The sequence below is a fragment of the Equus asinus genome, chromosome 21 (assembly GCF_041296235.1).
Source record: "Equus asinus isolate D_3611 breed Donkey chromosome 21, EquAss-T2T_v2, whole genome shotgun sequence".
Classification (NCBI taxonomy): domain Eukaryota; kingdom Metazoa; phylum Chordata; class Mammalia; order Perissodactyla; family Equidae; genus Equus; species Equus asinus.
Genome location: NC_091810.1, coordinates 73,323,337 through 73,467,515, shown reverse-complemented (window position 1 = coordinate 73,467,515; position 144,179 = coordinate 73,323,337).

The following is a 144,179-nucleotide window of genomic DNA, read 5'->3' as shown; positions in this document are numbered from 1 at the left end:
TCCCTACAATGCCACCAATATTGAATATTATAATTTTTTAAATGGCATATTACTTTTGTTTTCTATATTTCTTTGCCAACTGGTCAAGTTGAAAATCTTTCATAAACTTACGAGCCTTGCATTTGCTCTTTTAGCATATCGGTTATTCTTTGGGTTTCTTCTTTCTTTTTTAGTGGCTGCCCTCGAGGTTGCAGTATACATTTACAATGAATCTAAGTTCACTTTCAAATAACACTATATCACTTCAAAGGTAGCGTGAGTACCTTATGATAACAAATTAATCCTAATTCCTTCCTCCTGCCCCTTGTGTCACTGCTGTCATAATGAATGACACTCATACATAAACTGACATAAGCATATACAAATATACATAAGATATATACATCCACATTCATCATCGAATACAATGTTGCTATTATTATTTTGAACAAACTACTATCTGTTAGATCAATTATTAAAAAAATGAAAGCTTTTATTTTACTTTCGCTTATTCCTTTTTGATGCTCTTCCTTTCTTTACATGGATTTGAGTTTATAACCTATGTTATTTTCCTTCTCTCCAAAGAATTTCTTTTAACATATCTTGCATGGCAGGTCTAATGACAACAAATCTCAATTTTTGTTTGAGAAGTCTTTATTTCTTCTTCATTTAGGAGGAAAATTTCACAGAATCCTAGGTTGGTGTTTTTTTCTCTCAACACAACTATTTCACTCCACTCTCTTCTTGCTTGCATGGTTTCTAAGAAGAAGTCAGAAGTAATTCTTATCTTTGTTTCTCTATAGGTAAGATGTTTTTTTCCTCTGGCTTCTTGCAGGATTTTTTCTCTATCTTTGATTTTCTGTAGTTTGAAGACAATGTGCCTAGGTGTAGCTTTTTTTTTTTTTATTTTTGGCATTTATAATGCTTGGTGTTCTCTGAGCTTTCTGGATATATGGTTTGGTGTCTGACATGAATTGGGGGGAATTCTCAGTCAGCGTTGTTTCAAATATTTCTTCTGTTGCTTTTCCTTTCTTCTCCTTATGGTATTCCCATTATGCATATGGTACAGCTTTTGTAGTTGTCCCACAGTCCTTGGATATTCTGGTCTGCTTTTTCAGTCTTTGTTCTCTGCTTTCTGTTTTTTGAGAATTCTATTGATATATCCTCTAGCTAAGAGATTCTTTGCTCAGCTGTGTTCAGTCTGCTAATAAGCCCTTCAAAGGTATTATTCATTTCTGTTACAGTGTTTTTTGGTCTCTAGTACTTATTTTTGATTCTTTCTTAGGATTTCCATCTCTCTGCTGACATTGTCCATTTGTTCTTACATGCTGTCTACTTTGTCCATTAGAGCCTTTAGAAAATTAATCATAGTTGTTTTAAATTCCCAGTCTGATAATTCCCACATCCCTGCCATATCTGGTTCTGATGCTTGCTCTGTCTCTTCAAATTGTGCTTTTTGCCTTTTGGTATGCCTTTTAACTTTTTCTTGATAGTCAGACATGATGTAGTCGGTCAAAGGAACCACTGTAAATAGGCTTTTATTAAATGGGTGGTGAGGTGGGGTAGGGGAGAGTGTTCTATAGTCCTGTGATGAGCTCTCAGTCTTTTAGGGAACCTATGCATCTGGACTATGAACCTCACAGGTGTTTCTCAGTTTTTTTCTCCCCCTTAGACAGGACAAGATGACTGCAGTGGCCTGGAGTTGGGTATTTCCCTTCCCCCAGTTCAGTTAGGATCTGATAATATCCCAGCAGATGAGGCTCTGGTTACCTAGTTTTTCTTGATGCCAGGCCTTGTGAAGAAGAACCTAGTGCTCTGGAGTATTTAAAAATGGCTTATTTTCCCCTCTCCCTGCTGGTAACTGAGGAAGCTCTGATATTTACTGGCGAAACTAGTTGGGCTCCTGGAGATAAATCTCACAATATTGTGGGGGTTCCTCTATGACTGGGTCCCCCTAGAGTTTTTAACTCTCAAAGTTGTCCACACTGAGCTTCCAGCAATTCACCAGTTACAGCTCAGGTTTTCCTGTCTAGGCACTAGTTCCCGAAGTTTCTGCTCTTTAGTCTCTGTGCCAGTAAGTTGTGACTTTGTATTTGCCTGTCTCTCTAATTTTGGGGGCAGCAGTTTGCTCAGTGTCCTCCTTTCTCTAATGGACCCAAGAAGAGTTGTTGATTTTTCAGTGTGATCAGTTGTTAGGACAAGATGGCGACTTCCAAGCTTCTTACATGTGGAACTAGAAGCCGTATTTTCTGTTTTAAATCTTTTTTCTTTTTATTTGAAGTAATTTCAGAGTTAAACAGAAGTTACTCAAACAGAACAAGGAACGCCTGCATACCTTCACTCAGATTCCAAAAATATTGACATTTAATATATTTTGTGTATATGATTATACCTTCTATGGATGTTTTAAACAAGGAATAATCAAGCAGAATTTTGGTGAAGTATAATTGGCTTCCAGAAGGTAAGTCAAATTTATCTCCCTCATTTGGCCTGCATTCCTATTCCCTTTTGCTCTTCTGAATAATGACATTTGCAATTGGCTAGTGCCTTTTTGATAGCTCATAAGCAACCCACTGACCTCTGACATTCTCTTTCTTATTATACTATCTTACATTCTCCATTATGATTGTGATATTAATTGGGCCATAGGTATGATATTTTTCCTACCCCAAGTCTAGCAGGAGTTTTCTGTGACAATGATTGTGTAAATCTGGGCTGTGGAATTGGGAAGAAGAGATGGTGAAACTAAATCTTTGCATGGGAAGACATGGGCAAGTAGATTTGAAATCTGAAAAATTTTGTAGGCATCTCTAATATTTTCTCCCCACTATTACATTTAAGAATGACTGAGTGAGTTAGACACATTTCTCATACATGCTATATAAAATTTAAGTAACTTTGGTCTGATGAGAACTTGTATGGTTTTGAGTAAATATCACTACAGCAAGAAATCTGTAGGCTCAGACCCAGGTGGGTAGTCTTTCTAATCTTGATTAGCTGGAGCTTTCCAAATCTACAGGGACACCTGCAAGGGGGAAACATCCAAGGAAATAACTCCGACTTAGGAGAAAAATCACATTTTCAGGCTTGTTCACTCCATCTTCTTACAATGGCAGTTACTGTTTATTAAAGGACAAGAGTTGCTATGGTGATGAGAGAGCGGCATAACAGGAGGGGATTGGGGAAAATGTTGCAACTTGGAGAAGGATTATTTTTTTATAAAGTTAAATGAAAGTTGACTCTTTTGAGCTATGCTTGAGATATCTCATTGCCCTTCCCCTTGCCTATATACATCAAACAGTAATTAAAAATACTTCAGCATCCATTTCTGTTTCCATGACTTTATTGTGAAACTCCCAGGAGGCCTCAGCTGGTGGAAGAAGTGTGTGTGGGAAGGTGGGAGGTGGAGGGAAGGAGGCGTGCAGAGCCTCTTTCACTTTCCTATTTTGTGGATTTCAGTTTTCCTGAATTAGACTCTTAAGAATTTTGTGTTTCACATTAAATTTTATAAGGAATCAGCTTTTGAATTTATCTATTCTACCGTTATCTGCTTTCAGATCAATTTCTATTTTCCTTATGCTTTTATTAATTTATTTAATTATACCAGTGATCACCCTTCTCCAGACTTCTTGTTATGTGAGAAAAAATAAACCCTGTTTGTTTAAGCCCCTGTTTTGTCAAATGTTTTGTTACTCGGAGCCAAATGCTATCGCTAAGTGATACACCTGGAGTTTAATGAAATTCTCACTTTTTATTTCATTAGTGTTCTATCCAGTTATCACTCATTTTAGCCTCCAGTGCAAATCTGTCAGCTTTTTACTGGTGGAAATACCTCCCAGATTTTGGATACCACTTGGCAGTAAATCTTAGTTTTACTTTTTGCAAGATTTTCTTGTTTACTGTGCTTTCATTGTTAGTTTACTATGAATTTATAAAATCTATATTAAAAAGTGTTATCTAGATATCGCTTAAAATTCCAGGATGTGTTAATCAATGCATCGTTTTTGTCTTTTATTCTACATTTACTTCTAAATTTAACTTTTTAATATAAATAGATTGATAATTGGATGCCAATGCATTAGTCTTCCAAACTGCCTTATCTTTAAGATCATTTGAAATATTTTTTTTTTTAAAGATCGGCACCTGGGCTAAGAACTGTTGCCAATCTTCCTTTTTTTTTTTTTAAGGATTGGCACCTGGGCTAACAACTGTTGCCAATCTTTTTCTTTTTTTCTGCTTTATCTCCCCAAACCCCCCCGTACACAGTTGTATATCTTAGTTGCATGTCCTTCTAGTTGTGGGATGTGGGACACCACCTCAACGTGGACTGATGAGCAGTGCCATGTCCGTGCCGAGGATCCAAACCCTGGGTCGCCGCAGCAGAGTGCGTGAATTTAACCACTCGGCCACGGAGCCGGCCCCTGAAGTATTTTTTATTTATTTATTTTTTAATTGTAAACTCTATCCAGTCAGGGTGTATATATTTTTGGTGAGGAAGATTGGCCCTGAGCTAACATCTGTTGCCAGTCTTCCTCTTTTATTTTTTTCTCCTCATAGCCTCAGAATGTAGTTGTATATCCTAGTTGTAATTCTCCTAGTTCTTCTATGCGGGTTGCTGCCACAGCATGGCTTGATGAGTGCTGTGTAGGTCCATGCCCAGGATCCGAACTAGCAAACCTGGGCTGCTAAAGCAGAGTGCACGAACTTAACCACCAGGCTGGCATCTTTTTTATTTTTAATAACTGAAGAGCAGAGGTAGATTTAAACTAAGCAAAAAAAGGTTATTGGCCAAACGTGATACTCTTTGGACGTCTGTAGAATTAGCATTAAACTCATTACATGTTTAGAGCATGTAATTCAATAAGTGATTTAGCAAACAGCAAGGTAGGGGATGCATTCTTGTTTATTGAGGAATTGTTGGCACCCTTGGCTCACCGAGACACAGCCCTTTCTGATTTTCCCTCTGTCTGTTGATGATCCCTTGTATTTGGAACTTAGCAAGGATGATAGTTGGTGCACATCTTCATGTAGACTTTCCATTTGTAGTGAACGATGATTTCAACTTTCCAACCAGAATAAAAATGTTTTAACTGGCTCTACTCCCCTTTTATAGACCCTTCTCCTCCTAATACCTAACAACTTAGGGAACAAATTTGGTGCAGAAATTCCTTAGGTGATTGGCTAATCCAGTGATTGTCAAAGTATAGTCCCTTGACCAGCATCAGGAGCATCTCCTGAGAGCTTGTTAGGAAAGCAAATTCTCAGGCCCTACCTCAGACGTACTGAATAAGAAACTGGGAGTGGGGCCTAGCTATCTGTTTATCAAGGCTTCTATGTGATCTTGCACAGTCAAGATTGAGAACGACATTTTAATCATTAGGATCAGAAGAGTAACAAGCTCTGATTAGCCCAGAAGAGTTAAACAGGTTCAGCTGGCAATCTGAGGGAAAAAGATCAAACAACAGGGCCTGTTTTCTTCGGTCAGCAAGGACAGTGCTGCCAGCAAAGGGAACTCATTGATAAAATAGCACTGGCTGCACAACATGAGTGAAGGTATATGATGCCATCATTCTCTCCTTCCTTCCTTCTTTCTTTAGTTTTTATTTATCAATTTATTAGTGGTGAATCTCTGCCAGGCATTGAGCTATATTTTGAGGAAGATGCAAGTGTGTTTAAGACCCTAAGAATTGATATTGTGTGCCAGAGAAAGCAGAATTGGAGTGGGAAGGAAAAACAAAGCAAAAGGAAGCAAGCGCTTTAAGAGGCACAAATAACAGGCTTCAGAAACACACAGGAGAGGCTAATTAAAAATAAAAAGGCAAAACCTCCCTTAGTTGAAGCAAAGGTACAGAATTTGCCACTGTAATACCTTGATGACACTTCTCATTTGTATGCTGCTTTGTGAGAGAAATGTGAAAAGAACACAGAGGTCTGGACGCACGCTAATGGTGATAGTGTGGATTGTTCCAGTAATAACTTATCCTTCAGGGAAGCTGCTGCCAAAAAACAAACCAAAAGACTCAGCAACAGCCTTTTCATCTTCTGAGGTGAGTACACTTCAGTAGGGAAAACAATCAACTTCTGCAAGAAATAGAGCCACGTGATGCAGAAACCGCTGTGACCCTACCAGCACAATTGAAGGGCACAGGAGAACAACATCTTGGGAAATTCGATGAAATCTAGTCAGTATGGATTTTGACCCGCCATTTCAACCTGATCAAATGCAGCTCATTGCATCCTAATTGTTAAAGCGGAGAATTGACTGAGGAGAAAAATCAACTCTCACTATTGTTCCAGAGACATTTCTCCAGCTAGGAAAGAATTCAATCTCTGAAGATCTGGCAGGGGCTGCTTACAAAGCTCTCTCTCTCTGCGATTTAAAAGCATGAAATAACCTCATTTCAAAGTAGAAAGTTTTAAAAAAAATCCTACACCCACTCTTATCAGTCCTTGCAGCCTGGATTTTGAATCAGGCTTGGGATAAAGTAGAAGAGGCTGTGTGTGTGTGCCCAAATATCTGTTATCAAAAATTCGATCGTTCTTTTCAGAATTCATGGCAAATTATATACATATTTTTTGCAGTACTATTTTACCACCCAAAGTAGATCTTGAAGGGCATTCAAGTTGTAGAACAACTTCTGTAGGGAAACAAAACAAATTCACAGGAAATCCATTTGCACCTTACGCATGGAGTCCTGCTATGATCGCATCGGCCATTCACAGAGGCATTGTTCTTAAAGAATGGCTATCGATATTGCAAGGTCGTAGGGTGGGATCCTGAAAGGCCGTTCCATCTTCATTCCATTTTACTCTTGTTCCTCCTCTACTATGGGGCAAACTAATTTATGTCAATTTTATTTATGAGGCAACAGTGAGAGCATTTTTGGGTCTTTGGTGGGTTTTAATAACTTTTGCCTATCTGGATAACTGCCTGCCTGCTTTCCAGAAGGAGGTCCATAAAACTCAGAATAAAACCTCTTTACACATCACGTAACTGTGCTCTGCCTGAGAGTTACCTCCTGTAAAGTAAATAAAGTCATATTGATTTCTCCTGGGCCACACAATCTATTTGGTGGAATTTTCTCTCATCCAGCTCAAATCCCTGCATGCATTTTCAGGGTCGCTGTTTTTCAGCAAGGCTGAGACTAGGACTAGCTTGTTAGAAATACAGGTAGTTACCATGCAGATGTACCTCAATATGGAGCTCATTATTTACATTGTTCGGGCATAGAGTCAAAGCGAAAATCTAGCATCCATAGCACTCATCACTATTGCTTTTAAGGCAAAAGCTTCCAGGCTCTATGGTTAAGGAGAATGGAGAAGCAGGTAGGGAGAGAAGTGTTTGAATTATCCACACAGATTTTCAGTGATGAATTTCCTAAAGAGGGCCTCAGGCTAGCAACAGCAGTTACGGGGTTTTCCTAACCCTTTGCTTCTACCCAGGGTCACACGGTGTAGAACTTTGATCCCAAGAAACATGCTACCAAAGGAATAGTTATTGTATTCTTATATTAAAAATATAAAGAGTGAAACTTTTGTTCTACTTAATGTCAACATGTTTGTGCACTTATTAATTCCTCTATTACTTGAGTATTTATTGACAGCTTACAATGTGTCAGGCATTTTGTGGAATAAAGACATGAGTAAGACACAGCCCCTACCATCAAGACCCTCTGAATCTAATGGGAAAGCTGTGGCACAGACACCAATATTTATTACACAGGTCACACTGTGATAGGTAGATGGATAAGTAGATAAAGACAGATATACAAACTATACACAATTGGTAGATATATAATGATATATGGGTGATAGACAATAGATATATGGGATAGGTACATGGATAGACAGGTAACGGACGGCTAGATAAAGAGATGGATAATTAGGTAAGTAGATAGCAAAGAATTAGATGTTTTTAATCTTAGGTGAAAGCAGGGCCTCAAGACCTACATGGTCTAGCTTCCTGCTACCCTCTGACACCATATCCTCCCATCCTCTCCCTTTCTTATTGGGTACATTTATTTTTGCACACAAAAAACTATATATAATATATACAACTTGATGATTTTGAAGATGAGTATATACCTATGAATTATCACTTCAGTCTAATGCCATAAATGTATCCTTCACCTTTGAAAGTTTCTTCCTACCCTTTTATATATTATTTTCTTGTAATAAGAACCCTTAAGATCTACCCTCTTAGCAAACTGTTAAGTACATAAGACAGTCTTGTTAACTATAGGCACCTCGCTATGTAGAGCAATAGCAATTGCTCATCTTTTATATGGAAACTGTGTACTCTTTGACTGGTGCTTCCCTGTTTCCACCTCTCCCAGCCCCTGGCAACTGTCATATCACTCTCTGCTTCCATGAGTTTCACTATTTTATATTCATCATATAAGTAGTGTCATGTACTATTTGTCCTTCTGTGTTTGACTTATTTCAGTTAGTATAATGTCCTCCAAGTTCATCCATGTTGTCCCAAATAGCAGGATTTTCTTTTTTAAGATTGAATAATATTCCGTTGTGTGTATATATACCACATTTTCCTTATTCATATGTCAGTAGACATTTAGGTTGCTTACATACCTTGGCTATTGTGAAAAATGCTGCAATGAACATGGGAGAGCAGATATCTGTTTGAGATTTTCATTTAAATTCCTTTGGATATACACCCAGAAGTGGGATTGCAGGTTAATATGGTAGTTCTATCTTTAGTGTTTTGAGGAACTTCCATACTGTTTTCCATGATGGCTGCAACAATTTACATTCCCACCAACAGTGTATAAGAGTTCTCTTTTCTCCATGTCCTTGCCAACATCTATTATCTTTTTTCTTTTTATAATAGCCATCCAAAGAGGTGTGAGGTAATATCTCATTATGGTTTTGATTTGTGTGTCCCTAATGATTATTGATGTTGATCAACTTTTCAATATCTATTAGCCATTTGCATATCTTCTTTGGAGCAGTGTCTATTTAGTTCCTTTGCCCATTTTTAAAATTGGATTATTTGTGGATTTTTTCTGCTATTAGTTGTATGAGTTCTTCATATGTTTTGGATATTAACCCTTTATTAGATATATGGTTTGCAAATATTTTCTCCCATTCTGTAGATTGCCTTTTCATTTTGTTGAGTGTTTCCTTTGTTGTGGAGAAGCTTTTTGGTTTAATGTAATCCCACTTCCCTATCTTTGGTTTTGTGGCCTGTCCTTTTGGTGTCATAGCCAAAGCCAATGTCCAGAAGTTTTCCTCCTATGCTTTTCCCTAAGCTATTTACAATGTTAGGTCTCATGTTTGTCTCTAGTCAATTTTGAGTTCATTTCTTTTTCTTTTTTTTTTTTTTGGTATAGAGAGAAAGGTTCAATGTCACTCTTTTGCATGCAAATATCCAGTTTTCCCAATATCATTTCTTGCAGAAACTATCTTTTCCCCACTCCGTATTCTTGGTATGCTTGTCAAAGATTAGTTGATCGTACAGAGTGGGTTTATTTCTGGGCTTTTTATTCTGTTCCATTGATCTATGTCTGTTTTTAATGCCAGTGCCATACTGTTTTGATAACTATCGCCTTGTATTATATTTTGAAATCAAGAAGTGTGATTCCTTCAGCTTTGTTGTTCTTGCCCAAGACTGTTTTGGCTCTTCAGGGTCTTTTGTGGTTCCATACGAATTTTAGGATTGTCTTTACTGTTTCTATAAAACATGCTGTTGGGATTTTTGTAGAGATTACACTGAATCTGTAGATAGATTTGGATAGTAGGGAAATTTTAACAATATTAATTCTTCCAATCTATAAATGTGGAATGTTTTTCCATTTATTTGTGTCTGTTTTAATTTCTTTCATCAGTGTTTTATAGTTTTTTAGTGTACAAGCCTTACATGTTCATGGTTAAGGTTATTCCTAAGGAATTTATTCTTTTTAATGCTATTGTAAATGGGATTGCTTTCTTAAGTTCCTTTTTGGATAATTCATTGTTGGTGTATAGAAATGCAGCTGAGTTTTGTCCATTAATTTTAGTATCCCACCACTTTGCTGAATTTGTTTATTAGTTCTAATAGCTTTTTTTGTGTGTGTGGTGTCTTTAGGAATTTCTAAATATAAGATTACATCACCTGCAAACAGATAATTTTACATCTTTCTTTCTGATTTGTATTCCATTTATTTTTCTTGCTCTGGCTATGACTTCTACTACTATGTTGGCTAGAAGTAGTGAGAGTGGACATCACTGTTTTGTTCCACATCTTAGAGGAAAAGCTTTCAGTTTTTCACTATTGAGTATGATGTTAACTATAGGCTTTCATATGTAATCTTTATTGTGTTAAGATCCTTTTATACCCAATTTGTTAAGAGTTTTATCATAAAAGGATATTAAATTTTGTCAAATGCTTCTTCTGCATCTATCGAGATGATAATGTGACTTTTAGTCTTCATTCCGTTAATCTGATGTATATCTCATCCATTGTTTTGTGTATGCTGAACCATCCTTGAATCCCAGGAATAAAACCCACTTTCGTGGTGTATGATCCTTTTAAACATACTGCTGAATTTGGTTTACTGATTTTTTTTGAGGGTTTCTGGGTTTATATTCATCAGGGATATTGGCGTGTAGTTTTCTTTTCCCGTGGTGTCTTTGTCTGGCTTTGGGATCAGGATGATGCTGGCTTCATAGAGAGTTTGGAAGTGTTCGCCTTTTTAAAAATACTTTTTAGAAGAGTTTGAGAAGGACTGATATTCTTTAAAGTTTTGGTTGAATTCACTTGTAAACCCATATGGTTCTGGGCTATTTTGCTGTTGTTAGAAGGACTTTGATTACTGATTCAATCTCATTATTTGTTCTTGGTCTGTTCAGGTTTACTGTTTCTTTTTGATTCAATCTCTTATGTTTCTAGGAGTTTATCCATTTCTCCTCCATTTCTCCTAGGTTGTCCAATGTGTTGGGGTATAATTATTCATAGTAGTCCCTGATGGTCTTTATTTCTGTGGCATCATTTGTAATGTCTCCTTTTCTGTTTCTGATTTTGAGTCCTTTTGTCTTAGTCTAGCTAAGATGTTGTCAATTTTCTTTTCAAAGAAACAACTTCTTGTTTTGTGAAATTTTTAAATTTATTAATTCATTTATTTCTGCTTTACTCTTTCCTTCTTTCTGCTACCTTTGAGCTTAGTTTGTTCTTCTTTTTCTAGTTCCTTGAGGTGTAATAAGTTGTTTACTTGTGATTAGTTGTTTATTAATGTAGGCATTTATACTATTAACTTTTCTGGTAATAGTGATAAATGCTTTTGCTTTATCCCATATCTTTTGGTATGCCATGTTTTTTTTCTCATTTGTCTTTAGAAATATTCTAACTTCTTCTTTTACCCAAAGTGTGTTCAAGAGTGTGTTAATTTCCATGTGTTTGTGAATTTTTTCATTTACTATTTGTTATTGATTTCTAGTTTCCTTGCATTGTAGTTGAAAAAGACGCTTGGAATGATTTCAATCTTCTCAAATTTAAGACGTGTTTTGTGACCTAGTATGTGATCTATCCTGTAAAATATTCCTTGTGCACTTGACAATGTGTATCTGCTGCTGTTGTGCGGGATATTCCTTATATGTCTATTAGGCCAATTTCTATATAGTATAGTTCAAGTCTGCTCTTTCCTTATTGATCTTCTGTCCAGATGATTTGTCCATTAGTGTAATTGGAGTATTGAAGTCTGCTACTATTATTTTATTGCTGTCTATTTCTCCCTTCAGATCTGTCAGAGAACCTAAAGGTGCTCTGATTTTGGGTGCATATATATTTGTAATGGTCATATCTTCCTGTTGAATTGACTCTTTCGTCGTTATCTAATGACCTCTTTGTCTCTTATGACAATTTTGACTTAGTCTATTTTGTCTGATATAAGTATAATGATCCTTGCTCTTTTTATTACTATTTGCATGAAATATCTTTTTCTATCCCTTCACTTTCAGCTAACGTATGTCATTAAATCAAAAGGGGGTCTCTTGTAGATAGCATATAATTGGAAGTTAGTTTTTTATCCATTCAGCCACTGTCTCTTGATTGGTGAATTTAATTCATTTAAATTTAAAGTAATTATTGAGAGTTATTGATTATTGATAGTAATTATTGACTTACTATTGCCATCTTGTTAATTGTTTTCTGTTCTGTATTTTTTCGTTTCTCTCTTCTGTTAGTCTTCCTTTGTGATTTCTCTATTTTTTTTGCAGCAGATATTCTTTGTGTTTTTAATCTCCATCTTGTTGTATTTCAGCATACCAGCCTCCATGGTCTTGCTGAAACACATTCAGTATGTTATCTCCATGTTTTTTTGTGCTTTCTGTTCTTTTTAACTGTTAGAATTCTTTTCCCTGAGATACACATCTCTTGCTACCTTCTTTTAATTCAGTTGTCTATTCAAATGTCACCTTATTAGAGGGGTATTCCCTGACCACCCTATTACCAGCACCATTCTTTCTACTTTTATTTAGCTTTGTTCTTCATTGAAGATGTCACTCCTTGTCTTGTATGTTTATTTATTGCCTTCTCTACCATCTAGAATTTAAGCCCCATAATAGTGTTAACTTTTGTTAACCACTATATCCATACTGCCAGATTAGTAATTGAGATATAGTAAATACTCAAATACTTGTTTGAAGGAATGAATGACTATATTATTTAAAGGAAACCTATAGGAGACCATGTGGAGTACTTTTGATCCTGTGTTAATGAATTTAGGCTTTATTTGGTAGGTATTACAGCTATGGCCACAAAAATACAATGTCATAATAGAACTATCAGTCTGTTTCTCATCTGCAGATCAGTGGCTGATGGTTGGCTGATTTAGGCTGTGCTCAGTGGGATGATTAGGTTGGTCTAACTTGAGCTCACTTCATGGATCTGTAGTCAACATGGATCTGTAGTTAATCCTGGACTGTACTCAGGTTGGGTTGGTGCTGCTCCACATTTTTCATTGTCCTTCTGGGACCAGCAGACCAGCCTGAGAATTTTCTTCTCAGAGTGATGACAGACCCCAAAGAGAGAAAGCCCACCTATGCCAGCAGTTTTCAATACGTGGCTTGCATCCTGTCTGCTGACATCCCCTTGACCAAAGCAAACTACATTGCTAAACCCAAAATCAAAGGGCAGGAAAGTCACTCTGCCCATGGATGAAGGGCTAAGCTTTAAATCAAATCTGCCATAGTGGGCAATGTTACTTTATGGTTTTCAGCAGTTTCATGCTCCTTTACAGATTATTGTCTAATATTTAAAATTTTCCAGTATTGAGATATATTATTTGGAGCTGACATGGAATTAGAATTAATGACAGTTAACCATTGTGCAGTCTGCCAATAAAAAATAGTTTCTAATATGCTTACGATGTTACACGTATGTCCTAATCACAATATGCCCAGTAAGTAGGTCAATAACTTGGACTGTTCAGAGATAGGTTATCTCATACACAATTTATTTCCCAGCTTTTATCCTAGAAAAAACTAAGTGCTCCCTCTGCTCCCATTCAATTTCCCCTTTGAAGGAATTTAATTTATAAGACTGCTGACTTTAATTACAGATGGAAGCATGAAACTGTTCTATCAAAATGTAATTGACTGTCATAATAGTATAGCTTTGAGATTTTCTTGTTTTCCTCTCCCATCTAAAAAGAGTAGACTCTGGAGATTAGAGTTAATGATGCTGATGGTGTACTGATTGCCAGATTATTTGTTTTCTTTCTTCTTGCATTTGGGACTAACCTGATTATTTTAAAGACGTCTGCAATTCTTTAGCAAGTATTTAATTCCAATCAGGGAAATTTGCCATCACGTGTGTGGATATTATAGTATTACAATGTGTTCCCAAAGATAACAATAATATTGTGTGTGTGTTTAATAGGAGCAGAGAACAATTTTAATATTGGGCAAATTTCTAGGAGTTGGGACATTTGTCACTAACAGGGTAGTAGGGTTGAACAGAATTGCTAGATTGTGTTTCCTAGAAAAACTAAAGTCACATCTCCCACGTCCAAGAGGTAAAGGGAGTGGAGAATGTTAAGGGGCTGAGGGTTATATTCTTAGAGGTCATTTGCTTATAAATCTGGCCAACCAATAAATCTTTAGTGAGTGCATACTACATTCCAGAAGTCAACCATTGGCTAAAATCCTTAGTAACTTTTATAAATTGGAGGCTGAGTGGAGTCAATTAATGGCAGGTGAATCTTTTCATATTATGCATCGTGATGTCTATTGCCCATGTTCCTGTTAGACTTCATCATCTTAACGGTGTCCAAGAAGGGCTCTGTTCTTCCTATGCTAAAATGGAACCGACCTACTTGCTTGTTGTCTTTTTGTATCTTTTTACTGTTTTAAAACAGTCATTCTTACTCCAACATCCAGCCCTAATTCTTTACTTCGCCAACTTTCTGCAAATGATCTGGTAATTTTCTAATTGGTTTTATTTGATACATAAGATGAAAGTAATTAAATGATGAACAAGTCAATACAAGCATGTACAACCCAACAAGGGCACCCAAAGATGGGTAAAATGAAGAAGGCATTTTTTTTTCAGTATTTCATTAAAACAATATTTAGAATAGTCTTTATTAAAGAAGTTTAATAAAGTGACTAGCATATAATTCTGATTCACTTGCTGGCATAAACATGGGTTTTTACTTAACCCCTGGATAATCCCAAACTGCGATGGAACAATGACCAATTTCCAGAGGATTCTTCACTAGACAGTATTGTGTGAAGTTCTTTTGAGATGGAACCAGGTACATTTTAGAGATTCCATCACCCCATACCTGTGACATTTCACATAATGACTCTGTAAAGACATATTCTGACACATTCTCATTAGCGAGTTATATAGGTTGCTTATTAAAGTAGTGAAAATTACTTTTGAATGAACTCGGCAAGGCTGGGTAAATGACTATGTGAGAATGAGTTAATCAGCTGTCTTTGTTAAATGTTTTCCTAAATGTGGGAGGCCTTGGCAGGTAATTTGGCTTTCTCTGATTTGCAGCAGCTGTCATCATTGCTATATGTGATTGATATGTCTGCCTGGACAGATTTGCAACCTGACACTAATGCTGATGAACGGCTTAAAGATACTGAATTATTGATAATTTCAGAAGTGCCTCTGGAATTGGATCTAAGAGGCTGCTTTCCAACTTCCAGCTTCATGTCATGGTGACACTGTTGAGGCCAAATTTCTTTGCTGGGAGTTTTGGTTTAAGCTTCATATCACGTGTGGTAAAAAGGCAAGTAATTGTGTTATGAATTTTCTCTAGTAGAACAAATTCCAGTCTCTGCTTTGTTGTCATGTAGAAATATTCTTGCATACAATGGATTTCCTTACAGTTATCATGTCTCACTTTTACTGCAACTGCTTTTTGAAGGGAGGTACCATTTTTTCTTAATAGCTGCATCATGTTTTGCCAGAGATGTAGAATGTTAGACTGAAATGGACCATTTGATATCACCTACTCCTGTGTTTCTCAAAACCTCTCCAATGTCAGAGGAGGGTGTGTACATGCATTCTGGAGTCTGGGGGTAGAGCATAAAACAAACAAATTATTTGAGATCATAGGGTTTTGAATCTTCATCCGTAATATACCCATGTCCGTTGAACCAAGATTTCTGCTCAGATGAACTATGTTGCCTGTATGAATTAAATAAATTATCCTAGGATCCTGATCCCATATCCTGTGGGAATTCTAATGACTTTCTCAAGATATCTGGAAATTCCTAAGGGCTTCTGTCCTCTTGAACACCCATCTCTCTGACTTCCTGTTTCCACTACATTTCAGTCTTGCTGGTATCATCATCTTTAGCTATTCTTTTCTCATTGACCCTTGAAGGTAGAATGGGAAACCTTCATTTGCCTGTAATGCTATTCATACAAGGTATATATAGGAAAACCAGACCACAGTAAAAATATTCGAGTGGCAAAGGCTTTACATCATAGCAATCTGCATGTCAAAAGTAAATGTTAGTCATCCTTCTTCTTAAAGCTGCCGTTGTTGCCCTGCTGCCAGCATCTTCTCCCTAGCTAACAATTACAAATTGTCCCCTCCCCTGTCATCATGTGGCTTCTCCATCACTCACTTTTTTTCAACCCCCATGCTCCATTCTTTTCTGAGTTTGCCCATAAATTTTTTATCGAGAATGGTTTAGCTATCTTTGTCTAGCCCCAGAAAATTCAGGTTATTCTACTAGGCACCTCTTTATAATAAAAATTTCCATCAAGGTGGTTCATTGAACAAGATTCTTTTACTCAATAGAGGAATTCCATAGAATCTCCTCCTTTTTTTTCTCTCCATGCTATATTGATATTAATTGAAGTTCATTCCCCTTAAATCTTTAGTACATTTTTTATTTCAACAACATGTGACTATTTTTAACTTAAAATTTTGTATTTATTCCTACGTATCCAAACAATCCAGTTTGAGAAGAATCGGTCGTGAGTATGGGTCGTCTCAGCCTTTCTCCTATCACAAATGAGAAATGAGATCCACGGACACTAAGTGATCTGCCCAACGCCCCCAAACTGAGAACATTGAACAGGGAATACAAAATTCTGTCATTACTCAAGATGGAGCAAGTTCCCCATTATTAGTGAAATTATGTCACTCCTATTGCTTTCCAATAGGAGTTCCTTAACTGTGTACTTAATTTTTGAAGGAAAATGTTGTATTCAAATAAAAATCCATATTAAATCTTCAAGGACATGAGTTTTTCTTTCATTTATACCTGAATTGAGTTGTTTGTGGGTTTTTTTGAGGAATACTACCTCCAGAAAATTTCAGTTATTCTAAATATGTACCATTAAGTGACAAGGTTTATCTATCTGCCAGAATCTGTCCAGTATTTTCATGTTTTCCTTTGGCCCAATGGTGAGTCACTTGATTATCAAAGAGCAGCAAGACCTTGAAGAACTGCTGTTTCATGGACCAAACTCTTGAAAATAAGACCTGAAACCATAAAACTTCTGGAAGAGAATATAGGCAGTACACTCTCTGACATCGGACTTTAAAGGATCTTTTCGAATACCATGTCTGCTCAGACAAGGGAAACAAAAGAAAAAATAAACAAATGGGACTTCATTAGACTAAAGAGCTTCTGGAAGGTAAAGGAAACCAAGATCAAAATGAAAAAACAACCCATCAACTGGGAGAAAATATTTGCAAATCATATACCTGATAAGGGGTTAATCTCCATAATATGTAAAGAACTCACACAAATGAACTACAAAAAAACAAACAACTCAATCAAAAAGTGGGCAGAAGATATGAACAGACATTTTTCCAAAGAAGATATACAGATGTTCAATAGGCACATGAAAAGATGGTCAACATCACTAATCATTAGGGAAGTGCAAATCAAAACTACACTTAGATACCATCTTACACCCGTTAGAATGGCTATAATCACAAAGACAAAACACAACAAATGTTAGAGAGGTTGTGGAGAAAGGGGAACCCTCATCCACTGCTGGTGGGAATGCAAACTGATGCAGCCACTGTGGAAAACAGTACAGAGATTTCTCAAAAAATTAAAAATAGAAATACCATATGACCCAGCTAGCTATCTCACTACTGGGTATTTACCCAAAGAACTTGAAATCAACAATTCAAAGAGATTTATGCACTCCTATGTTCACTGCAACATTATTCACAATAGCCAAGACATGGATGCAACCCAAGTGCCCACCAATGAATGATTGGATAAAGAAGATGTGGTATATGTACACAAGGGAATACTACTCAGCCATAAAAAGATGAAATCATCCCATTCACAACCACATAGATGAACATTGAGGGCATCATGCTAAGTGAAATAAGCCAGACAGAGAAAGACAAACACCACATGATTTCACTCATATATGGAGTATAACCAAACTTACAGGCAAAGAGAATAAATTAGTGGTTACCAGGGGAAGGAGGGTGGAGGGTGGGCACAAGGGGTGAAGGAGCATACTTATATGGTGTATGACAAACAATAATGTACAACCAAAATCTCACTATATTATAAGCTATTATAACCACAATAAAATTTTTTTTAAAAGTGGAGGTAAAAAATAAAAAAGAACTGCTGTTTCAGAACTGAGGACAAGTTTTCTATTTTGGTTCTTTCCTCCAAGGCCATTTCAAGCTTTGGGTCTTGTGAATTTGCAGGATTGTCCACACATATTGATGTGGGTATAGATACTCATCAAATCAACATGTATTTTCTGAATTTCTACGTGTATATAGACAAACAATTTAACATGTTTGTGCTCCTTTCACTCCATCTGCTGAAAGCTATGGACTCTCTCTAAAGAAATGCACATATGCATATACTAAAATTTCCTTACTATTTCCCAGGGTTCAGGAACTTAGGGAAGCCCATCCATGAGGGATATGGACCTCAGGTGAAGAAACTCAAGGACCAATGAAGTACCAGTTTAAACACATGGATGATCAATTCCAGATAGACTGATCAGAGGAGACTTCAAGGAGCAACTGGAGGTGCATCTTGAAAGATGAGCAGAGGGGAGAAGGGCAGGGCTGGGATAGGGAGCATTCTAGACTTGGAGAACCTTGAGTAAAATACAAAAGGCAGGGCATTAAAAGCATAATTTGGCAATTGTTAAATTAGATTGGAGTGAAAGAGAAGTAGCAGGACACAAGGGGGAAAGGGTCGAAAGGTTGGCTTGTGTTGGGTTGCAGATGACTATGAATAAAGGTACAAAGAAAAATTTTCCCTTATTTATTACCAAAGTAATATGTGCTCATTGTAAGAAACTGAAATCATACCAATCTTTTTCTGATTGTATAGACTTGTGAGTTTGCACTAAACACGTTGGCTTATGACCCGCTTTTCCATTTAACAACATATGCATCATGGCAACTTTTACATGTGAACACATAAACATTAATTGTGCGATTTTAATTCTCTCAGTGTGGTCTTTACATGGATGTACCATAATTTGTTTAACCGATTTTCCTTTTGATTAGCTTTTCTTCCTGATTCCACTAATATACACATTATTGCAATGTACATCCTTATTCATATAGTTTTGAATATGAAAATATTCTCAGATTATATCTTTAGGGATAAATTTCTAAAACTGCCAAATCAAAGGGTATACTGTTATATGCTATAGTCTAAATGTTTGTGAGCCCCCACTCCCAGCAAATTTGTGTGTTGAAATCCTAACCCCCAATGTGATGGTCTTAGGATGTGAGGCCTTTGGGAAGTGATTAGGTTGATAGTGGAGCCCTCATTAATGGGACTGGAGCCCTCATGAATGGGAAAGAGACCCAAGAGAGCTCCTTCTACCATGTGAGGACACAGTGAGAAGACGACCATCTATGAACCAGGAAGTAGGCTCTCACCAGATACTGAATCTTGGACTTCCGAGCCTTCAAAACTGTGAGAAATGTCTGTTTTTTAAGGCACTCACTCTATGGTATTTGTTATAGGAGCCCAAACAGACTAAAACATGTACGTATTTTAAATTCTGATCCTCATTGCTAGAGTACCCACCAGAAATTCCATCTCCATCAAAGGGTATAAGAATTCTCATCTCCTCACCTCTTCAACTTCAACATTTCTGATCTTTTAGGAACATCCTTTTTTGGTTTGGAGCACAGTTACAGTTGCATTGTTTTAAAAAATAACTGTTCAGTCCTTTCTTTGGACCCAGAGAGAGAGTAGAGTAAGGCATTTGTACTCATCTCCCTCATAGATGTCTATTATCTGGTGAGGGATCACAGCAAGTTCTGTAACAATGGTAAAAAAATGATAATGAGGAAGATTATTCTGTAGGAAAGAAACGTGTGAGACAGAGGGAAGAGCCTGCCGTGAGGACATTGCACTGGTTTAGTGATAAGTGGACAAGAACTGTGAGAGTGGTTGCAGAAGAAATGGGCTGAATTAGGGTAGTGGAAAAAGGACTGGGATAAAGAATAAGGGATTGAATGTGTAGGTCTGCAAGAGGAACCATTTTTTTCTTCACAGTTCACAAATCTCGACTGGGCCATTTTGCATGTTAACAGCATGCAAACATGATTGGAAGCAATGATCCCACAAGAATTGGCCAGTTACTCTGTAGCCAGACCGCTCTAGCCTGTCAAGTGTTTGCCTAACTGGCAAGCCCAAGTATGGCCTCCCAAACAGCCGCTCTCAAAGACGTGGCTTTCCTAGTCTGGGACAGAGGTGATTCACAGTACTTGGCTTTAAAGGACTTACCCGTTTGCCCCTCTTCCAAATCTAAATTCTGTTTTGGATAGGGCTTCTGTCTGGCAGAAAAGCTTTTACTCTATGCTTCAATTTGTTCTCTTTGTCTATATTTTTAAATTTAATATAGTTTAGTATTTCTTAGAATAATTTGGCTTTTATTCTCACCGTGATTTCCTTTGTGTGTCCACAAATGAGCACATGGTGTGGTTAGCTCTTTGAGAGGTGTGACTTAAGGCGTTACGTACTTGCATAGTGGGTCAACTTGCCTTCGTGAGTTTCCTTTTGTGCCGCTTCCTTTTCCGACTCTTTGCCAGTAGGCCAGTTGTAATGTTTTCCTGGCTAACTCCATTTCCATTCTTGATATCCCTTCTCTGAGTTCTTTTGTACAAATTTACTCTTTCAAGGAAGTCTGTGCCTTCCTGCTGCTTCCTTCTTCGAGCCATTATAATGTGGGAAAAGCTGTTGTGTTAGTACCTCGCTGTAAAGTGCAGTCCATTTTGTATTTCTCAGGGTGATCTGCAACGTAACCTTTACCTCACATTGTGGTCTGAGACTGGGCTCAGCCAATTTCTTCTGTAAAACGCCAGACGGTAAATATTTTAGGCTTTGTGAGTCATATGAGGTCTCTGTGCCATATTTTTTTCCGTTTTACTTGATTTTTTTCTTTTTACAATTCTATATAAATGTAAAAATTATTCTTAGCACACAGATTGTATTAAAAATAGCTCTAGATTTGACCCACAGCCTTATATTTCCGACTCCTGGTCTGAGAAGATATGATAATGAAATTTTTTCCAACTAAAGCAACACTTACCCAGGAGATATCAAAGCTGAATATTATTTCACTACAATTTTTACAAGCAGCTAAAGACGTTGAAGAATCAGGAAGTTTAAATGACCTCAGTCCACCAGACACCTACTGGACCTGACTGAAAACTCACTTTTGATCAATGAACAATGGGCTTTGTTTTAACCAATTATGTCAACCTGAGGACTCATTCTATGCTCTCTCCAGAATGCTAGTTTTCAAACCTACCTTCTCTGAAACTTCTGAATCTCTCCCCCAGCTCCAAAGTGAACTACTCAGTGAATTGACACAGTGTATGTGCTCTTGCCTGGCCAGTTAAGTTCAGTTTTCTCTTCTTTGGTAATCTTTGTTTTAGTGTTTGACAATTTCCTATGTAAAAAAAATTCAGACATAAGTCAGCAGGTGGGAAATTTCTTTTGGATGTTAGTTGAGGTTTTTTTTTTTATGGTTTCTGAAATTATGTTTATAACAAGAATAAAATTTAGTCAACTTGGGAACAATGGGAGTGAATCAGATAAGGACATCTTGTTTATGTGCGAAAGGTGGGGGATACTGTTTAGGTTTCTTTATTTGACAGAATGGAACAAAGACCCTGTCAGCCAAAATTGTGAAGGTTGTTGAAATTGGTGAAAATGATCACTGAGTGTCCTATAAATAAGTGTAGAAAATTGATGATGATGCAAATGTTGCTTGTTCATAAAAATGCAAATGGATTGTGTCCAGACAAATGAGACTGATTATTACCCATAGATATTGACCAATTTTGCATCTATCTGTCAATTGGTATAAGCATTCCTGATTGTCCATATAGGTTCATCTTTGACTTCTCCTTTAGATCTGTTGTAACATCTTTCTGGTTCTCTCATTAATTAATGATTTAAACAAGATATTTGCCATGTGGTCCTTCATATTTGTATGACATTCATGGTTACTATAAAAATTATCTTAACATTCTTAACATCGACAGTTTTTTTGTTATAACATATACATGTATATTTGTGACATTCACACAGATATTAAGTTAGATTTATAGAGGTTATATATATATCAGTGTTTTTTTCTTTTTCAGCATGTATATAAATAAATGAATTATTTGACTTAATTATCCATATAATTCAAGCCAAAAGAAATTGGGCTCTACTTCTCCGGGTATTTTGTATGCAACAGTCCCTCTGCCTGAAAAGATCTGATGGCAAGAGGTAATTCTCCACTTCCTTTTATCTATATCTCTGTGTCTATCTGTAGTGCAATAGACGTTAATAGTCCGTGGCCAAGCTTGTTAGAGGTTACAGTTCTGCCCATGATTGAATGTGTGGTAATCAATTTGATCAAACTTGTAATTGTGAAGATAGCCTAAAATTCTGAATCGACCCATCATTGTCCTTTTTAAAAAAATCTTTCTAATTTTGACAAGACGCTAGTGAAGTTAATAGTATGATATTGATTATTAATGATTCCTTCTTGCTCTATATTGCAGATTGCCAAAGTACGAGAAAAGCTTCCTTTAAATCTGAAAACATGTATATTCTGCCTATCTAAAAACTGAACAGATTTTTGAAGACTCCTAAATTGATAAAAATATTTTAGATAAAATGTTTTCTTAGTCTCCAAGCAATTCCATTTGCTGGGCAGCAGTCAATTCAAATCATAAAGCACTGGAGAAGTCGGCAAGTCCAGAGCTTTCTTTTTCCTTTGTGAGGTTGTGGGGTTTCAGCATTTGTCTTGTATATTACTTTCAAACTCTACTCAGCATCTCTGGCCCTAAAGCTATATTAGGTTTTAATTCACACCTTTTTATACAAACTTTTCCACTGATAGAATGGCATACATCCTCTGAGAAGTGAAAATGATTTTTAGGGAAATCCAGAATTTGTCTGCCACTGGAATCTTTGTTCTTACAGTGTGATATCGCCCCTGAAATTTCAGTTGTTTAAAATGGAAGAATGCTGACAAAGTTAAAACATTTATACCTTGTTTTATATTTGGCAAGCTGATTTGTAAAAGCCTTTGGATATTTAACTCAATTCCATTCAGTGGCTATTTCCTGATTTCCTCTCATGTGGCAAGCATCGTGCAAGGTAGTGGAAAAGCAAGATAAATCGATATAGATTCTCTACCTCAAGAGCACAATGTCTGATAGAAGACATATAAAAAGTGAAACGATGAGAGTACAGGGTATTATGTGTAATAATGAAATATGTAAAAGGTATGCAGTCAGCGTATAGAAGGGAATGATGAGCCCTGTGAATGGAGCAGAGCAAGGAAGGGTTTAAAGTACAGTAAATAGTATAGGCTAGAAATCAGGAAGATTAATTCAAAGTACGTATATTGAGTTCCTATAATTTAGTGAATACTGGCTGAAGCTATCTCTATATACACACAAACAAATAGTATCCAGTTCATGAGTCAAGCTCCTAGTCTGTTGACAGAAGGAGTCAAGACAGAAAGGAAGAAGAAGGAGGAGAAGACAGAAAAGTGAATGTGTAATTATAATACATTATGTAAAGTGGTGCATTAATGACATGAATCAAAACCTGTAGGAACATGAGAGACAACAGTTAAGGCTGGGAAGATGAGGACCAGAGAAGGCTTCTGACTGGGGAGCTACAGTCAAGTCTGGAAGGAAATGAGAGAGGAGACAAAGTTAAGAGGGGCATGGCATGAATATTGTGGGTAGAGACTAGTATATGCAAAGGCCCAGAGGCCTGAGAGACAGAGTCCAGCACATTAGGGAAGGGTGCCCTGAGTGCAATCAATGGGTGATGAAGTAAGATTAAGTACCAGACAAGTAAGTAGAAGATCATATAGGAAGGGCTTTGTGTGACATACATAGATGGTAGGAAGAATCTTTGAAGTATTTAAAATGGGAATAGCATCATCAAATTAGCCTTCATAAAATATCACTCTAAAAACAATATGGAGAAGGATTAGGGCAAAATAAGACCAGATATTCTCCTATAGGAATCTGGATGGGAAGTGAACATGGCCTCAACTCAAGCAGTGGCAGTGGGTGTGGAGAAGAGGATAGAGTCAAGCCATATTAAGGAAGTAGAACAAAGCTTAGTGACATGTGAATGACTCAGGAGATGTTCAGCGCAGCCGTATATTTCTGGCTTGTAGTCAGTAGCATCATTCCCAAATGAAAATGATGGCGAATGATGCAGAGGAGTAGGGATGGGAGGGCAGTTCAGCAGGAAAGATGTAACAAGCCCCAAACGAAACACAGTTAAGATGCTTGTATGATCTGAATACATATGCCAAATAGGGCAGTTAGAAAATTTGAGTTCAGAATTGAAAAGAAGCACAAGCCCAAGATACATATTTGGGACCTTTGAGTATATAGTTACAGTTGAAGAACTGGATGGAGTCACTCCGAAAAGAGTGACTAAAATTGGACCAGAAATGGATCCCAACTTATCTGAATATGTAAGGGATGAAATGAGGGGGTCGGTGAGGAAGAAGACCAGAAAGAATATCAAGAATGAGTAGCCAGTGAAGCTAGAGGAAAACCAGCAAAAGATGGATGGTATCACGGAATTTGAGTAAAGCTTCCAAAATGATGGATTGGCCAATATTATTAAGTGCTGCATAGAGGCCATGGGAAGGTAAAAGGGAAAACAATACATAAAAAGTAAAACAGCTACTCAAATAAAACAAACAGTATATGGGGATTAAAGCCAGAATGCAGTGGGCTATGGAGTGAAAGAGAAATGATGGTGGTACTACGTTTTTTCGTTCAAGACATGTACCTCTGAAGAGCAGTTTCGAGAAGTGGAGGAGTGATATATGGCTATTTCTAAAGATGCAAAGTCCATGAGAGGAGAGACACCTTTGGCCTTGGTGGCTGCTGTAAACTTCTTGAAGAGTGCCTGGCAAGTAGCAGGCACTCACTGAATTCGTTTGTTGAATGCATAAAGAAGATAAGAGAGACTTGAGGATGTCTATATACCAGTGCAGGAAGAAAAAGACTCAGTGTAGATGGTGGCTTCCACCGAGGGAGAGCAAACTGCAAGAGAGCTGGCTGGGAGGAGGGGAGACTTTGAGACTGAGCACGGAGCATGCACCTTGGAATGATGACTCTCCTTTCACAGCCTTGTGTCTATAGGATGGTCAATAATGTTAGAGAATTTCAGGACAATTCCACTGAGAAGTTGGGAGAAGTAGAGACCCCTTCAGGTTCCTAGGATTTTGTGGTTATAAAACCATTAAGTCCTAATCCAGAATGTTCTTTTAAAACATGATACAAATAATTCAGCTAGTTATGTCTGTAATTGAGGTCAAGGACTGAATTATTTGGAATAGTAGTCTCGATTCTGCACTTGACTGCCTGAGGAGAACTGGTTTTCATTTGTTTCATTTCAAGAGCTTTGCCAGTTTCAGTGCTAATCTTGCTGATGGCTCCTTTCAGTACCCCTCTGAGGTAAGTTAGTTCCTCCACTAACCCTAATAGAGAGAGTCTGTCTCAGCGGGAAGGACACTAAATGAGAAACAGAGAATCCAATTCAGACCTTGTAGTCACCCAACCCAAGTTCTTCTCTGAAGGTCTGATCATTCTTTTCTGCAGATGAAGAAATACCAAGATAGACTCAGTACAGAACTTGTGGCTAAGTGTTGGGCAGCCAGAGTATAGCTGTCACGTGATTTATAGCATCATATTTTCTAGAATAGACATTTGTGCTATTTGAGCTGCCTTGAGAAGTTTTTAAAAATGAGTTGTTTTCAAACAGCTAATAGGTCAGGAAAGTTTCCTCTTCCTAGCGCCTCGGCCATGTCTAAGCATGTATGTGAAATGTGAGAGACAGGTGATCGCCACATGATGAAATGGAATTTTGTATATGAATATGGCTGTAAATCCAATGCTTTCCAGCCTTAACTTTGAACATGTGCAAGGCAGCCCCTCAAGGAAGCTGCCGTTCCTGACTACACGTGAACTATATTGGGGAGTCTTGCCAGAGGCTGGAATTCTACACTATCTAGTTTGGGGAAGAGGCTGGTGGAATTTGAAGTCTGCCATTCTTGTGACCACATTTGTTCTCCCAGTGGGGCTGAGGAGTCAGGTTACACTCCCACTTTGTGTAAAATCCTGGATCTTTCCTGTGATAGTTCAAGCTGAGCTCATGGTACCTGGCTCCATAAGGTAGGATACAACGGCAAGGTAATCAGATGATTTATTTTTCCCCCATAAAGCCTTTTTGCTCAGTTTTATTGAGATGCAATTGATATGTAACATTGTATAAATTTAAGGTGTACAACATAATGATTTGATATATGTATTTAAGGCAAAATAATCACTAAAATGAGTTTAGTTAACATCCATCACTTCACATACGTACAATGTTTTGTCTGTGATAACTTTTAAGATCTACTCTCTTGGAAACTTTCAAATACACAGTACAGTATTGTTAACCATAATCATATGCTGTGCTTTACATCCCCAGGACTTATTTATCTTATAGCTAGAAGTTTGTACCTTTTCACCCCCTTCACCCACATTGCCCATCTCCCATTGCTTGCCTCTGGCAACCAAAAATCTGTTCTCTGTTTCTCTGAGTTCACATTTGTTAGATCCCACGTATAAGTGAGATCATACAGTATTTTTTCTCTGTCTGACTTATTTCACTTAGCATAATGCCCTCAAGCTTCATCCATGTTGTTGCAAAAGGCAGGATTTCCTTCTTTTTTGTGACCAAATAATAATCCATATATATACACCACATATATACACCACCTTTTCTTTATCCCTTCATTCATTGATGGACACTTAGTTTGTTTCCACGTCTTGGCTACTGTAGATAATGCTGCAATGAACATGGGGATGCAGATATCTTTTGGGGACAGTGATTTTGTTTCCTTTGGCTATATACCCAGAAGCAGAATTGGTAGTTCTGTTTTTGATTTTTTGAGGAACTTTCATACAGTTTCTGTAGTGGCAGTACCAATTGACACTGCCACCAACAGTGCACACTGGTTTCCTTTACTCCATGTCCTCCCCAGCACTTGTTATCTCTTTATTTTTGACAATAGCCGTTCTAACAGGTGTAAGGTGTTATTGTGGTTTTGATTTGCATTTTCCAGATGATTAGTTGACCACCTTTTCATGTACCTGTTGGTCACTTACATACCTTTTGTGGAAGAATGTCTATTTAGGTTCTTTGCTCATATTTTAATTGGATTATTTGGCTTTCTTTTTGCTATTGGACCATCTGGTGTCAAGATGGCAGTGTAGGAAGACTCTGAGCTCACCTCCTCCCACAGACACAACAAATTTACAACTACTCTTGGAACATTTACCCCTGAGAGAGAACTGAAAACTGGATAAAAAGAACCACACCCCCCCCCCCCCCCCACCCACCCAACAAGGGACAGTGCTGACTGAGGTGGAAGAGGCAGAAATTCCTTTCTGGGGAGGAAAAAAACACATTTTAGGCTCAGCACTTCATGGCTGCCTGGGAGCAATCTTAAGATATGAAGTGTTCTCTGAAGGAGTAGGGGATTTGAGTGCGAGAGCTTTGCCACAATAAGCAGCTTTTGGACTCAGCACAACTGAAATGAGTGTCGTAATATCTGGCTTTGCTGGCTATTACCAACAACAGGGAATAGCCCCAGAAAAGCTATTGAACGTAAGGGAAAGAAAAACCTGTTCTTAAAGGGCCCATGCACAAATTCACTCATTTTGGGAAGCAATCTAAAATCACCAGAAAAGAAGTTGCTCAGTCCTTTGGTGAAAAGAGAGTCACTTGATAGACTTTGGGCACATGTCTGTGAGGGTGAGACATCCCGAGACTGGGGCTACTTCCCTAGGGACTGAGCCATTGGCAGCAGCCATTATTGTGACCTAGTACAGGCGTGCTGACACAGACACTGGCAGACACCACTGGAGTTCTTCCCCTGGCCTGTTAGTGTAGATGTCTGCTCCATCCACTAGAACACTGATTTAATCCAGCTCAGACAGGGCAGGCAGCCCACCCTGTGGACTGGTCCTACCCAACAGCAAGCCTTTGGGAAACTTGTGGGCCCATGTAGGCAGCAGGGTGAGAGGATAGGGGGTGGGCATAGTGTGGAACCTGTGTAGTGGGGTGAGTGGATGGGTCTGCCTCTCTGGGGCAGGGTGGTTCAAGGTTCAGGGTGCATGCAAGAGGTGGGCCTGCATTGGCAGAGTGTGTGGGCCTCTGCAACCAGGCTAGTGGATCTGCTTCAGTGGGTCAGAGCATGTTCATGGGGTAGGACTATATTGATGGAGTGTGTGGGCCCATGGGCAGTGGGGTTTGTCAGCTGCAGCAGACTTGTGCTTCTCAAATAGCCACATAGGGGATTGGCCCCACCTTCCAGTGCCTGAAACAATTGTGTACTGCCACCCTTGGGGCCGGCCCAACCCAGCTGCACTCCTGAGATTGCTGACAAAAGGCTTGCAGGTCAGAGGCCTACAGCAATTGTAAGCCCCTGAGCCTAGCAACCAGTCATGCTGGGGGCCTAGTCACTTAACAGAAAAACTGCAGCAAGGATGTGCTATTAGACCTTGCAACCAACTGTGTTGGGACTCCCCATGCCCAATAAAGTAACTGAAGGGACTATAGCAGCCACAGGCAGCTGAGCATTACAACCAGCCAGCCAGGGGGACAGGCTAGCCTCCCCATGCACCTGCAGCAAGAGCAACCCTGACACAACAGAAGGACGCATAGAGCTCACATAGGGAACACTCCTGGAACACTTGGAACTGATGACAAGAGAGAAGCACGTTGCTGGGCCTTATAAGGCATCTCTTACATAAGGCCACTTCTCCAAGATCAGGAGACATAGCTGATCTACCTAAAATGTAGATATAGGCACAGAGAAATAGGCAAAATGAGGAGACAAAGGAATATGTTCCAAATGAGGGAACAGGACCAATCCTCAGAAAAAGAACTAAACAAAACAGAGATGAACAATCTACCTGACAGAGACTACAAATTAATAGTCATAAGGGTGCTAACTGATCTTGGGAGAAGAATGGATGAATTCAGTGAGAGCTTCAACAAAGAATTGGAAAATATAAAAAAGAACCAATCAGAAATGAAGACTACAATAATGGAAATGAAAAATTCACTAGAGGAACTCAGTAGCAGAGTAGATGATATAGTAGAAGAAAGGGTAGAGAATGCATAATCTAAGGGACCTCTGGGACGACATCAAGCACACTAACATCCATATTATAGATGTCTCAGAAGGAGAAGAGAGAGATAAATGGGCAGAGAATCTATCTGAAGAAATAATAGCTGAAAATTTTCATAACCTAAGGAAGGAATCAGACATCCAGGTACAGCAAGCGCAGAGAGCACCAAACAAGGTAAACCCAAAGACGTCCACACCAAAACACATTATAATTAAAACATCAAGAATTAAAGATAAAGAGAGAATCCTAAAAGCTGCAAGAGAAAGGCAACGAGTTACATACAAAGGAAACCCCAAAAGGGGTCCGATTTCTCAGCAGAAACCTTACAGGCTAGAAAGGAGTGGCATGATATTTTGAAAGTGCTGAAAAGAAAAAACCTGCAGTCAAGAATACTCTAACCAGCAAGATTATCATTCATAATGGAAGGAGAGAGAGAGTTTTCCAGATAAACAAAAACTAAAGAAGTTTATTACCAATAAACTGGCCTTATAAGAAATGCTAAAGGGACTTTTTGCTATTGGATTATATGAGTTCCTTATAATTTAGCTCTTAACCACTTATCAGATAAGTGATTTGCAAATATTTTCTCCCACTCTGAAGGATACCTTTTCATTTTGTTGATCATTTCTTTTGCTGTTCCCCTGTAAATATTTTTTTTTTTCTTTTCTATTCTTTTCTTCTTTACTGGTAAGTAATTAGACAAGTGAGGTGAGTCATACGAGTGCAGGTTTGGATTCTGTGTTGTGTTTACTTAAAACAATATTTTGTTAATCATGGATTGGTTGCATCAATTTTGATTTTTTAAATATTGAATTATCATATTTATCTTGATGTGAGTTTTTTGGGTGCTCTTTTTCTTAAATTTTGTGCCCTAGTGAAGTGCCTTACACTCTTCACCCTATTCGCTGCCCCAGAAACAAGAATGTATTTATTAAACTTTTTTTTCCCGTTTCACGATAGTTTTCTTTGCTGGTAATAAGAACTTAGAACCATTACATAGCCAGTCCACTTTGGGATAAGAGCCAGATGGCAAATTATTTTGCTCCAAGATGGCTTTTACTTTGGGAAATTCTCAGACACTATTTGAGACAACGTCTGGTGAAGTAGTATGAATTATTAAGCTGGATAACTTCGGTAAACATTAAGGGTAAAACATTATATAGACTGCAAGATTACTTTTTCATGTGGATTTTGAAGAAGCTCTGAGGGTAATTCTGAAGAAATAACTAAAACTTTTCCAGCACAGGAATATCACTAAATAATAAATCATCTCTAAAGTTGGTTCTCCGAAGATCCATTTGGGTTGTTAATGTTGAGATATGTTTGTTCAAAAGATCTCATTATTTAGTTTTGTGCTATATATTTTGATCAAGTAAATCTGAATTTGCATAATTCATGCTATGATGAAAAAGATATATTTATCCCTTAAATAAATGAATCTGCTTATTGTGTTTATACTAGTTTATACTTAAACTAGAAGTATGTGTTTCTTAGGGGATAATGTCTGGCACATGAATTTTTTCATTGACTATCCCTGTTATTAAGAAAAATATCTTGGGTTTGCCCCTTGGCATAGTGGTTAAGTTCAATACATTCTAATTTGGTGACCTGGGTTTGAGAGTTTGGATCCTGGGCATAGACCTACACCACTCATCAGCCATGCTTTGGCAGCAACCCACGTAAAAAGTAGAAGAAGATTGGCACATATGTTATCTCAGGGCTAATCTCCCTGAGGCAAACAAAAAAAATTCCTATAAAGGTTCTGTCTTAGATGACTGTATCATGGCCACATACCTTCATGTTCTTGACATGTCTGTATTTGCATACACCCATTAATTTTCGTGTTGTAACAGCTTTTGACTGAATGCAGTTGAGAAATGCTGTGCCATTGATCTCAAGAAAACTAATCATTGCAGACCTTCTTGGTTCTATTGGTGCCTGCTACAAACTACAGTTGTTACCCAATCACAACATACATGGTAGTACCAATCTGAAGTGTGTTCTCATTTCTCTTGGGAAAGTACCTAGGTGTGGGATTATTGGGCGATGTGGCGAATGACTGTTGACAGGAAACTACCTAACTGTTTTTCAAAATGTCTATACCATTTTTCATTCTCACCAAAAATGAATGAGAGTTTTAGTGGCTCTGGATGATTGCCAGCACTTTGCATTGCTGGCTTTGGTTTTCATTTGTCATTCTAGTAGGGGTTAGGGTTATTTGTTATCTCATTGTGATTTTACTTCCCTAGCCATAGAGATAAGAATTTTTGTTATCTAAGAAAACTATTAGAGTTGAATATTGATCTAGGTAATATTTTAAACTTTTCGACATGATTCTAAGATTATCTAACACATTATACATAAAGTAATATATATCAGTTATTACCAGGAAAATAACTTTAGTTTGCACTTCACAGGTAGATGTACTACTTAAGGAGATAAATCTTATTTTACTTAATTGAAGTCAGTTCTGTAATTTAAGTTTTCAAACTGTAATGGGTATTTACTTGGATGATGGGTTGTTTTCTAAAAAATAAGTCAGCCTAATAAAATCCACTGGCTACATTTCATTATGAGTAATTTATATGCAATATTGTGGACTCCAAATATTACTTTTGTACTCACGTACATAAAAAGTAATTGTGGAATTAATTATTGACTATTTTTTTCTTTGTCAAAACTATTCCTTAGTGACTTTCAGTGTGCTTTGCTTGAAGTATATACTGACTGCCTAGGAATTGGGCTCCTCTAATACTTCAAAACACTTTGAATAAATGGTAAGTGATTTTGAAAATACTCTGCTGTGCATGTTCTGATGGCTTGGGACTGGTAATAAGTTACATGCCTGTGTCAACTGCAGGTCTGGTGTAGCATTATTATCAACTATTTTGATAAATGATGCAATTTACTGTACTCTCCTGATTTTTTTTTTATAACATTACATTGCCATGTAGAGTAGTTGAGCTATTTTCTTTTTTTCTGATGGAGGAATTGATACTTTATAGTAGAGTGGGTATACATAAATTTGAAGAGGCTTTGATACATAATTCCTGATATATTATTGATATATAATGTTTGATAATTCTGACTTCCTAATGTTCTTTTGCCTTAACTATGGAGACAGATAATATGAATTAAATTTTTTTTTTGCTTGAATATGTATATATTACCAGGATTTATTCATTTCATTTGTTTATGTGGACTACAGCCCCACCCACTCCAAGTAGATAATTTCAAAGAATTCCAATAAAGAAAATGGAATGGTAGCAATGAATCTGTTACAAACTTATCTTTTGAGAGAATGATGGAGTTCTATTAAGGTGCTACTCGAAGTATTGTTCATGGATGGATGTTGGTCCACAAACTTACTGATCTATCATAAAATATGTACAGAAATTGAGAGCATGCATTTTGAAACTTGCAAGGCAATTTGACGTTGTCATGACTTCCAAGCATAGCAATACAGAATATTTGTCCATGATGACTTGGGTGGGTAGATGGGGGCGTCTGATGCTTCATTACAGATACTTTGAAAAGCACTCATCTAGAACATACTACTGCTTCTCTTTGTTCTTTGACTTTGAAATACAGCTTTTGTTGAGTGTTTATCATGTATCAAATACTAAGCTAAGTATTTTATAGTATATCTAATTTACTCCTCCTAACATTCTTACTACATGACTTTGTTAGATTCATTTTATGGAGAAGAAAACCAAAGCACCAAATAAGTACTCTGCTTAAGGTCACACAGCTAGAAGCTATACATCAAGATAACTGTAAGGAATAAAGTAGCTGTAGGTAAACTGGTAATTCTTTGACAGTAGTTCATGCTGATTTTAGTTCTTGCATATGCAGTTGCAGGAAAATAAGTGATGTCTATGCATCATAGGACTTTTTGAGATACCTGGTGCCTTTGGCTTGTGGATGGATGAGTGGACAACCAACCTGGATAAATCACAGCCTTCCTATTTCAGGAGAGAAAGAAGTCTTCTCTTGCCCCAGAGAAAACACTTCAGTTATGTTACCATGGGAGAACACAGATCTCAAGTAGTCAGAGAGGCAAATCCTCGCTTGTAAGCCCTACTATTTTCTCCCTTGGGCTCTGCATAGAGAATCTGGTAATAATCATTGTTGCGATTTCTCTGTCCTTTCTCATCTTACATCCCTTCATTGGTTCTTTATGAAGCAAGAATGCCCAGTGGTGTTTGCAATGACTAAAAGCTAATAGTAAATATCATAGTGAGGTGGTAATAGCGAGTGTAGGAGGATGTGGGGACTTGAGGAAAGATAAAGCGGCCACAGATTAGAAGACAGCAGGGTAGCCAGTGGGACTCCCATTTCTTTTGGGGTGTGACCTAAATGTCACCTATATTTATGCTCAGTATCCATTTTTACCCATTGCCAAAAATGAAGGCATTCTCAGCCCTACTTCAGGTTCACCCAAACAATCCATTTGCAGCAAAGTATTCCTAAGTCAAGACTTCCCTAGTGGAGTTGGAGGAAGGGGTTCGCACTGCACACTCTCAGTAGGTATTTACTTGAAAAGTCCCCGTTACACCAGTACCTTCTCTGAAGTCTGTTTTCTTTTTGTTTTGTTTTAGGTCTGGGCATCATGCCTCCTCATTGCTTACCTTCTTTTCACTGCTTTGCCTCCACCATCTCTTCCCTCTGGCCCTCTTAGTGCTTCCCCTTTGTAGGTAGGCATTTATTTTATTTGATTTGATTTTTTAAAAATTCACACCTGAGCTAATATCTGTTGCCGATCTTCTTCTTTTATTCTTTTTTCTCTCCAAAGCCCCCCACTATATAGATGTATATTCTAGTTGTAAGTCCCTCTGGTTGTGCTATGTGTGACATTGCCTCAGCATGGCCTGATGAGCAGTGCCATGTCTGTGCCCAGGATCCAAACCAGCAAAACCCTGGGCTGCCGAAGTGGAACGTGCGAACTTAACCACTTGACCACAGGGCTGGCCCCTAGGCATTTATCTTAAAACATTCACACCCCTAAAGTGCATTATACTTTGTTGATTTTACTTGCATTCAGGAAACCAAAATATCCTCTAGTTATTAAGACCCTCTTTAGAGGCTTAAGAATAGCAACCACAGCAATAACAAATTCTGATGTTCTGGAAGCATCAGTTCTCAAGTGAAAGGAACCTTAAACTTGATATAATTATCCCCACTTCTTCTGGTTGTCCATTTTAAATACATTTTCTCCTCACTGGGAGGAAGGAGAGTTAGTTTAGGACCATTGAGTAATATTAGAGTGAAACAGACCAGTCTGAGTCTTGGTTTCGTTGTCACCTTAAAAAATTTACCTTACATTTCTGGGACTCTCCTTCTTGATCAGAGACCACATCGTCTGTGGCTACTGAAAGCACTGAATGATTAACTATGGCTAATGTACTTGGTATGGTGCTTGGTATAATGGAATTTTGCAATAAATGGCAGTCTCTTTGGCTTTTTCCTGCCGTATATAGTTTTAGATTATGTGCTAGGTGAAGGGAGAATTTCCCTATGTGATTCTTTGAGCTGGCACATACCACAACACTTAACTACTTGACAGAATGAATATGATACATTAGAATTGAATGAGCTTTTAGTGTCAAATTGCCCTGGGTTCACATCTTTGTCCTGATTCTCTATGGTTATCATCTTGGGTAAATTCCTTAACTTATAAAATTTTCTGTGTCCTCATCTATGAAAGTGGGAATAATAATGACCTATTCACAAGGTTGTAGTGAGACAATATATGAAAACCACGGGATCAGAGTCTAGAATATAAAGAAGAACTCAGTAAATGTTGACTTCCTGATTTCTTCTCCAGGTCTCAATTTTTCCTCAATAGATAAACTGGGGAGGCAGGGGGCCTTGGGGGCAGTTTATGCATTGTTTCCTTGACTCTATGAAATTCATTGATTCTTAGAAGTACTCTATAATTTTGACAGTGATGTTGGTGTTGATCCACCCTCAATAGTTCATTGTACACAGTGATTTTTCAGGCTGTAGCTACATGAACATGAATTACTTTGATGGCTTTTACTTCTGCAAGTTCAAATGCAGAAGGAGCCAAAACTATTTCTTCACTAAGACTTTTCTCTTTGTTGGATGACAACTGTTGGTAAAACTTAATTCTTGCTGAAATACTGAGTTCAGCACAAATATTTCCAAATATGAAAACATTGATCAACAATGGCATATATGCAATTTTATTTCAATGAGTGTGTTTCTGCCTCTTAACAATTAAAACAGAAGTGATGTGTAAAGCTTATTTTGAAATTAATAAATCTGTATACAATCTGCAAACTTAAGACTGTTTATCCTTTCTAAAAAGTTAACTGTAACTTTCTATGTCTCACTGAAATGCTGTTGTTGTTTTCCTGCAATCTATCTCCCAGATGTGAAAAATTTCTCTTCTGAAAGACATTTTCTCCCTCCCTTCCTCCTTGCTTTCCTCCTTCCCGTCTCCTCTTTCTCTCCTTTTTCCTCCTCCCTCTTCTCTCTGTTCCTCTCCTGCTCTCATCTTTCCTTTCATTCTCTTCCTGTCCTCTTCATCATTATCATGCTTGTCTCCTGCTCTTCCTCCTCCTCCTTCTTTCTCTCTCTCTTACATACTTTCTTAGAATGTTAATGTATGCTCCATGAAAAAAGGAGTTCAGTGGCTAGATAAGGTTGAAACTTTCCAGTCTCTTTCTTTGGTTCCCACTGAACACATGAACCTGTGCCTCGTATCTTTGTGGCCTAAAGAACATCTCCACAACTTTATTTACTGTCCACAGGGCCAAGTTGATATCTTAAAGCCAAAAATGTAATACCTTACCATTCTTTATACATGTTAAAAACATAAAGTTAAGTACAGGAAGGTCCATTCACATTTTTAAACTATTTCCACGATGATTATGACAATGCTTTATTTTTAAAAGATTATTGAATTGCTTAAACACACGATTTTACTATATGCCTAAATGTAATCATATCATAGTCCTTTTATTTTTTAGGTTAGGAGAACTCCTTTTGCTCCCTTCTCTTTTTACTTCCCTCACTTGATCCTCTCCCTGGCAAACACATCATTTCTACCAATCTTTCCTCCCATCCAACTTGATAATCCATGTAAACAACTTTGTATCATTTCACTTTCCCTTTATGTGCATGTAATCACAAGCATATCCTTAGAAAACTGCAGTCTTTGTTTTACAAAAGCAAGTTTATAGTATCACACATTTTTATATCTTGCTTTTCTCATAAAATCGTACACTGTGGAAAACTGTCTAAGTCAATTGCTAGACATCTAATTCATTCTTTTAATTGTTGCATAATGTTCCATGATGTAGACATAAAATAATTGGACTCTTTCCATATTGTAGGCTCTGTTTTTTTCCTCTGCTTCATACAGTGCTATAATAAACATCGTTTTACATTTCTGTTTATGTACTCATGCCTTTATTTCTATAAAATTTCAGAGGAGGGATCTCTGGTAGAAAAGGAATATGCATTCTTAACTGATGTTATCAAACAGTCTTACAAAAGGCTGTAGTAATACACATTTCATCTGGCAATGGATGAAAGCATACCTATTTGACCCTATCTCCAACAGGAGTAGTTGCTGTGGATAGCTTGGAGAAAACACATCTGGTACCCTATCTCAAATCTTCTGGGCTTTCTCTTGCATTTTATCCATGCCTGGATAATCTTACTTGTATAATATCTTAGATATTATGCTTGGATATTATGTCTGGATACTATGCCTGGATAATATCTTACTTGTAGGCTTCAAATAACTGCACGTTGATATCTTCTAACTATGGGTGCTTGCTGTGTGTCTTCACTTTCTGCCCTGGGCTCTTCAATGCCTTGGATGATGGTGAGAGATTTATGGATTTGCACTTGTATAAGTGGAACTCAGAAATGCCGGGCCACCCTCCGATCATTAATGCTCCTGCCTTCTTTCTTTGGAGAGGACAATTTTGAGAGACATTCTCTTCGCTTTTCAGGAGGTCCTGACCAAATTGAGCCTCCACTGCCCAAAGGGGTGATCTTTGTAACAAAAATGACCCCTCTTATCTGCTTCCCCTCCTTCTTTGTCTCATTTTCCCCACTCCCTCAATGCCTTCTGTCTAGGACTATATTCTAAATAAACCACCTACAAACAGATCCTCCTCCAGAGTCTATTGTAGAGAAAAGCCAAGAAAAGACAGGTCTTTTTTGTATTTTGATGGTTGTAAATTGATGTTTGTTGTTGCTTTAGTTTTGATTTTCCTGACTATAAGAGAGAGTGATCACCTTTTCCTGTGTTCACTGTCCATGCTGGTTTCCACTGTGTGGACTGCCTTTTCAACACTTAGCGTATCTGTTTACTGAGTTTTTGTGTGATTCTGATAATTTTAAGATCTTTCTTCTGAATCTGTTCTCAATATTTCTAATATTAATTAATGTTTTTATTTGTCTTTTGACTTTGCTCTGGTAACTTTCCCATTACAAAACTCTTGAAATTTTTATGTTGTTCAATATGTCTGTCTTTTCCTTTGCAGAATCTACTTTTCCAGTTTGGTTTAAGAGAGTTCCTCCTCATCCTCTCCCCTCATAATTTATACAAATCTTAATTCTAGATTTTTGTGTGTGATTTTGGTTTTTATTTTTAACATTTTAAGTCTTTAAATCTGGAATTTATTTTTGTTTGGTATAAGATAGGTACTTAATTTTATTTTCTTCCAGAGAGATAGTACCAACATCATTTATTAAATAATCCATCATTTTTACCACTAAACTGAATATTATCTTTTACATGTATTAATTTTTTATTGTGATTTCTTTTCTCTTGGCTTCTTTTTTTGCTCCTCTGAATTATTTGTCTTTGTGTTAATACAATATCGATTTGATTATGATGGCTTTATACATTATTTTCATTCTTTTAGTACCTATTCTTCATTATTCATTATTTAAAAATTTAGGATAATTTAGTTCAATTTATAAAGAGAATTTTATAGAAATTCTAATTGGAAGTGCATTAAATTTATATATTAATTTGCAAAAAAGTGACTTTGTGCTATTAAGACTTTCCATGCTACAAAGTGGCATATCTTTCTATTTGTTTAGGTGTTTATGATACCCTTTAATAAGATTTTATATAGGTCTTTTGTTAAATATATGCTCAATTTCTTAAATAATATCCTATCCTTACCAAAGAATTTTTTTTTGTTGTCACTCATTGGCTACAGCCTTAAGCATGTGCTCAGCTTGTGTTTTGGGTAACACAAAATTGTCTCTCGTATGGATTAGGACTTCCAAGAAACAAGCTTCTGCTTTGAGGTTCCCCTTAAAAACCTGTCTTCCTTCTGAGGTTTATCACAAAAGTGTAGTTTTTACTGCACAAAGTAAAAACAATGCTTAAAACAATGCAGAGGGCAAACAGCTTCCAGGGATAATCAATCCACAGGTCTGCACTACTACACTGGTGGCCAAACTGGGATGTGTTCCCTTCCCTTTGTTTTGGCTCCATGGTTGCTGACCTGTCCTTACACTTGGTCTCCAATCCTGTTGTACTTTACTAAGAGGCTCCCCTGTGGACACTGACAAATGTCTGCTTCCTTGATGACTACATCTTGTTTGCTGACCTTGTCTACTTGGACCTCACATCTTCCCATTCACTTGTGGTTTTGTCTTCACTCATGGTTTCACAGTATCTGAGGAATTGTTAAGTATTTTTTGTAAGATTTTATGCAAAGCTGATCGCCGCAATTCCTCCCCTCCTTGTCCATGTATATGCCATCAGGAAGCGGAGTCCTTTCCCCTCCTTTTGAATCTGGACTGGCCCTATGACTTGCTTTGACCAATGGCAAAAATGACTTTGTGTGACTTCTGGGCCTGGCCTTAAGAGGACTTGCAATTCTTCCTTTCACTTTCTTGGAATCCAGTCACCATGTAATGAAACTCAGGTTAGACTACTGAATGATGCAAAACCACCTGGAGAAAGAGAGGCCCAGCCAGCCCCCAGTGGTGCCACCCATCCCAGCTGCAGCACCAGGCACGGTCCAGCTCCGGCTGTGCTCCCCGGTGAATGCAATCATATGAGTAACTTCAGCTGATCACACATGACATAACTTTCCAGATGAGCCTACCCAGCCCATAGTATTGGGCAACATAATAAAATGTTTTTACGCCTCTTCATTTTGAGCTGGTTTGTCATATAACATTAGGTAACTGAGATCATGAGCATCAAAGAGAAGTATGTAAATATCGATAAGATGAAGACAGATAATTCCATGATCAGGTTACTCTAACAAAAACTTCTTGCTAGGTGAGGGATTATCTTCAGGGAGGGTGAGAGAGGGGAGGAAATAAATAATCAAGCAGTGGTATATAAATAAACAGTATTTGGAATGTAAATAAAACATCTCGCTTTTTAAAGATCTGCATTTTTATCAATATTTTTCTATATTCAACATGTATATATATTAGAATAGGATTACAATAATTTTAGACTTTTTTATATAATAAAAATATCATCGAGGGGCTGGCCTCGTGGTGTAGTGGTTAAGTTCAGCGCACTCTGCTTTGGGAGCAAAAGTTCACAGGTCAGATCTCTGGCACAGACCTATACCACTCATTAGCCATGCTGTGGTGGCAACCTACGTGTCAAATAGAGGAAGACTGGCACAGATGTTAGCTCAGAACTAATATTCCTCAAGCAAAAAAAGAGAAAGATTGGCAACAGATGTTAGCTCAGGGCTAATCTTCCTCAGGAAAAAGAAAAAACCATTGAGGTGCTATTAAATATAGTAGTTCTTTGTTATTACATGATTTCTCAGTGCTTTCATGTTCCCGCCTATAACAGCTTTTTTGTTTGTTAATTCTAATTGACTTTGAGATTGAAAATCTACTGACTGAATATGTTATGTGTTGAATAAAAGACTCAGGTGCTTCTATTTGCTAAGTGTATCAATAGACTCATAGAAGTTATGACCTAAGTTTTGTTTCTTCAACAGCCTTTCTGTGTTTGTTTGATTCCTGGATCTTGGTAGATTCTGGATAGGTAATGTTGCCAGAGGAGGGTTCTGATAGCTGAGCTATTACTGTACTTGGCAAACTCATTAGTAAACACGGTAACATTGTCATATGTTTGTAAATTCTGTCTCCTGTATATTCAGATTCAATCTGGAGGGTGGTATTTTCAATATTATTCGAATAAGATAAATGCCAAATGTGCTATGTGCATATCTTTCCAGTAAATTGTAAACAGTAAGATGTTCATTTCAAGGTGAAAGATAATATTACTAAGCCTTGCTGTCTAGGTTGGCTTCTCCTTGCTCCACATAGCTGCGTCACTAACACAAAGCTGAACAGGTGCAGCTGTTGCTTTCTGTATATAATGATCGCTATTCATTCCTCCTGGCAAATCTAGCCCTTGGGTATCAGTGGGTTAGAAAAGGAAGACCTGATCTGAAATACTGGAGGTGGCAGAAGGAGTGCATCTCAGAAAAAAAGGGTGGTTTTTCTGATTTTTCATTATAGTTTTAAAACTGGACCTTGAGGTTTGTCAACAATCTTGAAGTTATAGGTGCTTTGGGACGCTATTTACTTGGAGAGGGGTGGACAGAGAAAGATTTTATTTCGTATTTAATTTTACTGAGTGTCTTTTGATATTCTGGGAAGCATCAATTGGCAAAGGTGATTATGTAATCAATAGGTCAGAAGAAGAGCTCAAGGTTGCAATTAACATGTTGTACAAATCAAAGGAGCAGCAGGAGGCAATTTGTTGAACTTGTCACGGGGCCTGGACAATCAGTGTGCAGACAGTCAGTGAGATGGAAAATTGGGGTGGAGAAGCAAGGGAGTCAAAACACTTGGGCTTTTGTTTTCCTCCTTTTCAATTCAGTACTGATCAAGGTACCCATCTGATAGCTTTAAAGTGAGTGACAGGGATCAGTAATGCATTATTTCTTGTTTTTGTGAGTGACTTTTCAGAAAAATTTAAATAACCTACTAAACTGTTTGGATGTTAGTTTTGTGTTTGTCTTATATTACATCTCTAGTATGTTAAGATTTGACAGTTAATAGTTCTATCTAAATAAAATTTCATTTTCTGCCTTCTAACAAATCTCCAGGCACAAAATCAAGGTTCATCTATTGGCATTTATAAAACTCACAGGAGGTTAAAAAAGTTCATAAAGACAAAGTTGTGGAACATTCCAGAACAAAATCAATAGGGACCATACTATAAATATTGGCATAATTTAGTTCCATTTGATTTTTTAAAAGCCTTTAAAATTCTTATTTACCTAATTGACTAGGTGTATAGAAATGATTTGGAATCTCATTCTGTTTTTAAACTATTTAAATGGTATATTGCTATTGATACTTATAAGTCTTATAAAGTACCTTGCATGACTGTTATCACCCATCACCATATAATATTGAGCAGATGACTAAATAACACTGTGAATTCCATATCTTGGCCCTTGAAACAGAAGCAGCACTTCCCAAATGACTTAATCTCCAATTATGAGTAAATATATATATTTATAATATGTATATATGTGCATATTATATACACATACATGTAATAAATGTGTAAATAGTGTGAGTATATGAGCTGATGTTATTCATTCATTCATTTTATGAAATGTTTATTAATGTTATTCATCATTTATTCAATAAATGTTTACTGAATATCTACATTGTGCCAGGCATTTGGTTACTTACCATGTTTTTCTTCTGACAGATTAAAAACGTTTTCATGATGTTCTATACTCTAACATGGTGGTAAGAAGGGGATCTCAAGCCGCACTGCCTGGTTTCAAAATCTGCTGCTGTCATTTACTAGCTGAAGAACTCTGGGTAAGTTACCTAACTTCATTAGTATAACAGAGATGATCATATTTCTCTCATGAGGTTTGTAAAGATTAGATGAGGTAGTATATAAAAGAAATTAGAGTGGTGCCTGAGACAAAGTTCACACACGTGTGTGTGATCATACTGTATTTTATTTCATTAGATGTGGTTCTAATCTTAAGAGCTTCTCATTCAGTAGATCAGACACACGCCATTTGTCTTAGTCATGATTCTCCAGTAAAATAGAACCAATAAGATCTGTATGTGTATGTATATGCATATATAAAAATATAGATATATACACATCTATATGTATTGTACACATCATATATATGTATATGTCCTAATATATGTACATATATACATCCATATATGTATATATTTATGTAAATATAAGAGTGTATATATGTGTAGGTATATATATATTTTGTGTATATGTGTTTATGTATATATATTTAGTTTTGGACCAGGTGAACTCCATTGTCTGATGTCAAGTAGAGAGTAGTAAACAAAATACATGCTGATTAATTCACAGAATCTATGTCCATTCAGGCTACAAAAAATAATTTTTTTTAAGCTGTTGGTGTTCAAAAACCTCAAATACATATATATACACACATACGTATGCATGCACATGCACACATATATACACACTGCATATATACACATTCACACATACATACACATGCATAATATATACATCTCTATACAAACATGCAGGGATGTATACATATGTATATATGTGTACATATATATTAGGATGTATATATGTATATAGGGTATGTATATATACAATATATAGGATGTGTGTATATATATCTATATATATGTGTATGTGTGTATATATATATCTGGAGAGAGAGAGATGGATTTATTTTAAGGAACTGGATCACTGATTTGTGGGGACTGGCAAGTCCAAAATCTGCAGAGCAGGCCGACAGGCTGGAGACTCAGCGAAGAGTTGATGTTAAAGTCTGGAGGCACAAGTCCCTCTGTGCGTGTCTGTGTCCAAATTTTCTCTCATAAGGACATCCGCTATATTGAATTAGGACGCAACCTAATGATCTCATTTTAATTACCTCTATAAAGACCCTATATTAAAATATGGCCACACTCTGAGACACCAGAGTTTAGGACTTTAACACGTGAGTTTCTGTGGGGATACAACATAGCTCATAGCACCATCCTAACTCTGTAATATGACAGATGTGGTGCCAGTGGTCTGCACAATTCTGAGGAAACATAAATGTGAGAGCTCTTTTTCCTGGGCAGTGATGATGGTCATGTTGGTGACAGCTGGAGGTTAAGGAGTTTCAGTGAAGATGCCATTTAAAACAGAATTTAAGGAAGAGAATTTGCCTAAAGCACAAGGAAAGAAAGCCTTGTAAGTAGAGGATACAGCAGGAGCACAATCACTGCTGTGTGCAAAATCGCTGAGGGACTTTGGTTCTGCAAGTACCTCAGACGAGGTGGTGGGGAGGGTGGCAGGGAGATGGCCTTGAGTCGGAGCCGGATTGTAAAGAATGTTTAAAGCTACACCTAGAGTTTAGAATTTGTCCTGTAAGCAATGGGGAATTACTCAATATTATTAAGTTAGAATCACAAACAATCTGCCTTTAAGGAATTTTACTTAGAAAAATTACTCTGGTGGCACTGCAGGGGTTAAATTTTGGCAGGGGAGACCTGAGGCTGATGCTGTTGTGAGGAAATAAGTTGATGAGAGCTTGAAATAACTTAGTAGCAGTAAAGATGGGAGAAGGAAATGGATTTTGCAGACAGGTAGAATTGGCAGGGTCTGGTTTAGGGAGCTGAGAGGGATGGAGCGATAAAAAACCCTTCTCAATTCTCTGCCTTTGTTGCCTGGGTAGATAGCTAAAAACTGGCGTTTGTGTTTGTGAGGCTGTTAAACATTTGTTCTGCATGGCATTGTAGAGGGCTTTGGGTGTACATTTTGGAATTGAATTGCTGTAAAGTTAGCTCATCACATAAACACAAGTATTTCACAAGAATTCACACATATTCAAGGAGACAAATAAAACGCACTAGAATAGTTGCTTGAGGAAGGGAGGATTTAAACAAAGGGTGGTAAAAGGGAATACGTAAATAAATAAAACAAGAGGGACCTTGATGGACCAATGAGGATGGTGTGTATGAGCTAATTAGCGTAATTACTCAACTCTCGACACCTGTGCTATGAACTAATTAGTATGATTACTCAACCCTCTCCACCTGAGGTCCAAACAGGAGCATAATAAAATACATTTAGCATATTTAGTTTTGGACCAGGTGAACTCCACTGCGTGATGCCAAGTAGGGGGTCATAAACAAAATACATATCGATTAATTCCCAGAATGTGTGTCCAGTTCAGGCTACACAGTCATTAATTTCTTTTTAGAGGCTGTTGGTGTTCAAAATTTTAAGTCAAGAACACTGTAGAATTAGTTGGCATTTTACTGTGTAGAATATAATAGCTAACTTTTTTTTGAGGGCTTAAGTGTTGTAGACACGTTCTAAGAGCTTTATATACATTGATTAATCTAATCACAGCAACCCAATAAGGTAGTTACTATAATCATCCCCATTTTATAGGTGAGGAACTTGATCACAGAGACAATAAGCAATTTGCCCAAGGTCAAATAACTAACAAGAGTAACAACATTTTAGAGCCTGTGTTCTTAAACACTACTCTACTGCTTCTCTGATTTTTTCTATGGTGTCATCTCTCTTTTGATATCATGTATTCCAAAAGGAGGACAGAGGGATTTGAGTTACACAATGAGCCCTTGATTATGAACTTGCCAGGGGCCTAATCAAACTTTTCCATGCCCAGCACAACACTTGGTGGATCCCTGGTGGTGGTCAATGAACGTTTGTTTCACAAATCCATTAATAAACGCCCCTCAGAAGTTTGCTAGCCTGGGATTCTGTTCTGACAATGGCTGGCTAGATAATTTGGACTAACTCTCAATCTGAAAACCAAAAATGGTCAAACTACAAAAGTAAATTCTTTGAAGACATGGAAGAACTAATAAGATCTTAGAAATTGCCAGGCTGAAATGAAAGTGAATATGGGAACTCAGAAAGGTAAAGAAACTGGGTATGGAAACTGCTTTTTCAGTGAGAGAATATGCTGATTTGGGGATATTAAAACTTTATTTTTGATGACCTTGCTGGATGAGAAAGAGAAATTAAAGCCCAAATCTCGCACAGTGAGAAGAATCTAATAGGAGACTGTCACTACAGCAAATTGTAGACTGAGGTAATCCATCTTCAGAGTCAGGACAAACCATCCCTTGTGACGTTCTGCAGCCTAGGTTCAAACAGTCTTTGTGGTCCTGGAAACCAGTGAATTAACTCTGATTTAAGATAGTTGCTGACTGTCGTCATAAAATTTGTCATAGCTGACCTACAAAAAAAATTCTTCTAATATACTTCAGGTAGAAGGAAAATTATTCATGTTGAAGATCTGATATACAAGAAATGAAAGCCAAAGAAAAGTGATATTGGGTACGTCTAAGTTACTACTGCCTGTATAAAAACCCTCTGATTTTATATGTATATGTAACTGTGTTTATATACATACATACAACACAGCATATAACTGTGAGAGAATTTTTGTTCTACAGACCATATGTTATCTTGCAAGAGGATAAAATTACTTACCTTAGATCATAATAAACTATAGATGCATGCTTCACTTTCCAAGATAACTCCTAATAAAAAGAAATGGTTTATAATTTTCAAACTAGTAGACAAGAAAAAATGAATAAATAATAATAATAAATAAAAACAATACCAAAACAGTTCAAAAAGAAAGCTAGAACAGAGAAAAGGTGGTTCAAGTAGAAAGGACAAAAACAATGATAGATTTAAAGCAAACTTTATCAGTAATTACACTAAATGTAAATAAACTAAATCTGTCAGTTAAAAGAAAAATTAGTGTACTGCATTAAAAAATATCCAATTACATGCTATTGAACATTCATGTCTAAAATAGAATGATACAGAAAGTTTAAAATAAAAAGATATAATAAAATATGCAAACGCTAGACAAAAATAAAGATGGTATAGCTATGTTAATATCAAACAAAATGTCTTTAAGGTAAAATGTTTTTTCTAACAATAAAGAGTAACATGCTAAACCCTCAATAATTGGGAATGTTTGATCCTTATAACATCTTAGAACAATTTTTGTTTTCTTCTTTTATGTATCTAGAACAAACTCAATTCAATAGTGTTTTTGTTTATAAATTTACTATACCCAGAAGGGTGATCTCTTTTGAGGTAAAGTCCCCAAATGTATTAAGACATAAGTATGTCTTATACATAGAACGACTTGTCTGCAAAATTTTGTCTTTCCTAAATTGTGTCCCAAATAACCCTATTCTATGTGATATTAGACATTCTGTGAAAAGAGAATGCTATGATCAATTAAATTTGGGAAACCATTGAATATTGTATCACTCTCTTGGAGATTTATAACCCATTAGCGTTTTAAAATGTCTGAACTGTTCTACAGTAGAAAATTTTTTTATCTTTGTTTATACCTTTTTCAAAATGTATTTGATTCCAAACTCCCTTTTCATGGGCTACTTTTAGTATTTCACAAAATTAGTGTTCAGTAGAAGACTCTTTGAAAATGGTGTTTGCAAGTTTAGAGTTGGCTTCTTAGCACATTTTTATAATAATGTCTATATCACTATGATATAAACCTTTTAGGTTATTAGTGTCTCAATTATAATGCCATTCATCTTAGTGAGTCTCATCATCTTTCCTGTTTTATATCCTGAAAAAATTTGAGATCTATTCCTAGAGCTAATCTCAAGAACTAAAAACTTCCTAAAGTATTTTTTTCTAAAGTTTTTTGAGAGCAACATATCGAAGGATTGTACAATATTAGGCAATCACTGAGCGGGTAAATTATATTTCAAGTGCTGGAAATGCATGGACTCTTGTAGAGTGACCTAGCCTGGAACATGTTATTCTGTTCAGATCAGAGGCACAGTTGAAGAGCTCAAGCTCAATGTTAGCATTGACTGCTTGAACAATGTATATTATTTCACCAAGCATTCTTGTACAGCAGTAACATTGCCTCATTCCAAAAATCACCAAATATCTTAGGCAGAAAAATGAAAAATTCTAGAGAGTTACCTTTCAGCCAAGTAACAAGAAGATGAGAATTGGGAGGTTAGGGCAAGAAATTAGGCTTTAGTTTTCATCTTGCACCCTATATAGAGCTCTACATGAAGAGAGATGGCACGTGTATGTTCTCTGCTTTGGTCAGATTATGACCAGGCTGTTGTTTTAGACACAGGGATAGAATTTTACTTTCTGCCCAGCTGATATCAGGTATGACCATGGGGCTTTCTCTGGCCAAAATTTTAAGATCTGGTGTGCCGTTTTCCATAAATGTCTAAATGCATATGTTGAGATGAAGCCTCCGTTACCCAGGGAGCTTGACCGTTAACAAGGCCTCTCTTGCTACAAGGAGCAGAACGAGATACACACTTAATTGTTTTAAGGCTCTGGGGTTTTCAAGTTGTTTGTCATTGAAGCATAGCTTAGTCTATTCTGATACGATATTTTAGTTTTATTCCATTTCTATCAATGCTTGTTTGGACAATCTTCACATTCCCCAGCATATATTTTTTTATTTTAAAATGATAAAGTTGTATTAGATTGTCTCTTGTCTCTTCTAGTTTATGAACATTATGGTACCCATCTCAATTAGGATTGTGGCTGTTTTCCCCTCTGCAAAGCCACAAGAGAGCAAACAAAACGCAGGGCTGCCATGTTCAGGTAACCTCTGATCTGTTTCCTATAACATAGTGAATAATGAATTTGTCTGTTTTATCATGAGACTAGGTGTTCACCAAGAGCAGGGAGTGTACCACATTCAACTTTAACTTCTCAAAGCATTATCATGATTTCACTTAAACATTTTAAATGACTTGGAGCTGGAAAGCAGTATGCAGAAGTCTAACACAATTCTCTCTCTTAATTTTGGTGTTAGACATGGAACACTAATTGGGACCAATCTTCCAGGGTTAAGCATTGATTTGTTGGCTTGGGACTTCCTGTACACTAACCACTTAGACTAAAACATTCACCATTACTAAGTGGATGTGCTTGAGAGCACCTGCAAAGGCTCGTCAATTATTTTTGTGTTTAGAGAAAATGAGGAAATATAGGCTCAGTACAAGACCTTTGTTTGACGAGTACCAGTAATCAGTGTCTACTTTTACACTCTGATTTATATTTTCAAATGCAATTCCACCCTTGAGACATCTTGTTACAGGATGGATCCTAAAGGGTTTCCACATTTAGTCTTTTGCCTCTGCTCAGGCCTGTAACGGGCTTCAAAAGTACCCTTTTAATTTTACTTTTATTTTTTAAAGATCTTCAGAGAGCAATTCTGTAATCTTTGGTAGTATCTTGGTTTTCCACTTAATCACCTGTACATAGTTGAGAAGTTGACAAGTTCCTCCCTATGTTGAACTGCACTCATGCTATAATTTTATTTGGTTGTTTGTCATTTTGGTCACAGCTGGTCAGCATCCTCTTTCAAATACCTTTTTACACATTTGGAAGAAACTAATAAGTCAAGCATAGAGTGTCTAAGCCACCTCCTAGTTATAAGTAGTACAATTTAACTTGCTCAGTGTCAGCTCTTCTAATTATGAGTTTCCTGCAAGCTGGTCAAGGATGCTGCTAGAGATCTAAATGGGGTCCAGTGCTGGGATGAATTTTGTTTTCTTAGTAATTATATATATATATATATATATATATATATATATATATATATAATAAAATAAAGTGACATATTATATATATTCCTTTGAGGCATGGGAGAAGCCCACTTTTTTCCCCTAAAATTTAAAATGATATCTGATTGCTGACCTCAAGAAAAAAGATAACTGAGGTGGCAAAAACCCTAGAAACTAATGAGATACACTCTTTTGTTTGCTATGACTCTCTTTTGTGGGCTTATGTCTCTTAGTAGAGGCATAAGAGGCAAAGACCCTTGTTTAGTAATTGATGACTATCTTATGGTAAGAATGGTAATTTTACCCACTATGATTGCTAACTAACTTCTTAGGGGAATGGGCTTGGTCCCTCACAAAGAGTGATCACTTAAGCATTGTTAATAGAAACTTGAAAGTAAGAAGAGACCAATCTAGAGGTAAGGCAGACTTTTCTCTTGTGCTAGGATGTTTTCATGGCCTAAGAATTCACCCTTAGGATGGATAAGGCTGGCAATAGATATAGTTTTAGAAATTTACCTTAGACTGTGCTTCAAAGGTGCTAGGTCCTGACCAGGCAAAGTTAAACATGTCAGGGAATCATGGGTCTCATTATTTTTTACGCTTTATTGGGATTTAAGCTTTCTTTGGTTCACCTGCCTATTTTCTTCTCCATTTTAAGGTAGATCAGTTCCTCAACAGTCCAGTTATCCCGAGATTGTTATATCTAGGGTGGCAATTTACTTTGCATTGTCTTAAATACTCCAAGAATATTCTCAGAGAATTGGAGGACCCAGTTGTCATTGCTTTATAAGAAAATTTAGAAATGGGAGGCATCAGACTCTTTTGGGAAAGAATGACTGATGAACTCAAAACTATGTCTGATTCATGTATTCAAAGTAGTCTATTTTTAACACAAGGAATGTTTAGACTGATTCTATGTTATGTTTTCCCATTGTTGAGATAACACGTTATTCTTTAGGATATGTCCCATACCCCTCTCTACCAACTCTCCACTAAAATGAGTTAAAAAAAAAAAAAAAAGGTAGAATATTAACTTTGTCCTGGCACTAGCCTGGCACACAGCAGCCAGATATGAGGTGGCTGCTTTGAGATAAATATCAATATTATTCCTGATGCCACACCCAGTGATGAGTCACACACATTGGTGCTGTTGGGGAGGTTAGGTGAATTTGGCAGTGAGAGTTGCTTCAGATAACCTATGCTCCCTATGCATCCTAAAGGAAAAAGAGAGAATTCATGTCACATACTCTTCTGAATTTCCATAGAAATTGATCTCTTATGGCTGTTATTCCTCTTTTAATATTCTATTTGCTACCTGTTAACACCACTTAAATTTAACTTCACAGCTCCCACTACTATTATTTGCTTTGAATCCACCAGGATTTATCTTGTTTCGCCCTTCATTTCTGTTTGTCAGTCACCATTAAAAACCCCAGACTCCCAACTCACCCTTCATTATCAACATTAAATCATTATGTGGCTTTGCATATTGTCTTCTTCTGTCCCCATCTTTCTTCCCTCCCTAACCTCTGAAACTCTTCCCTTCTCCTTTCTGAGATTCGTGGCTCAAAGTCAACACATTTTCCTATATATTTGAGTTCTTATGTGTACATTCTTCTACCTTCCTGCTCTAACTGAACCTGGCTCCTCCCTGAGGACATTTCTTTCCCTGTAGATTTCTCAAGTGGTTGCTGTCCCTTTGCCCCCAGTTTTTGTCTCACTGGGCCTGGAGTTACTAGGTGTCCTCTTGCCCTTCATTGCTACTTTTTGTATCACTATCTCTCCATTATCCCTAAAAGTACCCAGCTTTGAACCTCAGGTCATTGGATTATAAATCATCTGCTGCTCCTCATCATTCAGTTCAACTGCCTGGGTCACTTCTTATTTCTCCATTTTCTGGTGCCTGGCTTGCCATTACTGTCTACATTACTCCTGTTGTTTATTTTAATTCAGTTGATTTTAATATATACATAGATGACTCTTTTCAAACCTTGAATTCTCAGCTCCTTAAACTCCTCCTCTTCCCCATCTCAGTCACTCCCACGATCATGCCTTGGACTTTCATTACTAATAACTACAAGTTCTCTGTAATCTTGGTTTCATGCATCACACTCCCTGATAATCACCTTATTTTTCCAGCTCACTCTCAGAGTATCCTGACTAAAAATTCTTCAATCTTACTGGGACCTCCAATTTACTCATTGTACTGATTTTCATCATTCTTTGCTCATTTGAAGTCTCCATTCTTCTCTTTAAATGGCTTAAATTTCATGGTTAATAATTACATTTTATCCTTTGCAACATGCCTAACTTCGTTGCAATTTTCTTAGTTTGTGGTACTCAGTAAATTCACAAACCTGATTATTTCCAATTTTCTACATGTTCTATACCTGGACCCAAAGTAGCAGAACATAGATGGAGCAAACTACATCTTCTTCATGGTCTGACTTTAATTTCATAAACACAAGCCTCATGTGGACTTCTAATACTTCCTGGTAATCATTTTTCCTTGGTTCGTTTATTTCCCCATTCTCTTAACTAAATTTTTACATCTCTTGTCTTTCTTCAAACATTCAACTCTTCTTCCCCAGCTGAACTATTTGTTTTGCTATCTAAGGTTGGTTCCTCCACAGCTTGCATTTCCTCTTCCCTACTTAAAGACATCTCTCCTTCAATTCTCTTCCTACCTATGCCACACTTCCCCAACTTCTAGACTGAATTATTCCAATCAGTAAAAACTTATTGTTCTAATGTTATTCTTAAAAACATTGTTTTGTCTCCACTTCCTCTCTAGTAACTGCTCAATTACTTTGCTCCCCTTTGAAGCAAAACTCCTTGAAAGAGTTGCCGTTACTAATTATCTCCAATTCTTCTATTTCCACGCTCCCTTAAATCCCCTTTTGCCTCCACTACTCCATAAAAATTTCTTTTTGAGACCACCATTGACTTCTATGTTGCTAAACTCGATGAATTTTCATTTTCAATCTATGTGGTCTTTCGGTAGCATTTGACTTTTCAGTAGCAGTTAAGTGCTCTCTCCTCTTTGATACACTTTATTCATGTGGCTTTTCAGTGTGAAAGTGTCACATACTTTTGGTTTTTTTCCTCCCTTATTGGTTGCTCCTTCTTAGTCTTCACTGCTGATTCCTCCTGATCCTCCCAACCATTAATTGTTGGAGCACCCCAGGGCTTTGTCCGCAGACTTTCCCCCTCATCCCCCATCTTCCCCGCTCCCCATTATTTACTCTTACATCCTTGCAAAGCTGATCAAGTCTTATGAATTAAATTCCATCTATATTATGATGCCTCCCAAATTTGTATTTCCTTTCCATATCCCTGCCTTAAATTTCAACTTGTCTTCCAATTACCTTCTTTACATTTCTACTTCCATACTTCCATTCAGTGTCTCAAACTTAGCATATCTAAAACTAAATTCTCATCTAAATCCAGATTCCTAAAAACAAACAAACAAACAAAAAACCTCTTGCTCTACTCACAGTTTTCTCCATTTTAGTTAGTGGTAAATCCCATCTTTTTACTTATTCAGGCCAAAAGGCCATCCCGGCTCTTCTATTTTTTTCATCCTGTCAAATTTTCTTCAGAACGTTCCATAGGCTCTACCTTCAAGTGTATTTATACATCCAGAATCTGACTACTTCACATCATCTTTATTGCTACCAGCCCAATCCAAGCCACTATTACTTATCTTTTATCTGCTCTTCTTGCTTCTTCACTTGAGTCCTTATGGTGTGTTTTCGAGCCAGGGTGATCCTGATAAAATCCTTCAAAGTTCCCAATTCTCTCAAGAATTAAAGCTAAGTCTTTAAAATGGCTAAGAAGTGCTACACACCCTGTTCCTCCCTAACCTTCCATCTGCCATATCACACTTACTTACTTAGCTCCAGTGAGGTTAGCCCTCCTTCTTGCTCCTCAAAGATCTTAGATGTGCTCCCCTCTTATACCATTAGACCTAGCTATTTCCTCTGCCTGTAACTGTCTTCCAACATATGTCTACAGCTCTACTTCCCTTGCCTCCCTAAGTTTTATCTCAAGTGTTACTTCTTAGATTAAACTCATCTTTAAATGGATAACACCATTTAAAATTGCAAACTTCCTCCCTCACTTTTGTCCCTACTTCCCAATCTGCTCTACATATTTTTTATAGCTCTAATACTCTTAGTACTGATTGTGTTTTCAAAGTTTCTCCAGCTCCCAGAACAATGCCTGGCACCTACTAGATACTCAGTAAATATTTGTTTAACATTGAATGAATGATGTGTTATGTGCCTCATCTTCCTTACACTATAAGCTCTTTCCTTTCCTTCCACAAAAGATATATCTTCAAGGGTTTCCCATGCATATGTACAGGAATATAAAGATGAATACAATGGCCCTGTCCACAAGGAGTATACAATCTCGTAAGGAAAAGAGGCTATGAATTTTATTGTAATTAAATACCATGGCAAATGTGTGATAATAGCTCAGGGAGTATGAACTAGTCCAGGAGATTCAGGGACATTTTTCTATAGAAGGTAACATATTAAAGAAGATTTGAAGTATGAGTTAGAGCTCACAAAGCAGATAAAAGGGTCAGGGCATTTTATGAGTGTGGAAGACGTGTCCATCTAAACCTGTTCACTTCAGTAGAACCCAAGAATGTGTTTTTAAAATCAGAAAGGAAGATATTCTTCAGGCCAGCCTGGTGGCATAGCAGTTAAGTTCTCATGCTCCGCTTTGGTGGCCCAGGGTTCTCCAGTTCAGATCCTGGGCATGGACCTATGCATTTATCAAGCCATGCTGTGGTAGAGGAAGATGGGCATGGATGTTAGCTCAGGGCTAATCTTCCTCAAAAAGAAAGAAAGAAAGAAAGAAAGATATTCTTTCACATGGAGATAAATTCACTATGAATTTTGTGAAACTTAAGGTTCAGTACTCCTCACTTGCATGGGCCCCTTCCAAGAAATGACACTATCAATGTGTTCACACAATCATACTTTTTTGATTAAAATTGCTCAAGCAAGGCATGTTTAGTTTCATTAGTTAAAACTGATGTAACTTTCCATTGTCCCTTTCTGTCACATTTCATCACATCTAGTGGTGTTGAAGTGGCCAGGGGCACTTCTGGGATTTGTCTAAGGGCTAGTTGAGTAGTGGACACGTGTAGTTTGGGCTTAGTGGGATATTTTGTGGTTCTCAGTTACTTTTGTGTATAGTTAAGTCATTTCATGGATATTCCTAACGCCCCCTGTGCTCACTTACCTGGCATTGCAAAAGAAAGGGTAGGACCAGGAGTCAAATAGTTGTGTGAATTTATCCTAGGGTGTCCAGCTTAACTTGTGGGTGGTGGAGGAAAACTCAAATGATGAAACATACTAAGTTAGAAGCTAGTGTGAGGAAAAAAATCTTCAATTACCAGATATGCAAAGTTGTAACTGGAAGACTAATTCTCTTGGTCAAAATGGAACTTCTCTCTTTCAGAAAAAATAACATGAAATTCATTATTTGTCACTACAGTAGGGGCATTAACGTAAACTGGTTAACAAGTATAGTCAACTTAAAAATTACTTAAGATTAATATTGAAGAAGAAAACTTGAAATGACTGAACTCTTACATTTTATATGTAGGAAAAACTTGACTAGAGGCACGTGACTGTGTTAGTTTCTTAGGGCTGCAGTAACAAACTGCCACAAACTTGGTGACTCAAAACAACAAATTTATTCTGACACATTTCTGGAGGCTGGAAGTCTGAAGTCAAGGTGTTGGTGGGGTTGGTTATCTCTGGAGAGCCTGCGGGAGAATCTATTTCATGCCTCTCTCCCAGCCTCTGGTGGCTCTGGCAATCCTTAGTGTTCTTTGGCTTGTTAAATGCATCACTCCAATCTCTACCTCCATCTTCACATGACTTCTCCTTGTGTCTCTCTTATAAGGACACCAGTCATTGGATTTAGAGTTCACACTAAATCCAAAAAGATCTCATCTCAAAGTCCTTCATCTAATTACATCTGCGAAAACTCTATTTCCAAATAAGACCACTTTCACAGGTACCAGGGGTTAAGACATGGACATATCTCTTTTGGGAAACACAATTCAACCCACTATAATGACATTACAAATAATGACAGCATCAAAATTGAAAGAAACATTTCTATACTAGGAATAATAGGCTGATATTGGTTAACCATGCCAGACAAAAAAAAATCAAATTATCCCTATATTCTTTCTATTAAAAATTATATTTCTAAATTGTTATATGAAGAGGTATTTAAAGAATATGCAGTCAAAAATCATAGGAAGAAAGTGTAAATTGTATTAAAAAGTTAAACAATAAAATTCTTAGGCTAGTTCTCTTGGTGATTTAGTGGTAATTATCAGCTTCTCATATTTGTAAATTATAGCTTTTATTATTCTAAATATTTACTTCCATATCTAATTATATATTCATGATTTTGTGCTATTTTTCCCAAAAGGATATCCCAAATTATATATGCTTCAGGCTCCACCATAGAAAACTCATTCACAATATGGACATCCCAGAAGATAATGTCTGTCCCATAATGTTCTTCTTTGCATTCTTAAAATTCTAAATTCTATTTCATTCTCCATTGGTTGGTGCACATGAGCATACAAATATCCCAAACCGAGTCAATCATTTGTTTAAATTATAGGGTTGTTAAGTTTTAGCAAGATTCCTTTTAGATCTGAAAGGACAAGGATTCTTTGTTATCTTTACTATCAGTCTAATAACAAGATGTTGCTTCAACCTTTTCACATGGATATCTAACGCACAGTGAACTTATTTTATTGTGGATTTTGCTGAGATCCTGGACACTGATTATATATAGATGCTTCTTCACAGTATCTGGAACATTAGATCCAATCCTGTTTTCTTGGTATCAGGTACATATATTGGAGTGACATTGGTATCAGGATTTGAGAAGGAGTTGATTGTATAGATTCTGATGAGACACTTTTTCTTTTGCAAAGAAGCACATGAGTTCCCCTTGTCCTGGCATGTGGCTCTTGTGTTTTAGCCATTGCCAAAGAGTCTGTTCCCAAAGTGGGAGCTAGTTTCAGGCATTTGAAGTTGGTCAGTGATTTTTTTAAAATGCTGTATGCATATGTTTATAAGAAATTCCTTCAAGAGAAATACTGAGAGAAACACCTATCTTGTATCTTCAGAAAATCCACCTCTGTCTCTATAGTAGGCAATACAGACATAATTCATTCTGTCAATATAATGCCAACATTTGTTAACAGAACAAATGTTCATTAAATAATCTTATTGATTAAAAGTGAAAGAAGCAACCATTTTTTAGGGCATACTAGACTATATTATCCAACTCAATTTTGGGGAATGAGGTTTAATATTTTCACTGGAGACTTTAAAAGTGCATGGAAATATGTAATGACTACCCATTTTACAGTATATTTTTACTACTGTTGAATTTAAGGATTAGTAGAAGTCTTTTTTTTAAAACCTTTTGCTAGCTTAATTTGAATGAAAACTTTTATAGATTTACTGAATTATGGGAGACTTTTTTCTTTTCCAGAACTTAAGCCTAAAATCTATGCTTCTATATCCAAAACAGAATGATTAAAGAATAAAGTATCTTCTTTCTTTAGTCATTCTAAATGTATACATACATATGTATCAAATTAAAAAAAATGGAATGAGATCAAAAGTTAGAGATGTTAAGAGGAAGTTTCTATTCATAACCAGGGTCTAAGACTCCTAGACAATCTTGAGTAATAAAATTTCATTGCCCATGAGATGATGTATTGAAGACAGTTTGAAAGCAAGAACTAAACTCATTCATAAATTTGTTTGCCAATTGGACAAATTCCCTGAAGGTTCAGAAACATTTTGAAGCATAGTTTTCTCTTCAGGCTACAATCGTGCTGATTGTGTAGCAAATTTTAAAATCCTCTTACTGCTAACTCTACACCAGCATTTCGGATTGTTCTCACCTGGTGGTGCCTCCTTGAAAGTTCTTATTTAATTCATCCTTGATTTCACACTTTGTTTGGTTAAGACTAAATTCTCTCCTGCTGGTGCTCTTAAAACAGTGTCATTGAAGGTGCTTCATGGCTTTGTCAATAGCTTCCATTTCAGATTCACAATTTAGACTCAAAATATAAACCTTTGATGAGGATATTACTCAGCAGATTAGACAAGTAGGATTTATTTTCTTTAAGGAAATAGTAAAACCTTCAAAATTTTCCCCTCATGAATTTTGAAACTAAAGAGCATTTCATAAGATACTGTAAGATAAATTATTAGTGATTTTTGTAGTTTATATGAAACTATCCTTGCCATTATAATCAAGGTGTTATAGTAGAAATTAAAAAGAAATTTTCAAAAATATTAAACTTTTTGTTTATACATATAACTTTATTAAATATAAAGGAACACAATTTTTTAATCTATAGCATTTGAGAATTTTCATGTGGATATGTTCGTATCATACTAGGTTTCCCTAAGAAAAATATCTAATGTCTAACATAATCTGATTCTTAATTTGGCACCTAAAATGACCAACAAATTACTTTTAGTGGCTTTAATTTGTATTCATTTATTACCATCATTTTTCTGTTAACTCAATGTAGAAAATACCCCCCTCACTAGTTCTCTAAGAAGCAGGTTAACACATCAGAATTATCACTCGAACTTAAACTGCCTGCCTTATTCTTCAACAAGGTGTTGGTTTCCTCGTTTTGAATTGGACTGGGAAAATATTTAATCCACATATTTAGAGAGAGGAATGCTAGCCAGACATATCTAGCTAGCTCAAAAGGTCTGGTCGTTTCTCCTTTAAGTAACACTATATTATCTTGATAATTGATTGATTGACATATATCACAAAATGTGGTTATTAATCAAGTTTTGCTACATTAATCAAGTAATTGCTTTAAATTCAGTGTAAGGAGCTATCTATATATTATGCTTACCACTTTAACAATGTGTTGGTGGCCAGATGTGTTTAAATATGACTACAATAATGCTGGGTAACAAACCATCCCAAATGCAGAGGTTTCACACAAAGCATTTATTCTTATTACACATGCCTACACTGGCTTTAGGTCAGCTAATCTGGAGTGGGCTCAGCTGGACTTGACTCCAAATCACAGACTGAGTGCAAATTAGCTTGATGTGTCTCTTATCCTCCTTGGAATAGTGGACTACCCAAGAATGTTCTTTGCATGGTGTCTTGGTCCATTTGTGATGCTGTAACAAAATACCACAGACTGAGTGGCTTATAACCAGCAAACATTTATTGCTCACACTTCTGGAGACGGAAAGTCTGAGATCAGGATGCCAGCACAGCCAGATGAGGGGCTTCTTCCAGGCTGCAGACTTCTCATTGTATCTTCACATGGCAGGAGGGGCTAGGAATCTCTCTGGAACCTCTTTTATAAGGCTTTAAGACCATTCATGAGAGTTCTACCCTAATGACTTAACTACCTTCCAAAAGCCTCACCTCCTAATACCATCCCCAAAGGTGATTTCAAAATATAAATTTTGATGGTTCACAAACATTTAGGCCAGCACATGGCAATGTCAAAAGCATGATTAGGAAGTCTTGCTACTAAGTGTATTTCAAACTCTTGTTTTTATGATGTCTTCTAATATCCCATTAACTAAAGCAAGCCACATGGCCAAGCCCAACATCACTGGGATACAGTATACTCTGCCCACAGAGTGACGGAGAAGGGAGGAAATACTTGGTAAACAATCATTTAACTCATCACAATTTGGATTTCATTTTTTAAATTTATGGCCTAAAATTCCTAGTAGGCAGAGTATGTCTTAAAATATGTCCTTTGAGGATATTTTTGAAGAATCTCAAGTGTCTTGATATAAGGCAAACCAAGCCATATGCCTATCTGGAATATTCCAGTGGGCCTCCACAGCACTCAAAGTGCAGATTTATTTCAATGTAAAACAATGAACTTAGCTTAGATGGAACTTGCAACATCTACAGAGAAAAATGCCAGCAGTCAAATGCTTAAATGAACAGCACACGCACAAATCGGTGACATTCGACATTACCCTGATACATATTTGTGAGTTCTTTGGAACCAAGGTAATACATACTCTTAACAGAAAATTCATTTTCTGTCAAACTGCTCAATTTTACCTCAAATACACCCCCTTCTTTACCTTTCTTCATATGTGTCCATGCCTCATAGATCTGTGATGCATTTGGGAAAATTGTCTTAGAAAATAATATGCTATTGATTTCTTAGTTGGATGCATAGCGGAAAGAAAAAAAATGAAGGGAGCTTATTTTTGGACAATGGGGATTTGCATTTTTCACAAAGGTAAGTAGTAGTGGGGATTGTCCTTGAGCCCATTACAATAACCCACAGGTGGAAGATATACCCTAGATGAGGGAAAAACACATGTTTATTTTGGATGTTCCACTGGAATATTTTGAATATTGAGGAAATGGAAAACTGGAATCGCTCACAGAACTCTGTCTTTTCTCAGCAAATTTGATGTGTCAGTACTAAAACCTTCCCTTCAGTTGACGACTTCACTGCAAAATCTATTGCTTGGGAAATGTGAGAATAAAAATGATGTCCTCTTTCTGGTAGTGTAATAGCCAAGTGAATTACTTAATATATTTTCTACTCCCCTTCCCTTCTCATACACATACTATATTAAAATTTCATTACCTAAGTGAAAGAATGAGCCTGCCTTTTGCACAAATGAGAATTTTAGATTATAAATGTCAATGTTTATTGCGAGGCATAATGCATGTAAAGCTTTTGCAAGGTTGTTAAATGTATCATGAGATAAATTTTCTACATCATATTTTGCTTACTTCCTCATTGTAATCCAAAGTGAATGTTATATATGAAGAAAATAATGAATCATGTCTCATGCTGGGGTATGTTCCTTGAAAGCATATTGATTTTGTTTTAACTATGTCAGGACATATGTATGTGTGAAATGCATCACTTATGAGATGAATTTTTTAAAAGGAAGGTTAACTCTCTAAGTCAAAATGATGAGTTTACTAAAGGAGAGAAAACTTTCCCATGGATTTCCTAGGATCCAGACTGATGATAATTTTTAACTTCAGAAATTGCATTTGATGCTCTGTTTCAGGGCCAGATACTCCTGGTGAATCATTTTAAGAAATTGAATCTATATGTGAATGATTTGACACCAGCACTTAAGCTTTTATAGGAACCCCAGCTAACCCTAGCTCTTGTCTCTCAAGAATTTAAAATACTCTTAAAATTTGTTTTAAATTTCCACAGTTTTTAATTACTTCCATACACAATTTCCAAAATACAGGACCTGGCACTGGGGAGAAACTTTAATTATTTGAAGTGAAATCTAGTTGGAAAGTCATTTGGATTTAGAGTTTAGAGTTCCTGATTTTACTCCCACTGGTACACGGTATAGGTAATAATATCATTAAGTACCCATGTGTTTAACGATCCAAAATTTTCTGTGCCTCAAAATCTTTATCTGCAAATGGGGATAATTTCTTATCTCAGAGGGTTACAGTGAGAATGAAATAATTCAGCAAATATGAAATTATCTTTGAAAGAATAAGACACTAATCCCATATGTGGTGAAACTATATATTTTCTTATTGTGCTTTGAAGTTTTGGGTTAAAACTTTACCATGAAATTGTCTTTTGATTACAGCTCCTTGGGATGATATAAATACAACAGAATTCCAGCAGACAAAGTCAACGTATGGTCCTGAGGTTTTGTTTTTCATTTTACTTGTTTCTCCTTTGAGGGATAAGTACATGAAATCTATCCCAGCCGCAATAAGAATTTGTTTTTCTATAATTATGTTTGATGTTTTAATTCTTATTGCAAATTTAATATATGCTATATAAAATGAAGGAAATATAGGTATGCATAAAAAATACAGATAAACCAAATGTATAACATTAAAATCACTCATAGTCTCATACCACATTTGAGGTGTAGCCTCCCCGTGTTGAGTACGTGTTCGTATGTGTGTATATACAAAATATAGTCTTTTAAAAAAAATGTTTTGTGACTTCTAAGAAATTTACTGTCCACCTTGAACATTTTTCCAAGCCATGAAATGTTTTTATTTTATGTATTTTTATGGCTGTTCATACTGTTATATGACTCTGCCATACTTTATTTTACCTATTTCCCATTGTCAAATATTTAGTTGGTTTCCATTTTTATTATTATGATAAATAGTGCTGCAGTGAACATTTTTACAGCAAGTTATTTACGGAGAACTTGGTGTATTTCTGCATTTATTCACCTTTTTCATTTCTTGGTGAAGTTTTATAACTTGCATAGGACTTCAATAGTACTTACTGTTTTCTTCAGTTTATTAAACTCTTATTAGTTATTAGTTCTAAAAGTATTGTTCCAGGTCCTCCAGGATTTTCCAGGTAGTTAAGCATGTCAAAATGGAATAATGAGAACTGTGTCTCTTTTTGACTTTTACCCTTCATCGCATTAGCTTAAGTTACAGAGCAATGTTGAATAGTTGTGATGGCAGATTTTTTTCTGTTGGTTTTGCCTTTAATGATCATGCTTCTATTAAAATATCAAATGCTAGTTTGAGATTAATATAATTTATCATGCTAAAGAGGTTTGGCAGTACATTTTTAAAAGTATAGAATAAATGTTGATTTATCAAATGCCATTTTTGGGATAATTGTATAGCTTCTGTCTTTTGGCCTAATAGCAGGATTAATTTTAATAAAGGTTCATGTAGTAGAGTTAGCTGTGAAATTGTGGAATGAAGACTATACTTAGAGACAGAAAAAAAAAATACTGGGAATGAAACAGGGTTCTGAAACTTATTAAATTAACCACCCTGGAAAAGTCATTTATCTGCTTTGAAATTTACTTTCTTCTTTAAAATGGAAGCACTAAATCTCTCACAGAACTAATACTGTGAGTATGGAAGTGCTTTTTACATTTTTTTTTTTTTTTTGAGGAAAATTAGCCTTGAGCTAACATCTGCTGCCAGTCCTCCTCTTTTTGCTGAGGAAGACTGGCCCCGAGCTAACATCCATGTCCATCTTTCCCTACTTTATATGTGGGATGCTTGCCACAGCATGGCTTGCCAAGCAGTGTGTAGGTCTGCATCTGAACTGGCAAACACCAGGCCACCAAAGCGGAATGTGTGAACTTAACCACTGGGCCACCGGGCCAGCAACTGTAGTTTTTAACTATCAGGATGGTCTCCATAAACTTATTTAGCTCTACCCTAATCAGTTTTCAAAGTCCAGAGCATAGCACAAGGTTAGTGCTTCTTTTCAAGGAAACTTTTGATGTTCCTAGTTGCACAGGTTTTTTTTTTTCTTTAATTTAAATAAATTAAAACACGCATACAGGTGTACATATCATCAATTAAAACCTTGATGTATTATCACAAAGAGGGTACCGTCATGTAGCTGCCTTCAAGTTCAAGAAATAGAATATTCCGGTATCCTAGAAGTATGAAAGATAATTTTACTTTTAAAAAGGTAACAATTTCAGCTGAATTTTTTTGGACATCACACTGTGGGCTACTGCATAGTTCAGAATGCAACATTTTGTAAGAAGAAATTTCAGTAGCAACAGTCCTTAGGCACTTCAGATTAGGATTTGAAGACTAATCAAACACTAAGATGCCATGGTCCTTTCCACAATAAAGAGCAGTCTTCTCAAAAGTCAACTTTTTTGTTGCCTTCTTCAGTAGGCTTATTGCCTTTGTCTTAATTTCCCGACACTGGAAATTCAGGACCAAAAGAGGTTGCGATATTGTAAAAAACTAAAGTTCAAGCTGGTAAATATAAGACCACACATCATCATTTTGAGATTTAAAAAACTTCCTGAATTTCTGATTTGGCTAATTCAATGTGCTTGAAAGTTTTAGGAGAGTTATCATATTACTTCATTTCACTCTCCTGACAATCCTATGACTGAGTGAAATAAATATTAGACAAAGAAAATAAGACCTAGAGAAACATTTTCCATGAAATCATTTATTATTAGGTTCAATGGTCTAAATAAAATTCCAAGTCCTTTATATTTTGGTGAGCATCATTTGCAGTGTAGGATCTTGGCAACTCTTTAGAAAGTTCCATATTTCTAATATATGGTGCAATTTCCCCTTTAAACTTGATGAAAGGATGCTGATGTCTTAGCGTGGAAGGATGAATAACAGAACCTCAGTAGACCTGATTCTCTAGGCTGTCGCCTCACACTGTGACCTTCAAACACAGAAAATCTTGGAAGTGTGTCAGGATTCAGGGAAAGTGGTCAGTGCGTCTGAGGGAACTAAAGAATAAGTCCACTATGGTATGCCTGAGTCCTGCCAAGGCATATGCAGCTCCAACATTTAAAATGATGTGTATTATTGTTGTTGGGGAAAACGAACCAATGATTCCATTATTACTGGTAAATAGGTACGAATTTCACATTCCCCCCAGTTTACACATACAGGAAAATGTAACATGTTTTTTAGAACGTGTCTAATTTCCTGAAGGCCTAAATACCATCTTAGCATAGCAGAGACCATCTGGCTTCTGTTGCTTTGCTTATCTGCTGAAACAGTCATCTCTGGGGAGGATGAATTCCTCTGCAAGGTGCAGCTGGGTGGGTTACAGGAAGAGAACAGGGAGCGTAGGCAGGGGAGCGAGGAATTGTGGGTTAGAAGAAACTTTGCTTATTACCTAAAATTATTATCCCATCCCATGTGCAAGGCCTAATTGTTACTCATCGGACTGTAGCACGGATATTCTACACCAAACTGTTGAAAGGGAAATGTTATTCTTTTCATTTTCTCTTTTCCTCCATCCCCGCCCACTAACAGGTGAATAATTAGGCTCATTTCCGTTTAATAATGCACTGTATAGGAATAGATATGCATTTGGAGAGTGATTAACAGAGAAACTTGACACTTTGCTTCTAGGAACATAATGGCTGAGGATTTAGCAGACACACAGCAAGCCACAGATATACCAAATTCAATCTGGGAGCTTAAAATCTTCCTCTAGAACACAGTACTTTGGCTTCTCTGACAAACCTCCTTCAGCAATATTAAGTTCTTTGCCCTAAACGACCTCAGACAGAAGAGATGGAATTTTCAATTATTTAGAAAACATGGAAAATGATAGACATTCCTGGACCTTTGTCCATCCTGGACTATTTAAAGGCATTTTCTCTGGATGGCACATGGTCAGAACTAACAGAGTTTCAGAGTTCAACATATCCATTATTTTGGATCCTGTGCAACTGCATGTAAAAGTTTCTGCAAACTGAAGACTGGTTAAACTGAAGATTGAATTTAGTGATTGTTTGATTGTAGTTGTATGTGATTTGAAAATCTTAAGGCCTTTGCATGTATAAAATTGCCCCGGCGTTCTCAGTTACTGCTGTATGAAATTGCATTTTCCCCTTACAAGTTAGTACTGTTATTATATGTCCTTGTAACTGTTGACTTTGAAATTTTCTTTCTAAAACTCCCTAATAACTCACTTTGTAGAAAGGCAGACAAAAAAGAAGAGGGCAAAAATTTAAGTAAGGTTGTATTGACTTTCCTTGGGATGGCATTTTTATTGGGATTTATGAATGATTGTGAAGAAATAATTTTAGAGCTGGAAAGGAATTTACAGAGATCATCAAATACAAGTCCCTCATTTTATAAAAGCATGTTCACATTACACTGTATATCAATTAAACTAAAAATTCAAAGGACAGTGAATCTCATATGAAGATGACCTGCAGAGGAGAGTAATAGGCATACTGTTTTCTATTTTTAGAAATAGTTAATCTGTAATATAAAAGATGTCTCAGAGAAAAAAGTCAATAGCCCTTGATCAATGATGTTGAAGGTAAATGCCTTCAAAACCATTGCTCTTGAAGATGGCTGAGATTGTCTTTTACAGGGCTGATGGCATTTGCATGGCCCCCTTGGATGCTTGTCCCAAATGGTTCTCAGGTATTGATATTTGGCAGCAGATACTGAAGACTAAGTTTTAAGCTCTGAGGGTAACTTGGTTTGCTCATGCATTGCCTATGATTTCCTTTGGAGTCCTGTTAGGACTTCAATGCCAATTATAATTGCAGAGTGCGTTTTGGTAAATCAGCACTTAGAACATTAAAAAATTCTAGCACAATGAGTGGACTTCAATGTAACTGCTTACCTGCAATTATGAGTCTGAAAGAAGCATAACTTTGGCCTTTGACACGTTATGTTAACTTGGATAGGTCAAGGAACTCTTTTTCTGTAATGGAGGTACTTTCAATAAACAAACAAACACATTTTTATGGTGAAGGACTTGACTTATTGCCTTGGAAAGGCTTCAGTGGATTTATGAGTATTTTATGATTAAGTGGCTGTTATGTGTTATGTTCACTGGTTCCTATTTTCTAGTTATAAACCAGTTTATTCCACAAACACCCACTCAGGAAGAAAACTGTATTCGACTCCCTTCTCTCCTTCCCTGGCATGACCCTCCAAATGGTCATTTACTCATTCATTCAATCAGTCAGTCACTTACTCACAAGTATATATTAAGCTCCTTTTATGTCTCAAGCATTGTATAAGTTACTATTGGGACACAAAAGTGAATAAGGCACAAATAAGATGTAGACTGACTTAGAGAATTACCAGACCAATCAATATCCTTTATCCAAAATTCCATTGATTAGCCTTACAGGTAGAATCGGTGACTTTCTACTTTGTTCTCTTTGTAGATGATGAGCACAAATATGTAGACAGTGCTCCAAGATGGTATTTTTTGTTGTCCTGTAAGCTGTAAATTTTTTATCTCTGGGACCTCAAATCTAATACATGATCAGAAAATGTTCGTTGAATGAATTGATCTGGGCAGCCCAGATGGGTAACATCCCTCAGTCAGAAGTCACTTGGAACAGTCTAATAAATACCCCAAATAACACTGATGTAAGCAAGATAAAAGTTTATTTTTCTTTCATGCAATAATCTCGTATAAATAGTTTAGGTCTATTTTTGTCATTTCATGGTGTTAGAGACCCAAAGTTATTTTATTTTACTCTGTAACCATCCATAAGGTATTGCCTTTATCTATTCGGAGCAATTTAATTTACTATATTACTTGAAATGCTGCCAGCAGGAAGAAGGAAAGAGGGAACGAGGGCTTGCTTGTTCATCTTAAGATTATATCTTGGAAGTTGCACAAATCATTTCCACTTATATTCCATTGGTCACAATTTGTCAAGTGGCTGCAGCTCATTGAAAGTGCGGCTAGGACATGTAGGCATTAGTTGGGCAGCCATGTACCTTAGATAATTGGATCCAGTTAGCGGTTTTGGCCATAACCTCTTTCTTACACATGGTGTAAGTGTAAGGTTTACTTCAATGTGATTCTACTACATGTTATATTTTCGCTATAGAATCTGGCACCTACAATTTTGGACTGTGTGAGATGAAGACCTCATCTCATTCTCCGGTAGTTTTTCTAGCTGTAGGAAGTGCTTTCTGATGTTCACTGGATTATCAGAATTGTTTGTGGTTATTACAGGAACTAACATCATTTTAGAATTTCCATGTGTCTTCGCCAAGAAAACAGTTCCTTTCCGTGATGGATTGACCCTCACCCCTCCCATTCAGGGCTAGTATCCAAATAGAATAGGTCACTTATTTTCTTTAGTAAGTGTTCCAGACTGTGTGTTGATTCATTTTCAAGTAGGAACTGTGCCAGGTTGCTGAGGCTTGTTGAAGGCAAGGTTACATATTTTTGGTTGAAAACAGGCATCAGGAATCTCTTTTGTATCTAGTCTCCTTCATTTTAGTAATTCTCATAACACTTGACAAATTTAAAAAAATAAAATTATCAGCTTCATTTCACTAGGAGAAACATCAACAGATGATAGAGTCTGCCAAACATCATAGGGTAGATTTCTAACAGAGCTAGATGCTTGGGCACCTGAACTGAATTGCATTCCTTTCACTATTTGTCATATTTATTTAAATATCGAAGAGTTGAGGGAGATTTCAGACACATCTGGATTTTGTCAGGTTCATGACATGGCTGGACTGATTTCGGGTGATTTTGTGGCATTTCGTGTAACAGAAAACAGAACTGAGTTTCCTTTCTTTGGTTGCTGTGAGCTCTAGCCCTTCATTGCAACAAGTTTTCTTAGCAGGTGGTGATAATACAGGAGATGAGCTTTGACTGGACCCCATATACATTTTCTGTAGAAGATTAATTTATTCTTGGAGATAAAAATGGATTTGGAGCTCTAATGAAATGACAGGGTTAGTTATTTCCCCCAGCCCACATAATTTAGTAAGTGTCACATTTTTAATGATGACGTGCTATACACCCTGATTCTCTGAAGGATAAACATGCGCTTGTAGATTCAACTTCTACTACAACTCCGATGTAAAGGAAAATGCAGTGTCTTTATTTAGTTTATAATAAATCTCATCTTTCACTTTCATTATTAAGTCTCCATTTGGTAATTAGTTGGGGAAAATTTAAATTTCCGTCTTTTTCAGTTTGTATTTTAGTCCAATCATGTAATGGTCTTTCTTTGACAAAATTGCTCTGGTGCCCAGCTAGCCTTTCCCTGTGCCTGTTTTTCTTCTTGAAGTGGCCTCTAGCAGTATGAGGGTTTATGTATCTTTGGTGGACAGGTTACTCCTTGATCTTCTGCTGGACCTTCAGTGGGAAGTGGTTGGCATCTGCTATCTATTGGCCTCTCCGATTCACCTTGGTTTCTATTAGATTCAGATCCCTAAGTCCCCCTCTGTGGCTTTCTTCCAGTCCGTTCATCTAGTGATGTCACCTCAGTGTGCCATGGAGGGCCCCACTGCAGCTCCATGTGGTCTAACTATGGCCCCTAGAAGTGAAAGGGCTCAAAAAAGTAAGCCTCAAGCCTTTCATTGCCTGACCACTTGCATGTCTGTGGCAGCAGGAGAACAAGGGACGTTGACTTCTCTTTGCTGTGGCATTAAAGTCTGCAATAGTGGGCGGGGATGTCCCATTTACACTATGGGAGAATGTCATGATCTGTACTGTTGACCTAGTGAAGGGAGAGGCAAATATTTAGGAAATTCCTTCTCAAGATGCTTAATTTTACTTGAGCCATTCACTAACAATCTTTCTGTAACAAATTATAATGGCTTTGTCAAGGACTCTGACAAATATAGCAGCATCAGAAAAACAGAAAAGAAATGCAGATAAAATTGCATATAAATATATATATATTTATATATACTATATATATACTAGACCCTCCTAATTCATTATTTGCAATGGAACTCGTGTGAAATCCTGGTGTCTGATCCAGCCAGCCAACACGCAAATCCTAGTTTCCTGGTCTGCTTTCTCCATATGACAAATTACTCTGCCAACATTACAGCTATTGTAAGTTAAAAATGTATTTGGTTCGCCCTTTCTCGAACTGTCTCCCTGTCCTCTCTTTCATTCACACTCCTTGAGAAAAAAGCAAGGTGACTTTTTCTGTTGTTTTTCCCATGTGTCCAGTAATGGATATATAGAAAAAGCTAAGAGATTCTTTTTTCTGTATAGATTTTAAGGATAGTCACTAAGATAGGCACATTGCAATCCAATGACAAAAGCCAGATTTGCCTCTTTGGGAAAAATGGTGCACCTGTATTTAATCAACTTTTACAAAGTGACCATAGTATATCAGGCCTGAGCTGCAGCCCACAGAAAACAGCATGTAGTCAAATAACTTTGGAAAATTCTGAATGTTATTTTCCCCTCTTGGGAACAGATAGTACAGATTAGCATGTCGCCGGGTCCTGCGGTTAAGAAACTTAATTTTGTTCAACACACTGTTGCCCAAGGTTATTAGACCAGGCAAACATTGTACTTTAATTAATTGTTTGTGGGACACATTATAGCATCATGCAAAAAATGCTGAACACTGGAACACACTTCAGGAAATGGTGATTTTGCAAAAATGGAAAATATCTTAATGCTTGGCAAATAACCATTTTATATCAGGAATGTTCTTTGAGTGCATAGTATCAGGTAGATGTGTGTATATACCTCACAAATAATGCCACTCTTCCTAGAAAAGAAATGTTTTTCAGATATTTTGTTGTTTATTCTGTTATATCATTCCAAGGAATCCCAGAGCCAATGTCATTCACATCTCTCTTTCAATAGTAATGGCTCCAACCTCCCAGCCTTCCTAGTCAGACCTGCCTAGCTAGTCACACATGAAGAAAATAACAGTATCTTCCAGTTGTCTGCTAGCCTACTGTTTTAAGTCTTATTTATTTATTTATTTATTTTCGTGAGGAAGATTGGTCCTGAGCTAACATCTGGGCTCATCTTCCTCTATTTTTTGTATGTGGATTGCCACCACACCATGGGTTGATGAATAGTGTAGGTCTGCGCCCGGGATCCAAACCCATGAACCCAAGCCGCTGAACCAGAGCACGCAAATTTAACCACTATGTCACCAGGCTGGCCTCCCATTTAATTATTTTTTAACAGATTATTTTAAAGGTTAGCTAAAAAGGATACCTTACATTTTTCCACAGCACAAACAATTTCTGCAGTTTTGTTGTATGTTACTAAAGCCAAATTGGAGAAGCTTCTTAAGAAACTTGAAAGGATTCATCTTCTTTTAAAAATCTAATTCATATTGAAATTTGGCCAAATTTTTAATGTTAATAGCTTTGCAATATTTTTTCTCTATCAAGTGTTGCTCATAGTTCTGGTGGTTTTTCCTCAAAGGTTGATGCTTATGTTTTTTACCAACCCTTGCCTTGATTTCCTGGCAGGGTGCTGAAATTGAGTGAATTTTGAGACCAGGGCCCTTTCTGAGGCTTTACCAGATGTGTTGAGTTTAGCCTTTAGCAAAACTGTCTTAGACCTTCAGCAGCATATGTCCTCTTGTCGTATGTAGCAGATGAGAGGTTGGAGAGCAGCTTGAATCCCAGTCATTTTCACTGAAAGCAGCAAATAATGGGTATTAAACACTTAATTAGACAGGGAACATTCCAGATTGGAAGAGATTCAACCACAACTTTGGAGCAAGTGTTCAGTTTACATCTCCAAGGGAAAAACACTATTGAATGATCCTTCTGCGAATTATACAGAAAAGCTATTTTAATCCACAAAATATCCTCTAAGCACTGAATGTATAAGTGGCTATGCTGGAGAAATTAATACTCTTAACTTCTGAAAAACTCGTGCATGAATCTGGCAGAATTTTCTCTTTGTCAAATGTGGATGAATCAAGTTTGGGTGCAATGGAAGTCACTGGTATAGCAGAAGTGAATTTGCTTAGAAAGATGGAAAACCTTGGTTCTGTACCGGCTCTGACTCTAGCAAGTTGTGCCACCTGAGACAAACCACAATAGTCTGGACCTTAATTTTCTCATCTTTAAGTTGAAGGGGATGGAAAAAATAATCTTAGGCACATGACTTTTCTTAATATTTTTGAATCTCCAGGTTTTAAAAGCCACACATTTCTATAGACTTCATGTTCTTTTCTCATTGTCCACTGTGGGTTGGCTCAGAGCAATCTGTGTGGCCACTTGGATTTACAGCTTCATGATTTATTATACACACCAGTTTAAAGCAAACTTCATAGAAGAAACAACAAATAAGCACTGAACTCAGAAGATTTTTTGAGCACAGCTTCAAGTTAATCCTTTTCTATGTAATTCAAAATGTTTCTCTCTTCATTTGTGGTACAACTTTATGTTAACTTCTCCACAGACCTTTTCCCAAAGGGAAAGTGTGGTTCTATTTCTAATTACTTCTGAGTTAGTAATCACGTGATATTTTCATCATTATAAAGTCAATACTTAAGGTCAGTCCCCATAGGCAGAGCAACTGGCAAGAGCCCTGCACAGTTTCCTCCCTTCCCCGGATGGATCTTAACTCATCTGGGTTAAACGCCAACTGTTCTTGGCTCGCTTTTCTCCTTCAGTCTAAGCATACAAAGCATCTTCCTTTCTGGTTCTTTTTATCTCTTTCTAAAAGGCTGCGCCTCTTTGTATAGTTGCTCTCAGTTTACTGACATAACTCATTTAATTTCTAATAGCTGACTGTGACATTTCTCCTTCCTCTGAACAATGAATTCTTCTGAATTCCCTCCTTTTCAAAACTCCCACCTTAACGTTTTCCTGGGCTTTGAATGTAGTTGATCCTCAAAAGTATTTAATGGATGAATGTAAGACTAACCTTATTGGTGATTTGGAAAAGGCATTAGAATAATGAAAGTGAAAGTAGTTTTTAAGGAGAGTAAATATAATGGCATAATGATGCCAGGATAGCTTGGGAAAGATACATAAAATACAGGATGTCTATAAACTCTGGAAACACAAGTGAATATATGTCATCAAGGACGCCTTCAATTTATTAAAAAGAATAGTATTATCAATGTTCCCAGGTTTAATGGATACCCTGTATAGGAAATTGTGTGCTTTAAAGTATTGGCTAACTTGTTGATAGAATATTTTCCTGAGTTGATCTTCTAGGTTTGGCTGCCTATAGGAGAAAAAATAATAATGTCTTAAACTAGACAGAGACATGTTTTTTCTTACACAAGGTAAACCTGTACGTGGGCATTCCACGGGTGGGATGTTTTCTCCACGGCATTTTCAGGGGCAGATTCCAGTCTTTCTGCACCATTCTCATGCATGGCTGCAATCCTCCAAATCACTTCATGATATAAAAAATGGCTGCCGAAAGAAAGAAGAAAGGCAGAAAAGCAAAAAGAAAATCACTCCCCAGCTAAATCTGCCCGCCTCGGAGTCCCATGCAGCACTTTGGCTGGCATCTGATTCAGACCGTCTGGGGTCAGGCAAGAGAGACTGGGAAAGACTCTCTGTTAGTGCCATTGGCGGTGTCCTTGGCCAAAAATGGGTTTCTTTTACTAAGGAGGAAGGGGAGAATGAATCTTTGGGAAAGGCAGCAAGGACTCTGCCTACAGATGAAATCCTACATATGGAAGGAAACTGGGTCCAGTGATACTAAGTGATTTACCAAAGATCATAAGACGATTACTGATATAGAAATTGAAATAAGATATACACATACGACAGAGGTGTCAACCTCTGGGGAAGGTTGACTGACCACTAAGGTCCCTCCTAAAAGGTGGCATTTACCTTGATCAGTGGTTCTTAACTTGAGATTCTTGGACCAGTATCACCTGAGAGCTTTTTGGAAATGCACACTCTGAAGCCCCACCCCAGGCCCACTGAATCACAAACCCTGGGGATGGGGTCTCGTAATCTGTGGTTCCACAAGCCTTTCAGGTGATTCTCATACACATTAAAGTTTGAGAATCCCAGTCCTTGATTTTACTGTGGCCCATGGTCTTGGCCTTAGTCCCACAAGCTCACAAAGTCTAGCTCATGTTGGCAGAGTTAATTCAGAGATGCTGACTCATGCTAACAAACCTCACAAAGTACCGACCAAAGAAACTCACTTAAATGATTTACAATCAAAACCAGAAATGGTCAGGAAGACCAAAAATTCATGTCATTCTAACCAGCACATACTTTCCCTGTGGGCAATTTTATGGGAAACCAAATTATTGGAACGAAATGGAGAGCATTTCCTAGTTCCATGTTTCTGGATTGTAAATTTAAATATTTTATACTTTGGGACTAACTGAAGTCTTAGTAAATTTACCGTCATAAAATACCAAGAAACTGGGGAGACAATATTCATATGATCCAGACCAGCATTGTCCGATAGAAATACAATGCAAGCCACATATGTAATGTAAAATTTTCTAGTAGCCACAGTAAAAAAGTAAAAAAATAGGTGAAATAAAATTTTATAACATTTTACTTAACTCAATATATCTAAAACATGTCAGCATACAATCAAAATAAAATTATTGAGACATTTTACATTCTCTTTTTTTTAAACAAAGTCTTTCAAATTTCATGAACATTTTACACTTACAGCACAGCTCAATCGTATTAGCTACATTTCAGTGCTCAACAGCCATACGTGGCCAGTGGCTACCTTAGTGCATATTTTGGTATGAATGATCTTTAAACTCTTTCCTAGTTTTATTAAGAAATCAGTTTGGGAGTCATACCAACATTATTTTTACTAACGAGAATAAAGTAAATTAGAATAGAATAATATAGGATGGAAAATATAAAGATGCATTTGTTCAGGAGTGTGTGTGTGTCGTGGGCCATGATGTGAAATGTGTTTCTTACTGTAAGTGATACTTAAAAATTTTAAAAGCCTTCTCTCTATATTGATCTGGTTTATTCCCTTGACAGGTTATTCCATAATATAGACATGCTATGTTCTACTTATCTATTTCCCTACTGATGGATATTTAAATTGTTTTTCCTTTTTTCTTTTACAGAAAATACTGCAAAGAACATTTCTCCTTATAAACTTGTACTAAAGACTTTTTCGGGTAGATATTTAAAAGTATAATTGCTATGTTAAATGTTAGAGTAGGGGTGTTTTCAGTTTTGTTTTACTATCACCAAAATATTCTCCAATATGTCTGTATTTATACCTCAATAGCAGTTTATGAGAATGCATGTTTTCATGCATCTTCACCAGCACTTGATAATTTCGAAGTTTTTAAATTTGAAAATCTAATTAGTGGAATAGTATCTTCTTTTAATTGGCATTTCTCTTATTCCTAATGAGGTTAGACCAACTTTACTTTTATTTTAAGCGTTTTTATTAAATTATACATGATCTTAAAGAGCTGTATAAGGAGTGTTACATACATCCTTGTGTGTAATCTTCAGGAAATCTACCACTTTCTTTCCCCCATTTTTCCCTCCCTGACAGCAACCACTTCCAACTCTTTTGTCTGTTAATTTTGGTATTTACCTTCATATACCTGAATAAGATATTTAAATTAACCTCTTACAATAATGAGAACCTACCTCTCCTTCTCCCCACCTTCACTCCCACGTCACACTTAAATCCTTCATATTTCCGTTCTCCTAATATCATAGGTTTGAACAGATCAATATTCAGTGCTTGCATTTTTTTATTATTGTGTAAACACTATTTGAGACTGAGTCAGGTAATACTACAATCACCTCTTTTTTCCCCTGTACACTTTTCTTTGCTGCACAAGGTTAACTATTGGCCTTTTTTCACTGATGTTAAATTTCCATACTTATCATTAATTCAGCCTAAACTCTCCAAAGGTTGTCTAGATCGTGAGACTTTTGGATACATCAGAGATTTTGTCAAAGTCATTGTGAGAAAACTTTCCTAGAGTCTTTGACCTACTCTGATATCAAATGGCTCCCCCATGTCTGGTGACCAGCTTTCATCCTGGAGGATTTCCTTGGCTTTGCTGCTTTGTTGAAACTTCCCTTTCCTGGTTTCTTCTCCTTTCTTGCCTTATGCTTTCATTTTCACTGAATGGCTTCTTAAGAAATGGTGAATGGGAGGAAACACTTTAGAGAACTTGAGGATTGACAATATCTTATTTATATCAACATGTGATTGATAATTTTGTTGAGTATAGAATCCCCAGTGGGAAAGTGTTTTCCTTCAGTAATTAGCAGGCATTACCTCATTGTCTTCGAGCTTTCATTGTTGTGGTTGAAAATCTCAAGGCCATTTTGATTCCTCATTGTTTGTTTGTGATTTGTTTTCTTTTTAACTACTTCCCATTTGGTTTTCGATGTTCTCAATTTCTAAAACTCTTACTGATTGGATATTTGCAGTTTTCTTATTGTTTCCCTTATATATTACATCTCCCTACTTTTTGCTTTACTTTCTTGGCAGTTTCTCACTTTTATTTTCCCACCTTTCTTTTGAGTTTTCATTCATTTTTTACATTTTAATATTGAACAAGTTATTGTCCTCTAGATCTTTTTTTTTTTAACACATGGCATCTTGTCTCTGTTTTGTGGTTAAAATACTTCTCTCAACACACAAAATACCACACACATACATACACACACACAACCATGTATTGTTAAATTTCCCTTAGGCTGAATAGTCTCTTCATCCTTGTTTGGATCTCTTATATTACAGAATCTTCTCAGAAATCTTGTGTTCTTGGTTTCTTAGATATATCTGAGAATGTGCCAATGAAAAAGGCTATTGTAAACCCTGAGTTCAGTGAGGGCCAGGGGCTTGCTGACTGTGAGCCTTTTCTGACTCTTTTGTGGTGCAGCCCCCAGGAGCAGCATCTTCCTCTTTTTCCTCTTAGGTTGCTCAGACTGTAGAAGACAGAGTACTGTCTCTTGCCCAGCGTATTGTCAGGCCTGGTTTCCAGCTTTCTGGGAGCTCAGTGAGGGAAGACTCTAGGGATCTTAGTATTGCTCATAAACATGTTTACCTAATGCCCCTGCTTTTGGTATAACAATCATTTTAACCTATACAGTGTCTTCTAGCCCAGATGCCCTCTGATTTTATCTTCTACAAAGGCCAAACTGCCTATTTTTGTCAGAGCGTGGAGCCAGCTGTGGTTTGGCTGCTGGAGCAGAGGAGGAGACATGGGGAGCAAATGATCTCTTAAAGAGCTTGGCAACAAGTCTTTATTTTAGCAACCAACCCTGTAGCTCCTTTTCCAGAGGGACGTGTTACCACCGATTCCTGAGCTTTTGGGTGATTCTGCAATGTAGACGGGTCTATTTTCATTTTTCCAAGTCAAGCCGATAGAACTGGGTTACATATGTCATTCTGTTTCTCATCTTTTTCACTCAGGAATGTATTTCTAAGATCCATTCATGTTATTATGTATTCATTTACATAATGTCACATCGTGCTTCATGGTGGCCACCTACCATAGTTTTCCCAGTAGGTTGTAAACGTGTTATACAGATCATCATTTGCCTTGTAATTTTATTGTATACTTTATCATTTAGGAATTTCAAATTTCATGTAGTGAAATTTGTCTTTCCCTTATTTTTACGTTTTGTTATTAAGTTTTTAAAAAATCCTTGTTTAAGAAAATATTTGCAACATAAATTAACAATGTATTCACCCCCAGTTTCTTCTAATGCATCTCCAGATGGTCTCTAATCCATCTGGAACTAATAGGATGAGGCAGAGCTTTAAATAGTCCTCACATGGATAATATTGCCCCGATAGTATTTATGGAGTAGGCTCTCTTTTCTTCACTGATTGGTTAAGTTTCCATAGATACATTAGTTTTCTTTTTATGTGAACTTTTTATCTTGCTCTATTGATTATTTACCAAAACTATTCTACTATTTAATTTTATTTAGAGCTTTCACAGTATCAGGATGATTATGTGCTTTATCTACTTTAATACATTAAAAATGAGTACATTAATAGCTATTCTAATTCAAACTCAAAATTTTTATTATTGCATTACATATATTTTTCTTATGTATTGTGTTATTGTTTATCTCTGTTTAGTTCATTTACTTATAATTTACTTTGGGTTTTTGCATCTATGTCTAGAAATGACATTGGCTCGTAAATTTTCTTTATAGGGTTAAGTCTTGTCCAGCTAGTGTTTCTGTCCTGCTTCGACATCCATATTTTCGAATTTTATGGAGCAGTTTATGTATTTTGGAATGTTTTTACTGAAATCTGTTCTATATCACCCATAAAGTCATCTGAGCATGATATCTTTATTTAGTTGTGGGTATCTGAGTATCTTTACAATATATATTTTCATGTCGTTTGTCTAATCAACTTTTCTACTTCTGTTTGAGCCAATTTTGGTATGTTTTTACAGTCAATTTCTACATTGTCTGGGTCATCAAACTTATTTATGTAGAGTTGTGCATAGTATTTATCTTAATTAAACAATAATCTCAATAGCTGTTACTTTCTGTTTCTCTTCTTAATGTTATTTATGACTTCTTTATGCTTTCTTGATCAAATCTGACAAAGACTATTGTAGTTTAGTTAATTATAATTTAATTAAATAAGCTTTAGATTTTATTCTTCAACCTACTTGTTTTTTATATTTCCAACTTTATTAATTTATTTCTAAAATTCTGTATAAACTCCTCTTTGGTTTCCTTCTAAATTCTTGATTTGAAAGCTTAGTTTATTTTGATTAGAAATAGAAATATTTAAGACTATACATTTTCCTCCGAGAACTGTTTTGCTGTATCTTGCACATTTTGTATTTGGCTCTTTTAGTGTTCATTATGTCTAAATAGTGTAAGATAGTGTTTTGTTTTCTTCTTTGACCTAAGAGTTATTTAAAAATGAGGTGTATCATTTAAAGATAATAAAATTTTGTTGTGGTAGGGAGAGGGCCCTTTTTATTATTCTTATTTTTTTGAGGAAGATTAGCCCTGAGCTAACATCTGCTGCCAATCCTCCTCTTTTTGCTGAGGAAGACTGGCCCTGAGCTAATATCCATGCCTATCTTCCTCTACTTTATATGTGGGAGACCTGCCGCAGCGTAGCTTGACAAGTGGTGCGTAGGTCTGCACCCGAGATCCGAACTGGCGAACACTGAAGCGGAACATGCAAACTCAATCTCTGTGCAACCAGGCTGGCCCCAAACCTACCATATATTTTAAATGTGTATTTGTCTATAACGTGATAGTATTTAAAGATTCACTTTTTTCCATAGAAATGACAAATGATATAAATAATTTGGTTTCTAGTTTACGTTTTGCAAAACTCGTAAGCTGTGAGTAGATTTTACGTAAACCATTATGACTCTGTTTTTATTAGAAAAAATGCACTCCATAGAATATGACAATATTTGGAATGATTTTTTTTTTTAAAGATTGGCACCTGAGCTAACAACTATTGCCAATCTTCTTCTTTTTTTTTTTCTGCTTTTTCTCCCCAAATCCCCCCAGTACATAGTTGTATATTTAAGTTGTGGGTCTTTCTAGTTGTGGCATGTGGGATGCTGCCCCAGCACGGCCTAACGAGTGGTGCCATGTCTGTGCCCAGGATCTGAACTGACGAAAACCTAGTCCACCAAATTGGAGGGCGTGAACTTAACCACTTGGCCACTGGGCCAACTCCTGGAATGATTTTTATTTCACTTTTTCACTTCTGGTATTTTTACCATGTGGTTGCACACTACAGTTTGCCTTATTTTCCAAATATGAAACTTTCAAAGGGGTCAAATTTCCAAGATTTTAGATGTTACAAACCAGTAAAATTTCCAAAATAAATATGAGGAATCATGAGCAATTACAACAAACTGTCTGGTATCACAGTTCTATCATAAAATTAGGACAATTTAAACCAAATATAGAAATTTGGTTTAAATTTGGTTTAAATTAGGACAATTTAAACCAAATATAGAAAGGACACATAAAAGAACATAGTTTCTCCCAAAGTTCATGACAGCTTCCTCGCAGACTGGCATCCTTTTGGGCAGGCAGTTAGGAACCCTGCTCTACTAGGTGGGGGAGACCTCTTCTAGAGGTCAGAGGCAGCTGTCGGTGGTTCACATTTGGGAGCCTCCCACTCCCCTTCTCATCTTCTTTCCCCCTGGCCCCAACCTGGCTTTCCTAGGAGGCAAAAATTCTCCCTTACTCCATTTTTTCTGAAATTGGCCTTTCGTCAAAGTGTGATTCGATCTCATTCTGATTTGTACTTGGGAGGGAAGAGGTCTTTCTGAACTTAGGTGGAAGTTCTGGTATCTCTGGACTTCTATTAGCATTGGGGACAACATGGTCATTGTCCTCCTTAAAGAACATTCAGTTCTCACATCTCTTCACTTCTGTCCTATCTAAAGGAGGAAGTTCACTTTCATGTAGGATAACCAACCTTCCCAGAGTGCCCAGGACTGAGGGGCTTCCCAGGATGCAGGACTTTCAGTCCTAAAACCAAGAAAGTGCTGGGTGCTACCCTACCCAGGTGGCCCACCAGGTTCTGTAGGGGGGCATAGCCTGCCTAGCCACCTCTGCCCCTACTCTCTTATTTGACTCTTCATTTTTTCACTACCTCTCAGTATTAATCTCTGGCATAGAGAGGAGAATGGCAAATAGAAATAGTGTCAAAAGTATTTATGACTTAATAGTAAAAACTACTTTCATAATTGTCATTAGCTTTTCATTTTTGGTATGCTGAGGGATCACTGAAAATCCCAGGTGTTTCTGAAAGACCCAAGTTGGGTGAAGAGACTAGAATTATGTGTCCTGAGCTGAATACACATCAACAGTCAATAGCTATGCAGAAGTGAACTCTGGGAGGTCAGAGTTGCTGTATTTCTTGGGGTTTCTTATATGCTGATGAGCCTCCGTCCCCTTCTGTCTGTCTCTCTTCTTCCAGAGCTTTCCCTCCTCCTTCCTTCACTTCTGTCCCTCTTCCTTTCTTCTTCCCTCACTATTTTCTTCCATGTCTTCCTGTCTTGTTCTACTCTCTCTCCTTTATTCTAAGGGTCCATGGAGAAGAGAAATTCCTGAGAAGGTGTCCTTCTTGTGGACTGTTACTCACATCCCTGAAGAATATTGAAGGATCTTCTACATGAAAAGTGTCTCCATAGACCATATCTTTTGAACTAAGGAATTTTAAAAAATCTTCTGTTCTGCTTTTTACACATTTCTGATTCCACTGAGGAATGCTTTGGGGATCCTTCTCTGAGGGCCTGTTCCACAGTTGGGTGCCAACCTGGCTCAACAGAGATGCAGGGTTTGTGTGGCCTGTTACAACGTCATTAACTCTCTTCTCTCCTTCACCTTCCTTTTTTTTTTCCCATGGGGCCGGCATTTGTTCCATTCCATACTAGAAGAATAACCATCTAGAGACCTAGAAATCTCCTCTGCAGAGATGCCAGGAGACAACCTAATGTTCCTTTAAATGTTGCAGAGAAACACCTGTCTCTCTTTCACCTCTGAAACCTGCCCCCTGCCCTACCTTTGGTTGTCTGAATTCTCAAGATGAGTATACCACAAGAATAAAGCAATCTCCATAATAACAGAAACACCCACGTTTTTCAAAAAGATTCAGAAGTAAGTGGATGTTATGGAGAGCCTTGTGGTTTATTAGTGAGGAGAATTACTTTAGTAAATTTTTTTGCCTCTAAATATTTCCTTTCCCCTCTCCCCCACTTCTCCCACCCACCACCTTTCTTTCCCTTGAGTGTAGTCAGTCACTGCCTGAGACTTTGACCTGGAATGTATGGACACTTTGCCTCCATTCCCTCAAAGCTGGACTGATATCCATCTGCTTTACTTCCCTATAAGCATCAGTACTGGGGAGGAATTGTGAAACTTGTAGCTTCTCTCTGAAATTATCCCAGATTTTGGTGACCACCCTCCACCCCATACTGCCTATTCCAATTCTTCGATGTGGCTGCTTTTTCATTTCTTTTCAGATCACTTTTAGTGTGTGCATATGGAAGAGGCACAACTATTTTCAGAATTGTCTGAGTATAATATTTACGGAAACAAATAACTGAGCGTGCTGTAGAATTCCTGAAATCTGTTCTGAGGAGTAGGCTTCTGGGCCTTTGATCATGGATGAAAAAATAAGTATAGGGAGCCGGCCCAGTGGTGCAGCAGTTAAGTTTGCACGTTCGGCTTCGGCGGCCCTGGGTTCACCGGTTCGGATCCCGGGTACAGACATGGCACCGCTTGGCACGCCATGCAGTGGTAGACGTCCCACATATAAAGTAGAGGAAGATGGGCAGCAAAAAGAGGAGGACTGGCAGCAGTTAGCTCAGGGCTAATGTTCCTCAAAAGAAAAAAAAAAAGAAGTATAAAGTAGGACTGAAAGATAGCGTCACCAAAAATAAAAAGGTCATCTTCGAAGAAGGTGAAAGAGAGACATCAGGTTTACGTCATCAGATTTTTTAGCTTAGATGTGAGTGAGAATCCTAACCTAACTAAAGAACCCTTCTTATACTGTCTATTGTTCCATTCTAGGCTAAGCTATCTTGAGGATGCTTTATTTTCTGAGTTTGACTCTTTTTAAACATGTTGTTTTTGTCTTCATACCTTTTGGCATTTCAGATTTTCTTCATGATTTTCTAATGATTCTCTTAGAGAAGATGCCATACACCTGCATGCCCAGCCAAAAGCAGATGGCACATTCAAAAAGGAGATTAATTTAATGAAGAGACTACTTGATAAGTGGACTATTTGCAACTTGTGCACAGGGTAAAGGAAAACCAGCAAGATATAATGAAATAATCCAGGGTGGGCAATAGCTGGAGGCTGTTACCCCCCACCCCAGGGATGGAGGGCCAAGGAGAGTAATTGTTACTAGCACTAATGAAAGCTGTAGCTGTAGGGGATTTGTCTGGCAGGAGCTGTAGCCTTTGGTAGAAGAACACAGTCACTGCCAAATTGTGGAGCTGGCAAGAAGGATACAGGGGAATGAAAATCACCTTTTCTTCCTTCTCCCTGACTTCCTGTAAGAGCCTCCAATTGGCCAAACTCACCAGACATTAGAAGACAAGGGAGCATCCTTGATACTGTTCACATAGGTCAACTTCCCAGGGTGCAGAACAGAGTAGAGAGGGTGGAAAGTGGTTCAGAGATCATTCAATGCACAACCAAGAAATAATGTTGGCAAAAACATCTTGTTCCTCATCATAAACTTTTTATTAGACCTATATCTTGATGTTCACTTACAAAGAAGACATTTTGCTTAGGGTTAGAATTATGTGTCATAAGTTGAACAATTCTCTGCCTACTCCTGGGACTTAGGAAGTGGTTCTTATTTTTTTCCCATTAATTTAATGTGAAAAAGTTTACAACATAAACCAATACAGGAGGGAGTGAATGCTGGGTTAGAGAAATAAAGCAGCAACTTCAGGGCCCTGTCCAGATGATAAATAGAGCTGGCTGCTTTCTCTCTCCTCCACAATTAGCCTAGGGGAGGCTATTGAAGAAACAGAGAACTATGGATACATGGAACCAGGAATGACCATAAGAAGACTGAAGGCTGCCTTGAAATGGTGACTATGTGTATACGTTTTGGAGGGCTCTAGGTAGGTTAAGTCTGGGACACAGGATGGCCAGAGACAGCAGAGAGGAAGCACAATGGAGGAGAGCTTTATATTTTCTGCTCTTGCTATCTTCCTTGCATTGCCTTGAACAACTTTGCTTGTCCCTTTACTGATTAAACTGACTCAAACAGACAAGGTCAGGAGTAACATTGATCTGCAACATCCTGCGGTGGTGAGGACATGAAGAAAACAGGTATGAATTGACAAGCCACCCTCAAGCAATTTATGTCTCTGTTTTTTTCCTTTTTATCTCCAAAAAATGATTCTACCTTCTCCTTTCTATTCTACTTCTTCCTAAGTACTTAAAAGGTGAAACTTTTAAGGTTGCCTGGTAAGGGGGCAGTAAATGCAAGGAATCAGCAAGGTTTCCACAATGTCTGTGACTCTCTTCCCATCTCATCCTCTCTCTCTCCCTAAACTCACAGGGACAGATGTAGACTGGGCCTTTCTCACTCCATGTTTTTTTTTTTTAAATTTTTTATTGAGGGGTGTGGGGGTGGGCACAAAGGGTGAAGGGGTGCACCTACAACATGACTGACAAACAATAATGTGCAACTGAAATTTCACAAGGTTGTAAACTATCATATCTTAATAAAAAGTAAACCAAAAAACATAGATGATATTTATCTTCCTTGTTCTTCTGTCTGTTCCATGTCCCCTTTGCCCTCAGCCAGTCAGGGTTCTATACCTGTTAAAGTGACACACAACTTCATTTGTGAAGACTATGAATTACCAGAAGTACTGTTTTTATTTCATTGCTGTAGTTTTCTCTTAAATTTTACCACAAAAAAAAAAAAGAGAATGGGAAGACTAAGAAGTGCCCCCTGCAAGATCTCCTGGAATCCAAATATAGTGCTTGCTACTCCCATTTTGCTGCAAGAAGCCAGTTTCTCCTTAATAATCAGAGTCGATAACCCCAGCCAGCAGCTACGGTCCCTTCTTTGCCTCTGATTTCAATGGCATGAGGATCCCAATATGTTCCGGTGGAAATCTCAGCTCCCAACTCAATGGAATTGAATTGTGGAGTCTCCTGGTAGAACCTTTTCTCTCCTGAAGACTAAGATCTCTAAATCATTAATAATTTGTCTTTGGGTGGTGAACATGGTGTAATCTACACAGAATTCGAAATATATTATGATGTACATCTGAAAGTTACATAATGTTATAATCCAATGTTACTGCTATAAAAACAAAAATTAAAATTTGTATATATAAAAATAAACAAACAAAGAAAAACATCTCTAAATCATTAGAGCCTAAATTGCAGTTTTAGGAAGCCAAAGTTATTAAAATGGTTAATTTTGTGTAATAGTGAGAATGCTTCTTCAACTTCCGTCGTTTGGTTTTCAAACCCAAATGTTTTTTACTAGTTGCTTATTAAAAGCACATCCTCTGGGATAATGCCCCAAGTGTGCAAGTGCATCTTCCAGTTGGCACATTAACTGAATCTTCTGTTAGTCAGACTATTGCTGGGTGATTGGGTATGTGCTGACAGCAATAAATTTCTTGAGAATCAAAAGAAAAATTTTTTATTGACTATATTTGACGTATAATATTGTGCAAATTTAGGGTATACAATGTGTTAATTTGATACATTTGTATATTGCAATATGATTGCCACTGTATCCTCTCTATCACATTATATAATTATCCTCTCTCTTTTAGTGATTGGGACAATTAAGTTTTAGTCTTTAAGCAAGTTTGATAATTGTAGTACAATATTATTGTCTATATTCATTATACCGTGCATTGCATGTCAATGGGTTATTTACTGCTTGTTGCATTTTTTACCCTTAAACAACATCTGTGAACACAAGCTCACAGACCAACCTAGTTAGACCTCTAAGGAGAACGATAACTCTATGAAGACAACATATTGAACACTATATTTAATCAAAAGCACAATTGTTTGAACAGACTAGTGGGAGATTTCAAATAATGAATATATGAATAAAGAGGTAAGGAAATATTATAAGAATATAAGGAATATAAGGAAAAGAATATAAGGAAATATTATAAGAATGTGCAAGAAAAGAAAAGAAAGCGTATACTTTAGGTATGAAAAATATAAGAGATGAAATAACACTATATGTTGCCAACGTCAGACAAATTTAGTAAAAAAATGAATTTCAAGAAACTTGAAAATAAAAGTAGGAAAGGTTACCAGAAAATAAGGAAAGAAAAGAGAGCGAATGATAAATTGTCAGTGGACGTTGGGGAAATGAATCCTTTTGGTGTGAAATGTTTGTAATTGCAGATGCTCTAGGAGAGAGCCACCCATGGTCCAGGGCAGAAGCTTCCATGTTTCTTATCACCCCCATTCATGAGACTCTGTTTTTCAAAGGCATAGATGCCTAATTGAAATGCACTTTGGTCAGCCTTAAACTAATGTATTCTACACTTGACTTGTAAACTAACATTTCTCCTTACAATGTAAACAAATTAAACTTGACAATTTATGTTTTCTGGAAAATACTTTTTAAAAATAAACATTCAATAAAGTGTATCAATTTAAGAACTTTGGATTTTTATATTACCATTATATTTATTTTTGATTTCTCTAATTGACATTGTCTCTCATATTCAGGCAGTAACAATGATGCTATTCTAAAATCTTTCTAATAAACCACTACTCTGCAAGTAGCCAGTTTTATTGATTCATTAATTTATTTGTTCATGGATTAATTCATTCAAACAATGTCTGCTGACTATCTAAAATGTTTCAGGAAATATGTTAAGCATAGGAATCACAGTTGTGAACAAAATAGTCACTATTTCTTCCCTCATAGAACTTACAATTTAAAGGAGGAGAAAAATATTAAACAAATTATTTAAAAAATCAATATCAATATAGAATTGCATATTGTGACAGAGCTTGAGGTAAAATGATGTGTAGGATGTATGTTGCAGCACAGGGAATTGAATAATGTGGTGTGCATTGGTGGTGGGGGGAGAGGATGATCATAAAAGGCTTCCTTGAGGAAATAGTACTTGAGTTCAGAAGGATGGGTAGGGTCACTCCAGGCAAAGAAATGTGGAAGAGCATTTCTCACAGATGGGCTAGGATAGGCAAAGCTCTGAGGTGGGAAAATGTTTGATTATTTCAAGAAACAGAAAGAAGGTAAGAGATACTGGAACACAGAAAGTAAGAATGATACTAAGATGTAGTCAGAAAGTAGATCAAAGATAATTCAGAGGCATGTAAGCCATAGTAAATATCTTGGATTTTATCCTAAATAAAATGGGAAGCCATGGCATGATTTTAATATTGGATGGAGACAGAAACAGATTTGTATTTTAAGGAGAACATTCTGACTGCAGATTATGGGAGTGCAAGAGTGAAAGCAAAAAATTCAGTTAGGAAGGTATGAAAGTTGCCTCGGCAGGAAATGTTAGCAGTTTTGATTAAGAGGAATAAGTGGAGATAAGTTGATGGATTGGGATATATTTTGGAGGTAGAGTTTACAAAATGTGGTGATAAACTGGATGTAGGTGATGAGGATTGGGACGTGTGGGGAATGATTTTGGGATTCTAATATGAGCACCAAAGGGGCAGAGATGGGAATCACTGCACTAAGTGAAGTTGAAGGAGGAGACTGAAGATTCGGTTTGGTGCATGTTAAGTTTAAACACTTTTAAGATCGCCAAGTGTAAATTTCAATTAGATAGCTGGAATGTATTAGACTGGAGCTCTGGAAATTAGACGTGGCTGAAGACATCACTTTGAAAGTCACTGGAATATACATGATTCATAGAAACATAAACATGGATGAGATACTTAAGAGCTTAGAGTAACAAGAGAAGTGATTTATCTGCAGGGAACTCAAAAATATAGAAACTGGTAAAGAAGGAAGAAGCAGCCAAAAGACCTGAAGGAGGGGCTAGAGAAAGGAGAAGAAAGCTTAGAGGATTTAGTTTTTCTAAAGTCAAGAGAAGGAAATGTTCCAAGAGGAGGAAAAGCAGTTAGCCTTATGGGATGTTGCTGAGAGGTCAAGTAAAGATGGGGACAGAAAAAATGTACTGGGAATTTGGAGCTATGGAGGTCATTGGTGACTGTTCCAGTTACTAACGCACAAACCCACCATTTTATTATGCTTCTGGATTCTGTGGGCTGGGAATTCAGACAGGGCACAGGGGGAATGTTTGTTGCTGCTCCACCATGTCTGGGACTTCGCTGGAAAGACTGAAAGGCTAGAAGCGACTCAATGGCTGGAGTCTGGAACCATTTGCAGGTTCATACACTGCATATCTGTTGCTTGGGCAGAGGGACTGGGAGACTAGGAAGGCTAACCCCACTGACTACAAATGGCCTGTTGTTGCTTGGGTTGGCCTCCTCACAGCATGGCAGCTGCAAGGTAAATAGACACTTCACATTGTGGCTCAGGGCTCCAACCAATATGTTTTCAAAGAAGAAGACAAAAGCTACACTTTTTCAGACCGAGTCTTAGAAGTCACCACATTCTTGGTTACAAGTGAGTTGCAAACTTACTCACATTCAAAGGGAAAGGGCATAGACCTCACCTCACTACTGGAGGAGTGCCACAATATTTGTAGACATTCTTTAAGAGCATCACTGGGACTTTGATAGTAGTCAAGGCATAGGAGGACCCAGATTAACAGGGATTGCAGGGTAAATAGAAAGTGAGAAGTACCACTTGAGCACAGGTTAATTTTCTATCACTTCTAGAAAGTGGTAGAAATTAGGAGCTGAGCAGAGGCAATGGGACAAGAAAGAAAAAGCCAAAAAATGACAGATGTTCTGAAGGCAAAATCTACAGATCATCCAGAAAATGAGAGTACAAGCCACAGACTAGGAGAAAATATTTGCAAAAGACATATCTGATAAAGGACTGTTATCCAAAACATACAAAGAACACTTAAAACTCAACAATGAGAAAACAAACAAGCCAATTAAAAAATAGCCCAAAGCGCTTACAAGATACCTCACCAGGGAAGATATACAAATGGCAAATAAGCATATGAAAAGATGCTCCACATCATATGTCATCAGGGAAATGCAAATTAAAACAATAATGAGACACCACTACACACCTATTAAATTGGCCAAAATCCAGAACACTGACAACACCAAATGGATGTGGAGTAAAAGGAACTCTCATTCATTGCTGGTGGGAATGCAAAATGGTACAGCCACTTTGGAAAACAGTGTGGTTGTTTCTTATAAAACTAAACATAATCTTACCATATGATCCAGCAATTGTGCACCTTGGTATTTATCCATAGGAGCTGAAAACTTATGCCCACACAAAAACGTGCACAGAAATGTTTATAGCAATGTTATTTTTAACTGCCAAAGCCTGGAAGCAACCAAGACATCCTCAGTAGGTGAATGGATAAACAAATTGTGGTACATCCAGGGAATGGAATATTATTTAGCACTAAAAATAAATGAGCTATCAAGCCATGAAAAGACACAGAGGAAACTTAAATGCATGTTAATAAATGAAAGAAGAAAATCTGAAAAGACTGCGTACTATATGATTCCAACCATATGACATTCTGGAAAAGGTAAAACTATGGAGACAGTAAAAAAGTTGGTGGTTGTCAGAAGTTAGTGGGGAGGAAGGGATGAATAGGTGGAACACAGAGGAATTTTAGGGCTCTGAAAATGTTTGGTATGATACCATAATGGTGGAAACATGCCATTATACATTAAAAAAAAGTCCACAAGCCCCGACAATTGACAGCTGACTGATTGCTCATGGGAACTGGAAGGTAAATATCAAACACAAGACTGAATTACTGGCCTTGCAGCTGGGAGGGTGCTAGCCCACTGAAAGTAAAATCCTCTAAATTTCGTGAATTTTAAAATGCCGTGCAATCAGAAGGTATCATTTAGATGTAAAATATGTAAGCACAAAATCCACTGCTATTGTTGTTAGCTGAAATTTCCCCTAAGAGCAATTTCTTATCCCACAATTTGTTTTAAAGAGATTTCTGAGCTTCTTAGGGTGAAAACAATATTTGATAGCAGTGAAATAGATGAGGCGAATTGAATTATCATTTAATATATGTGATTTTAAATTCACATTTTGAAGCATGACCCACATCACTTTATTAACCAAGTGACAAAACTAGACCTAAGATTTTCTTATGCATCTAAATATACATTTGGTTTGCAGATAATGGTTGATTTAGAACTTAAGGAGAAAGAGAGAAAGAGATAATGTGTTTGTATGAGGGGTTGAGGTGTTCATAGAGAAGGAATGACTTCTAGATTTCTATTCATTTAGGTCTTAGCAGATAAGAGTTTTAAGGTTCTCCCTAAAGGAGGTGAATTAAGGAAACTGAGAGCTAACTGTCTTCAAAAGGTTTAAGAAGGACAGAAGGGAATAAATTTTCACAGCTAAAGTAGCAGAGTAAAGCCTGGTTTCCATTGTTAACATTCACTCTGTATCTTATTCTTTTCCCCCTAGATTTCTTGATTAAGAGCAAAGCTATTTAGAATGTTGAAGAACCTTATAAACTCAATTCTACCAGTAATACAAGATCGTGGTTAAGGTGACATGCAGCACTGATAAGAATGGCTAATTATGTCAAATTATAGCTTTTAAAATGCCAAACGAGACCTCATTTCAGTGTAAGCCCTGTTTGGGCCTCAGCTGGATTGCTAGCAGAAAACTCGCTCTTTAGATTTGGGCTTTTAACTAGGGAAGGAAGAAAACAGACTGTGTGCTGCAAAGGGACATGGATTAATGTTAGCTATGTGGAACGACCTTTTATAGACATCTAAGTCCGGTCTCCAATAGTAAACACTTGCAGATGCTGAGAAGTAACTGCGAATCATTATGTAAGAGGGGTTGTTTTTATTCCTGTACCCTAGGGTCTAGGTTCTCTGAGAAATTTACCTAAGGCTGGGTTTAGTACTTTATAGAAAGATACTGTTTCAGTTAGTATTGCTGTGAAACAAAACACTCCCAAACTTAGTGCCTTAAAACACCAACCGTTCATTATTTCTCCATGTCTATGGTACAACTGAGCAGTTCACCTGATCCAGGCAGGGCTTGATTGATATGGACAGACCTTGGTCCTGGGCTGCAGTCACTTAGCCAGGAGCTGGCTGGTTTAGAAGGGCCTTGGCTGGGATGTCCTGGCTCTGTTTGGTGTCATCCAGCAGGCAGCCCGAGCTTTTCCCAATGCCAGTGGAAGGATTCCAAGAGAGATTGTGAAAATGCATAAGGTCTTTTGAGGCCTGGGCTTGGAATTGGCATATGGTCTCTTCTAGCTTCTATTGGCCGGAGCAAGTCACAGAGTCAGCCGAATTCAAGAGGCGGGGAAAAAGACTCCTCATGTTGATGGGAAGAGATACAAAGTCACATTTCAAGGGATGTGCAGACAGGGAGTGGGTAGAGAATTGGTAACTTAAAAAAAAATTTCCAAAAATACACTCCTCCAAAAATCAAATTGCCCACTATCATGTAAGGTCTTTGCATGCATTCTTTACTTTTTTCATAAGCTGTTGTTTTCCCAGCAAGAAGCACACCTATTCTTTTCACAATTACTCCCACAAATTATATTTTTTCACAAACAGCTCCAAGTACTTTTGTTTCTCAAAAAATTTTTTTTGCTCTGATTATCAACAGAAGCCCTCTGCTTTCCACTGCCATCATTTTCAAGTTGCACAAATGCTCTCTAGAATATGATGAACATTCGTTTGACATTCCTAAGCAGGCTTACATTAATTTTAGTTCCCCATTGAATTTCAAACAGGAGCCTCCACGTTGACATTAAAAAATATTAACATTTGCAGTGGCAGCGCAATCTGCTGAGGCGTGGATGGTTGCTTTGACTTGCCACATCTCTCCCCTTGTTCTTTTTTTAGAAAGAGCAAAGCAGAGGGATTTGGCAGGGCAATTCAAGCTGCCACTCAGAGCAGCTCCAGAGACGGAAGGCTAGCCCGGACCATATTGCGTCCTAACCGGCAGCAAATCCTTCATTCAAGGTCTTTCTGCAGAAAGGCAACCCTAGCTGGGCCCCTCACCCTCTCTGACATCTGTCCTGTGTGCTGGAGATAACTTCCTGGGCATAAAACGGCAGCTACTTTCAATTTTTCTGAATGCTTCTAAAAAAGCTTCTCTTTAATCTGTTCTTTTGCCCCAAATAAGATTTTTCCCCTTTGTTGTTTACAATAATGCTGTCAGTGAAAAGAAGCCAAGCTTCTGATTGAGGTGTGGTAGGATAAGTTTGGTCAAAACCTGTTTCTTTTTTTTTAATTGAAGCTTTTGTGCCCTTTATGGACCAGGCAATGTGCAATAGAGAGAATTTCTTTCTGCAGCTATTTTCCAGCCCTTCAGCCTTGCTTATTTTTATCATGTCCCATCACCATTATTACCCATTATATTTATATCTGTGTTTAGCAGGCAGACTTGCTTGGTGTCTATAAAGGTGTAATGAGCAATTTGGGTTAATGATTTTCTGCAGCTGCTCAAAACAGTTGGTACTAACGTCATCGTTTACGCCTTCCAAAGAAATCCGAATGAGGCATCAGATGTGGACCAAACTGGCTTTGCCTGTTGAATGGAGAAACTAGAAGTGGAGATGGGGGTGGGATGTGTGTGGAATACGTGTTCACGAATCTTTCATTCCACCATTGGATGGATGCTAGCAGTGGAGCCTTTCTCATAAAAAAAATCTTTGGTGTTGGGAGAAAAAAATGATTCACAACAAACAAATGTACTTGTGTTGCATCTTAATTAAAGGGTATCCACTCAGGAGCGTTTTAGTTGTGTCACCTTAAGCAATTAGTTTATCTTTTCTGAGACTCAGTTCCTTTCTCAGTGAAACTGGGAATATGAATACGTCATCAGATGGCTTCAGGAAAAGGAGAGAGAAGTATATGAGTGCATAGCTTGTAGTGGTATGCAGGTATTAGTTGTTACTAGTATACATTTTTAGAGGTCTTTTCATTAGATTATGTGCCCAAATACAGATCAGGAAGTTTCTCCACATATACAAAGGGCATTTGACCTCTTTTGGTTTTCTCAGCACATTATCTATCCAAAGGTCTCTCTTGTGGATGTTAATCCATACTTCCAGTTTCTGTTTCTCAACTCCTGGCTCTTCTCAGTGTTTTGGAAGCAGTGTAATGTAATGACTATTTTACATTGTTTTAGTTATTTTCATACTTTAGGAATCCAGAACTTGACAGGAAAGTAATTTAAATTTGGCAGCCTACAGACTCACACAGGGACAGTTCAAGACAAAATTTTGAAAGAGAAATTTCTTTTCCATTTCCTCCCAGCCCTGTCTACCTCTCTCCCATGTCTCCATGATGGGTGTGGATTCATCGATATCCTCTCCTCCTATACCTGCTCTCTCCTCTATATGAAATTCTGAACTCCGCTTGATGTCCTTATACCATAACTCCATCTATGTGCTCCCCAGTGGTAGAAACCATGCCCACCATCTCTAATTGATGTGTGTAGCCCAGAGCCAGGCATATAGTGGGCCCATAATCCTAGCTTGTTAAATGGAGAGACATGACTATGAGGAGATAGCCACTCTGCTCAGTTAATTGGAGCTAAAGGGTTAATTAGTGTAAATTATTTCATGGACTGTGTCTCCCAGACTTCAGATTTGCCTTCTGGCTGGCACCTTACGAAGTCATAATCTGTGGAAGTGGCAGATGGTGGGAAGGCTTTATAACCCTGGGGCAGGACTTGAGGGTGGGGGAAGTGGGTGGATATTTCTGGACATGTAACGGTGATTTACTGTTCTCACAGTTCTCTTAGGGCTGAAGGCACATACTAGTAGTTCTTTGGTTGAAGACATGGAAATTAGTCTCCCCTCCCACCTGCTAAGTTGCTTGGAACATTTTCATTTCATGGTTTTATAAGTGCTCTGAAAACTAACGACTAACATTAATTGAGCCCCTATTTGGGCAGATACTGGTGAAAGGGCTTGGCAAGTATAATTTCATTTAATCCTAATAAAATCTCCTATATATAGGTGCTATTTTTAATTTCTCCTTTATGGCTGGGGAAACCAAGACACGAAGAGATTAATAAATAGCATAAAGTTATAGTCAGTAAAGAGAAGAGCCAGGAATCAAACTCAGATACTTTGGCTCCAGATTCCATGTTGTTAATGCCACACTGTGATGAATAAGAGCACAGAAAAATCTGCACATTTCCACATGATGCTGAGGTAGACATTTCCTGGAGACTGGGAAGGGACAGCAGAGTGATAAAAAATTACTGCAGGCCTTTGTGGCAACTATGGGAAATATGCTTAGACCATAAGCATTGGGAGTGCTCAGGTACACTTCAGTGGAGGAAGGAGCTGGAAATTACTAATGACAGTTCCCTAGAGACAGTGCTTCTGAGTTCTGTAGCACAATAATATCAGGATATACATAAAAACATTCTTGGACTGCAGTACAGGTATTTTAGATAGACAGTTGAGAGGGGAGTTTTCACCATCAGGCAAGTTCGTGACAACCTCAGGACAACAGAGAACTAGACAGTAAAACACCCACTCTAGACTCCATGGAGGTGGGCTGAGGGAGTGCTCTCAATTAGGATCAAGAATTTCCCACAGAAAGTAATTCTTGGTCTAACCTGGCTCATACTTGAATGATCAATAGGGCCCTCAAGTTCCTTGCCATTGGGTATAGCTATAATTACTTTGACCTGAAAGACTGTTTCAGTTACTGTGGCTGCTATCAATCACCCCAAAACTCATTGGCTTAGAACAACTGCAATTATTTATTATCTCTCACATTTCCTGTCGGTCAGGAATTCAGGAGTGGTTCAGACAGGCAGTTCTAGTGTGGAGTCTCTAATGAGGTTACAATCTGACCATGGCCAGGACTGACGTCATTTCACTTCTTCACTCTCATGTCTGGCCTTTGGGTTGGGAAGACAAACAGCTGGAGGCTAGGCAGTGGCATGCTAGAGCCAGTTGTGACACATTCAGGGGTTTTGTGAGGTGAGTTTTAAACCTTTGGTAGCTTGAAAGAGACTGTGGGCGACGTATTTACACCATGGAAATAAGCAAATGCTGTAAATCAGGGCTTTTGTCTTACAGAGAGCTGTTTTACTTGCTCACCACTGGCACTGGAACGCTGGGAGCTCCTTGGGCATCTGTTTCTATCTTTTTGTGGTTTCTCCATGTAATATCTCTCATGTGGTGGCTTCAGGGTAGCTGGACTTCTTACACATCAACTCTGGACTCCCAAGGCACACGTCCTAAGAAAGAGAAACAGGACAAAATGTATAGCTTTTGGTGAGCTAGCCTTGGAAATCATCCAGCATTATTTCCAACTGTAGTCCCAGGGCCTCCCAGATTCAGGAAGGGAACGTAGACCCCACCTTCTGGTGGAGGAGTACCAACACCACAATGTGGAACAGTGTGTCGATGGGAGAGCTTGTTGCTGTTATCTTTGTAAAAGATACAGTCACAAAGAATTTCTTCTTTTTTTCATTTTAAACTTTCTTTTGGATTATAAAACTAATGCTTATTGTAGTAAATTATGTAAGGAAGAAATCAAAAATCACCTGACAGCCTTCCACCTTCAGCTTAGCAGCATTACTGTCTGGGTAATAATCCTTTATAAATCTCTTCATGCATACCTGCATATGTGATTTTGAAGTAATGGGGTTATATCATATACAGTTTTTAGTTGTCTGTTTTACAGTTTTCTCTTTGTTTTACCATTCTCTTTCTTCTTCGCTCACTTTTTTGTACCTTGCTTATCCCACTTATAAAGTATCTCTAATATATCACCAATAAATATCTCCAAGTCAAATAATGAAGCTTCTATTAGCTTCCCGAGGCTGCTCAGAAATTACCATAAACAAAAATTCCTTCACTTACGGTTCTGGAGGTCAGAAGTCTGAAATCAGTATCACTGGGCTGAGATCAACGTGTTGGCAGGGCTGCGCTCTCTTCAGAGGCTCCAGGGAGAATCTCTTCCTTGTTTCTTCCATCGTCTGGTGTCTGCTCGCATTCCTTAACTTGTGGCTGCATCACTTTCATCTCTGCCTCTCTCTGACAAGGATATGTATATGATTGGTTTAGGGACCATCTAGATAACCCATGATAGTCTCCCATCTTAAAATCTTTAACTTAATCACATCTGCAAAGACCTTTCAACATATAAGGTAACGTTTATAGGTCCTAGGTATTAAGACCTGATATCTGCAGGTGGCTATTATTCGTCCTACTACAAAGCTCCAAGTTATTCTTTTTAATAATTTCATAATATTCCACATAAATCACAATTAATTCAACCCTCTCCAACTGAAGGCCATTTACTTTGTTGTCTAAAATATTTTTAAAACTTTTTAAATTATAAAAACAGTAAATGCTCATAAAAATTTATCCTTAACTTTAGTTCCATTCCCCTTTCAAAGATACAACTATTTGTGTATCCATTCATAGTTTACCTGTATATATAAGTGTATATGTATTTGGGTATGCATGTATAATTTTTATACAAACAAGAAAAATTGTGTGTATACATATTTATGTATGATAGTTTTATAATTTATTAAATAATTTATCTTGCACATATAAATCATACCTTAGCTTATTAACTAGTTCCCTACAAATGAATATTTACATTGTTTTAATTTTTTTCTGATCCTAAACTTTGCTGCAATGAATACTCAAATTTATAGGTTTTTACATAATTAAGCTCTGTATCCTTATAGTAAATTTCTAGTAGTAGAAATGTTAGATTAAGAGATATATATATTTTTAAATTCCAGTAGATATTACCAATTTTCCTTTTAAAAAGTTGCACTAATAAGGAAGCTGTTAATGCCATTTCTAATAGAGTTAACTCTAATAAAATGTGATTCTGCCTGGAGCTGATACAGATACATCAGAGCCGACATTAAAGGTAGTCATTTGAGGATGAGTAAGAGCATTCTAAGCAGAGAGGTTGGCAAGGAAGACATTCCTGGGAGAGCGGATGTTAGGTGCAAATGAAAAAAGATGGGAAAATATGTAAGGCTTTCAGGGAATAGCATTGTGATTTTTGAAGAGCAAAAATTAGTATTAATAAAGGATAATGCAACTTTAATTATGGGGTAAACATATGGCCAGAAGCATAAGCTTCCATTAGATTTAAGTTTCGTAGGGCAGGCTAAACTACCTGCTGCAACAAGCATTCCCTAATCTTAGTGACTTAACCAAATAACAGTTTAGTTGTCTCTCTAATCATTAAGGAGGGAAAGTTTTGCTCCACCTAGCCTTTCAGGGATCTAGCCTTCTTTTGTGCTAAGGCTCCATCATCTTTAACCCCTGGTCTCAAGGTTGCTTTGGTGTTATGGTGTCATCCAGTTGGCAGACGGGTGAAGGAAGAAGGAACATAACAAGGTACATCGACTCTTAACTGCCTTATTAGTTATCTATTGCTGCATAACAAATTATGCCAAAATTTAGCAGGATAAAACAGCACACATTTATTACCTCACAGTTTCTGTGGGTCATGAATCTGGGCATGTCTTAGCTGGATCCTTTGTTTCCGAACCTGTCTTAATGCTGCAATCAAGGTGTCAGCCAGGGCTGGAGTCTCATCTGAAGGCTCAATGGGAAAGAATTCTTGTTCAAACTCACTTATATGATTCTTGGCAGGATTCAGTTCCATGAGTGCTGTTGGATTAAGGGTATTAGTTCCTTGCCATATGGGCCACTTCCAACACGGCAGCTTGCTTCATCAAAGTTAGTGAGTAAGTCTTTTAGCAAGATGGAAGTTGCAAGTTTATGTAGTATAACGATGGAAGTAATATCCCATTACCATTGCCACGTTCAACTGGAGAGAAGAAAGTCACTAGGCCAGCCCATATTTAAGGCGAAGGAATTACACAAGGGCATGAAAACCAGGAGGCAGGGATCACTGGGGACTGTTTTAGAGTTAGCCTGCCATTACTTCATTGGTCTAAAAGGGATATATTAATTCCAATACATTTAATTAGCACAAAATTGTCACACTGTTCTCTCCCATATACTAGAGGCCTGAGAAATATAGCTTAGCTCTATGCTCAGGAAGAAGAAACACATTTGATGAGCATCTACCCAACCCCTACCACAAGGAATAACCATCCCTTGTGTCCAGTTTCTCTGTCACTGTGTTTATAATGGACCATGAAAGACAATGGGAGGTTTGAGATCTAGACTACTCTTTGAGGCTATTAAAAACTACTACAACTACCTCTATTATCGGTAGTATTTCTTTAAAAGCCAAACAGTAGACAATTAATTTAGCTATATTATAAGCTGAATTTATTTAGCTTTTGTCCTAAATGACTCTGTTTTGGAAAATTTATTACACGGGTATTTTGATCTATATTGTCATGGAAGGTATATGTTGCTAGAAGATTCTGAATTTCAAAAGAAATTTTTTCTTCTTTTGTATGGGTGGTTTTTTAAGAATGCCCTTATCTTACCCATAAATGATTTCATCTTGCTTAAGGGAAGTCTTAATCTCAGTGACAATAGAAGCGGATATTCTTTATTTATAATGCCAGCTACTTAGGTATAATTCTCTTTTAAAAGTATGGAAAATAAGCTTAATCTTCATTTTACAAACAAATTCAAATTGTGTGTCAAAAGTTTTGTCTTCTGCTCATAGATCTATTACACAGTGTGTGAGATTTGGTAAATCACTTAACCTTCCTAGATCCTACTTTCTTAATTGTTTACTTGAGAATCTTAGTTCTTGATAATCAATAAGTTCCTTCCAGTTTTTGAATTCCGTGATACCATGAGTAAAATCAGAAAATCTAATAAAGTCAATCAATGAATATATTTACAGTGTTTCAGCATAGTATTTAGTTGAACAAGTAACTTGAGACAAAATTTGCTTGTGTTTTCCCCATATACTGCTGTGTATAAAACTTTTACTGGCCTAAAACAACAAGCATCTTATTATGCTCACACGTTCTTCTGTGGGTCAGGAATTTAGACAGGGCCCCAGTGGGATAGCTTTTCTCTATTACACAGTGTTTCAAGATTCTCCATGTGGCTTGAACTTTTCAAGTTTTCTGTTTTCTTTGCTATCCTTAGCATATTTGTTTTGTCACTAACTCCACTCAAGGTCGTAATACAGTCTCACCATCAAACATGACAACTCCAGCATGGGTGTCTTCTCAATGGTTCTCTCTTTTTAATATCAATAAAACCTTTCCTAAGAGCAGCACCATTATCCCCAGATCTTGTGCTAGAGGGTCCTTATTAAGTTAATCACTTCCAACAATATCACTTGAAAACAAAATTGGGACTTTTCCAGCATGAAACACGTTAGGGTACATTGTTGGATGGGCTTTTTTGCTGAACATCATATTGTATCCCATAGAGAATTCACTATATAGTAAGTGTGTTAGTAAGAGTAATGCTAGCTGCTTTAACAAATACCCCTCCCTTAAATATAATGGCTTAACATAATAAAGTATTAATTTTCACTAGAATAACAGGCTAACAAAGGGGTTCCTGGTTTGTGATTGGCTTTCTCCACAGGTTCAAAGACCCAGACTCTTTCTTTCTTGTTACTTCACTATCCTGTTAGGGCTTCAGAGTTCTTTTCTTCATGTTGGATGGAGAATGAGAAAGTAGAGAAAATCCACTTGTTTTTAACCGCCTTGTTCTGAAATTAACAAGTTCTGACTCTCCACATGCTGTTGGTGAGAACTCATCATAAGGGCACCTAAATATAAGAACTGGAGATGTAATCCCTAACTGGGCAGCCCTTTTAAAATGGCAAGTCTATACTATAGAAGGAGGAACAAGAAGTTTGATGGACATTTAGCTTTCTCTGTTACTATAGGCATTATTTTTTTATTTTTTTAAAGATTTTATTTTTTCCTTTTTCTCCCCAAAGCCCCCCGGTACATAGTTGTGTATTCTTCGTTGTGGGTCCTTCTAGTTGTGGCATGTGGGACGCTGCCTCAGCGTGGCTCGATGAGCAGTGCCATGTCCGCGCCCAGGATTCGAACTAACGAAACACTGGGCCGCCTGCGGTGGAGCGCGCGAACTTAACCACTCGGCCACGGGGCCAGCCCCTACTATAGGCATTATGAAAAGCAAAGAGTAAATGTTGCCTTTGTTCTTTGTAAACTTGATGATGAATTTATTCTATTTATTCATTAACTCTTTTTGTAAGCAAAAATTTAGCATCTTGTATATACCCAGACTATGACCTAGACAATGGGGACATATGGGTGAACAAGGCATATTTTGATGAATCGATTTGGGGAGGTGGAAACAGAAAATGACAATACAATGTGCCATAGCAGAGGCATGAGCCAAGGGCCATTGGGAACAGAGGTTGAAGTGCCTCATTCTGTAGAAGAATACAGAAGGTCTCCATGAAAAATTCCCAATGGAATTCCCAAAGAATGAGTTCAGCATATAGGTAAGGGTGGGTAGGCTAGGGTTCCCTCATGGAGGGAATAACATGTGCAAAGGCCAAGAGAGAATGAGGAAGAGCACAGATTGCAAGCAGAGCTTTTGGACTTGTGATAGACAGCACAGGCTCCTGTTACGGCAGATGTTTGTACAAGGGTGTGAAAATAACAGGAATACATGAGAAGGAAGAAGTCAGGATAGTTAGAGGAAGTGGGTTTGCCTTGAATAAAAGGAAGTAAATGTTGTTTATTTAATTTTTGAGGAGAAAGATGGGAAGCTGAAAAAATGGATGCCCTGAGTCTTGTTTCCTTACAGGTGGGCCTCTGGAGACTCAAGAAGTGTTCTCTTCCGTTTCTCCTGGGCTCATTAACTGGAAAACAGTTGTTTGTTCCCACTGTGGTATTTTATGACTTACAAAATGAACTAAATATTGAAAGTCCCCACTCTTTATGAGCTTCTAGGTATAAAATACTGGCATAAACAGAAACTTTATGGAAAACTAAAGGAACGCATAGGTAAGCATCTATGTTTTATTTTTTCCTCTCTCTCTCATCTCCAGGAATAAGTCCTGTGCTGGGCATGTTGAGACACTGTGCTCATGGTGTGGACATCCTCAAGTCATGTTAATGTGGCTTTGGGAAATTATAGTGATGGTGGAATCACGGCATTCCACAGGCTGGGAAAGGAAATGTCTTCAAAAAGGCCAGTGTAAGTATACAGATTAGTATACTTTCCTCTTGCAGGATATGTACATCTTTCTCCTTATTCCCATTGGAATACTAAAACAATATTTTAATGATCAATATTTGTCATAAACTTCAGGCAAAATAGAAAAAGAAGTGATGTCATGAATTAAGTGAATGACAGGCCATTATGAGTGTCATAGTCTGAAAAGCAAAAATGTATGTGGGAAATCATTCCATGGCTTCAATACAAGGATTGGTAAAAGGAAAAGGATAATGATTTTTTTTTGTGGTGGTGGTGGTATAGGTCAACTACTTTTGACTCATTCTTGTCATATATCTTTTACTGCTTATAACTTCTTTCTAAATAAATCAGAGAGAGAAAACACACGAGAAGTAATAGATTCTAAGCCCTAAATCTTTGAATCAGAGAATAGTTTGATTACTTGAAGTGTTTTATCTTTAATTTACATGAATATCAATGTTCCAAAGACATGCTATTCTACACCTTTAAAAGTTAAAACAAAAATGCTTAATAGACAAGTGGCTGTTGAAGTAGGCAAAAAGTATGTGAATATTCAAATACAAGAGAAGATAACAAGTCTAAATAATTATTTTTAGGATTCTTTTTAACTCTTCTGCATTGGCCTTTTCTCAGTGTTTTGGAATCCTGACCTGATGTTGATTCTTTAGTCTTGGTTTTTGTGTTTGTTAGTCTTGATCTCAAAATTTCATCTCATCTCTCAACATAGAGCTTGGTTGGATGTTTGTTTCCCTCTCGCTGCTGCATCAGGCTTGAGCTGTTAGAGAACATGGCAAGGTTATTTCCTGATTGAGCTTAGGCCTTGGGACCTGTGGTTGGCCTGGAACCAGGTCCAAATGATGCTATTTCCTGCTGCTTACTTAACTTAGTGAGAGTGGTTTTTATGTTAGTGCTTTGGCTGCTTGCCTCCGGCTTTGTCCAAGGAGCTTAGGTTTCTATTTTTGTTCAGTTTGTGACCTACATTCCCTAGACAGTTAAGATCCTCTTTGTTTTTGATGAATAGTTACAATATCCTTTTTGAAAGCACTCTTTCCCCGTCCCACCACCTTCAATGTTTGAAATGTTTCCCGTGTTCAAGTGTGTGACTCCGGCTAAAGTTAGTAGCAACACAACTCTGCATGTATGGTATCTCCACACAACTTCCTCTCTCTTCTTTTAGTGGGTGGCCACTTCAAACTGTGCTTAGTCTTTTGGCTTCATTTTATTCAGAATCTGTTTTTGCTAGGGGTCTACAAAAGCTGCAAAATGCATGTTGGGCATTATTTAGAGATTAACATGGTGAGTACACTTATTGACTATTAGCTACAACTCAAGTTCTGGCACTGTAGGAGGTTTTGAAAGTGGAAGGAGGAGTAAGAGAAAGTCTCAGTTTTCAAGGGTTTTGCGGTTTGATGTAAGCTGACAAATACCAAAAGAGACCATAACAGAACAATGTGTTGTATGCAACAAGAGAAAGTATAAGACGCCTTGAAAAAAACATTCTTCATGCCTTTAAAGAGTGTAGCTTTGTGGAGAGAGAAACAATGGTACCTGGAACATAATAAACAATCACTACTTTTTTTTTGAATTAATAAATGGGGTATAATGTAGTGGTGTATACAAGGTGTTATGGTGTAGTAGACATGGTTTCTTCGCGTCCTCATCCATTTTCCCTTTTTTAAAAATTCCTCTGGGAAATTGAATGTTTTCATTTCTCAGTCCATTGAGTTTGTGTGGGATTGTCTTCACTCCCAACTTCAGTACTACACTAATCAGTGTATGCCATACCCTTGGCCATACCATGAGGGCATGACTCCAGCCAGGCAAATGAGAGTAAATCCCAGGATTTTTTTTGAGATTGTAGAGAAATATTTACTTCTCCTTTGGATCCACTGGAGCATCTGGGAGGAGGAATCAGACTTGAAGTTTCCTAAGCCCATCTTTGCACGTGAAAAAACTTCCTGTCTAAGAATGGACCAATACGATGGACAGGAGACAGGAGAGAAGGAAATATCAAGATTGCGTCTTGACAACCTCATTTGGCCCCTTGACTTAAGCCAGTCCTCTTCTTGGACTTTGCAATCATGTGAGCCTCCAATTCACGATTTTGCTTGAGCCAGTTTGAGTATGTGTTCTATTTCTTGTTACCAAAAGAAAAGATCTGATTGACATATGTAGGAACCCAAAGTTGAAATCATCTAACTCCACTTGGGAGAGGATTTCACAGAAGCAGATCTCTGGCTGACAGAGCATGAGTAGAAGTAGACTGGCTAGGTAAAGAAAGAAGGGGCTTTCCCGGCAGAGGAATCAGTACTGTCACAGTACACAAGGCAGAAAAACAGCGCCATATTATTTCCTATCCACAAAGTAGAAGACATTGTTACTTTTCCATTGCCTTATGTCCCAAGTCTTCTTTCTTCCATTAACAAAATTTGATATTTTATAAAAGAAATGGAGATATGTTAAATGTATACCAAAACAGGTAAGTAGACCTCTAGAGGGCACAAGTGGAATTGGTATGTGGGTGTACTCATTAGGATACTTTAGCTCTGAGTAACTGAAAACCTGACAAACATTGGCTTAAAACAAGAGAACATTTAGCATACACTTAACAACCCATTTGGATGCAGTGCTTCCAGGACTGGTTAGGAAGCTCAACAATGTCATCAAGGACTCCTCTTTTCATTCTCCCCTTTTGCCATTCTCACCATGTTAACTTTGGACTTCCAGCTTTTTGCCTCATGATTGACAGGTGGTTACTACAGTTCCAGACATTCCATCACACCCATATTACCAAAGTAGGAAACATGGAAAGAAACAAAAGAGATGCCTACATTTGTATATATATTTATTTTTGTAGCCATGGAGGATAACATGTCACAGAAACCTCCTCCATCCAGTGGATTTTTCGTTAGCTCATTGGTTAGGACTAGGTTACATGCTACACTTTAAGGGAAATGGGATAGCTGTGATAGTTTAGACCAATCAGTTCACATTGTGGAGCTAAGCATCTTACCATTCAAAATGAAATTAAGAGTCTATTAGCTACAGAATAGTTGCAAACGGACAGAGAATAGCTGCTATGAAGGGAATCAACAAAGTCTGTTAGAATGGTTGTTCTGGATGAGATTTCAGTATAAATACATCCCCTTTATTGGTTATAAGCTGTTTCTCTCAGGGAGCTGCTTCTCAAAGTCAGTATATTACAGGATTTACAGTATTTTACAGTTTTAAAACCAACGTCATTCTTGACAAATTCCATTTGAATCTGGCAAAACTTTTAAAGTTTGAAAAGTGCTTCTTCTTTTACCAGTAACTTAAATGCATATTTTAGGGGACACACTACCCAAAGCCTAGTAGAAAACAGCATCAATTATAAAGGCATAAGAGTTAACAGTCAATAATGACATTGTATATCTGCTTATTGGCTTTTCTTATCAAGATACATTCATATAAATTTGTCTCATTTCATCTGTACAACCACACCTAAGTGGTAGCTATTTTTCCAGTTTACCAATAAAAAAGATGAAATACAGAAAGTTGAAATTGCTTTTCAAAGCCACGCAATAAGTCAGGGAAAGAGCCAGGTGTAGAAAGAAACTTACTGCAGTGCCCTTTCTATGATTTTCTAAAGCCTTTGGATACCAAATCTATTTTTTGCTCTATTTATCCAACAGTCTTCCTCCAGTAGGCTCAAGGTGGTATCCATAAATATGGAGCTATAGAAATGTTTCGTCAACCTGGGTCAGTGATGATTTTAATATCTTGATGGTCAATAGATGTTATGTCATTTTGATGATGTTCTGGGTCTTATGGTGGGTCTCTTTTAACCTCTAGAACATCTACTATCAGAGACGCCTTGCATACTCATTTGCAGTAGAATTTTAAGGGGTTGTAGAAATTCTTGGGTATTCTTACAGAATCTGAAAGAGGTGAGTGTAAACACTATGCAAGTACCATTTCTAAAGTCCCTTCTTCTACTGCCACTGCTTCATATCACACCAGTGTGCAGTGCCATGTATATTCTAGGTTTTGTTTTGTGAGGGGTGTAATAGAAATATAGATGATACAGTGAGAAAAACACTGAATTTGGCATCAGAAAGCTTAGGTTTCATCTTTACTGTGATTCCTCTGAGTGACTTGGACAAGTCTTTTGGCTTCTATAAGGCTTGGTTTCCTCAACCATTTCATAGGAAAGATGATGATGACAAAGAGGAGTCGGGGGAGGATGATTTTTACATTTCAGGTTGGTTGTGAAGTTGAAAAGTTTGTGAATGTGATTGTCAAAAAATTTTATTTTTCCTCGCAATTTTCAATGTCTTATTTCATCCTTGGTATCTTATTCCTGAATTTATGAACTTGAAATCAGGTTCTGGTTTTATGCATCCAAGGCCATATGTGGTACTCCTCCAAGGTGGTCTGTTTATGAGAGAAACTTCTCATCCCCCTCTTCCTTAGTTCAGTTCTCTTGATTTGTGTAAGTTGGGGTTTCACAGTCTTGGGCACTGTTGACATTTTGGACCAGATAATTCTTACTTATGGGGAACTGTCCTGTGTATTGTAGGGTGTTTATCAGTATCTTTAGCCTCCAGCCACTGCACGTAAGCAGCAAGATGCCCCTCCCCATCACAGTTATAATGATCAAAAAATTCTTCAGACATTGGCAAATATACCCAAGGAGGGCATAGATGGTGGAGAGTAAAATTGCCTCCAGCCGAAAAACACTGATCTAACTTTATGATCTATATTTTCCTCTGTCAGACTCAGAAGACTTGTATTTGTTTAATTCAACTTCAATAATGTAAAATATGTGGTATATTTGAATGCGGTTTGTTTCCAAACTAATGAATGAGACTTTTAAATTATTTTCTAATTCAAGACACTTTGTGAAATTATGCACTCTGTGCTTTGGAAGTACAACATAATTGAGTTTTAAGATAACTAATCAAATTTTTCCAATAAGATAAGCTCTATCCATTTAAGTCAGAAGTTTTCTTTAAAAGAATTTGTACTTTGGTAATCACAATAGAGAGATCTAAATTTTTTACATTGCAAAAAGGAAATCCTCCTTATGTAGACTTCACTAACATGACAGATGACATTAAACCATGACCGCTTTTATTTGTACTACAGATGAGATTATGACAGGGAAGACATTTAAATGACATATACTTTTGATCTTAAAATTTTTGAAAATTAAAATTAGTGTGGATTTAATAAGAAAATGTACTTGAAAATCTAGATGCCCTGAAAAAGGAACTATAAAATATTCATGAGAGAAAAAAATCAAACTAAATTAATTTAGTAGTTATCTTGACTCTTGTAGAGCAAAGCAGTGTTAGTATCCAGAGACTTAAATTCCCCTTGTCACAGACAGATGATAAATTCACGGTTGGACATGGTAAATAGGCCCACTCAGTTGATCTATTCGAGGCCTCTGTAGCTCTGACATTTGAGTTGTTACTGAAAAAACTTCTCTCCCACAACTTTACACAAATAGGAAGAAAATTCTGCTTGATATCAAGGAGGTCAAAATGGCCAAAGGAAGTGACTACAAAATGATTCACTTTGTATTTGTTTATGTAGCCTCACCAGAAGGAAGAATTTGTGTTCAAAAGCCTTTAAAAATATAGTCACAAATAAGTTAATGATGGGGATACATTCTGAGCAATGTGTCATTGTGAAAACATCATAGAGCGTACTTACGCAAACCTAGACGGTGTAGCCTATTACACACCTAGGTTATATGGTACTAATCTGATGGGACCACTGTTCTATATGTGGTCCATCGTTGATCGAAACATCATTATGGGGCACATGACTATACTTATTAGGGAATGTTTTGAATGAGATGGCCAATGAGGCTTTATATGGGAATTTTGAATATGGAATATCTTGATTTGTTAGCTCTGGTCCCATCTCTATATATCTTGGTCTAAAAAGGAATTGTTATGTCATCAGCATAAGCTGTGCTCTGGCCCAAGATTAAACAAAGAGAAGTCATTTGCGGTTTTGTTTCTAGAATCTATTGTTTTTCCCTCAGACTTGTAGAAATTAGAAGGTTGCCTTCTAATCACCTTCTAGATATTGTGTAGGTTGGGATAGTGCAGATGGATAAGGGAATAAAAAAGTGTACAGATCAAAATTTGAATCTGGGAATGGGCCTAGAATGACATTTTGAGGTCCTGGGGTCTTTTTACCCATAAATCTTCCATGTTTAAGGTTCTCTGATCTCTTCTCTCTCTTATTTCATGAACATATACCTCAGCTGGTTCAAAGATCTTGCCATACTTTCTATAGGTAAGTTACTCGATCAAGAAATCATCCGTAGCTTCTTTCTCAGCTTTCCCAGGAATGGGTGCTCAACGGAGAACAGTGGTGGGTCTTCAGTGGACCACTCGCCTTTCTCTACCTTTGAGTTCTTTAGTCAGGACTTTGAGTCCTTAGTTTCCTCTTACTATCAGAAAAAACCAGTTATAGATTGCTGGTTGTCTGGAGGTAGGTGCTGGGGTGGAAACTGTAAGAGCAATGAAAAGTCACCAAAGGCTTTTAAAGCAATTCTGTGGCTTATAGTTTTATTAATAAATAAGATTACTTCCACTGCACCCTGGAGATGGATGTGAAAGGATCAGAACATATGTTTTGGAGACTGTTAAACTATTCAGTTGTCCAGGTGAGAGATGGCGGTGGACAAGGATGATGATAATGGAATAGAAAAAAAATGAAAATATTCGAAAAATATGTTGTAGGTGAAACTAATAGGAACTGCTAGATTTGATGTAGTGTATGAGAAAGTATGAAATCAAAGATGTTGGCACCTGGGTTTTCGACTTGAGCAATAGGATGGGTCATGTACCATTTGACATAAGTAACCCTGGAGAAGGAATACACTTAAAAAGAGAAAATTGAAACTTCAGTTTTCGATGTATTAATTTTGACAAGCCTATAAGGCATGAAAAGTATGTGGTTGGATATATGTGTGGAGCTGAGGGGAGAGAATTACTGTATTTGATGGAGTGATGTGCTTAGTCCCATGTAACTTTTTATTATTCTTTTTGTGAATAAGGGCATTTAGTGAGGGAAAGTTGGCTCTTTAATTTGACCTTCTTTTCCCTTTCTGCTTATGAGCAGAATCAAAAAAGGAAACCATTCTCTGATTGGCATTGGTGTTCATGTTCCATTGATGATAGCAATATGTTTGTCTTCATGCTAAATGGGGTGTCAACCTGGTTATCTTGGATCAGAAGACTCCTTCGTGGTTTAATCTCAAAGCTAAAAAAAGATTAATGGGAAATGTCATAGTGATACATCCCATGCTTAGAATCCAATAATTTCATTTTAATCAGTTGCACATTATTGGTAACACTGAAACATAGCTTTGCTTGCTTTTCAGAGATACCATGACCTTGCACAGCTGTATGGAGTAAGTAAAATAATCTGGATCTATTTAGTACATTTTATTCTAACTATTGATATTTTCTCTCTCTCTCTTTTTTTAAAAGAGAATATTAGTGTCTGTACATTATCCACAAACTGTCACACAGTAAAATAAAACAAAAGGAAACTTTACATAAGAGATTGTCCCAGAATCACTCGGTTTTGTATAATCTAGTGAGTATATGTGATTCCAGAATGTTCTATTAAAATGGAGGGTTGTAAAAGAAACCTCACTTTTACCACTTTGCTTTCTTCTCAAAATCCAATCTATATTTCGGGAAGTGGAATTTCATGTTGACAGCTCAATATGAAATCCTAATTCATTTTGGATAATTTGGAAATGAAACTGAAGAATACCATTTGCTAACAGATAATTTACACTGCAATGTTTATTTTGCATAATATATTTTTATGAGAATTTCAGAATTCAGAAGGGAAGATATCCGGCATCTTCTCCTGCATAATGTATCATCTCAGAATATTTTCTCTAGTATGTTTTGAATTCCTTAGGCTTGGGAGGATTATTACTGTAAGAGTAATTTTAACATTCTCTTTGATAAAATGCAAAGGAAAAGAGAACAATCAGTCTATTGTCAGAGCACATAATCATATGGTTCAGGTTAGAGAAACAAAAAGAGCTTGACTTTCAAGCAATTGGAAAGTATCTTACAACTTAATTAGCCAAGCATTTGCATTTTTTCAAACAGCAAGTTTTTGTGTTTTAAACAAGTAACACAATTTCACTACTATTTTGTTGTATGCCATTTGAAGCTCTGGCTCTTCCTGATTGTATCAGGAAGTAGAAAATAATTTATTTGGATAGAATTGTTTCACAATTTCATAGAAACAACATGAATAGAAAGAGAGTTTGGCAGAATTTTAAGACTACAACTTATCTCTAGCTTAAGATTTCAAATAACTCTGTTTTTCCTCAACCATTTTTACTTGTCAATAAAATTTGGAAATATAGTATCAATCATAATAACACCTTGTGATGGGAGAGAATGATTCACCTGCTGTGCAGAATCTGGGCAGCCAACAACCTTCAGCTTTCTTGTGGTAGAAATGCTGAAACGAAGTTCCATGTGCCTAAAACCTATGAAGGGTTTCTGCATTTGCCTAGCCTTGGCATTCTCAGTTTCTGTTAATGTGAAATTATCAAAATTGATTTTCAAATACATTGGTGGAGATTGAAAAAGAAAGATGATGTAATTTGAACTGAATCCAATTTATTTCCTGAAAGGCAGTGCTAAAGAGCTTCAGGATCAACATCAAGAAGAACTGTTCGAAACCTATATTTTGTACACATTTGCTGTGTGATGTTGGACAAGTTATTTAACCTTTTGAGCATCAGTTTCCCTGTCTGTAAAGAAATAGTCATTTTATAAAGTTAATGAAATAAAACAGTGCCTGGAATAGTGCAAGCACCTAAGAAATATTTAATAATAATAATTATTACTATATCTCTCGCCTGCCCAACCTTGTTATTGATTTTTACTTAACCTAAGCTAAATCATTATAAAGAGTTAGCAACCAGGAGAAAACTCAGATTTTGTTGAGCTGAGGCTGGTATATTTCAGCCAGGCTTAGGGACTCATTGTTCCAAAAGGTTTTTAAAGTTAAATTTATAAGATTATAGAGTGAGAAGGATTCATTGAACATGGGGTCCAAAAACTTATGTACAATTAAAGAATTTGAGTTGAAGTTTCCTCAAAGTCACATAGCTACTTGAAAGCAGCACTATTATTATTACGCAAGCCTTCTGATTCCCAGTCAAGCGTTCATTTGTTGTTACACGCTGCTTCATAAAGTCTGAGAGCACTTGAGAAGTAGGTTAACACAGGAAGGTGTGAATGTCTACGTTTGACCTGCTCCAGAAATTCAGGTTGCAAATAATGTCATTCAGAAGAAAACTAGCTCCGGTACTCATTTGCCAGATGAGCAGAAGTCTAGTAATTACCCACTTAGGGCTCCCTTTCTCCCCCGTGACATATCCCAGAACCCCTGGAGCTTATGCAGTATGAAAGAAAGGGGGTTCTGCCTACTCACATATCTGAGCACGCCAGAGAGAACATATAGTATAGCCTTATTGGTCTAACTTGCCCTTGCTTCTCATTGCCAGATAGCGCCAGTGTGGACAGTAGAATGTGATACAGTCCAACAGAGGCTGCTTGTCTTCTGCTGGTCCAGAATCCCCAAGGGAGGACTGTCCAAGGCCAGGAGTCTTTAAGAGAGCACCATCCATTCTCTTGATTCTGAGTTAGACTCTGAGGGATGCTAGCGTATGTTTCAAAGAAGGTGATTCTTCATGCTCAGCAACCTTCATTCCCCAAGCAGCCATTTCCCGTGATGCCGGCTCCTCCATGTACAGAGCTGTGGTTTTCCTTTTCCTCCCTGAGATCCACATGGCAGAAGTCCACCATTTTCTCTTTTCAATCCCAGAAACAGAAGAGTTTATAATATACTCTAAGACAAGAAAGCTATCTATTCATGCTTCAGTTGCTAGCTACCTCGTTTGTCTCCAAGTGGCTGTGCATGATTTTGTCTTTGGGGAGGGGGCCAATTCCAGAGACACAAGCTCTTCTGGAGATGAAGGTGACTTTCTGGCACCTCTCCTAAAAGTAGGGAAAGAGTAAATGACATTGACCTTGGCACAGAGAAGACCTTTATCAATACTTTTTGAATGATTACATAAAAACGCTGAGTATGAAGTCTGTATCAGGGCATCTAAGTGATACAGCTATAAAACCAGAAATTTTATTATATTTATTACATATATTTATAATTTCAAGGGTTTTTTTTTGTCTCAAGTCTTTGCTTTTTCTCCAGTTAATCTCTAAGTGTGTGGGACACTTACCAGTGAATCTGCAGTATGATCCTTTTCTAAACTCAATTTCTAACTATATAATCTATGTTCTAAATGTAACATATATGTATCTATATACCTACATGTGTGTGTATTTTATAAACATATTCACACTATTTGGATTTAACAGTGATTTAGAGGATTTGGGTTTGTGTAATGGTTTTATTTTGGCCACATTCATAAAAATGTAAGTACAAATGCAAAATAAATCCATAATCTACCCATTATCCAGCTGCAGCTTTAAAACGTGCTGTACTTGATAAGCTTCCAGATTTATTTTAATGGCAGAGTCTCATCTATGCAGCCAATTTGGATCATGAAGCAATTCCTATTTCAAGTGTTTGGCTCATAAAGGGAATACAGTAGATGGTTGTGGGTCACACTTAGTCACATCATTTCACGCTCTTGTCAGACAAGGTTGAGAATTGCCTGGGGGAACTGTTACATTCTTTCTGGATGCGTGTTTCCCTAGAAAGGAATGTGGCTATTTGAGAAATTTATTCTGAGAGATTTATTCCAGGCAGGAAGCCTGCATAAATGGAGAACTATTGTTGTTGTTGTTACTGTTATTATTTAGTTTGTGTCTAGAGTTGGTATTAGAGCTGAGATGTAGGTGCTAATTGTCTCTGAATGGATGGAGATTAGCTCTGAATATTTCACAGACCTTCCTTGACCAAAGATGTCTTGATAGAGTTGATGAGTATTTGCTCAGGGTCATGAAGCTTAGAAACTCACACACAAATATGATCCTCTAAAAGATAGAAGCAAACTTGCTGTGAAATCAGGCCAAAATTCTAAACTTGTAACTTTAGCTTTCAGTGTGAGGATTTGGTTCCAGACTTTCGGATTCTCTTTGGTTAACTTTTGAGCGCTCAAGAAAGTTTCCTATAATATGTTCCATAATTTGTTTTCAAGACGTATTTTTAACAATGCCCTAGAAATTTCAGGCAGGAATACCCTATTTTTGAAAAAAAAAGATCTGTTAGTTGGGAAAAGAACAGAATAATAATTTAGAGAGCTACTGAGGATTACAAAAGCAATTTTGAAGTGTATTTAAAAAAAAAAAACAGAAGAAATTGAGGAAACAACACTAATTTTATCATCCAAGATCTAGATTGGGAAATTAAAGTGGAGGTCTAGTTGTAGCCCCAGCCATCATTCTTGTTCTGGTTCCTGTAGGCGTGTCTTTATGTGCTGGTTCCAAGATTTACGATTGGGATATGAGGGAAGATGAGGATAATGATGCTTCTCATGGGTCTCCAGTTCAGCATTTTATCAGAGCTCTGCATTGATTAATTGGGTCCTGTTGTATAATCATTGCTCAAGTGGTATTTTGGTTCTCATTCTGCTATTGTGTCCATAATTCCTTTGCGAGCATTCTTCTGGGAAAGGTGTATTTTGGCTTTAGGACAGGATTCAGGAATTTGTGGGTCCTTACACTTTTCCTTAATACTAAGTCTCACTATCATTAATATTAATATACTTTCTGTACATGCATTTTTTTTCTCATCATCTCCATATATGGTTCTCCCTAAGATCCCAATTTTTTTTTCATATCCTTAGTGTTTCGTTTCAAACTGCAATTTCTTCTCTATAGTCTAAGATTTGAAGGCTTCTCATCCTTGAAAAAACAACAATAATAACCCAGTGTCCTTCATTTGACCTTAATGCTCTTCTTTTCTACTCTCATTTCTGCTGTCTCTTAGCTGCACTTCTCAGACAGGATTTCTCTAATTATGACTCTTTCCTTACCATTGGTTTTATCCTTTTTAAGCCCCCTGATCTGGTTACCACTCAATCGAATCCTAACCAGATTTGTGATTTGAGTTTTTGTTGTAGTACAGAGAGAAGTATAAGAAGCAGAAATGGAAGATGTCCTATGAGGCAGCTCAAAGCTGAACAGCTGATGAAGGCAGACTTTACATCCTCTGAAACATTACTATCCAACATGGTAGCCACTAGCTCTATGTGGCTATTGTGTAATTCAAGTATGACTAGGGTGAATGAGAAACTGAATTTTAGATTTTATTTCATTTCAATTAATTTAAATTTATTTAAAAACTGTTAATTCAGTTACTGGAAAACTTTTATGTATGTTTGGAACAACTTGAGTATGTCAATCTATTTTTTCAACAGTACATTTTATGAAATCTACATATAGATCAGGTATTTCTGCCAAAAATTTAGCATCCAAATTAGGATATGCTGTAAGTGTGAAATACATACCAGATTTCAAAGACTTAGTACTGAAAGAGAGAATATAAAAATATCATTAATAATATTTTCATAAGTTTTTATTACATGTTGAAGTAATATTTTAAATATATTGGATTTAGTAAAATAGATAATTAAATTAATTTTTACCTCTTTTTTACTCTCTTAACGCAGCTACTGGAAAATTTAAAATTTATATATGTGACTTGAATTACATTTCTGTTGGAAATTGTTGTTCTGGAAACACAAAGGGAACTGACTTCTAGGTTTGGGCCTGTGTTGGAGTTGCAAAGTATCAGCTGCTAGTATCTGAAGTAGAAGGAAAGGAACTGTGAGAAAATGAAGCGTCTGACTCAGGTGATATGAAGCTACATTGAAAATATCTGTTGGGACAGAGATTACACTAGGAGGAGTACTCGGTGAGAAGCAGCAGCCCAGGACTCTGCTGCAGGCCCAGCTCCCCCTGAGGAGAGAAGTCCACACGTGGGAGAGTACAGCTCTGGACACAGAGAAGTAGTGGCCAGCTGCAATGAATGGATCCTTTGAGCTATGAAGCAAATGAGTTATCTGGGAATTGTATGATTTTGTGAATAAGAAACAAAATGAGCAGTTGTAACAAACCGTGGGGATTCTCTTTCATTTTTTTAAACCAAGACAAAGACTTCAAGGGGCTGAGCCAGAAATAACAAGTATGAACTTAATTTGCCTCCTCGCTGGTGGCCTAGGATAATATCTGTTGTAATCCTAGGTCAAAAGTGATTTGAGCGGGATGTTCTAATGTTTCGGCATAGGAAACTCATTTCCCCTCAAGATAAGGTCTAAAGCTTTCAGTTATTTTTTCATTTATTTTTGGGTTTGACTTGACAATTCATTAAGACTTTACACAACTGTATTACCTGATAGGAGTATTTGATTGTTAGATATTGGAAAACCTGGAACAAACAGATGAGGCACAACTCACCTAGAAGGGATACCTGTGAAACTCCGGGTGCCCTTGACATGAAGGATTGTTTTATCCTGAAATGAGGACTATGAGAGTGGTTCTATGGGGCAAAAACTAGGAGGTTCAAATTTCCTTCTTACTTTCTATGGTAGCCCCAACAGAACCTTGACAGGGCTTTCCAAAGGTGAGTTCTAGGATTAGGAGATGATGGTTACATGACTAGTCCAAGGGTCAAGGGCTTTGCTTGAGAACCAGAAAGATTCCATCCATTTCAAATATCTAGAACCTTCCTGGTCACCAGCTACAGTCTTTTTTTTATAACAAGGGAATAAACTTATTTTTTAAAGATTGGCGGCTGAGCTAATAACTGTTGCCAATCTTCTTTTTTTTTTTCTGCTTTTTCTCCCCAAATCCCCCCACTACGTAATTGTATATTTTAGTTGTGGGTCCTTCTAGTTGTGGCATTTGGGACGCCGCCTCAGCGTAGCCTGATGAGAGGTGCCATGTCTGTGCCCAGGATCTGAACCAGGGAAACCCCAGGCCGATGAAGAGAACCACTCAGCCGAAACACTCAGCCATGGGGCCAGCCCCAGGGAACAAACTTTTAATGAGTACATCCTAGCCTCTGGAATCCGAGACCTGACTTTGCTCCTTGCTAGATGCACGACTTTAAGCACAGTATTTAAGCATCATGATCTTCCATTTCTTCATGGGTAAAACATGGATAATATTAGTATCTATGTCATGAGGTTTTCTGGGAATTAACGAGATGTGTGCAAACTTTTTATCACAATGCTTGGCATATAGTAGGAGCTCATAAGATGTGAAATCTTTTGTAATTATCTGTTAAACACCCTGTCGAATAATTTACATTTGATCTCCTTTAATGTCCATTACCATTTGGTAAGGTAAGGATTCTTTTCCCCCTGTCATGCATGAGACAACTGAAGTTCAGGGAGAGAAAGTCCTATGCCCAAGCTTGCCACATTTGGAGGCTTGATCAAGCAGCATGGGTAGTGAAGAGCGCAGACTGAACTCTGGAGCTGCGTGATGGGAAAAGCTGCAGGGCCTCTCTCTGCCTCCATTTCCACAACTGTAAAAGTAAGGAGAGTAATTATACCAACCCCTTAAGATTTTTAAGAAGTTAAATGAGTTAATATCTGTGAACACTTAGAATAGTGCCTGGAAAATCCTAAGTCTGCGTATGATCTGTTACATAAAAATATTATGTTTTATTTTTATCTCTGACTTGAAAATTAGTAAAATTGCCTAGGTTCTTGCGAAATATTGTCCTCAGTTTTAGGTAAGAAATGGAAGCGCTTTGGAAACAAAGCATCCCTCTGTCCTTCTGCTCCAATCTGGTTAAAGCCACTTTTGTGAACTCTCCTTTTTTGTAAGGCTGCAAATAGTGACTATTTTCTGGTCCTGAAGTACTGGCAGCCTTTGTAGACCATTGTAAACCTGGGATCATGCCCCTTTGATATTTCTCCTGCGAAATGCCAGCCTCCCCCTGTGGCTGGAATTCTTACTCCATATGACTGACATCTAACACATGTTCTGCTGCCAAATGCGCTCTTTTCCTTTGGCTGGGCATCTGGGTTTGGCACCAGTTTTCATTTCACTTGAGAGATGTGGTGTCAGTCAAGACTGTATTGCTGGGAGAGATAAGTGGGCAGAGAATACATTTTAGAAGCCAATTCACAGAGTCCTGGGATGGTACCTGGGCCGGGAGATACAGCAGAGAGATCTCCTTTGTTCTATGCTATGCCTACGTGATGTGTTACAGGGAGTTTTCCTTTGCTTTTTAAATTATGACCTTTCTGAAGGCCAAAGCCTTGTCTGTACATTCAGCCAGACCTGTCATAGAGAGGGCACCAAATGATCAATAGATATATACATTCTATAGCGTACCCATTTTGAGAGCATTCCTTGTAGACTAAGATCATTCTAATACTAGATGCTTGTGTTTCTAGCATCCTTTTAGTAGAAGCCAACGGAAAAAAAAAACTCCAGCATTTATGTTCAAATAGTTATAGACAAATTTAACTTTAAATTCCTGAATTTTTCAACCACTGATTTTAAAAAATAATAAAGCAGCCCTAAGACTTTTTATATTTTTTAATGAACTTATTCAAAATTCCACTTTAGGGGACACATTGCTATGCTAGCAAGGGGCTGACAAACAATAGCCTGCAAGCCAAAACTGGCCTGTTGCCTTTTTTCCCCATAAATAGAGTTTTATTGGAACACAGCCACACATTCATTTAGGAATTGTCCATGACTCTTTCATATTACGATGGCAGAGTTGAGTTGCTACAGAGAACATATGGCTTACAAAGAGAAAAATATTTACTACCTGGCCCTTGGCAGCTTCTCAGTTCTGACCTTGACAACATTTAAAGAAATAGCACGGCAGTTTTTCAATAAAACTTTATTTACAAAAACAGGAAGCAGGTTGGATTTGGCCTGGCCTTAGTAAATTGGACAAAGAAGGTACTTTAGACATATATTACGTGATATACCAGCAGTGTGACCTAGAAAACTCTACTTCACCTCCCCGAACTTCAATTTGCACACCTGTAAAACAGGGATATCAATTCTTATCTCACATGATTGTTAAGAGGATAAAATAAGAAAATGAATGATCAAGAGCCATGCATGTGAGATCCTCTCTGAATGTTTGTTATCGCCTTTTCGTTTAACACCTCATGCCCACAGGCTATCAGGAATTTACAATTAAAATGTAGAAAATATCACTTCCACCAAACACCAAGGGAGGTGTTTGTTTCAGAAAACTGAGACAGAGAAAAGAGTTAAAACTTTTAAAAACATGCTTAGTTTCATTTAAGGGCTTCAGTTTGGCTTGTATGGAGAAGGGGAAGAATGATGTTCAAAAAGCCATATTCATTTTGACATCACAGAATTCTAATTTAACCCTAAGTTTTGAAAAATATGCTGCTTTAGATACATTTCATGCTCTTAAATACTCATGAATTTACAGTCATGCACTGCATGATGTTTTGATCAACAATGGACCGTGTATATGACAGTGGTCCCACGAGATTAGTACCATATAGCCTAGATGTGTAGTAGTTCATGCCACCTAGCTTTGTGTAAGTGCACTCTATGATGTTCACACAACAATGAAATTGCCTAACTATGCATTTTTCAGAACAAATCCCTGTCCTTAAGCAGCTCATGGCTGTAGTATTACATTGTCTTTCATGTTTCTCAATGTTCAGAAAAATCTCTGTCGCATCATTGAACTAACTATTGCTTACAATCACTTTTAAAAATTAAGCATCCAGGACCAAAAGCTGCAAGATCATCTGTATGCATGTTTTAAACCAGTGAAAAATGAAAGTGTTATAAGCAAATGATGCCCTTGGGCTATTGCAGGAATGTTGATGCTGAACATCATCCATCACAAAACTCTGAATGTGGGATTGTGGGATATTCTAGTTATACTAGGCTTAAAAATAATAAAAGAAGAGAGAAAGTCCCTTGCTTCTATTCATAATCTACCTATTTTCTCCTCTAAGTATATAGTAGAGTCTACTTCCTTTACCTCAGTTAAATCAAAAGCATCTGGTGCAAAAATAAAACTTATGTTGGAGCATCACGAGACAGATGCACACTTTTGAGATGAATTCATGTGCTTCAGGGTTGGCTGAAATCCTCGTTCAGTTGTGTAAACTGGCACAAGAAACCTAACTTTTCTGATCCTTCATTTCCTTCCTATTTAGTGGGAATAAAATGCCCACTAACAATGTTACTGTAAATATTAATGATATGATGAATATAAATGGCTTACATAGTGGTTCCTGGATCCTCAATAAATTTAATTCCTCCCCAGCAGCCATATTATTTTAGACAAAGGTGTGTAGAGCTGTGATTCTCAAACTGGAATATGGGACAACCATAAAGTGCACAATAGTGTCCCACGGGGCAACTGAAGCCTCAGGTCAGATAATAGGCATCTTCTCAGAGGATCATTTTACTCAAAATTTTAATTAGAAAATCTAGTAACACAATTTAGAAGAAATTTAAAGCACTTTCATAGGGAAACAAATAGTGTGCAATTGGAAGAATATATGAAATGAATGGAAATGTGAAAGATTATGTTTAAACTCCAAGGAAATTAAGCAGATTGTTTTGACCAATGGCAGATTCTCCTCTGCTTTCAGGGTCCCTCAGTGGAAATAATATGTGAAGCTCCAGGAGAAAGAATGTGAGGTTTGGAGTTTGAAGATAAAAGTTTGATCCTTAGCTCTACTGGCTTCTTGTTTTGAGACAGTGAATAAGTAGCTTAATCTCTTTGAGTCTGTTTCTGCATCTGTAAAATGGGGATCATATATATCTAATAGGTGTCTTGAGGACAAACAAGACTATGTGAAAACGTAACCGGAGAACATTTCTGAAACTCTTGTGAACAGTAAAACAGAGATGAGTTTTGCTGCTATCAGCTGGTGAATCCTCCAGTTCTCCAGGAAAATGGACTAAGAAGCCACACTCAAGGGAAGCCTTCTTGTAAGACTCTGTCCTCTGCTTGAAGTCATGTAGTTTAACCTTACTTTAAACACCTAAAGCTTTTTTTGAGCTTAGTATGGATCAAATTAAACCTCTCTTGATTTCCCCTTCTGCAAAATGAAGAAAATAGAAATTACCTCAGCGATAGTTCTGAGAAGTAAAAGGACATAATGAGTATGAGATTATTCTGCAAAAGGCTGAAAGATTGGACTCTCAAAACTGTAAATTCTTTCCCTTCTTCCCTTCTCTCCCTAACTTATCTCTTACAAGTTTCTTCCAACTTGAAAAAAAAATTCTGGTTCCTAAATTCTGTTATAATGGATTTTGGCTGTAGCCCTGAAAACTTGTTTCTGTGTGACATGGCTTTAAAAAAGATCTTCTTGTTCAGCATTGCATATTCACCAATTGCTTTGGAGAATTTCCTCTGATTAACTCTTTCATGAGGTTGTAGTATAGTGGGATTATAGGAAGAGTACTAAACAATTCAATGCAAACCCTTCATAGTACTAATGTCACCAGATATGGACCCTAACTCATTTCTCTTGCCCTGCTTAAAAAATCTGACTTTTATGTTTGACCTAGTTCTCTTGTTTTCTTGCAACTTGCAGGTTTTCCTTTATCTAACATCTTGGAGCCTTGAGCTTATGTGGTTTTCAGTTATGTTCCAGGAAGGAGCTATGGACCCAGTGTGCAAAACTGGACCAGGTTGGCCCAGGCCACAACCACAAGACTGGCACCTGCACAGATAGGCTGAAAGTTGTACTAAGGTAACCTGCCCTCATTAACATCGTAAATTCCCCTCCTTTGGGAGGGGCAGAGCAGCCATTTTTAGGTCATCCAATGTATGTAGAAGCATGATTTTAAACCACGCATGTGCAAGCTTATGCCCACCCCTACATATGATGATGGAACTTCCTTTTTGAATATTCATCCCCTACTCTGAATAAAATTACCCACCTTCTCATGCTCAGGGGGCCATAGCTTTGTGAAACTATTCCCTATGGTCTCCATTTTTCTTTGCTGCATGCTGCAAAGAAAAAATAGACCTTGTGAGACAACTGTTTCTGGTGCAGTTTGCTTTAACGCTCAAGAAGGGACCCACGTGTGGTCCAGTAACACTAAGAAACATATTACTTTTCTTAAATTGGGAACTCTGAGTACTTGAAGCTTATACCATGACTGGTTACAAAGCGATCAATTTTTTAAATTTTTTTTGGCTTGTCATGAATTTTTAGCAGTCCTCAAATCCAGCATTTTCAAATTACCAATTAATAAAATATCTTCTTTTGTTCTTTAATTTACATTACATTATGACTAGAGTTTGAATTTGTAAACAGCACCTGCTAACTAACTTTTTGCAGGCCCAGCTGGGTTATCAACGTTTTAGATTTTCGTACCAAACACACATGTCAATTGAAGATGATTGGCAATACTTTTCACTACACGCATTTATAGAAGTGGTTCCTACATTTTCCTTTTGGTTAAAATGTGTTGAATACTTACTAGATCCTAGTTACTCTACTAAGTACATTCTGGTAGTTTGTGATTTGATTTCTTACAACCACCACTCACCACCACCTGTTTTCTTTACGGTTTTGCCAAAAGAAACTAAACTTCAGCAAAGTGATGTTAAGGAAATAAAACTTACATAAGGTCATTCAGATGGTAAATTATGTATCTCAGTTAAACTGAGTGACTGCAGTTTGCCCCTGTTCTCCAATGATTCTTTTGGGTAAATTCTTCAATAGCCTCCATTATACTCCCCTTCCTTCCCCCCGTAATTTTTATCATTGTAAACATGGAAAACCAGCCCAAATCCTACACACTTTCCAAAAAAGCATGGCAACGTAAGGCAGGCCTTCAAACAGTTTTAGGATTTTATAGGAGAAATCATATCTCTTTAGTCTATTTTACAGTGAAGGGTGGGAGCTGTGCCATAGGTAGCTCCTACTATGTACATCCAAATCACATCAGAAATGAGATGAACACGCTCCGGGTACTAAAATCTGAAAGGAACTCAGCTTCTAGTGAGGCCCATTGCCTTCCAGCTTAAAGAGACAATGGGAGAAAAGATGCTAAAGCTTTCCCCATACACTCATAATTACTGCCTTTTTATGTCAGGTTTAGTGAGGCATATTAACAAAGAGTAAAATTCATCTCTTTTGGTATACAGATCAATGAGTTTTAACAAGCAAGTACAAGTTACACAATTGTGTAGCATCCACCACAATCAAAATTTAGAGTATTCTTATTAGCTCTCAAAGTTTTCTTTTGTCCTTTTGTAGTCAATTCCTATCTCCAATCCCAGCCCCTGGAAACTACTGATCTGATTTCTGTCCCCAGAATTTAGTCTTTTGCAAAACGTTGTGTAAATAGAATTATACAGTATGTCATCTTTTGTGTCTGGCTTCTTTGGCAAAATCCTTTGGAGATTGATTTAAGTTGTTACCTATATCAGTGGTTCTCCCCTTTTTGTTGCAGTTGTATTCCATTGTACAGATGGAAAACTGTCTATCCATTTATTAGTTAATCCATTTATGATTAGTTATAGAGTGTGTTTAACTTTGTAAGAGAATATCTATTTTCTAAAGTGATAGTAGTTTTTGCTTTCCCACAAGCAATGGGAAAACTCCAGTCGGTCCACATTCTTATCAGTACTTGATATTATCAGCTTTTTTGTTTGTTTTTGTTTTTTAGCCATTCTCATAAATATGTAGTGGTAATTCATTGTGGTTTAAATATGCATTCCCATAATAATGTGAAACATCTTTTCATGTGGTTACTTGTTTCTTTGATGAAAATGTTTGTCAAATCTTTTGTCCATTATTTACTTTTTTTTGTTATTATTGTATTGTGAGAGTTCTTTGAATATTCTGGATACAATTTCTTTGTCAGATAAATTTGTTGAAAATATCTTCTCCCAGTTTGTAGATTTTCTTTTCCTTTTCCTTAGCAGTGTCTTTCAAAGAGTAGCAGTTCTTAATTTGGATGATGCACCATTACTGATATTGTATTGAAATCTATAGAGCAACTCGGGAGAATATTGATATCTTAACAACATTGGCTGTTCAGATTCATAAACCTGGTATATCACTCCATTTATTTAGGTTTTTTTGATTTCTCTCATAAATTTTTTATAATTTTCAGTATATAAATCTTGCACATATTTGTTTGATTTATCTTTAAACACTTTTTTTGACGATATTATAAATGATTCTGGTTTTTAAATGTCAGTTTCTGATTGTTCATTAATAGTATATAGCCGTATATTAAATCTTTGTTTACTGAGTGTATCTTACTATATTTACTTGTTAGTTCTAATAATTTTTCTTTTATTCTTTCAGATTTTCTACCTGAAAATCATGTTATCTACAAATTTAAAATGGCTCTTGTGTCTTTTTCTAGGCTTATTGCACTGGCTTGGACCTCAGTATGAGATTGAACAGAAGTGAGATTGGACATCTTTGACTTGATCTTATCAAGAAAATATTCAATCTTGCCCCATTAGATGTGAAGTTAGCTGTAGATTTTATGAAGTTCCTTTCTGATCCTGCTTTACTGAGAGTTTTCATCATAAATGGATGTTGAATTTTTTGAATGCTTTTTCTGTATCTATTGAGATCATTAAACGATTAGTTTTTTGTATTACATTGATAGGGTGTATTTTGCTTGCTAATTTTCCAATGTTGAACCCCACCTGGTCATGATGTATTATACTTTTTACATATTATAATATTTGTTTTGTTTTCTTTTTTTTTTTTGAGGAAGACTAGCCCTGCGCTAACTACTCGCAATCCTCCTCTTTTTGCTGAGGAAGACTGGCCCTGAGCTAACATCTGTGCCCATCTTCCTCTACTTTATACGTGGGACGCCTACCACAGCATGGCGTGCCAAGCGGTGCCATGTCCTCACCCGGTATCCAAACCGGCAAACCCTGGGCTGCTGAAGTGGAATGTGCACACTTAACTGCTGTGCCACTGGGCAGGCCCACATATTATAATATTTGATTTGCTTATCTTTTAAGTATTTCTACATGTCTTTGTCTTTGGAGGATATTGGTCTGTAGTTATCTTTCCTTGTGATATCTTGGTCTGTTTTTAGTGTTAGGGTAATGTTAGCCTTATAAAATGAGTTAGGAGGTATTTTATAGTGTAAAAAAAAAACTAGAAAAATTAAGATTGAACTCCACCAACTGACTTGGGTTTCCTTCCCCATTTTATTTGCTTGTTTGGTTGGTTGTTGTTTCTACTACTTTTCTGCCGTGATCTAGATTATAAGCCAGGAGAGGGAACAGAAGATAAGAACAAGGAGGTCTTTGCAAGATAATCCATAATTTGTCAAAATAAAAATTTTCAAACAACTGATAATGTTTGTAGTACCAGAAAAAAAAAAAAAACAGAGAGGATGGAATATTTTGATCTTCGCTATGAAATAGCTGAAAATGCGTATACCCATTAGGGAATTTATACGTTTTGCTCGAGCAGTACCTTAGTGGAGGACTACAAAGCTTTCATCAAAAAGTGTTCCATGTGGTAAAAAACAGATATGACTTATTCAGATATGAAGAATTACTTGAGATAAAATGGTATCTCTCTTTTTAAAATGTGCTTAGTTCTCAGTTATAGTTATCACAATTCAGGGAGGCTCAATTTTGGAAGAAGTTTGTCTATGACCTAATATCAGAAAACCCTTTGAAATATTGCCTTTAAATTTTAAGGAGAAATTTAATGTAGTCCTTGGGAATTGAATTATTTTTAAAAAACTTCTAAGTTGGTTATATTTCACTCTTCCCAAAGAAGGAAGAATGAGGAGAATTTGTGCAATCATAGGAGGAAGGCATGGCTCTGGCCACAATGGCCATTCATGTGTGGGAATAACTCAACTTAGTGCCAGGTGCTGAGAAGTGATATGAAAAATAAATCAAAGAAGGTTGTTGACCTAGAGTGTCGTGGAGGATGGCGCTTTGTAATATAAGGTAGTTGAGGGAGGCTTCTCTGATAAGGTGATGTTTGAGCAGAGATTTTAAAAAGGGAAGGAGCAAGCATTTAGATATCTAGGGGAAGAGCAATCCAGGCAGGAAGGTTAGCAAATGTGAAGCCTCTGAGGCAGTAGCATGCTTGAGGAGCATAAAAGAGTGGGGCTGGAGCCAAAGAAGTGAGGAGGAAGTGGCAATAGATAAGGTCAGAGAGATTCTAGGGGCCAGATCATGTAAGGCCTTGTTGGCCATAGTAAGGACTTGAGATTTCACTCTGAATGAGACTGATGCAGGCTCAGTGAGTCGAGGAGTCGAGAGAAAGATTTCTTGGACTCTCAAGTTCTGGCAGTAGTGCTCTTTTATTCAGAGAATAGTATGGAATAACATGAGGACAGGACCCATGGGCAGTAAGAACTGCAATGTGTTGAGGGTTAGAGCTAAATTTATAAGGCATAGGTATGTGAGTTATTTCTTTACCAGACAAAAGAAAGAATATGTAAAAAAAAAAAGTCATTAAAATGGTATCAGTGCAGGTGGATTCTGGTTATTGGGTGGTCCTATAACTTTAGATAAGAATCAGATCATATTAAATAAATGGTTGAAGCCACCACCTTAAATATCATCTTCAGCTAAAGACAAAGGAGGATGTTGGTGGTTGGGGGGGTCAGTGACATGAGGTTACCAGACAAGCACAGTAAACAAGAGCAAGATTATTATGCAGACTTAAGTCTTTGCCGTCCCCATTAAGAGTTTCTAGAGATAAGGTCATCCCCCTTCCTCCTGGCACAGAGAGGGAGACACCCCCACAGATGGAGACTTCCTTCACAAATGCAAACGTCTCTCATCAAAGGGCAAGCACATTCCACCCTTCAGAGTTTCCTTCTTGTCTGCAGCTTTCAAAAGTAAGCAGCCCAAAATAATCCTCATCAAGACTGAAAGCCTTTAAAGGCTTTTAAGCAAAGGACTACATGAACTGACTTACATTTTAAAGGGATCATCTGTCTGCAGCAAAAAGATAGACTAACAGGCAAGGGTGGAACTGGGAGATAAGTTAACAGGCTATTAGAGGAGTCTAGACTTGATAGGATAGTAGTCTAGGCCCCGGAAGAATTGATGAAAATGTTTGGCATCTGGATTTATTTAAAGAATAGAGCCATCTAGATTCACAGATAATTTACTGAAGTGAGAGAAAAGAAGGAGTCAAAGATAACTCTAAGGTTTTTGTAGTGATAAACTGGAAGAGGGGAATTGCTAATTACTGAAAAGGGAATGACTGGGGTAAGAACGGGTTTCTGGAGGGGATTTGGTTTTGAATATATTAAGATTGAGTTGCCTGTTAGATATCTAGTGCTCTTCACTATCTGAGTATGGAGAGCAGAGGACAAGTTGGATTGGCTATATGAATTTGGGAGTTAACATCACATAGATGAAACTGAAGAAGGAGGAAAAAGGTTAAGCATAGATCTCAAGAAGAGCCCAGATGGTCCTTCATTCATTCCTTTGGCTCTGAAATTCCAGTTGTGACTGAAAATGCACAGTGAACATGAAAGAGGTGAGGCTCGCATAAACTAGGATGATAGTCTTTGTCTATCCTCCTTGAGCTTAGTTTCCTCTGTGGATTAACAGTCACTCCATGACTTTGGGCTTCTTTTCAGCCTGCAGTACAGATGCCTCTGGGAGTTGTTGTGAATCTCAGTTTATTAATATTTGCGAAAGTGCTTTCAGGTCCTTTGTTGAAAGACATTATAGAGAAGCAGAGAGTTATTATTAAGGATGACATTTGCTCATTGTGATTAAAAATGACAAAATGAAATTTCAAGTGCAGAAGTCAACACTGCAATTTAATGTATAAAGGTGTCTTTGCACATCAACATGCAGCCAAATGAGGTCCATCTGTATTAGAGAGATTTTTCTAGTTTGCTTTCAAATGAGAATTGGTTTTCAAGTGGGGAATTGAATGTAAGCAGACATCATCAGAGGCCAAAAATATACCGTTTTAGCTAATTGCATCCGTTTGCACAATGGGGTTTTTTTTTCCCCCTTTAATTTATCATGGGCTGCAAATGGAGCCTGGAGAACTGTGCATTGAAGCTGTGTCCACATGGTTTTATTTACCATTGCACACGGAATTTTATTGGGCAATAAAATAAATGGAATTCAGCTGAAGCAATTAGAATGGTACCTTCTAAGGCCACCGTGTAAATGAGCACATACCCACAGGCCCTTCCTGGAAGAAGTCTGCATTATGCAGAGAAGAATTGGGTGGGAGCTTAGGGGAATGGTGGGAAGTTCTTGTATTCCTGTTACTTGTTCAGAACATGCTGTTTTTGACTCCCAAGCTAAACCAGTTGTAAGCTACATTGTAATCAAGGAGAAGCTGATACACTTGGGCTGAGAAATATACTTGGTGACAGTGTTTGCAGGAAAACTGAACTTACTTTTGGATGGAGATTGGAGAGAGAAACAGAAGACTTTACAGAAAATTCATTTGCTGAAATTTGAGTCACTCCTTTTAACATATTTAGGGAAATTTTCCAAGGTGTTTTGATCCACAGTTTAGCATAAGTGAAAAAGGCTAGAAGCCACTATGGCCGTGTTTTTGAAGTCTCCACTCCTCCCTCCAGCATCGTCACTTAAAGCTCAAATAATCTTGAAAAAGTTTCTTCACTGTATTGCTCTTGACTCAGTTCAGATGTGTAAACAGGGGCTTTAGAGTGTGACCTTCCTGTCTTAGTTTCAGTTGTGGCACCAATCTGTGTGTATCAAGAGAGCCGAGTTAGAGATAGGAATTGCCTTGCCTCACCTCCACACATACACAAGAGGAAATGACTCTATGAATCTGATCAATAACTTTTGAACCTCTCAGCCAGATCAAGAATTAAAAACAAAGAGTTTCCAGAGATCTGAGAAGAGGAAGTTGGAAAAGAAGTTTCTTTGAAGAGAGCTATTGCTGAGTCTGTAATTCTCACTATGCCTTGGGGACAGCAAGGCCCTGTACCTTGGAGAATCATATGCTTAGTGTGGGAGATCTCAAGGAGTCACTCAGCATGGACAACTGCATGTCCAGCAGTTGCTGGATTTATGTCTGAAAGAACAAAAACATATAGTGGGATGGGATACAACTGAATCCTGAATCTCTAGGGGCAGATGGGGGCTTTGGTGGAGAATCCAAGAGAGCTTTGTTGTGTTGTAATTGTCCTGCCTTCCCAGAGTGTGTTTGGATTAAAGATGTTTACATGTTTCTGAGGATCACAAGGATTACACAGGGGAGAGAGAGCCTACCAAGGACTGTATTAAGTTCTGTCCAATAGTGTAGCTTTGGAGGACTAGGGAGACCTCAGCAGAGAGAGGATGGAGGTATACCCGTGGATGCCCAATAAGTGATGATAAGAGAAGTAAAGAGTTTGAAAGATTTTGTTTATAAAACCTCTTCAGAGAGTTCCACTGTTGGGCACCTCTCTCTTGCATTTTCCTAACTCCAGGTAAAGGATAACCCAAAATAGAGATGCCTGGGTCCAGGAAAATGTACAAGAGTGCCCAGAAATGTCATGTTCCTGATGGAGTTTTGCCATCCAGAGGCAAGGTAGATTACCCCCAATGAATTTTAAGAAAATGATGAGAGATATGAGTAAAGTTTGTTTTTGTCACATTTCATTTGTCTTGCTTATTTGACACAAATGTTTCATGTATGAAATGGGGTTGAAGTCAGTACAATTCAGTTAAATCAAACAAACATGTATCAAGTGCCCTTAACATACAAAATCCTGGGAGATATAAAAATGAAGAAGGTAACTTCCTTTCTCAAGGATGCAATTTCTAACCAGCTTAAAGTATGGGAAGTTGCTTGTAGATGAAATGACCCACAGATGCTTCTGTCACTATTCTGTGGTCTTCACCTCCTCCATGTTTCTATAGAACACATTGTTTGAGTACTTACTACCGATCGCCCCTGTGTGTTATCTTTTTGTGTAGACATCTTCTCTCCCTCAGTCAGTCTTGGGCCTGTTTTCTTGAGCATTATAGCTCACCCTTCTCTTGTTCTGTTCTGTGTTACAGGGGGCTGAGTCCTACAAGTTGCATTTCTCAGGCTTCCCATTGAATTTGGCCAATGATAGGCACTCTTATAATGTTGCAAGTGATGGAAGGTGCTGGGAGAGAGAGAAAGCAGTAGAGCTTTTTATATAAAACTTGCCTTCCTCATTCAATGGAAATTTATATTCTCCTTGAAAATGAAGACTGGCTTATTCATATATTTAGAGCTGGCTGTGCAATTTTGGGACTCAATGCAAAATAAAAATGTGGAGGCTCTTGTTGAAAAAACAGGAAAAAGGCTTTTTCCTTTCTTCCACAATCTCATTCTTGACCTGTCATCGTGTTTTTTGTTTGCTATTTAATATCGGAATCCCTCTGGTTCAGGGATAATCAAGGAGCAAGTATAGACCCTCACAGGCACTGAGGGACCCCACCCTATGACTTGGCAGGCTCACACGTGCACACGCAGGACTAAGAGTCTGGGCTCTCTCTCCGGCCAGTTGCTGGACGCATGCCTCAAGAAGTCGAGCCAGGCATTTGCCCTCTCCACAGGCTCACTGCCTCAACCTACAGTGGACAGATAACTCCTCCATCCTGCAAGAGCATTGTAACAGCTGCACCAGCATGCCATAGGTAGGCTGGCCTCCACCAAGTTGCCCATCCAAAGCACTGTGGGCCATCTAACGGGAACTCATCTAATGGGACCACTGCCATGCCCTACCCCTGAGGTGTTTTGGGGCATGTGTCCAACACTGACACGTTCTATGACTGTTCCAAGGCCCCCATCATGGGTGGAGAGTGGCAGTGGAATGAGAAGGGACAGCCCAGGATACTAGAAGACAGAGAGAAGTTTGCTGAGGACCCATCCTGGGGAGGTGGCTGAAGCTTGGACCATATGCAAGCTGAATCTCTGAGTCCCTAGTGCATGCTTCACTGTGCCATTGGACTACACTCATAAAACACAAATTTAAAGATAAAATTATTAAAAATTTCAAGACAGTGACTGCAAAGCTTTAAATCTCAAGTGCAAAATCCTGTGTGACTGTACCTGGTCACATGCCCATGTTTGGGCCCTGCATGTATATATTCTCCACTTTGCCTCTCCCATTAGTTTAAAAATACTGGATGATCAACAGATGACTATTGGACAAATGAATGAATAAATGAGCATAAGAATGAATGAACAAGTAATTGAATAAATTAATGAGGTAACTGACCAATTAATCAAGCTTACTCAGTTATCTACTGCTTTAGCTCAATACCAGAAATAATCCACTAGAAATTAGCTAGTGTTTACTTAGTATCCTCCACATTCAAGATACTTTATAATAGCCAAAAAATAACTTCTAGACTTAATCTACTATTACCTTTTCCATCCCTGAAGAGGAGAAGCCTGGATAAGGGTTGAAAACCAATGAAACCCTCATCACACAAGTACGTCATGCTCCCAGAGGGTAAAGTTATTAAGCCACAAGAGTGAGGGGAGAAAAAGGAAAAAAATAAAATCTTTGAAAAAACAGCGATTCCAAATCGGATATATTTTATTTCTAAGTCCTAAAGTCTAGACTCTTTCTAAAAATAAATGAATGAATGAGTAAATAAATAAATACTTTTAAAAGTATTTATTTATTTGATTATATTTGTTTTGTTCTTTTTAACACAGGAACACAAAAAAAGTCTTTGAGGTTTTGGGTACCTTCTTTTTTAAAACAGTTAGGTCACGGAAAGAGAAAAAATGGTGCAAAGATTAAAACAGCAAAAATGTAAAGCATTTTGAAAGCCATCACTAGTAGTACTATTCAACATGAACTGAACACTGAACTCATTTAAACAAAGTATTTGAAAAAATCTGTAACCTCAGTATGTGGCCCTCCCTCCTTTCCTATTTCAGTAGAATTAGAATTTCTTCCTTTACTAATTATTTTCTGTCTCTTTTATCTTTTGAAATCTGGGTGAATGGCACCTGCAGGGTATTATAAGCAAATTGGATATACAAATAGTAATGAATAATTTTCCCTGTCATATTTTCTGTGCTGTGAATTCTGCCTATTGGGTGGATTAATTTCACCTAAATACAATTCCCTTTGCTTTTGTAAGAGAAGGAAGATTATTGCTCTCTTATCAGTCCCAATCTCAGTTTTGGATTAGATGTTATGAATGGTTAAATGCTGCCACATTTGGCCTTCGATGGAAAAATGATATGATACCTCTGCATTGTTTCTAAACAGGCCGTAACGTTTATCAAACCCTAGAGATTTTAGAATAAAACTATTAGAAAAATGTCAATCACAACATTCTTTGCTTCTTTCCCAGAATAATTATTTATTTGACACCATTTCTGCACAGGGCTTTCTGCTGGATGCAGAAGATGGAGTGTGAGAGAGGGATTCCAATTACGGTGTGAACTCTCTCCTTAAGAAATCTACATATTAGTATAAGAGATAAGAGGCTATCAGGAGATCTGTCATGTGGCAACACTCTCTTAGTCCTTTTGGGCTGCTATAACAAAATACCATAAGCCACGTGGCTTATAAGCAGCAGATGCTTCTCTCTTACAGCTCTGGAGGCTGGAAGTCCCAGATCAGGGTGCCAGTGTAGCCAGGTTCTGGTGAGTGTCCTCCTCTGGGTTGTGGACTTCTGACTTCTCTCTGTATCCTTACATGGCAGAAGGAATGAGGAAGCTCTCTGGGGTCTCTTTTATATGGGCACTGATCCCATTCATGAGGGCTCCACATTCGTGACCTAATCATCTCCCAAAAGCCTCCCCTCCAAATACCATCTCATTGGGTTTGAGAATTTCCTCATGTGGATTCTGGAGGGACACATTCAGTCTATAGCAAATGCCTTCCCCAGGACAGAAGGGGCTGGCGTAGTGGTGTAGTGATTAATTTCACAGGCTCAGCTTCAGTGGCCTGGGGTTCACAGTTTCAGATCCCGGGTGCAGACCTACACACCACTCATCAAACCATGATGTGGCAGTGTCCCACATATGAAATAGAGGAAGATTGGCACAAATGTTAGCTAAGTGACCATCTTCCTCAAGCAAAAATGCAAAGATCGGCAACAGGTGTTAGCTCAGGGCCAATCTTCCTCACCAAAAAATAAGTAATAATAATAATGATAATAACCAATTGAAGAAAAGAACTAAATCCCAAATGTGAAGAATTTGAACAATATAGAGACTGACAAAACTTATGAGGTCAGATTTCCTATCCTAAATGAGACTGAAGAGAAATCTTAGAGTCCCTCCCAGTGGTCTGATAATTTGAGTCTCTTCAATTAAATATGATCAGCCTTTGTCTTTCCTTGCCCAGAACCTGCTCTTTGTCTATCTCAGCTTGTGCAAATATTATCTATCCTTCAACAACTAGCTTGAATGGTACATTCTCCTTAGAGTCTTTCTCAATACCCTAGCTACAACCAATCTCTCTCTCTCCTTTGAATGTTCCCATCAATAGATCTGTACCTCTCCATGACATTTGTTTATTTCTGTCTTCATGTGCACAAGTGCAAGTCCATGACTTATTTCCCTCACAATAATACCTTTAAGGAAAATGGGACCATGCCCTATCTCTAATAGACAGCACTTGGCATGTTACCATGCAGACAGTAGGTCCTCAATTTTACTTGTGAATAAACTGAGACATGTAAATCACCACTGTATTTTAATATATGTTAAAATAGAGATCCAAATATATTAACTATGCTTAGTTAAAGGCCTTGAAGACCACCAATTAATATTATTCAACCAAAGAGTCTTTATTATGGTTAAGATTTATATCCAAAGCTGTGCTGTGTGCAGTGGAATTAAAAATGGCATCTACAAAGTGTTTTGAATCTAGCTGAAGAGGTCAGACTTTTTTGTTATTTTTTAATTGCAGTAACATGGGATTATAAGATTATATAGCTTTTGGATGTACATTGTAATATATTTCGAATTCTGTGTAGATTATGTCATGTTCATCACTCAAAAACTAATTACAGTCCATCCCCTCACAGGTGAGCCTAATCACTCCTTTTACCCTCGCCCCAACTTCCCCTGTGGTAACCACCAATCCAGTCTCCATTGTTATGTGTGTGTTTGTCGTTGTTTTTATCTTATGAGTGAGATCATACGGTATTTGACTTTCTCCCTCTAATTTCAGTCAGCATAATACCCACAAGGACCCTCCATCTTGTCACAAATGGCTGGATTTCATCATTTCTTACGGCTGAGATGTATTCTATTGTGTATATATACCACATCTTCTTTATCCATTCATCCCTTGATGGGCACCTAGGTTGCTTCCATGTCTTGGCTATTGTGTATAATGCTGTAATGAACATAGGGGTGCAAGTATCTTTATGCCTTTGCATTTTCCAGTTCTTTGGATATATACCCACTAGTGGGATAGCTGGATCATAAGGTAGATCTATCCTTAATTTTCTGAGGATACTCCATACTGCTTTCCATAGCGGCTGTACCAGTTTGCACTCCCAGCAGCAGTGTACAAGGGTTCCCTTCTCTCCACATCCTCTCCAACATTTGTTGTTTCCTGTCTTGTTAATTATAACCATTCTAATGGGAGTGAGGTGATACCTCATTGTAGTTTTGATTTGCATTTCCCTGATAGCTAATGATGTTGAGCATCTTTTCATATGCCTATTGGCCATCCGTATATCTTCTTTGGAGAAATCTCTGTTCAGATCTTTTGCCCATTTTTTTAATTGGATTGTTGGGGGTTTTTTTGTTGATCTGTATGAGGTCTTTGTATATTTTGGATATTAACTCCTTATCTGATATATGGTTTGCAAATATCTTCTCACAATTGTTAGGTTGTCTTTTCGTTTTGTTGATGGTTTCCTTTGCTGTGCAGAAGCTTTTTAGTTTGATGTAGTCCCATTTGTTTATTTTTTCTTTTGTTTCCCTTGCCCGGTCAGACATGGGACTTGAAAATATGCTGCTAAGACCAATGTCAAAGAGCGTACAAGACAAGACATTTTATTCTAAAGAATATTTAATAGCAACAGAATGAAGAACATAATAAAGTTACTAACTTATCATAATTAAATGCCAAAATGCAAAATAAGGACTATGAGGATTCTGAGGTAGACAGGAATAAGTCAGTGTTGGCGAAAGTTTCACAAGATGTGGGTAGAATAAGTGAGGCTTGAGTTGGACTTTCAAGGATAGGTAGTATTAAGGAAGAGAAGTTCATAAAATCACTACATGCAGAGATTGTAAGTGTGGAAAAAGTGTGAAAAACAGATTCTTCCCTCCAAAGGAGACAATGTTAGAAGTCTTAAAAGGAAGACTCTTGCGTCATGTTGAGTTTTCCAAAGATTGCCACAATGATATCCCTTAGCCCCATGCTCTTCTGCTGTGTGATCTTGTCACTCCCCTCAGAAGGAGGGTCTATGTTTCCTCCCCTTGAATGTGGATAGGTTTATGATTGCTTTGAGCAATGGAGTAGGGCGAAGTGATGCTATGTGACTTCCAAGGCTAGGTCGTAAAATGTAAAGCAGTGTTTGCTTGGGCGTCTCGGAATGCCCACTCTCTGATGCTTTCCTTTGGGGTCAGGCATTTTGGAACTCAACTGCCATGCTGTGATAACCCCAAACCACACAGAGAGGTCATGGTAGGTGATCCAGTCAACAGCCCAGCTGAACCCAATCTTCAAGTCATCCCAGTCCAGGTACCAGACATATGAGTAAGCAGCCTCTGAATTATTCCAACCCTCAGACATATTGAGTCCCTCCTATCTCTTTTAGTCTCCCAAGCTGAAGCCTCAGACATAATGGAACAGAGATAAGCCACCCTGCTGAATCCTGTCCAAATTCCTGACCCGTAGAATCTGCCAGCAGAGTAAAACAGTTGTTTTATGCATGCTACTATTTTTTTTAATGCAGCATCAAATAACTGAAACAACTCCGGTTTCGCATCTTCTGAGGGACAGTGTGGTATGAGAGAAAGGGCATATATTTTGGAATTAGACTACCCTGTGTTTGAATCTCAACTCCTTCACTTACTTAGCCATGAATGCTTAGACAAATTGCTTTAAACAGTTTCAGTTTAGTTCCCTCATCTCTAAAATGGGGATGGTCATACCAACATCACAGAGTCATTGGAAAAATTAAGTGAGATAAAGTACGTAAGAGGCCAGATGCAAAATAGATACCCAGTGTGTCATAGGTGTTACTACTAGTGTTTAAAATCTAAAGTAGTTCTGCCATAGGGGTCACACTATTTTCATGGGCCTGACTATAAGAAAGATGCAGGAGGAGAGTGCATAGAGACAACAATTCTATTGGGGTGGGGGGCGGGTGGCGTACGAGCTCCCATTCCCTTGCAAGATTTTGCTCGAGCCGTTAATTTATGCAAGTAATAATACAACTTTAGCAATAACTAAATTTGAATAATTCTTCACGGTTTATGCAGTGCTTTTGCAAATATAACAATATTTGAGTTTGGGGACAGCCTTGCCAGGAAGATAGTCCACTTATACTATTTTGTAGAATTTTTATAAGCAGCAGCTCTAGGTAAATAGTTCCGCACTTGGGCCTTGATGCCAGATTTCCTGAATTCAAACTCACCAGCCATGTGACTTTGAAGAGGTTAAGTAAAGTCCCCTGCCCCTCAGTTTTATCATCTCTAAAATGGCAATACCACACCATTTTTGTGGGATTGTTTTAAGAATTAAATGAGTTCAGACTTGTCAAGCACTTAGAACAGTGCCTTGTACGGAGCAGGGTGTTCAGCAATGAGCTACCATTATAGATTGGGCTCAAGGAGGTGGATTTTCTAGGGTCACACAGGTATAAATATCATCAAACCCAGCACTTTTGCTATTGATCTTATGCCACAGCTATTATAGATTTTCCTTTTCATTTTTGTTTAGGTGCAGGCTGACTACTGTGCCTGTTGGGGTTTGGTCACCGTTTAATGTTTGCCTCGTCTTTACATTCTGAAAGTTCTCACAGGAACCACTTGAGACTCCACACCAGTTCCGAATTTTGCCCAAGTTGTGGCCAGATAGCTCTCACACTTCCTGTGTCATTAGCAGGAATGGTTTCTTTGGGAAAACTAACACAAACTCGTGATATTAAGGTCCCCTTTATGGCTACCTCGTCTTGGTAAAAAAAGTAAAGGACCTTGTTTCTTCCCAGGTATTAGGACCATCTTCCCCTTTCCTGCTACAGTCAGATCTTGAAAACGCTTTTTAGGTCATTAAATAAAAAAGCTATTCCTTGAAACCAGCTTTTTGTCAGCTCTTATAGCTCTTTGTTTAGATTTTCACCCATCTCTGAAATCTTTCCAGTCCCTGGTTTGTCTCCTGTTATTGGCCACCCTAATGCGTGGAACGTACTAGAAAATCTTGTTGGACTGCATCACCATCACAAGTGCCTCTCCAAGCATATCTCATCTCTTTCCTTCTTATGTTTTCTTCACTCTCTCTCATTTCTTTTTGAGCAACCCCTTAAATTATCTCTCAGCCTCTTACATTGAATAATGCCCAACTGGTGTGTCAATAACCTTTTAATATTGCCTATTTTGTAATGTTTTCTAAAACAAATACGGCTTCTCTATTCTTGAGTTTTCTTATTTGTGAGCTGTCATGTTACCTGTCAGTGGAATGGTGTGCAAATACTTTGCTGAAGGTGACTTATCTCAGACCTTGCTTCTCCCACAGGGGGAGAAAAAAATCAGTCTTTAATGAACTCGGTGCTAAAGTAGATTAGCTGTTTTCTTCGGGTAAGATGGATGATGCTATCAACATTATTAAGTCACTAGGTCTGAATTTCTCTCTGTGCAAATCCAATGTAATAAGTGCTATTAAGACCCCTGTCAATCCATCTCACTGACATATTTTAGTGTTTAGGCCAAAAACTAAAATAATACTAGTCCTGATTAAACAGTTTACTTTGTTATCTATTTGGTATTCCTGTTTCCAAGTAGGTTGACCTTACCTACTGTCTTTTGGCGATGGGCTTTATTTCCCAGTGAATTCATAACATACTAGATGATATACAATTTGTCCGATTACTTAAAATACTCTAAGCTTTACTAGATTAATGAGAAGGCTCTCTTATATAATCTCATTTTAAGGATTTGCTAAGAGTTTTTGTTTTTATACATACATGAAGCATTCCTTAAGCATTCTTGTAACCCACTCTACTTAGGGTACATCTCAGGGTAACAAATTGTAAAGAATGTTCTTGTGTATGGTGGCAGGAAAAGATGGGGCGGTTATGCCTCTCTGGAAGACACTAGGAGAATATTTCTTACAACCATAGGACCTGTTACTGCAAATTTCTAGAGCAAAATCAATAATCTAGTCAATTTAACCTATGCAAGAAGTATGGGGGGAAGGAGAGTAAAGGTAAAGTTTTCAAGGGATGTAATAATATCTTCTACTGTAGGTTAACGTTTCCTTTCCTTGCTTATAATGGCATCCTTTTGCTAATGACCCAAGCAACCCATTTCATTTACCTTCTCAAAAGAGTGAAAATTCAGGAAAAAAAAAAGCTTTTAGAGTTTTACTGGGATATGCAGTGTTTCATCTCTCTGCTTATGGAAATACTTTAGTAAGAATGTAGTGTTTTCTTTTTAATATTATGTGGACTCCTTAAGGTTAAATTTGTTCCTGGGTGGCTCTATGTAACTTCTGAGAAAGTTTTGCCTTCAAATTTCTTTTTTTGCCTTGAATCCACTTTACTTTAATAATTGGACAGAACCACTTGTGCCAGTGGGTACTTATTGCCCCTTATTTGCTGACATTGGTAAATTGGGATGACCCCTGGGTAATTGAAATTGGGATTTGCCTCTCCTGACTTCTAATAGGAGGTAGAAGTTGAATATTTGCAACATAATGCCATTTCATTCACTAAAGAAATGTGCTTATGTTCATATTTTGTAGTGTAGAATTCTCTTGTTATTATTAGAAATAGGCTGGGTGGAGAATTAGGAGCAAAAAAAAGAAATAAATGGAAAGGTAGAGAATTGTCCACTGACTGGTCCCTAAATTTACTTGCAAGGAGAAAAAAATTAATGGAAATCAGTATTCTTTTATTGTGTTTCCATTCCTCAAGGAAATGATGAGCTGTGCAAAGAAAGAGAAAGTGCTCGCCTATATTTTATCTGTCATTTATATACAAATAAGCTTCTGATTAAAATACATTTTGGTGGCTCTGACTGGGGAAAATTTATCTGTGAAGAAAAAACTTGAAAAGGATAACGTTTTATTGTTTGGTATTATCAATGCTACAATTCAAATTCTTTATAGAGTTCAGTCCTATACAGGCTCTGCAGAATTGCTAATGTTCCTTCCTTATGTGGTTCACATCCTTACAGCGAAGCTTAATCTGAAGTTCTGCATACTCTTTTCATCTATTTTTTGTTACAATTCCTTCTAACATTTTCTTTTTTCCTCCCTCAGCAAGATTTTCTCTTTTTAAGAGAATTTTAATCTCTTGAGGTCATAAAGCTTTTTGTTGGCTTCTGCCATGCTTTAGGTAAATTCAGGGTGCAGCTTTTTTTTTTTTTGTGAGGAGAGTAATGGGAAAGCTTTTCCTTGCCAACTATTGGAGAGTGGGAAACTTGAAAGGGCTATTACACCAGTGCACATATGTCCATCTGATGTAATGGCCAGGTGGTCCTGTAGAGTCAAAGCAGCTGCCCCAGTGCCATACTCTTGATGTTTATCTAAACAGTGAAGGAGATTAAAGATATTAGGGGTTTTTGCTGTGGAAGTTTTTAGGCTCAGTAGATAGGCATGGTAGGTATGTAATCAAGAGCTGTACTACTCAAAGTGTGGTCCATGGACCAGCAGCCTTGACATCACCTGAGAGTGTGTTAGAAATGGAGAATCCTCAATTTCACCCCAGAACTATTGAAATAGAGTGTGCAGTTCAACAAGATCCCCAGGTGATTTGTATATGCATTAAAGTTTGAGAAGTGTTGGTCAAGAGATAGTTCTTTGCTCCCTCAACAAGTTCTCCAATCATAATAGTTGTAAAACAGCACTACTGACAGTTATGTACCAAAAGTCCTGCTAAGAGCTCTATGTTGCCTCAGTTCATTTAATCTTCAGGCTCCACCTGAGAAGTTATTTTTCCTGTCATCTTCATTCGACGGTTATGTCACTTACGCTCAGAGAGTTGAGGTTACTTGTTCACGGCCATACAGGGAGACATTTATTCATGAAGTTGCTAAGAAATGTCTTCTCCATGTTGATTTTTGACTGTGCCTCTTGAGATCAGTTTCTCAATAGATTCCCACAAACTAGATTTTTCAGAAACTGACTTATAAACAAGAATAAGCTTGTCTCTTTATGATGAAAAAAGTAATTGCCACATGGACCAGACCACTGATTGTGGGCATACTCAAACAATCTGTCTGTTGGACACGTTGATGGCAAAGCAGGGTAAAATCAGAAGGTTTTTAGTTAGTCTGCAATTAGAGTGATTAAAAGTTGGCTGATGGTAGTAGAATTAATGTTGATGTCAACGTCTAATGTTATCAAATAACGATAACTTGATGTAGCTATCTCGGTTCCTTGGCCATGTATGTGCCAAAGACACTGGCAGCTTGACCTTGATTGATGGTACTCCTTCCCCTTGACAGGACTGGAAATTGAAGATACAGTCCTATATCTGTGATGAATCTTATTTTCAGGTAGATCATACCATTTTGTTGTTGTGTTAATGCTACCAATTTGCCTATAGCCAAATCTTGCTCCTGCTTTTGACTAATGTGTCTATTCTTGATCTTGGCCATTCTGAACTGATTTTACTAATCTGGCTCTAATAAGGCAGGTGTCAATATTTTGTAGATTTCTATTGTTCTCAATCTATGTTTTCAGAAAACGAAAACTTACAACCACCTGCTGTCTTGATTGGGAATTTTTAACACCTTTGATATTGACTTACTTAACATGACATTGGATATGGTACATGCAGCTATGCATACTCTTATATAAGTTACCATATATAATATATAATAGATGTATATATGCTATTAACTACAAAGACAAAAACAATAGCTACTACTTATCTAGCTTCTATCTTGTGTCAGAACTATGACTTATTGCACAACTACAACATATGATATTTCATTGACTCCTCATAAAATGCATGTGAGGTAGACAGTAATATTCTTATTTTACAGAGGAGCAAGCTAAGTTGAACTGAGATTAAGTAACTTAACTCGAGGTCACAAAGATGATAAATGATGGATACAGATCTTGATATCTGTGACAAAAAACTTATATTCTTTCCTATTTATTACCTTATCTTCCATACGGTACCTTATCTAGTGAATGTAGTTAATGGTGATTTGCTATGTTCAGGATTCTATTAACAATATATAGACTAGATCATGAAACTGTGACTTATGGAAACCCAGAAGATAATTAATCTCTGGTAGTCTACAGGTTTGGCAGAAGAAAGTCTACCGTAAACCATGCTAATTACATCTTGATCAAAAATTTCATCCTGTCTTCAGGACTATTTTAGTTTAGTGTTTAGTTATTTTAGTGTTATACATTTTCTCTGATCAGGGAAACCACAATCTAATTTAAACAACTTTCGTACATTATATAAAATAACTACTGCAAGTTGTTTTTATTTACTGCTTCAGTCTGTTTGTACTACAAAATTTTATGGGTCCTTTAGCAAACATAATTAAAGTATTTATTATGCAGTAATAGTTTTTATCTTCCTTCATAAAGTGTTGTGATTACACTCAAATTCAATTGCTTAAGAAGTAGATCGAACTGCATTAACAGAATATCCAATCTCTTAATAAAATTCAAGATCTTTTAAAGTATTCATTCATTTGAAAAATATTTATTCATACCTATTATGTGCTTGGCACTGTTTTAGGCACATGGAAGATTAGGTAAACAAAATATACAAGAATTCCTGACCTCATAAAAACTAAATTCTAGTAAAATGCTATAGAAAGTAAAAGTTAAATAAACACAACTAAGAAGATTATGTAATAGGTTAAAATCAATAAGTGATATGGAAAAAAATTGAGAGCAGGGAAAGGAAAAGTTGGAATGCTGGTAGATGCAAGAGACAGTATTACGTAGGCTGGTTGGGGTGGACGTCATTGAGAAGGATAGTATTGAATAAAGAATTGAAGAAGAGGGAGCTAACTAGGCAAATATCTGGGAAAGATCATTCACTGTAAAGGCAATAACTCAACAAAGTCCTAAAATGGGAGCAACAAACAGCAAAGATGTCAATGTGGTTGGAGTAGAGACAGGGAGGGAGACAAATTAGAGAGAACAAGGAGCCAAATCATGTAGACCCTTAGAAATATTTTGGCTTTTGCTCTGAGTGAAATAAAGAATTGTTGGTGGTTTTGAGCGGAAAAACAACAAGAATCTTACTTATTTTTAGAAAGATTACTCTGGATAATGTCTTGGAAATAAACTATAGAAAGGCAGGAGAAAAATCACTTAAGCAATTGTCCTGTTAGTTCTTGAATGAGCTAATAGTGACTTGGATCAGAGAAGTAGCAGGGGAGACGGGGAAAAGCATTCAGATGTGGATATATTTGAAGGTAAAGGCAAGATTATCTGACAGATTGGATGTGAAGAATAAAAGACAGAGCAGTAAGGCTGAATCCAAGGTTCTTGGCCTGAACATTTTCAGCGATGAAGTTATCATCAACTGGGATGAAGAAATCTGTAAATGTGAGATACCGTTGCAGGGGAGGGAGAAAGATGAAGAGTGCAGTTTTGAACATGTTGAATTTGAAATATCTAACAGATATTCAAGTGTAGGTGCCAATAGGCAGTTGGGTACACAAGTCTGGAATTAGAGAGAAAATAAGAGCTAAAATTATAAATTGGGATTTGTGGGCATATAGATGGAAGGTTATGGCCATGAGACTGAATGAGATTACCTAGGAAGTAAGTGTAAATACAAAATCAAAAAGAACAAAGGAACCGAATCTCCTAATACTCCAACATTAAAAAACTGAAAAGAAGAGAAGGAACCAGCAGCAGACCCTGAGAAGGAGTAATCGCTACAGGAAAAAGAAAACTGAGATTGTGTGGTGTCCTGAAAGTCAAGTGTAGACAGTGTACCAAAAAGGAGAGAAGTCTTCCACCAGTGGCTGTAATGTAGAAAGGTACAAAAGACTCTTTCATCATAACCAAAAGAAACTTGATAAGCTACCAAAATCATCAATATTTTTTAAGCTCATCAGAAAGCTTAGCATATAAAGAATATAAATAAATTCAATTCCAGAAAGAGACTAGCTCTTCACAGGAGCGAAAAGATCCACAGCTGTTCTTAAAACTTGGAGAACAATGGGAAGAGGAAGCCTATACCATAGAGGTCAGTAAGAATAAAGCAGCTGAACTTTTAGCAGACCTCTATTGGCCACATGGCATGTACAATTAGAATTCTGAGGAGCCTAGCCAGGAGCAAGTGTACATCTATTGGCTAGCAGTTTCCAATGGGGCTTCATGAAGTACACAGGTAGTATCCTTAAGACTGGAGACATGGAAGGATAGCTGAGAGATACCCCTGCTGAAGTGTACAGACTCCACCCCAAGTGTAAGGGAGCCATCCTCCAGAGGCTGGGAGCTTGGTAATAAAGCTGAGAGAACCTGAGACACTCTGGGCTTTCAGCCACCAAAGTTTGGGACTAGAAGAAAGGTAGAGTGAAACTTCACCAAAGGACTCTGAGATATCACAGAGGATAAACCAACCTCTGAAGGCCAGTTGAAGCACAGAAAGGCTGAGAAAGATTATCTGAGGTACAGAAAATTGGGAAAGTACAGGAAAGCAAAGAGAATTCTACAGGGCCCCAAAAGCTGGCAGCCTGACTGTAAAGCAGAAGGAGATTTCCCATTGTTTGGAATGCTATAAAGGAATATGAGCTGTCTGGAATCTCATCCATGTCTTGCTAAAAGGAAGAGTCCTGACTCAACATTAAAATATTAAACTAAAGCTGCAACAAAAACCAGATCCAGTTTAACTATGATTAATATCGACTCACCCACCCACTCTAGTACCTGATAGAAGAAAGGGTAGCCCCTTTCTGGAGGTGAATATTATTCATCTTAATCTCCAATGTTCTTTTATACAAAAATTATAGCATAAAATAAACTAGGAGACATGCAAAAAATTGTGGTCCAATGTCATGAGAGCAAATACTAAGTAGAAGTAGATACAGAGATAATTCAGATATTGTAATTATCAGAAAGGAACTTTAACACAACTCTGATAAAAATGCTATAAGAAGCTACTGGAGAAGATAGACAACACGCATAAAGAAATGAAGTATTTTTCCAGAGAATAAACCTATACAAAAGAATGAAACAAAAATGCTAGAATTGAAAAAAAGAAAAAAGAAAAGAAAAGAAAGACTTCATCAGATGAGCCTAATAGCAAATGGACTAAAGGAGCAGATCAGCGAACTTGAAAGACAGGTCAATAGAACATATCTCAACAGAAACACAAAGAGGAAAAACAGTGGGGAAAAAAAATAGAACAGGACAACTCTATGGGACAATATCAAATATTCTAACACATGACTGAAGTCCCAGTAAGACAGAAGAGAGAGAATGGGGCAGAGAACAATATTTGAGAAAATAACGGCCAAGAATATTCCAACAATGATGAAAGCTATCAACCCATGGAGCCAAGAACTTCAACAAATCTCAAGCATTATAAAAAGAAAAGCATATCTATGTATGTACAGCACAGTCAAACTTACGAAAACTCAAAGATAAAGAGCAAGTCTGTAAAGCAGTTTTAAGAAAAGTCCTAAGAAGGCCTTTTGCAGGAATATTCATACCATCCTTAATCATAACAGCTAAAAAGCAGAAATCTAAGCACCCCAAAAGCAGAAGAATAAATGAACAAATTATGGTATAGAATCTCAAAAACCTATATCTAGCGAAAGAAATGAGAAGAAAACACACAAAATAATTCATATTGAATCATGCCATTTTTATGAAGTACGAGAAATAATCTGTGACAAAGTAACCTATGGCAACTGGCAACTGAAGTCAGAAAGTGGCTGCCTCTGAGGGGTGTGGGAATTGACCAGAATGGGACACAGAAGAACTTTCTGGGCGATGGAAATGTTCTATATCTTGTTTTGGGTGGTCCTTGTGTGGTGTCTACCACTGTCAAAACTTGTTGAACTGTACACTTAAAACATGGGCATTTGGGGGTTTGTAAATTATACCTCAATTAAAAAAAGGAGAGAAAGAGTTATCAGCTGTGCCAAGTGTTACTGATAAGTCAAGTTAGAAAAGGACTGAGAATATACCTTTTAAAGTAGCAACAAGGAGGTCTTGGTGATCTTGAGGAAAGTGGTTTTGGTGGAGTGTTGGAAGCAAAAGCCTGACCTCGTAGGGAGACATTTCCCCTCTCCTCCAGTACACCTGGCTAATGTGTTGAGAAGGTGTGCTGAGAAAAATCTTCAGCAGACATGAGCGTTCTTATCCCTAAACAGAATAGTTTTAATAGAAGTTAGTGGTTGAGATTTTTAAACTTTCAATTCCATTTATGTGCTCTCAGCCTATGTTTAGGGAACTATTCTTCAAATTCCTAAGAACTGTTTTTCCAGTTCAATTTTAAGGATAAAGACAAAAACATGAAAATTGACTGATGTCTATACCGCCTTTATAAACTGATATATACTGGCTGTAATCATAACACTTTTGTTAGTGATGTCAAGTACATGAGAAGCATAATACTTGGGGATTTAATTATCCTGGTAAATATTGGTTTTATTCAGACAGATCTTTATTACATATATATTTCTGCTTTAAGAGTACCCAGGTTAGCCAAAATTGTGAGGATTGTGATATAATCCAGTCAAGCATAATGAACAAGAAAAGGAATTTGACAAAATGAATCCTAAAAGCAAAAACAAGAAAACAAACAACTTTTTAAAGTAATATTTATTTCTCCTAAAGAAATAAAAGCTGGATTGATAAGAGTATTAACAACTATGTGAGACATTAAAAGGTAATATTAATTTAGGCTGTTATATTCCTTGGTCTAGAAAAAGAGAGAGAAAATTTTCTTTTCTAGGTTATGTAATTCTAATCACGTTTGAAAACTGAGGCAGGGGTTACATATATATCCAAATGGGGGTCTCTTTAAGACCTTTTCTTCCAAGCTAGCATGGTTTCCCATGCTAAACCATGACATATGTTGGCTCGAAATTCAGTATTAATAAGGGTAAACCTTAATAGGAATATGTATGGTCTAATTAAAACCCTCAAATAGAATTGATGCTCAAAGTTTTGTCCTATGATTAAGGAATATATGAACAAAACTGCTACACCAGCAAGCTGGCTCCTTCATGACTAAAATGTGTCGTTTTTGCTTCACTTTTATATGGCCATTTTCTGTTTTGTCTTTCCTCAGAGATTTGATAAATTCTACCTGGTATCTGGTAGGGAGACAGTGTTCTGATTCGAAATTCATAGCAGCGGTGGTGTGTCTGAGGAGTACCCTGAAACGGAGCCAGCCTCCGGAGTGTTTCAGAAGAGCTTATTTTCCTTCCATTTTCTGTATCTGATATAATCTTGGCCTTGAGAAACCAAGTGTCAGTTTTTATAGCTAATAAATTCCATGAATGAAGCACACTGTTGTTGCAGTTACAAGGGTTTGGAATAGTGTGTTTGGACTGTCTCATCATTTCACTCTTTTCACAGGTTATTAAAATCAATTAAAATGAAAAATAGGGCCATCTGGTGATTGCACCTCGTAATAATGGGAAAGTCAATATAGGTCAAGCGGGCAGACTCACTTCTAAAAATTGGAAAACAGAAAATAAAGATATTTTTACTTTCTTATTGTAGGTATGTACCTGCAGAACAAGGCAAAAAATGTAAAAATTATGTTTTATAATGCATGAGATAGAAAGAATGTCAAGCTTCTTAGTTGTGTTCCTGAAAATGGGTCCCCAATCTTTAAATAACTAGTGTTTTTAATGGCTACATTAGCGGGAAAAGCTGCATGTGTGTTTTTGCAAATTTTATCACATTTTTAAGTATTGTTTGTGAAGACTATCTTTTAGTTGGCTCCCACTGTATGGTTAGATGTTATTATAACTTCAGTTGACATGCTATCTAAATAATTTCAATACCATATGAACTCATTGGATTAAGTGTTCAGGAATTCAGCATTTACGAGGATTTTCGTTGAAGTTAATAACATACATTTCATCCTGTACTCTTAAGTTTTACTTCTATTTAAGGTTGAAATAAATTAGATAATACTGATCTTAATTATTTTCTAATTTAGTCATCTCGTTTTTTATACCTATTTTGGTGATAACCAACAAATATACCATCAAAAAAAGTAAACGTGTATTTAATTGTAATATAATGAAATAGCAACCTTTCCCAAATGTTAACTCTGAGCCAAGAATATGCTAAATATTTGCAGACATGCAATTATTTAATATTTATAACAATCCTATGATATTGTTTTAAATTTAAACCATGAAGAAGCTGAGGCCTGCAGAATTGAAGCAATTTGCCAAGAGGAGATAGCTCTAAAAAGCCAGAAACAGATGCAAATCTTGGTGTGTCTAACATAAAAGGGCATGCTCCTAACCATTAAATCATGGTGCTTGGCACCACTGCAACAGCTGCACCTGCCATAGTTGCATGGTAAGGGTCTCTAACATCCCTGAAGGAAACGAGCACTCACGGATTCTTGTTTTATTCAGTATGTTGCAATCCATTTCTATCATGGCTTAATTTGATATTGAAAAGGTGATTTTAATGGGCAGCAAAGTTTGAAAAACTCTACATTATGTCAGTTACCCTCATCTGTCTATTTTCTTTTTCCAAAGTCTGCTTGTCAACTCTAGTTTGCTCTTGTCTTTCTTTCTCATTCTCTTTTACCAAAAGTTTAGAGGAGTTTCAGAAGATAGTGGTGATCATGCTGTGTTTATGCCATGTTCAATCAAAAGGTTTTTGGTCATTTCAGTAAGTAAATTTTTACCATCTTGTCTGGAGAAAAACACATATGTGTACCAATAATTTCAAGCTAATAAACAAAGATGATATGGGCTAGATTTACCTTTACTACAATATTTATGGGTAGAACATATACAGTCTTTATTTTGCATTATACATACACCCCCATATATATGCGTATATATTTATTTATTTTCTGAAACATCCAGACTTTATCAGTTTTACCATTTCTCGTCTAAAGCAGAGAAAGCATTGCCTTGGTTTGAACTATGTAAAGTGCATATAGGGGAGATTCACCTGGGCTTATCTTGCCAATGAAAAAATTAATCCAAATTCCGTTTGAGACTCTGGGGCTGGTTAACAATTCAGATTTGATTTCAAAAAACTAGAAGTGACTCTTTCATGTGCCTGAAATTGAACAAACTCAGCTCCTGGATGATGTCACCTGTTTATTGCCACAATTCAATATTTGGATAATGAGTTGAAAAAATCCCAGAAATAACATGAAAGGGAAATAAACCAGCCGGAGAATTCCAATAACAGGCAATCAT